General features: G+C 44.0%; 2 protein-coding genes across 2 annotated transcripts; one reads left to right on the top strand and one right to left on the bottom strand.

The window, feature by feature from the left end:
- Positions 1-26,387: 26,387 nt before the first annotated feature.
- On the bottom strand, positions 26,388-40,756 carry LOC122924738 (betaine--homocysteine S-methyltransferase 1). The gene is made up of 8 exons (XM_044276114.1): positions 40,601-40,756; positions 35,390-35,522; positions 33,981-34,099; positions 32,037-32,228; positions 31,520-31,667; positions 30,260-30,442; positions 28,306-28,534; positions 26,388-26,661 (listed from the first exon to the last, which is right to left on the bottom strand). The coding sequence occupies exons 1-8, from the start codon at positions 40,631-40,633 to the stop codon at positions 26,478-26,480; spliced, it is 1,221 nt and encodes a 406-aa protein (XP_044132049.1). The 5' UTR covers positions 40,634-40,756; the 3' UTR covers positions 26,388-26,477.
- Positions 40,757-41,288: 532 nt separating this feature from the next.
- Positions 41,289-121,875, top strand: DMGDH (dimethylglycine dehydrogenase). Its single transcript, XM_044276113.1, has 16 exons — positions 41,289-41,525; positions 44,505-44,682; positions 45,407-45,505; positions 47,899-48,063; positions 66,238-66,442; positions 79,292-79,540; positions 81,838-82,036; positions 82,966-83,135; positions 83,924-84,077; positions 92,050-92,215; positions 92,986-93,116; positions 96,158-96,375; positions 97,097-97,254; positions 101,217-101,276; positions 114,630-114,764; positions 121,365-121,875. The coding sequence occupies exons 1-16, from the start codon at positions 41,392-41,394 to the stop codon at positions 121,578-121,580; spliced, it is 2,637 nt and encodes an 878-aa protein (XP_044132048.1). The 5' UTR covers positions 41,289-41,391; the 3' UTR covers positions 121,581-121,875.
- The last annotated feature ends 22,304 nt before the right edge of the window (positions 121,876-144,179 follow it).

Raw genomic sequence — 144,179 nt, 5'->3', positions numbered from 1 at the left:
GCAAGCCTGTCTTACAAAGGGGAGGCTAGCGAAGTACCGGAGGCCGCTGCGGTTGATAAAAAATATCAAAACTGATTTTTTTTATCGCCGCAGTGCGTGTAAAGTGAATGTGCAGTGATCAAAAAAAATAATTTTTTTTGTCACTGCGGTGGGGCGGGTGTGGGCGAACGCACGTGTGGGCGACCGATCAGGCCTGATTGGGCAAACACTGCGTTTTGGGTGGAGGGCGAACTAAAGTGACACTAGTACTATTATAGATCTGACCGTGATCAGTTTTGATCACTTTCAGATACTATAAAAGTACAAATGCTGATTAGCGATACGCTAATCAGCGAATAACGGACTGCGGTGCGGTGGGCTGGGCGCTAACTGATCGCTAACTACCTAACCAAGGGACCTAAACTATACCTAAAACCTAATGGTCAATAACAGTGAAAAAAAAAAGTGACAGTTTGCACTGATCACTTTTTTCCTTTCACTAGTGATTGACAGGGGGGGATAAAAGGGGTGATCAAAGGGTTAATTGGGGTGATCTGGGGGCTAAATGTGGTGTGGTGGGTACTCACAGTAATGATGTGCTCCTCTGCTCCTCTGCTGGAACCAACCGACCAAAAGAAGGAGCAGAGGAGCACAGCAGCCATATAACCCCATTATATTTACTAATATGTGGGGTTATATGGCTGCTGATTGGTTTTTTTAAAAATCAGCAGCCTGCCAGCCAATGATCGTGGCCGGCAGGCTGCTGACGAAATAGTCTTCTGCGAAATGCCGGCCCGCGATGCGCATGCGCGGGCCGGCTGTGACGTAATCTCGCGTCTCGCGAGAGGACGCGCCGATGCGTCCAGGAGGAACTAAACAACCACCTCCCGGACGCATCGGTGCGTACAGCGGTCGGGAGGTGGTTAATAATATTTCTGGGTCATGTAGTCCACCTATTCTAGTAATTACTTCAAGAGCTGTTCCGGTTTGAATGGCTACATTTATGTAGAGGATAGGATCTATTTAAAATGTTGCTTGCAGACCTTTACATACCTTCCAACTTTAGAAAGGAAGGAAGAGTACAATTTTTTTCTGCACTAGGCCACACCTCTAACTCTTCCCAAAACATAACTAAACACCTAATCCCACCCAGTCCCCTAAATGCCCCCACATAGTAATTATTCCCCCTTTATGCCACCATACAGTAGTTATGCCAGCATTGTGCCTCCTTCACAGATTATGCCCAGATATGTGCCCCCTCACAGTAGTGATGCCCAGATATGTGCCCCCTCACAGTAGCGATGCCCAGATATCTGCCCTCTCACCGTAGTTATGGCCAGATATGTGCCCCCTGACAATAGTCATGCCCAAATATGTGCCACCTCACAGTAGTTATTCCCACATAGTTGCCCCCTTATAGTAGCGAGATGCCCAGATATGTGCCCCTTCACATTAGGTGCGGCCAGAAATGTGCCTCTCATAGTAGTTATACCCAGATATGTGCCCCCTGACAATAGTTATACCCAGATATGTGCCCCTGACAGTAGTGATACCCAGATATGTGCCCCGTAGTTATGCCCAGATATGTGTGCCCCCTTACAATAGTTATACCCAGATATGTACCCCTCACAGTAGTGATACCCAGATATGTGCCCCCTCACAGTAGCGATGCACAGATATGTGCCCCCGCACATTAGTTGTGGCCAGATATGTGCTCCCTCACAGTAGTTATGGCCAGATATGTAGCCCCTCACAGTAATGATGCCCAGATATGTGCCCCCTCACAGTAGTTATGGCCAGATATGTGCCCCTCACAGTAGTTATGCCCAGATATGTGCCCCCTCACAGTAGCGATGCCCAGATATGGGCCCCCTAACAGTAATATGCCCAGTTATGTGTTGCCTTACAGTAGTTATACCCAGTTATGTGCCCCCTCACAGTAATATGCCCAGGATTGTGACCCCTTCACAGGCATTAAAAAACAAACAAACTCCACATACTCACCTTGTTCCCAATAGCAGAAGCAGCAGCAAGATAATACACGGAGCTCCCGGTCGGCCTCGCCCCCTGTCCAGACCTGCAGTGTGGAATGCCGGCGGGAGGAGGAATGATGGAGCAGAGAGCCTAGAATAGAACTAAACATGGCGTCAATCATGTGATCCATCATCTGTCCCTTAAAAGTATCATATGACATGGCTTTCAGTTAACTACCCAGGTAGATAGTGGTGTATTGGGGAGCAGAACATATATACAGTATATACAGTATTACTACCTGCAGCAGCATCTCAGCAGGTCTGTCAGTGTCTGTGTAGAATATATATATATTTTTTATTCCTCAGTGGTTGATACCTTTTAATGGCTACTTGGTCCTCTTCCTCGGGTGCCTTTAAAGACAGTATCTTACAGTATTGTCTGTGTTGAAACACTAAACTTTATTAACAATGTGAGATCATCACCTAGAGACAGACAGCCATTTTACATCACCTAGAGGAAGGCAGCCATGTAAATACACAGTATTTTTTATTTAATTTTATGCATTAATACAGCACTGCTTTGTTCCGCAGCGCTTTACAGACATTAGCATCATCCCCAATGGGGCTCACAATCTAAGTTCCCTATCATTATGTCTTTGGAGTAATGTAGAAACTATAATACCCACCCAAAAAAAAAAAATCATGATTCCACCACAGGTCGTATTTACTTCTTGTAGGATGTGTCCTGTGTGCTAACCCAGCACTGGTGTGTTATGTAACACTGCACTTTACCGAATGTCCCAATGGGGGACGGATCAGTTTCTATTGTGTCAGATTGTGTCAGAGAAAACGTATACGTCCCCATTGACTTACATTGTGAGTCATGACCGATCCGTTTTACCCCGCATCCCAGGATGGAAAGCAAACCACAGCATGCTGCGGTTTGCTCTCCGATATGAAAACACAACCAAGCAGAACGGAATGCATTTTTCTTTCCGGTATTGAGACCCTATGACGGATCTCATTACCGGAAAATATTAACACTAGTGTGAAAGTAGCCTTACAATGATTTTCATACCTGATCAGGTTTGTTCAGTATTGATTTCATTTGATCTGAGGGATATGTGACCTCCTGTCTTCTTTTATAGCCACTGTACAATTTGCATCTCAAATTGAGATCTTTGGAATTCTTAAAAAACGGATCAGTTATTCCGTTTGAAACCGGATGATAACGGATAACGGATGAAACGGATCCAGTATTTTACTAGATCTGTCAAATGGAAAAAATGTAATCCGGTTGCATACGGTATAACGGATCCGGCAGGCTGTTTCTGCAACACAAGTGTGAATGGACCCTAATACAACCGGATTCGGCCGAAGCGGAGCCATCAAGATGTATTAAATAGAACAGATCCTTTTAATTCAGGTTTTGAGATCCTCTGCCAGATCTCAAAACCTGAAGTAAAAACTCAGATGTGAAAGTAGCCTACACTTGTCTTTTGCATTTTACCAGTGTAACATATATAAGCTTGTCTTATGTGGCTCATATTAATGATGGCCTTGATAAAGGTCTATGTGACTGAAACGTCATATATCTGGATCTACTATTTGGAAGCTGGCTACTTTAGCAGATTCTATTTTGTTATGATATCTGCACTTATAGACACTATGTATCCCATAATGCTGTGTATAGGCAGGAAATAGTTAAAACTATTAGGAACAGACATACGGACCAGTCACAGATCCTTCAAGGACGTCTACATAGAGGCATCACTGACCACCTTTTCACTGATTTGAGCATGGACGTGTGAATGAGGCTTAAGACGTGGATTTTGTGGCAGATTTGTTAGTAGCAGAAACTCACAATATATGTGAAGGCACCCTAATGCTCATGACTTGTAACACCATAGGATTAACAGAGAAAAGTCAAGGTCATTTTCTTCAATTACACACTTTAAAACAATTGCAGTTGATGGTGTGCCGGCTCATGTTCTGCTACACCAGCTGCCCAGAACAACCTAGCAGATTCTAACTCCCAAATTATCTAATCCCCTTCTGTAAACATTGGGGGCTCTATCCCAGACTTCTCCCAAGTAGCATTTGAAAAATATAAAACTTTTAAAAATTGGATTCCACTGTAACCATAGAAACATAGAATGTGTCGGCAGATAAGAACCATTTGGCCCATCTAGTCTGCCCAATATACTGATACTATGAATAGCCCCTGGCCCTATCTTATATGAAGGATGGCCTTATGCCTATCCCATGCATGCTTAAACTCCTTCACTGTATTTGCAGCTACCACTTCTGCAGGAAGGCTATTCCATGCATCCACTACTCCCTCAGTAAAGTAATACTTCCTGATATTACTTTTAAACCTTTGCCCCTCTAATTTAAAACTATGTCCTCTTGTAGCAGTTTTTCTTCTTTTAAATATTCTCTCCTCTTTTACCTTGTTGATTCCCTTTATGTATTTAAAAGTTTCTATCATATCCCCTCTGTCTCGTCTTTCTTCCAAGCTATACATGTTAAGGTCCTTTAATCATTCCTGGTAAGTTTTATTCTGCAATCCATGTACTAGTTTAGTAGCTCTTCTCTGAACTCTCTCCAAAGTATCAATATCCTTCTGGAGATATGGTCTCCAGTACTGAGCACAATACTCCAAATGAGGTCTCACTAGTGCTCTGTAGAGCGGCATGAGCACCTCCCTCTTTCTACTGGTAATGCCTCTCCCTATACACCCAAGCATTCTGCTAGCATTTCCTGCTGCTCTATGACATTGTCTGCCTACCTTTAAGGCCCCTTTCACACGGGCGAGTTTTCCACGCGGATGAGGTGAACGCATTGCACCCGCACTGAATCCGGACCCATTCATTTCTATGGGGCTGTGCACATGACCGGTGATTTTCACGCAACGCAGGCCCCATAAAAGTGAATGGGGCTGCGTGAAAATCGCAAGCATCCGCAAGCAAGTGCAGATGCGGTGCGATTTTCAAACACGGTTGCTAGGAGATGATCGGGATGGGGACCCGATCATTATTATTTTCCCTTATAACATGGTTATATGGGAAAATAATAGCATTCCTAATAGAGAATGAAAAGTACAATGGGGCTGGAGGGGTTAAAAAAATAATAGTAATTTAACTCACCTTAATCCACTTGCTCTCGCAGCCCGGATTCTCTTCTGTCTTCATCTTTGCTGTGCACAGGGAAAGGACCTGTGGTGACGTCACTACGCTCATCACATGGTCCGCCACATGATCCATCACAGAAGAGATGCCGACTGCGTGAATAAGTGGATTAAGGTGAATTAAATTCTTTTTTAATTTTTGTTAACTCCTCTAGCCCTATTGTACTATGCATTCTGTATTCAGAATGCTATTATTTTCCCTTATAACCATGTTATAAGGGGAAATAATACAATCTACTTCTACACAACCTTGAACCCAAACCTGGGTTCGGGTACCACATTCAGTTTTTTATCACGCGCGTGCAAAACGCATTGCACCCACACGATAAAAACTGAACAACGAAACTGACTGCAATTGGGTACCTACTCGCGCGGGTCCTATCCGGACACACTCGTCTGCAAGGGGCCTAAGTCTTCTGAAATAATGACCCCTAAATCCCTTTCCTCAGATACTGAGGTTAGGACTGTATCGCTGATTTTATTTTCTGCTCTTGGGTTTTACGCCCCAGGTGCATTATTTTGCACTTATCAACATTAAATTTTAGCTGCCAGATTTTTGACCATTACTCTAGTTTTTCTAAATCCTTTTCCATTTGGTGTATCCCTCCGGGAACATCAACCCTGTTACAAATTTTTGTGTCATCAGCAAAAAGACACACCTTACCATCGAGGCCTGCAATTTCGCTGATAAAGATATTAAACAATATGGGTCCCAGAACAGATCCCTGAGGTACCCCACTGGTAACAAGACCATGGTCTGAATATACTCCATTGACTACAACCCTCTGTTGTCTGTCCCTCAGCCACTGCCTAATCCATTCAACAATATGAAAGTCCAAGATCAAAGATTGCAGTTTATTGACTACTTTAAAAACGGACAGAAGGGGAAAGCCCGGCCTCTAGCAGCCAGACAGATTTAGGGTTCATGCACACGAACATATATTTTTTTTCCGTTTCCGTTCTGTTTTTTTACAGGTCCGTATGTTGAACCATTCACTTCAATGGGTCCGCAAAAAAAAGGAAATTACTCTGTGTGCATTCCGTTTCCGCATGTCCGTTCCGCAAAAAAATAGAACATGTCCTATTCTTGTCCGTTTGGTGGACAGGGAAAGAGATTGTTACAATGGATCCGCAAAATTTGCAGATTGGTTGAGTATGATCTGGTATGGTTGTATGCAATTTGGATTGCAATATGGAATCTGAATGCTTGCAATTTGTATTTGCAATTGAATTTGGTTTAAATTGGTGGAACTATTTTGGCCTCTTGTTCCCAAAAAAACACTGCTCTCAGTGGAGTAAATGTCTCTTTAGCTCCTGTCTCTGGTGAATAATGATTCTAACAGCAGGAACTGGGGGAATTCCCAGACAGGCTGTGTGTGAGGCTGGCTGCGATTGGTGAAAACTCTTGCTGTGTGAGAAGCTGGCTGTGATTGTTCTAGACTTCTTCCCAGCAACAGATTAACTCTATATTTTCTTCTCCTATTACTCTGATGTAGGAGGACTGACCGTAACCATAACTACTGGCATCTGAAAAATGATGTTCTATTTTCTTGTACTTTCCAAAATCATGAGGTACAAAACATCGGCGTATCCGAACCTCTCTCAAGTTTTGCAAGTCTCTTATCCAACTCTCCCAAATTTTCAGGTATGGGCTCATCCCATCCCAACTTCTATCTGCATAATTCTTGCAGTATTTCTTTTGCTCTGAGGATTACTGGGGCCAAGAATCCCAATAGATTAAATATAGAAGCCACTGCGGAAAGAATGGTTCGTCTAGTTGCAACTTTCTCCTCAATAGATACTTCAAAGAAGAAATTGTTGTTCTCTACATTCCATCCCATTTCATGAGATATGACAGATAGGTGCTCCCATTTATTGGCTGTTTGACAGGTAGGTATGCGATCTCGATCTAGAGGTATATCGTCTTTTGTATAAGCTGGAGGTAGATCTAATGTGCAGTTTGAATGAAGTCCTCTAACTCTCAGTCCTTTGACCCTTTCACTGTTCACTATCTTTTCCAGTAGAGATAGAGGGTAAATTCACACACTTTTTTCCTAACACTGGACTAGGCCTCTCTTTGTTTTTATGAGCAGGGATGGAAGGATAATTACTTATTTCTTCACTACATGCTGGAGATTTCCTTCCATTCTCCTGGGCATAGGAAGGAAAGTAGGAGTCTTTTTCTTCACTTAGTACAGATTTGAACCTATGACTACACTGACTCATATCCTCCTCTGGCTTCTATGATCTTAACTTCTTTCTGCCTTTCCAGACTTTTCAATTCAGCTTCCATTTGATGGCGCTGTGCCTCCATTTCAGCTTCCATCTTAAGGCGTTGTGCATCCATTTCATCTTCCATCTGATGGCGTTGTGCATCCTGTTCAGCTTTCTTTTCAGCCATCAGTTGCCGCTGCGCCTCGATGGCAGCTTCCATCTCAATTTCTGCTTTCTTCACAGCAAGTTGTTCAGCTAATTCCTTTCTTTTGGCTGAAGTATTTGAGGACTCTGATATGTGGGTGGCACTTCTGCTAGCGAAGGAAGTCACACTTGAGATTGTGGTTCCTCCTAAGGACCTAGCATAGTCTCTCATAAAAAGCTTGTTCATTCTACTTCTTGATTTAACTTCATCATAGTTTGCTGCAGATGATAGTTCTCTCATAAGCTTTACTAAATCTTTACTGATCGCAGTACGTGTCCATGTTCCTTACAATGTAACAGCGATAAATGCAGGCAATAAATGACTTTCACTTTAAATGCAATAGAGTCCGTGTAATACAAACTGTCCTTTGTTTTACTTTAAAGTCTTTATCTTAACACAAAAATGTCTGTTTATGCCAAAGCCTATATGCAATGATAAGTAATAAAGGAAAGCTCTGACCTTATTCTGAAGAGCAGGAAACTGCAATATGAAGGTTGCTGGAACAAATGTCTTTTTTAAAGGAGACTTGTCTTTTCTTGATGTGATGCGATGCTCTGCGCTGACTTGTGATGCTCTGTGCAGACTTGCGATGCTCTGCGATAACTTGCGATGCTTGACTTGGATACGCTGCTGCAGGCTTTGGGCCTAGTGATGGGAAACTAGCTGGCTGCAGTACGTGGTCTCTCTGTGGATAGCGGTGCAGGCACTCTAGCTCTGGACTTTGGCCTCCCACCATGCATCTCTTTCTCTCTCTAGGGATCGCAGGAGGGTTGGCGCTCTTTCTCTGACTATTTTGCCTTTGCTGTTCTTCCACTTTAAGAGTCGGCTGCAGTTTGACTAATGCAAACTGAGGTGTCTTTGCTTGCTCACTCAGGGAACAGTTGCTGCGCGGCGGTATATGCTGGCGCTACGCTGCTCTAATACGTTCTTTACTGTGCAAGCTGAGGAGCGCTATCACTTCGCCCTCTGAGGGGAATAGTTCCACTGTGGCAGGTGCAGCACTATGAAGTACCTTTTGCGCTGTGGCATTAGAAGAATTTTGATATCTCTGACTTTTAGTCTAACCAGACTGTCTATTACTCTGTAATTCCTCTAGCGCCGTTCTATGGAAACAATAGGTTTAAAGAGCACACCAAATGCTTCAAATAACTTCTTTATTAACTTCAACTTTTCTTCATATGTAACACTGCCACCTCTGCAGCAGATAGTCCATATACAAAACATGTGTTGAAAAGATATCACATGGCAGTATGCATAATATGGTGGTTCAACTGTTCAATCTTGTCATTTAACATAACATGGTGGATATATTTCTCTCTTGAGTATCTGTACTCTCACATTAAGTTATTTAAGCACTTTATGATCTCTCTGAGGTCTAATAGTTCACTTGCAGTATGCAGTTAGCAGTGACTATTTGCAGATTGGTTGAATATGGTCTGGTATGGTTGTATGCAATTTGGATAGCAATATGGAATCTGAATGCTTGCAATTTGTAGCTTGCAATTTGTATTTGCAATTGAATTTGATTGCTATTGGTGGAACTATTTTGGCCTCTTGTTCCCATAAAAACACAGCTCTCAGTGGAGTGAATGTCTCTTCAGCTCCTGTCTCTGGTGAATAATGATTCTAGCAGCAGGAGCTGGGGGAATTCCCAGACAGGCTGTGTGTGAGGCTGGCTGCGATTGGTGAAAACTCTTGCTGTGTGAGAAGCTGGCTGTGATTGTTCTAGACTTCTTCCCAGCAACAACAGATTAACTCTATGCTTTCTGTTGTTTCTGCTGTGTCACTGAGCTTACCTTACATTACAAAATGAATCTTAAAGGCATATTATCTTTTATTGCTTCTGTGAACACAAAATATAACAGTTATATAACATCCAAAACATGATGTAACAGTAAATAACTCTGCTATTGTCGCTAACACATAAACATAGGAACTGAATTAAGATTATTAGCAGGTCCAGCTGCATAAACATATAAGCTATACTAGCAACCTAGGACAGGTCTTAGCTGGCCAGCTACAGCGAGGGCAGCCTAATAAGCATGTTGATATGATGGAGGAGGAGGATGAGAAAAGGGAGATTGAACCATATACCCTTTTTAGTGGTGAAAGGGGTGCATGGGAATACAGTGTATTCAATACACCATAAAAGCCACATTTAGAGTGCTTTTATGTTCAGCCGCTTTCTTCTGGTGGAGTAGAGAAGTCAGGGGCAATCCAGGCCGTGTTCATTTTTATAAGAGTCAACCGGTCAGCATTTTCAGTTGACAGGCGGATGCGCTTTTCAGTAATTATGCCCCCAGCAGCACTAAATACACGCTCTGACAAAACGCTGGCGGTGGGGCAGGCTAGCACCTCCAAGGCATAGAGCGCCAGTTTGTGCCACGTGTCCAGCTTGGACACCCAATTGTTGTAAGGCACTGAGGACGCTGACACTGTCTGCTCCAAAAATGTTCCCTCCTTGTGACACTAGGCCGCGCATCAGGTTGAGGGTGCTGGCGGGGTGCCATAAAACTGTCCCAGGCCTTGGAGAGTGTTGCCCTGTCTTTGTTGGAAATTCTGTGTGTTCCCCTCTTCCTCCTCTTCTACCCATCCACGCTGAACAGATGGAATAAAACTTCCATGAGTACTACCCTCTGTAGCCGAGGCAACCGTCTCCTGCTCCTCCTCCTCATCATCCAATTTGTGCTGAGAAGATGAACTGAGGGTGGTCTGGCTATCACCCTGTGTACTGTCTTCCCCCATTTCCACCTTTTCCACATGCAAAGCGTCCGCCTTAATTGTGAGCAGCGAGCGTTTGAGTAGACACAGAAGTGGGATGGTTACGCTCATAATAGCGTTATCGCCGCTCACCATCTGTGTTAATTCCTCAAAGTTGCGTAAAACCTCACAGAGGTCAGACATCAATGCCCACTCGTTGCTTGTGAAGAGCAGAAGCTGACTGGAAAGGCGACAACCATGTTGCAGCTGGTATTCCACTACTGCCCTCTGCTGCTCGCAAAGCCTGGCCAACATGAGGAGAGAATATTTAAAAGAAGAAAAACTGCTACAAGAGGACATTAGTTTTAAATTAGAAGGGCTAAGGTTTAAGTAATATCAGGAAGTATTACTTTACTGAGAGAGTAGTGGATGCATGGAATAGCCTTCCTGCAGAAGTGGTAGCTGCAAATACAGTGGAGGAGTTTAAGCATGCATGGGATAGGCATAAGGCCATCCTTCATATAAGATAGGGCCAGGGGCTATCCATAGTATTTAGTATATTGGGCAGACTAGATGGGCCAAATGGTTCTTATCTGTCGACACATTCTATGTTTCTATGTTTCTATGTAGAACGTGGAGTTCCAGCGCGTGCTCACGTCGCACAACAGTCGGTGAGCTGGCAATTGCAAACGCTGCTGCAGCGCTGCCAGACTGTTGATGACTTGCAGAAATGGGCACACACGTGGCGCACCTTCACCAGTAGCTCAGGCAAATTGGGGTAGGTTTTGAGAAACCGCTGAACCACTAGGTTGAACACGTGGGCTAGACATGGTATGTGTGTGAGCTTGCCGAACTCCAAAGCCGCCACCAAGTTAAGGCCATTATCAGACACAACCATGCCTGGTTGTAGGTTGAGTGGCGAGAGCCAGAGCTCAGTCTGGTCCCTTATACCCTGCCACAGCTCTGCGGCGGTGTGCTGTTTGTCACTTAAGCAGATCAGTTTAAGCACGGCCTGTTGCCCCTTCTCCACTGCTTCCAGCTACTGAGGTCCCAATATCCTGAAGGAAAACATGTAATGCAATTTTTAGAGTTATCCGAGCTCCCTTCCAAGTGTTATGTCACACGGGAGCTTGATGCATGATAACAATATGACCTCTACACTGTAATAGCATAATTCCTAGCATACATAAGTCAAGATATAGTCGTCCATGCACGCTTAAATAAGCAGCAAGGAACACAGGAGCTGTAATTGAAGCCCAAAAGTAACACTTACATGGCACAGGATGGTAGGTGCGAGTTGTTAGGAGATGACCAACCCCGACACGCGTTTCGCCTCTGCTTCCTTTCGGAAGTTTTCGCTAATATCGGTGTTTCTGAGACTGGACTTTGTGGAAGACATGATGGTGCTTAACCGACTGAAAGCATTATCTGCCGCAATCCAACCGACCACCTGGTCGCACTGGTCTGACTTCGAGAATGGTGTCCTGCGCCGCCCTGCAAACTGGGACATGAAGCTAGGTATCGTGTAGTGTTGGGCGAGCATGCTTGCCCAAACACCAGTTCGGCTCGAGCATTGCGGTGTTCGGCCGAATGTCACATGTGCTCGACCGCGATGCTCGAGTCAGTGTATTTAAATCTAATTTAGCCTCTATTTTTGAAAAGTTTATGACGGGATTCAAGCTCACAACCTTCTACATTATAGCCAAGAATGTTAACCACTACACTATAGAGCTACATGGCCAGTTACTAAAAAAAATAAAAATTTGACTTCTGCTGTATAGGAATACTTACTGTAGAGCACCCGAGCATCGGGAAGTGTTCTATTCGAGCACCAGAGCACACGAGCACTTTGGTGCTCGACCAACACTAGTATCGTGGATGAGTGTTTCTTGTGTTCTGGCAGCAGGCACAGTTTCACCACGCCCCGGGCCACGGCCTCTATGTGCACCATCAGCAGCACTGCCACTTCCCCGTCCCTTACTGCTCGCCTTGCTCATATTAAATGGTATATATGCTTGCAAGTATGTCACACGTACAGTAGAGCAGGTTTTGTAAGTGTATGCACAAATAAAGTACACAGAAAGTCACAGATATTTTTAGTATGTGCACACGTTAAACAGGAGATGTAGCACAGATAATGTCGCTGTCCGCAGCGTCTATGAAAAAAGTACACTGAATGTCACAGATAATTTTAGGATGCGCAAACGTTATACAGGAGGTATAGCGCAAGTAATGTCGCTGTCACCACCGCCTAATAAAAAATTACACTGAATTAATGTCACTGATATTTAGGATGCGCAAATGTTATACAGGAGGTATAGCGCAGGTAATGTCGCTGCCACCAGCAGCAAAAAAAATTGACTGAATGTCACTGATATTTCAGATATGCAAACGTTTATACAGGAAATGTAGCGCAAGTAATGTAACTGTCCGCAGCGGACACCGTCTACAGAAAAAGTACACTGGATGTCACAGATATTTTAAGGCTGCGCACATGGTACACAGGAGATGTAGCGCAGATAATGTCCAGATACAACAATAGTCCTTAAAAGGACTTTTGGATCTCTAACAAGTTTTTTTCACTAAAATATTACTATTTCACCCCCTACATTATCTGTCCCTTCTTCAGCACAGCTCTCCCTGACTAAGACTGAGCCGTACACGTGTCATCGGGTGCTATATAGCACCCGATGACGTGTTCTGGCCAGCCAGTCACTGTAATGCCAGTAGCCAACATGGCTATGGCATTACAGTGAATGGCAGAACTTACCTGCACGTTTATTGGCCAACAAACCTGCGGGGAGGAGACTCGAGCGTCGCACTCGAGCACACCGAACACCGCAATGTGCTGAGCATCGCAATGCTCAAGTAAAATTAGTGTTCGACAGAGCATGCTCGTCCAACACTAGTCTGCACCGCTCAGTAAATTTGGTTCAGTGTACTCCAGTGGGGTATGAATCACCTGTCTTATTAAAATTCTCACCATTGGTTATTTTCTCTTGTGGCTTTGGAAGCATCCTTGCAACGTACACAACTTTGCTTGCAGTACCATTAATGTCCACATGAAGGCAGTGTAGACTAAATTAAGCAACTGGGATGCTGCAAGCCGGTGGAGGGGATGTAAATAGTGTTTATTAGGATGCAAGAAATAGATGTTACAGATTTACATATGGCTTTTACAGTGGATTTTAGCATGGATTTCCTCTCTCAATATAGAAAATCTCACAGAATGCGCTGCAGATTAAAGGGGTTTTTCTGGGAGTAAAATATTGATGGCCTGTCTTCAGGATCTAATTGGTCCCAAACCCGATCAGCTCTTTAAAGGGTTTCTGTAATGACAAATAACGTTATGTAGCTGACTGACAGCGATGTGCTAATGTCAGCAGTATATAACAGTATGCTTTATAACTCCCTGCCTGCCGCCGTTCTCTTAAAATAAAGACTTTTAAAATATGCTAATGAGCCTCTAGGTGCTACTGGGACATTGCTTCAGCCCCTAGAGGCTCGGTCTATGCACCCTTAGGAACCCTCGGGTCCAGTTGATTGACTTTTGAGTTCTCCTCGGTGTCCCGTAAATCCAGCGCCTGCGCCGCCCAGTTTAATATTTGGCGCAGGCGCAGTGAGTGAAGGACGCGCTCCTGCTGCCGGCTTCCTCACTGCGCCTGCGCCGAAGGAAGGAAGCTGGCAGCAGGAGCACATCCTTCACTCACTGCGCCTGCGCCGAAGGAAGGAAGCTGGCAGCAGGAGCACATCCTTCACTCACTGCGCCTGCGCCGAAGGAAGGAAGCTGGCAGAAGGAGCACATCCTTCACTCACTGAGCCTGCGCCGAATACTAAACGGGGCGGCGCAGGATTTATGGGACACTGAGAACTCGAAAGTCAATCAACTGGACCTGGGCGTGCCAAAGGGTGCGTAGACCGAGCTTCTAGGTGTCTTACTAGAGCAGCGATGTCACGTTCATCGATCACATGACCTATCAAGTGAATGGGCCTGGGCTGCAATACCAAGCATAGCCACTATACGACGTACGGCGCTGTGCTTAGTATGCTGGGAAGAGGGCTCTTCAAACAGCTAATCTGTGGGGGATGTGAAGAATCAGGCCCCCACCGATTAAATATTGATGACCTGAGAATAGGCAATCAATATTGTACTAGTGGAACCATATTCATATATCAGTGAGTTAGTTATGTGTGGTCAGCCGTGTTTCAATAAATGAAATAAAATTAGCTTTTAATTTAATTTTTAGATTCTTCGGTTATATAATTACATTTGGACGACATCTGGTCATAGGCTGGACAGCAGGACAGAGTCAATGAGCTGCAGCTATTTTACTCTTTAGTATCAATGAGCCTAAAATGAAAAGCTAAGTTACTGGAGGAAAAATATCTTGCCGTTTTATGTACACAGCTCTTCTGCAGACCTTTGTGTTGCCTTGGTTACAGACACTGTGGACTAGATTTACTAATCCTATCCGGGGCATACCTAAAGGCTCATGGGCCCTGGTGCAATAGTTCAGCTTGGGCCAGGGCCAGCCTTAGGTGTTCAGGCGCCCTGTGCGAGCTAACCTTGTGGCGCCAACCCCCCCCCCACTCAAAAAAAATAATAATAATAATATTGTGTGGCACAGTGTATGCTATATGTGTATAACAAACATATTTCACATGAAAACTTACAGTTACTTGGCTTGGCCCTTGGGGATCTCGGACGCCACTTCCACACTTTGGCCTGGGCTCGGCGGAGCTGATGAGGTGTTTTATCCTAATGAGAAAGATTTCATAATAAGTATTTGGAGAAGGGGCAGAGGGATAGCAGAGCAGGGAGAGGCTGGTGCTGCTACTAGGGGGGTCATACCATGGGGGAGTAATAAAGCCCACCATAATGCCCCCCCCCCCAGTAGTAATAATTCTCCTTATAATGTGACAGTGCAAAAAATACCCCCTTGTAATGCCCCCATTTGAGCTAATGTCCTCATAGTGCCCCCATAATGTGCCAGTATAAAATACCCCTATATAGTGCCCCTAGTAAATGACCCCATAGTGCTCCAAACCCTCCTTCCTCCTAGTGCCCTCAATAATGTACCAGTATAAAATGCTCCAGTAGATGCCCTCAGTGTCCCCCATAATTTGCAAGTATAAAATACCCCTTCTTAGTGCCCCCCGTAGATGACCCCATAGTACTCCTCTCACCCTTCCCCATAGTACCCACCATGTGTCCCAGTATAAAATTGTACTGTACAGAGAGCCCATATAAAATACCCCTTCTTTGTGGCCTCAGTAGATGCCCCTATAGTGCCCCCAATCATGTGCCAGTATTAACAGCCCCCCCTGTGCCAGTAATAATAGCCCCCTATGCCAGTAATAGCAGCCCCCTGTGCCAGTAATAGCAGCCCCCAGTAATAACAGTCCCCCTGTGCCAATAATAACAGCCCCCAGTAATAACAACCCCTCTGTGCCAGTAATAACAGCCCGCAGTAATAAGAGCCCCTCTGTGCCAGTAATAACAGCCCCCAGTAATAAGAGCCCCTCTGTGCCAGTAATAACAGCCCCCAGTAATAAGAGCCCCTCTGTGTCAGTAATAACAGCCCCCAGTAATAAGAGCCCCTCTGTGTCAATAATAACAGCCCCCCCTTTGCCAGTAATAACAAACAACCCCCCCTTTGCCAGTAATAACAGCCCCCGCCAGTAAAAGTATTGTACATAATAAAAATAATTAAAAAAAACACATACTTCTGGCCTGTGTCCCACACTGTATGGCTCAGGCGGCGCGATGACATTGCGCCGCCTGCGCCGGCCTCTGATAGGCTGCAGGCACTAGGCCGGCAGCCTATCAGAGGAAGGGAAAGGGACACGCCTCTCCCTCCCCTACCGCAGCACAGGCAGGCATCTGTATCGCTGTCCCGAGGACGGCGATACAGATGACTGGAGATGAGCGCTTCCACAATGGAAGCGCTCATCTCCCTGTGCCCAGCCGCCGCCGCCAGCTCGGGGGGGGGGGGGGCAATTGCCCTGTTGCCCCCCCCCTGGATCCGCCACTGACACAGGGGAGGGGAAATCAGGTCAAACAGGGGAGGGGGCTGGGGGCCGCCCCGAGGGAGAACACAAGTGCCGCCTCGCCTGCCGCATATTACACTGCGAGCTGTCGGCCGCCCGACGCCCCTGTTGCTATGGCGCCCTGTGCGGCCGCACAGCCCGCACACCCCAAAGGCTGGCCCTGGCTTGGGCCCCCCTTCCCTTTGCTTTGTTGCCAGGGGCAGGGAAGCACATAGCCTTCGTGTGCCTGAGGCAAATATTGAAACGGTGCCTCCCACCCCATGACAAATTCTTAATCTAACCCCTTACCTCCAGCCAGAGGTGTAACTTGACCTGCATGCTCTTTCTTTAATACCTGAATCCTATAGATGGTGTAAGCTTAGACTCTCTGTCTAGACCTGCACCGATTTATCACAGGGGCTCAGGCTGGAGGATCATTCTGCTGCAGGGATAGACACTTTTCTCTGACTTTATGCAACGTGCCGGTCCGCAGGGGTAGAACACGTGAGGTGCACGGTGGGCCGGAGTGTGCAAACAGTTCATCGGGTACTCACGGTTTAGCAGATGCCTCCCTGGGCCAGCAGTGCAGTGAAGGGGAGAACAGCACTGGATTCTCCGGGGGACACTCTATTACAGGGGACACCAGCCAGGTGGTGATTGAGGTGCCCTTGATGGTGATTGGTTTTCTGGGTGCTTGTGCGACTGGGCCCTGAATTAAGTAATGTTGTGACGCCAGCACCTTTATGGTGCAAAATGTTGAGAGTGGTAGAAGTATGGAGTTAGAAGAATGAGGCAGGTTTGAATCCACCTGAGAACTTTACTATAACTAGGTTCTTGATAACAATTTGCATCCAGTTATATAAAACAGTCTCTGATACACATGCAAGTTAGAATGTGATGAATCCCAGTCCCAAGCTGTACATGTAGATAGGCCTCAGACTATAGTAGATAATTGTACTCACTAATATTCAGCTCTATGCCTTGCTTCAGTTTCTCCAGCTTATTAATGGTGAGGCTGACGGAAGCTAATAGATCCTTCACCTTGAATCCAAAGGTCCTTAAAGCCTGGTAAAATGGCTGTTGTCATTTGTATCTTTATCCACTCTTTCTCACTTGAACTCTGTCTTTCATTAAACACAGCTAGTGTCACGCTGGACATGATACAAGATACACAGAATACCACCAAACAAGTGTCTAGTCAAGAAGCTGGGGATAAAGGTCACCTCCTGACAAATCCCTACCGGCTCTCCCTAGACATCTATGCCCACGTTCATACTCTGAAGGTGGGAATGAGCGTGTCCCCGTGCCTAGGCTGAAGATTCCCTAAAATCCCTAAGATGGTAAAAGGGGGAAAGAGGCAGCCTGCTCCCTCAGGACCTGGAGGGGGCAGGCGTCTTTCTAACAGCCTAGACAGACAACCACAAGAAAAACAAAAAACAACTTATCTTGTACTGAGCAGGAACAGCAAATCCTTCCTTCCACTGAGCAAGACAGAAGCTATAACCCGCACAGGACACTGGGAGTGGGCGTAATTTAAACTCATACCAATGACCCCACCCAGTGCACCTGAAGGGAGGCAGATACAGCTCAACTCCAAAACAAAAGGCTACACATGTGCTGCTAACCTGGCAGACCTCCGCACATAACCTGAGCAGGGCATGACAGTACCCCCAATTCTACGGGTGACCTCCGGACACCCCGGCCCAATTTTATCCGGGTGGGATCTGTGAAAAGCCCTCACCAGTCGTCTGGCACTAACATCCACAGCCGTAACCTACATCCTCTCCTCAGGGCCATATCCCCTCCAGTGTACCAGGTACTGAAGGGAACCCCGAAGAACTCTTGAGTCGAGAACCCTAGAGATCTTGAACTCTAAATTTCCATCAACCAGAACAGGGGGAGGAGGCAATGGCGATGGTTCCACCGGTTTCACATATTTCTTCAGTAAAGACCTGTGGAACACATCATGGATCCTCCAAGTCTGCGGAAGATCCAGACGAAATGCTACTGGATTGACCACCGCAGATATTTTGTAAGGTCCAATAAATCTTGGACCCAGTTTCCAAGATGGTACTCTCAGTTTAATATTTTTAGTAGATAACCACACCAGATCACCCACACACAGGTCCAGACCAGTCATACGTCTCTTGTCAGCCATTTGCTTATACCTCTCACCCATCTTCTCCAAATTCACTTGGATCCCCCGCCAGATAGAAGACAAGGCAGAAGAAAATCTCTCCTCCTCTGGCATCCCAGAGGAACTAGTCCCAGAAAAGGTACCAAACTGAGGATGAAAACCGTATGCGCCCAAAAATGGTGACTTACCCGTGGACTCCTGCCTACGGTTATTCAAAGCAAACTCTGCTAGGGATAAGAATGAGGACCAGTCCTCCTGATTCTCAGCCACAAAGCACCTCAAGTAGGTCTCCAGGTTTTGATTAGTACGTTCTGTCTGCCCATTCGCCTGCGGATGAAAAGCCGAAGAGAGCGGAAGTTGAATGCCAAGCCGAGAGCAGAACACCCTCCAAAACCTGGAGACAAACTGCGTGCCCCTATCAAAAACCACATCCGAGGGGATGCCATGTAATTTCACGATATTATCAACAAAAATCTGAGCAAGAGTCTTGGCATTGGGCAGACTAGTTAACGATACAAAGTGAGCCATTTTACTAAAACGGTCAACCACCAAAATTACTATTTTCCCGGAAGAACTCGGCAGATCCGTAATAAAGTCCATAGACAAGTGCGTCCAAGGACGAGACGGAATAGACAAAGGAAGAAGTGAACCAGAAGGTCGAGTGTGAGCAACCTTTGACCGTGCACAGGTTTCACAAGCTGCTACGTAGTCCTCAACACTCTTACGTAACCCGGGCCACCAGAACCTCCGGGACACAAGATCAAAGGTGGACTTACCACCAGGATGTCCAGCAAGGACAGTATCGTGATGTTCCTTGAATACCTTGTATCGCAGTCCATCAGGAACAAACAACCTCCCTGGGGGACAAGAACCAGGAGCCCCCTCCTGGGCTCCCAATACCTCCATCTCCAATTCGGGGTACAAAGCGGAGACCACCACCCCATCAGCCAAAATCGGAGCAGGATCCTCTGAATCACATCCCCCAGGAAAACTGCGAGACAACGCATCTGCCTTGACGTTTTTAACCCCCGGGCAAAAAGTAACCACAAAATTGAACCTGGTAAAGAACAGTGACCATCTAGCCTGTCTAGGATTCAGACGCTTGGCAGATTGCAGGTAAGCCAAATTCTTATGATCAGTATATACCGTAACGGGACGAGACGCCCCCTCCAACCAGTGACGCCATTCCTCAAAGGCCAATTTAATGGCCAGCAATTCTCTATCTCCTACATCATAATTCCTCTCGGCGACCGAGAGCTTCTTGGAAAAAAAAGCACACGGAACCCATTTGCCAGGAGATGAACCCTGCGACAGCACTGCTCCAACCCCCACTTCTGATGCAACCTCCACCACGAAAGGCTGAGACACATCGGGCTTCACCAGAATGGGAGCAGACGCAATACATTCCTTAATAGCCGAAAAGGCCTGCAATGCCTCATCCGACCAGAGACGTCGACGCCCTTCTTAATCATATCGGTCAGAGGTTTTACAATGGTAGAATAGTTCAAGATAAATTTTCTATAATAATTAGTAAACCCCAAAGACCGCATCAAAGCTTTCTGATTCTCTGGTCGGTCCCATTCCAGAACCGCCCGGACCTTTTCGGGGTCCATACGAAAACCAGAGTCAGAAAGCAGATATCCCAGAAACGGAAGCTCCTGCACAGAAAACACACATTTCTCCAATTTGGCATATAATTTATTCTCCCGAAGGATCGACAAAACCTGTCTCACGTGATCCTGATGGGTCTTCAGATCAGGAGAGAAAATTAGAATGTCATCCTAGTAAACTACCACGAACCTCTGCACAAAATGATGGAAAATGTCATTGACGAATCACTGAAATACCGCTGGCGCGTTAGTTAACCCAAAAGGCATAACCAGATTCTCGTAATGACCCTCGTGCGTGTTGAAGGCTGTTTTCCACGCATCCCCTTCCTTGATTCTGATCAGATTGTAGGCCCCTCTTAAATCCAACTTGGAGAACACCTTGGCTCCAACAAATTGATCAAAAAGATTGGAGATCAAAGGAAGGGGATACGGATCACGGACCGTAATACAGTTCAATTCCCGGAAATCCAAACAAGGTCTCAGCGATCCATCCTTTTTCTTAACAAAGAATAAACCAACTCCAACCGGAGACTTAGATGGCCTAATATGACCTTTTGCCAAACTCTCCGCAATATATTTCCGCATGACCTCTGTTTCAGGTTGAAAAAGATTGTAAAGCCGAGACTTTGGCAACTTAGCCCCTGGGATGAGATTAACTGGACAATCATAGTCACGATGAGGGGGCAATTCCTGAGCCCCACCCTCCGAAAAGACATCCGCAAAATCTGAGAGATACTGAGGTAAATCCGTAGTAGACACACCAGAGATAAATGTGCTAAGACAATTGTCCGAACAAAATTCACTCCAACCAATGATCTGTCTTGCTTGCCAATCTATAATTGGGTTATGTTTTGTCAACCACGGTAAACCTAAGACTATAGGAGCGAGCAAGTCCTTCATGACAAAACAAGACATGATCTCAACATGTGAATCACCCACCCTTAACTGAATACCATGAGCAATATGAGTGAGACTCCTTTAAGAAAGAGGGCAAGAATCAATTGCGAAAAACGGAATCTCTCTTTCTAAAGTGCAAGTACTTAGACCCAGATTTTGAAGAAAAAGAAAATCAATAAGGTTTACCCCAGCACCACAGTCAATGAATACTTCAACAAAAAAAGTTCTTGAGTCTAGCGCCACCATAGCTGGAAGGAGAAAACGAGTATTACAGGGAGCTTGCATACCTGCTTGCTCCACCACCCCATTCACACTACCAAGAGTCAGAGATGTTTTTTTTTCTTTAAGTAAACCTCTTTGTGATTCTTTCGCATCAACATGCGGTTTAACAAAAGGACAAGCAAAAATATAATGACCACTCTTCCCACAATAATAACATAGTTTATGCAACCTCCTAAAGTTCCTACTACCAGAACGGATAGACACCTGACCCAGCTGCATGGGTTCCTCCCCTACCCCAGGGTTACATGTCATATCACCCTGGGGAGCAGGTGAGACAAAACCACTCACAGAAGGGATCCCTTGCGCGAAGGGAACCTTACATCTCTCTCTAATACGTCTATCTAACCGTACTGCCAAAGACATAGCATTCTCCAATGTATCCGGGTACTCGTGAAAAGCAAGGGCATCTTTCAATCTCTCAGATTAACCCCTGACAAAACTGACTACGTAATGTGGGGTCATTCCACTCTGACTCAGTAGCCCATCTCCTAAACTCAACGCAGTAAGCCTCTGCAGTATGTTCACCTTGTAATAAATTACGCAATTTAGATTCCGCCATCGAAACCCGACCTGGATCATCATAAATTAATCCCAAGGCTTTAAAAAATTCTTCCACCGACCGGAGGGCCAGAGAACCGGACGGCAGAGAAAAGGCCCAGGATTGCACATCCCCTTTAAGCAAGGATATGATTATCCCTACCCTCTGAATCTCATCACCAGACGAAGATGGACGCAGCCGAAAATACAGCTTGCATGACTCTTTAAAGCGGATAAAGTCATCCACACCCCCTGCAAATCTATCAGGGAGAGCGACTTTAGGCTCCCCATAAATTTGACTTCCTCCTATTGCACCTGATGCCAGAGAATTCTGACACCGTGTGACCGTATTACACAGATCAGCAACCTCTATGGATAATCCCTGCATGTGATCAACTAGCGCATCATTTGACTCCATCTCAAAACAGCTGAGAAATGGCAGTCAAAGTATTGGCGGGTTATAATGTCACGCTGGACAGGATACAAGATACACAGAATACCACCAAACAAGTGTCTAGGCAAGAAGCTGGGGATAAAGGTCACCTCCTGACAAATCCCTACCAGCTCTCCCTAGACTTCTATGCCCACGTTCAGACCCTGAAGGTGGGAATGAACGTGTCCCCGTGCCTAGGCTGAAGATTCCCTAAAATCCCTAAGATGGTGAAATGGGGAAATAGGCAGCCTGCTCCCTCAGGACCTGGAGGGGGCAGGCGTCTCTCTAACAGCCTAGACAGACAACCACAAGAAAAACAAAAACCAACTTATCTTGTACAAAACAGGAACAGCAAATCCTTCCTTCCACTGAGCAAGACAGAAGCTATAACCCGCACAGGACACTGGGAGTGGGCGTAATTTAAACTCATACCAACGACCCCACCCAGTGCACCTGATGAGAGGCGGATACAGCTCAACTCCAAAACAAAAGGCTACACACGTGCTGCTAACCTGGCAGACCTCCGCACATAACCTGAGCAGGGCATGACAGCTAGTAGCTGCACTCTCACTCCTTCACCTCCTACTCCTTCTCAACTGACTAACTAGGCCTGAACTGAGGTATATATATCCTAGTGCTACCCCCATCTAGTGGTGTAATGTGTGTAGTGCACCTGGCAGCCTGGTAACAGGGATTTTTACATAAGGATGAAATACAGCATGATACAACATATGACAAATCAAGCTTTTGCCGTGCCTACGTATACTAGTGGGACGCTGCATCTATATCAACTATTGGTTGGCTTACTATGAAACAGATTTTTACACCAGAATTGGGCCAGAAATTTGTGGTGCAAAATGTTCAATTTCTCAGGCCTTGTCCCCTTTCCTATGAAACTCCTCCTGCTTACGCTAACGCCCCCCCCCCCCCTCCTTTTTCGAGCATGTCTGAAAAAAGTGTACGAACCCTAAAAGCATCAGATTGCACAATTTTATTTAAACAGATTTCTGGAGCAGACACATTAGCAAACCTGGGCCTCTGTGTATTTTCTGATCGTGTGTTACTCCACTCCCTCTGCTCCCATACACAGTGCAGTCTATGCTGACAGTCCAACTTCTCCTCCTTGTCTCCCATCAGGAGAAACCATGATCAGGTAGGTTGGAATTCACGTTGATTTCATTGTTGATGAGAAGGAACCAGTGACACACCTCCAATGGAGACAGACAATGCAGACGCCTTGTCTCTTCACTCCAACATCCCCAGATCATGCTTTTTGCAGTCTGTGCAAAATTTGTAGAGCAATAACTATATTTTATCAAATCCATTTATTCCCTCAGCAGGACTATTCACTAAAGGCAACTTTAAAGGGGTTGTCTGGGTTCAGAGCTGAACCCAGACATACCCACATTTTCACCCAAGCAGCCCCCCTAAGCATACTGTCATTTTCAATCAAGCAGCATTTCATGCTCCGATGCTCTCCCATACTCTATGCTGAATCGTGCAAGGCAAGGGCTCTTTTGTTTATATTATTACACTGCTTGACGGAGGCTTCTGCCCAGCAGTGTATTCTGTGACGTCACCGGCTCTGATGGACGGGCTTTAGCGCCGCCCTAGCCATTTTACAGGCTAGGGCAGCACTAAAGTCTGCCCATTAGTGTCCGTGACGTCACTGGGCTCACTGCTGGATCTCTTAAACATGCTTAGCTCATCGGAGCCAATACATTCTAATACTGTACGGAGCTTCTGCCCTGTATAGTAGTAGAACAAATTTTTATGCAAATCGACTTTGGATGTTTCATCCGAAGTCGATTCGCTCATCCCTAGAATTAATCTATTTAATAATAATGCAAAACAATCTTTAAACAATTCCAGCAAATGTTTATTTGATAGAAGGCAAAGAATTAAGAATGTGTGGAATTACACGATGTAGACTAGGAATCATTGCCATGTATTGCCCTTTGTATTCGTATTTTGCTATTGATGACCTATCCGGCACCCAGCACCCCTACCAATCAGGTGTTTCAGACACTGAGCACCATACAGTGAGTGGAGGCTCCTTATACTGACATACTTCAACTCAGGTCCCATTCACTTGAATAGGAGCTGAACTGCAGGACTCTGGTTCCAGAATACCTCTTTAAGAGAAGCTCTAATCACCCAGACCTCAAATGTGCCATTGTGTCCAGGAAAAGTTCCTGACATGCCAATCAGAGGCTAAAAAGTAGCCCTTTAACTTTAACCTCCCTCTCATCTCATTCATGGCTTTCCAGAAAATCTTTCACTAGCTTTCCAATCCTTAAAAAATTGTGAGAATGGGAATGAGTGTAGCCCATTACATGTGATCTAATAGATAGTAGGATTGATTATAATTTTTAAAGGTAACAGTGGGCCCCCACCTACCTCCAGGGCCCCAGTTCAGCTGCACACCTCGGTGCACCACCAATGAGGCCAGGTGAGGCGATCACTTCAGGCAGCACCAGGTAGGGGCAAGAGTGGGACAGCGGAAAAGCCATAGGCAATGAGCGCTTTCATTGCAGCAAAGGGGTTAGGTTAAGAAATTGGCTTGGGGGGGGGGGGGGGGGGCGCCGTTTCAGTTTTCGCCTCAGGCAGCAGAAAGGCTAGGTGCACCCCTGGCTGCACAAGTTACCCCTGACGATTAGATGCTGATGATCTATCCAGAGGATAGATCATCAGTTTAAACAAACTGCAGAACCCCTTTAAGTACTAATAGAGTACTGTACAGATAATTTAATTTAAAAGGAATCCACCCTGTTGATAAGTTTTCTTTAACCCATCAGTGACCAGCCTGTTTTGGGCCTTACTGACTAAGCGTTTTTCTTCCTTTTTTCACCGTCGCGTTCCAAGAGCTATAATTTTATTTTTCAGTCTACCGTATATAGCTTTATGAGGGCTTGTTTTTTGCAGGACAAGTTGTAGTTTTTAATGGTGCCATTTTGGGGTACACATTTTTCTAATTAACTTTTATTAACTCTTTATGGGAAGGAGATGGGAAAAGCAGCAATACTGCCACTGCGTTTTCACTTTATACATTTTACAGCGTTCATTTTTTGGTATTAATAACAAAATATCTTTATTTTCTGGGTCAGTACGATTACAGTGATACCAAATATATATTTTTTTCACGTTTTACAACTTTTTTCAAAACAAAACCCCCTTTTTTTTTTAAAGGCATTTTTTTTTTTGCATTGCCACTTCCCAAGACCCATAACTTTTTTATTTTTCTTTATATGGAGTTGTGTGAGGGCTTGATTTTTCATTGGTATCATTTTGGAGTAAATGGCGTTTTTTGATTGCTTGTTATTATGTTTTTTTGGTGGCAACTAAGAATAAATTAGCAATTCTGTCTTTTTAAAAAAAAATTGTGCGGCATTCAACGATAATTTACGCGATATGTATGTATTCCAGGTCGTTACGGACACGGCAATACCGAACATATGGGGAAGCTGTCTGGGCTGTTAGAGCAAGGCCGTGGCTCTCATGTGAGAGCCTGGTCCCCGCTGCACGGAAAACCCGTGCAGCGCTTAGATTGGGCCACCGTAAAAAAGGGGCGGCCCAGCCTAAGGCCCCTTAGTGACCGCTGTAAAAAGGCGTATGGTCACTAAGGGGTTAAAGGCTGGTCCAGGATTTTGATATTGATGGCCTATCCTCAGGATCCGACACCCCAATCCCCTACGATCAGCTGTTTTGGGTAGCACTGGCTCTGGAACTACACAGCTCTGTCCATTCTGTACTTGATGGGACTGATAACTGGCAGCATTGCTCCCATTAATTTAGTGAATGCAGCTAACACTACACAACGAATGAAACCGTAGTATCGTAGGCGCTACCAAAACAGGCGGGGTTGTAAGACCCCCGATGATCAGATGTTAAAGGCCTATCCTGCGGACAGAACATCAATATCAACTTCCTGTACAACTCCTTTAAGGAAAGTTTGACTAAGATCCATTCATTTGCTTTTTGTGGTTTATGTATGCAGAGTTGGAATGTTTTAGCAGCAGAAGATGAGTTTGCCAGTTTTGTAGCAGGCAGTGACTAGTGTAGGTAGTATGACAAACAAAAAGGATGCATAACATCACATGACTGGGGTCATGAAAGAACCAAAAAGCACAGAAGAACTGATAAATGCAATAAAGGTTCCTGTGAAACTCATGTAGCATAACCTAATATATAAAATTCATACTGATTACATTTGCTTTTATGAAAGTTAAAAATGATCATTATTTGGATGATTTGTTTGTACAAAAAGCATCAAATTATTGAGATGAATATCTAGTTGGATTTGAAGGATTGCTTTGAAAATAATTCTTTAAGCTGATGTTCAGTAGTTGCTTCCTTCTGCTGCATCAGTTCTGCATGTCCTTTGGTCACTCCCCAGGCATCCGGCTTTGACATAGAAGGACAATAAGGTCTCCCTGAAGCAGGTTTCAAGGTCTCCCAATAGTCTCGCCTGGCCCTGCCATGCAAAAAAAAAAAAACAGGTCATACAGGATGATAAAGGACCCTCTATAGTTGTGGACTGGATCATCATTTATGACGACGATGGCCTTGATTTCATAAATCAATAGTACACGTAACCATAAGAAACTTTGTAATATGTTTTATTAGTGAGAAATGTCTAGTTATCATGTTATCAGCTGTATACCTCTCCCCCTCCATGCTTTTCACTTTGAAAAATGCTTCAATTCTGTCTTAAACAGACCAGCTCTGCTGAAGTATCATACTGCATATGTCAATACAAGCCTATGAAGAAGAAAGGGGGGGGGGGAGTGAGCAGCAGTAGTGAGATAGAGGCGATAAAGATACTGCTCAGCTACATAAGAAGTTTCTATCAGCACAAGTGCTTCATTCACACCTATACAGATCAGTTCTTCTCTGTAATGCCCTCCATGATCCTGGGACTGATTCTGAATGAGTAAGAGAAGGTTAGGAAGCAGATTCTCCTCTACTTTGTGTGTGCAGTTGATGGCAGCTAGCCTTCACCCACCATGTCTGAGAGAATTGCAAACAAGACATTCAGCATGCACAAAGGAAAACTGCTAAAAATGACAGATACAAGTGATGGCCATGTACATACATTGAACTAGTGATTAATGCAAAGTTTGTTAGTGATGCTTTCAGCTTCAGTAATGTCAATAGACCAAAGGAAATCAATGTGCAGCTATTAATAGGAGTTTTTATTTAAGGTTCTCCACTTTACACAATCCCTACTTGTTAGATGGGTCTCATGACAATAAAGTAATTTTATAGTTCCCTTTGTTGAGACCTTCAGTGTTCAATTTCCCTGCAGCACCACCACAGGTAAGATGTAGCATCATTGATTTAGCTGTGTAATGAAGGACAGGATAGGTCCTCCAGAGCAAAAGATACTATTTGTAGCTTTCTCCGAAATGGGGAAATTATTAGAATCCTGACCAGAGGACCCCCTGTATTAACTCAGAATTCCCTGCAGGGGCGTAACTATAGTGGAAGCAGCTTCTATGGAGCCTGAACTCAGAAGGGGCCAACCCAGGAGGAGGACTAAAAAAATGTTATTGTCAGGGCCCTCTCAACAGTATTATACACATGACATTATAGACTAACTATATACAGTGACATGACATACAGTATATATGTGTAGGAAACGGACAGAACCTGGCCTGGTCAGAGAGTGATCTTGAATGGTCACAGGAGTGGGGTTTACACTGGGAGAAGGTGGTTGCAAAGAAGTTGCTTTGAAAATATGGAACCTAACTTTCTAAAAGCTGCCATCACCTTACACATCTATTCCTCCTGATCCCTCCATACAAGCTTAACCGAGCATGCATGTGTTCTCATTAGGGAGAGGGGATAAAACCACTGCCACCTGTTGAAATGCAACATGCCAGATCTTACTTACTCCCAACATCTGCTATCGGGGAGGGGGGGAAAGGTGAGAACCCACCCATAGATGTTACATGGGCTCCAGATTCTACCAAGTTTGATGGGTTCGGCCAAGGTTCATTTAATGTGTAAAGGCACCTTTAGACACAGAAGGCAAGCAGTCCTATTGCTGTTAGGAGAGCACATGCATACAATATATCACAGGATTAATAGCTATGTTATATATCTGGTTGCATACCTTGCTCGAACCCAGGGTTTAGTATGCATGTCCAGTCCACTTCCCCAGCTGCCATGTTTCTCTGAGCCAGTTGGTAGAAATCCTCTTTCTGGGGCCAGCTCTTCTGCTATGGCTCTGGTATGGTATGGCTCAAAACCACAACAGCCACCAATGTACCTGACTCCAAGATCGTAGGCTGCCCTGGCATACTTATGTATGTCCCATCTTGACACAATTCGTGGTTCCAGAGCTGAAATATATAGTATATTGTGTATAAGTTGACTAATCATAAACAATAATATATATATATATATATATATATATATATATACACACACACACACACGGTCACCCCAGATAAACAATTAGGTCAGGAATTTACATTACACATAATCGATTAAACTATCGTACCTAATGTTAATGGTTTAGGCAGCTGCTGGTTAAATAAGTTGGGAAAGTTTTCTTTGCATTAGTACTCTCAGTTTGTCCATGAATATTTAACCTGCTCCCCACTGCTCCAGTTCAGCCATCTTTCAGTCCTCGGCTTGGTTCTTTCTGGCCAGGGTGTGGACATGGTCACTTTTGATGTTTCAGCAGTTATATGTCCCCAAGCAACTTGTCACTGGTGAAGCCTGTCATTGGCTGCTGCGGTGTACCTTACCATGTCCATGCCCTGGTCAGAAGAAAACTAGAAAGAGACCGGAAGTTGAAGTAACAGAAGCCAATGCACAGCACCGAAGCTGTAGTGAGCAGGTATGAATCTAAGCAATGCAGGCTAGGGGCCTTCGGTTAAAGGGGTTATGTGGGAATTTATATTGATAACCTATCCAATATCAGATCATCAGGGGTCCGAAGCCCGGGACCCCCACCTATCAGCTATTAGAAAAGGTTGATGCTCCGTGAGCACCACGGCCACTTCCTAGGCCATGCGACGTCACCATACGCGTGTCACATGGCCTAGTTGGAGTTCAGCCCTATTAAAGTCAATAAGGCTGAGCTGCAATACCAGGCACTGCCAATATACAATGTATGGTGCTGTGCCTGGAAAGCTGCTAGGAGCCGGCATCACTCACCAGAGCTCCGGTGAGCACAGCGGCTCCCTGAAACAACTGATCGACGGGGGTGCCAGCACTCAGACCCCTGCCGATGTGATCATAATGACCTATCCTGAGGATAGGTCATCATTATCAATTCCTAGATAACCCCTTTAGGAGGTATTTGTTCCTGGAAAACCATCTTAATATCAATAGAACACTAGTTAAGCCTATAGTTGACGCATTTCTGGTCCGCAGCTCCCGAAAAAAAAATAGAACATGTAATAGCGGACAAGAATAGGTATTTCTATAAGGATGCCGGCCCGGTGTATTGCGGATCCGCAATACACTATGGATGTATGAATGTACCCTAACAAAGCTATAACCAGCCCTGTACCTCACATTGATCCAGAGATCTCCCCATTTACACTCCCTAAGGGGAGTGTCTTTTCTTTTGCAGCTGAAGGGGCGTGTCTCAGCTCTCCCTATCACAACTCAGGAGACAGTTGAAGGATGAAACTGAGCATGTGCGGCCATCTCAGTAAGCAGGACAAAGAAATAAAGGGGAAAAAACAAACAGTAGGTGGCGCTATACAAATAGATTTCAGTGAATCAGTGTAGTGGCTATGCTACATTTTTAATTACATGCAATTCAGGTGCTGGATTGAAAACTGTAGAATATTTTTGGGATCAACCCCTTTAAATCCATAAACAGAATCTCAAAATCCAGGAGAATTCAGGCTTTTCTGAGGTCAAAAGGAACTCCTATACAGTACAAAAATATGAACCTGATACTAAGCCACTAAGTGTTTTTTTCAGTGCTGATAACGCTGCTCTTCCAGACAACTGAAGCTGTCATTGTAACACAACTATCTTATTATAATAAGAGCGTGTTATTACTCATCTCTGAGCTCCAATGTTGTATTAATCTTTGTACTTACCAAAAGGAAACTCTGGCAGGTCAATGAAACCTTGCTTGCCGCAGTCAGGTGTGTGATACGCCAGAGGTTGTGTCATCAGGTGGGCTTTGACATTGGCTGCCACCAACCCTTCCTTCATCAGCTTCACGGTTGCCACACAGGTCATTGGGTCGAAATGACAATTCACTCCGACCACAGAGGCTCCTGCATTACGATACAATTGCACAGTGGAAATTACCATTGATAATGAGCGTGTGATCAAATATGTGGCTAAAATCCCAATTATGTCTCAGATGGGACCTGTCGATTCACAGGACAACCTGCCAGTATTTCCCATAGTGTAATATTCAAGGGCAGACAGAATATATCACTATTACACTCAGTGGTAGACGGCTACAAGCTGACAGAACTTGCTTAAAAAAAGTACAGCTGGATAACTAAAAGTTGTTCTGCCCCCATTGTCATTCATATTACGGGACTCCAAAAAAGGGTGCATTTACATTAATTCTGGGTCCGCATCCGTTCCGCAATTCTGGGTCCGCATCCTTTCTGCAATTTTGCAGAACGGGTGCGGACCCATACATTTAAGTGGGGTCAAAAAAAGATGCAGACAGTGTTCTGTCCACATCCGTAGTTTCGTTCTACGACCCCGCAAAAATATAGAGCATGTCCTATTGAGCATGTCCTAGAGCATTTCCTATTCTTGCAGACAAGAATAGGCATTTTCTATATAGCGCCGGCTATATACGGTCCTCAAAATGCGGAATGCACATGGCCGGCATCCGTGTTTTGCATCCTTTTAGACCCGCTCAGGCTCTAGGGCTTGGGGGCTGTCACAAGTTACGCATCTGGCTTTTTAAAGAGGGGCTGCTGGCTATGTTTTGCGCAAGTCCTCTGTTATTCCTCCTGGACATTTATGAATAAATTGACAATTGGGTGTTAGCAGTTGGAGGTGCATCCTTACACAGACTAATACTATCCAATCCGTGCTGACTGTATCAGACTATGTACGGACACATCACTTTGACAAAAGGGAACGGAAAAAACCTAGCTGGTAATTTCCTTATACATTTCCGGGATGAATAACAGAGGAGCAGCAAAACACAGAAATACAGCTATTTACTAAAACAGACATGTCAGGAGTGGCAACTGGTCCTCTTAAGGTGACCTTGTAGATGACACACTCCAGTCATGCCGTGGCCATGTCTACATGAAATAATGAAATAGAAGGAGATATGTGCCACACAGAATTTTTTATGGAAAGTTCATCATGAAACATACCAGCTTTTGCCAGCCTCACTGCGCACTCTCCAGGGGGTACACCGCTTAAGTCTCCTTCTGGACCAATACATAATGTAGCTGCAACTGGTTTTCCAGACTCTTTCAAGACTTCTACTGCCCAGACAGCTTCTTCCACGTGTTCAAAGTACTGGAAATAACCAAAAACCATAACCAACATCATAACAAAAATAAATAAATAACATAGCTAGGGAATAAATATAATAGAAAACACAAAACTTGAAAATCTGTGTTTTAACACATTATCAACTAAACGTACCTCCTTGCTAGATTAGGAAGTGTGAAACTAAGGGCCCATTCACACGACTGTATATTTGAGTCCGCATCCATTCCGTAATTTAGCAGAATGGATGCGGACCCATTCATTTCAATGGGGCCACAAAAGATATGGACAGCACACAGTGTGCTGTCCGCATCCGTACTTCCGTTCCGTGGCCCAGCAAAAAAGATAGAACATGTCCTATTCTTGTCCGCAACTGCGGACAAGAATTCATGTTACCTCAGCAATGAGAAAGTCCACGTTCTTCTTTATGAATACATCCAGCTGTTTTCGGAATATAGCCTTCACCTCAGACTGACTCTTGCAGCTCAGATATGAAGGGGTTTGACTGACACCTCCTGCAACCAATGCATCACCTTCATTTGCAACCTCTCTTGCGATGTCACAAGCTGCTTCGTTCACTTTTTGACCCTTAAAAAATAGGCAAACATTTCCTTTTAGTACTGTTAATGGAGATATGGAGCAGATTATTATTACAGCATAGCATAAAGTCTGCCTTTAGAATATGATGAATAAGAACCATCACTATTTGAAAAGCATCATTATTCGAAAGTGTCGCTGACTTTCTCATCTGTACATTGGCATAGTTACCAACATTTTAGTTGTAAAAATTCTGGACATCTAAGGACCTACCCCGGAACGCCCCTACCCTGCTGAGAACACCCATTTATAGTCAGGTTTATATAAGCCATGCCCATTTTCAGCCTGAGAGAGCCCAAATTTACCGGGACTGTGAAAATCAGGGACAATCCCTGCAAGTTTGGGACACTATGATATTGGTTATCTCCTCAACTTCATGTCCAGCCAGGAGACTGAGCACACTCTCTGGATTAATCCCATTTAAAGGGAATGTAAGCCAATGGCAGATGGGTGGCTTGGTCTTCTTTCCATCAGATCAGAATTACTATTACCTTAGAAACAGCATACCTCAGTGTGTTTGGCTGATTCTGTAACTCCAGCCATAGGAGGGTTACTCCATGGTTGGTCAAAATGGGAATAACCCTTTCAAGTCTGTTAATGTGGCATAATTGACCCAGCGTTGTGTTTTGTTCACTTTTCTAAGGCAACCTTCCATTTTTTCCTCATGTAAAAAAAAAAACACAATGAGGTTGATTTGCCAAAACTAGCAACCAATCAGATTCCATCTGTAATTTGTCAGAGCTCCTTTGAAAAATGAAAGGTGGAATCTGATTGGTTGCTATGGACAACTAAGCCAATTTTTCTTTCTACCAGTTTTGATAAATTTTCCCCAATGTTTTTTTCATTCATAAATTTTTACATGCTTTTTTCTGCATTTTTTCACTAGTCCTATGGAGAAGTCTATGAGCAAAGGCATGGAAATTAAACAGGTAACTATGGCAGAGCTTATGTGCTGGAGTGAGATGTGTCTAATTTATGCTTCTTGTATTTCTGTACTTTCCTGGCGCCAGTTTTAACAAATCTGGTAGGCTGTGGGAAGCACTGCCCCCTCCCGCTTAAACCCGCCCCTTTTTTGACCACTTTAAAATAAATGGTCCCATAATTTGGGACATTTTTACCCCAGCAAAACCCCTGTGTGAGCCACATCTTGTCCTCGATGCTTACATCCAGGGGCATAACTACCATAGCGGCAGACCATGCGACTGCTATGGGGCCCAGGACAAGAGGGGGCCCAGTTGGGATTGTCCCCTCTTCTTTTGAAGGTGAAAACTTGGTCAGGACTCCACCCTCTAAAGGAACAACTTTTAGTAAATGAGGCAGTGGAAAAAATGGCCCATGGTTCACTGAAAGGGGTTTAGGCGGAAACCCTTCTGTCCTGTGTGGGGGCCTAGTTTGATCCTTGCTATGGGGCCCTTACTTCTCTATGTACGCCACAGCTCACAGTGCTATTTGTACAGCTTCAGCACAGTACGGATCTCATCAATGGGAACTCTGAGTTGTTGCTGGATAAAGGGGAGGAGATGTCTCCAAGTATGCAATACTCCGATCACTCAGCCCCGGTGTTACTTAGTGTTTGGTCCTCTGTGCCGGGCCCTTAAGGGCCTGATGTGCAGGAATGCATGTGGATGCGCTATCCTCTGGGGCCCAGTTGTAACTGAGATCACTGCAGCCCCAGTGGTTACGCCAATGATCTACTCTGTACATGAAGGAAACAGGAAAGGACATCACCACCTACACACTTACTGAGATTTTCTCTGCCACGTAGTTCCCTCTGTTCTCCAGTTTATCGTCACTGGCGTAGAAGGTAAATGTCTGCATTACATTTGCGCCGGCTCTGAGGAACTCCCTGTGTAGCTGACGTACTGAAAAACAGGAAAAGGACTGAGAAGTCTGATATAGTTACTCTTCGTGTGGACCTGTCTACTACTATACTGATCCATGAGAATTCAGCCAAACAACTTACTGGTAACTTTTAGCTGACAGTAAACTTAACTGGGGAAACCAGTGTCAGGCAGCTGCTGCCAAGGCCAATAAGATAATGGGTTGCATCAAAAGGGGCATAGATGCCCGTGATGAGAACATAGTCCTACCACTTTACAAATCACTGGTCAGACCACACATGGAGGACTGTGTACAGTTCTGGGCTCCTGTGAACAAGGCAGACATAGCAGAGCTGGAGAGAGTTCAGAGGAGGGCAACTAAAGTAATAACTGGAATAAGGGACTACAGTACCCTGAAAGATTATTAACATTAGGGTTATTCACTTTAGAAAAAAAGACGACTGAGGGGAGATCTAATTACTATGTATAAATATATCAGGGGTCAGTACAGAGATCTCTCCCATCATCTATTTATCCCCAGGACTGTGACTGTGACGAGGGGACATCCTCTGCGTCTAGAGGAAAGAAGGTTTGTACACAAACATAGAAGAGGATTCTTTACGGTAAGAGCAGTGAGACTATGGAACTCTCTGCCTGAGGAGGTGGTGATGGTGCATTCACTAAAAGAGTTCAAGAGGGGCCTGGATGTATTTCTGGGGTGTAATAATAGTACAGGCTATAGCTACTAGAGATGGGAAGATGATCCAGGGAGTTATTCTGATTGTCGGGAAAAAAATTTTCACCTAAAATCAGGAAAATTGTCTCAAAGAGTTTTTTTGCCTTCCTCTGGATCAACTTTGCAGGATAACAGGCTGAACTGGATGGATTGATATATCTTTTTTTAGCCTATGTTAACCAGTGGCCACTGGATACTTCCTGTACTATATTTCTTAGGACTCATGCACACGAACGTATTTTTGTTCTACATCCAATCCGCATTTTTTGGGACCCATTCACTTCAATGGGGCAGCAAAAGATGCGGACAGCAGACCATCCATATGTCCATTCCGCAGCACCCACAGAGAAATTTAACATTTCCTATTCTTGTCCAATGTAAAGGTCCCAAACTTAACACCTATCAACTGTCAAGACGTAATATAAGGCCTCTTTCACACAAGCTGTTTTTCACGCATCATTTTTGCGTTCAGAATTTAAAAATAAATCACAGCATGTTCTATATCATGCGTTTTTCAGAGCTGTGGAAAATCTTGGTGCTATATAAATGTATGAAATAATGATAATGACATAAACTCACCACCAGCAGACCCTTACCTGCCTCTGGGTTCTCTACTGCAGCTTCAGGGGTCCATGGTCCAGCTTTCACATAACCTCTTTTCTCCAAGGCAAACACAAAGCCCCCATCTCCGATAACCACTTCTCCTGCATCGAGACGCTCCAGTAGGCCCTGAATTGATTTATAAAGATTAAACCTTGTTTCCACCAAGTTAACCACTGAAGCCATACTGTAATTCCAAATGTCTCAAATTTCATGCAGAGACCTACAGAAAATGATTGTGCTATGTTCCATTAGATACAGAGGGAGGTAATTCTAGCTTAGAAGCATTGCCTTTATGGTATGGAGTCATAGGGGTGTCATATGCCAATGAATATCCTTCATAATACACCGTCACATGGAAGGTACCAATTGGCTCCAAAATGCCATTGTATAGGCTTCATACCCTAACCTTTCCCTTGCTCTGGTATAAGGCGGCCATTAGGAATTGCAGAAGCTTGATGCATTTCCCCACCATTATATAAATAGGATTCATGCAAAATCATGGCAGTAGGAGGACTGCTTACAAATAATTGGGCAAATAAAATGTCAAATTGTTATGATGAAAAACTTACAGACTATAATTTTTTGAGATTTCCAATCCTCAATGAGGAGTGGGAGAATTCGCCTACTATCTTTGATAGGTTGTGTTAATATCATAAAGATGGTCCTCCTACCTAAGTTGTTGTATTGTAACAGAGCGGCACCGCTGGAGCTACCAAAGAGACACTTTGTACTCATGGATAAGATGTTTATCCCTTTTTTGTGGCATAAACTGTGTCCCAGAATCGTGAAGCATACCCTTCAGGCATCATATTTACGGGGAGGCCTGGCGCTGCCGAATCTCTCCATCTACTATGCGGCAGTACCGCAGAGATATGGGGCGTGGTGGTTTAGAGCCGATGCAAGCAATCCAGCAGTGGTGTTGGAAGCGGCTCTAATGGGTTCCTATGAGGCCCTCACGAACCTATTATATAGAAAGGGAGCTTACGCAGCGTGCCACGATACCCCTACTATGGCTGCTACAGTGGCGATCTGGGATAAGTGGGTGAGGGTACATACAGACACCCTGGACCCCCGCCGATAAGCTGTTTTGAGAAAGCACCAAGCACATCGCCGTACATTGTATAGCGGCTGTGCTTGGTATCGCACTCAGCTCTATTCACTTGAATGTCCGCAAAACACAGATCCGCAAAAAAGATGGATGACAGGTCATATTACATCTATTTTTTTGCGGATCCAATATAACAATGCCTGTCCTTGTGCACAAAATGGCCAACAATTGGAAATTTTTTTTTTTTTGCAGAACGGACTTGCGGACATACGGATACGGAATGCACGCAGAGTCATTTAGTTTTTTTTTTTGCAGCCCCATTAAAATGAATGGTTCCGCATACGGGCCACAAATAAAAAATAAATTAAAAAAAACACGGAACGGACACAGAAAAAATATATGTTTGTGTGCATAAGCCCTTAGGGCACATGTATGTATTTTGCGGTCCGACATTTGTGTGCATTCCGTATTTTGCGGAACGGAACAGCTGGCCCTTCATAGAACTGTACTATCCTTGTCCGTAATGCGGACAATAATAGGACATGTTCTATTTTTTTGCGGAATGGAAATACGGACATACGGAAGCGGAATTCACACGGAGTAACTTTAGTTTTTTTTTGCAGACCCATTGAAGTGAATGGTTCCACATCGGCAAAAAACCCTGAACGGACATGGAAAGAAAATACGTTCCTATGCATGAGCCCTTAGGCTGAGCCTGGACCTAGACTTTGTCACGCTGTGAAAAAAATGGCTGGCCATGGGGAATGCATAGGGTTGCTTAAAAATAGCTTCCAAATCACTGCAGCCACGTTAGTAGCTGAAGCATTTTAAATGCTAGAGATTATGCAGTGATTTCACCGAGATTTCAATGACAAGAGATTTTTACGTTACTTTATTGAGGCGGGAATAAAAAGAAAAAAAACTACTCACTTGTCTGCAGCGACTTCACAGCGATTATATCTCCAGTAATTAAATCCATCAATGAATACTCAGTTCAGTTGGCTGCAGCAATTTTCAAGCCACACAATGTATTCTCTAGGGCTACTTTCACACTGGTGTTTTGGTTTCCGTTTGGGAGATCCGTTCAGGGCTCTCACACGCGGTCCAAAACGGATCAGTTTTGCCCTAATGCATTCTGAATGGAAAAGGATCCGCTCAGAATGCATCAGTTTGCTTCCATTACGCCTCCATTCCGCTTTGAAGGTGGACACCAAAACACTGCTTGCAGCCTTTTGGTGTCCGTCTGACAAAACTGAGCCAAATGGATCCGTCCTGACACACAATGTAAGTCAATGTAAGTCTAAGAACAGTGATTTCACAGAGATTTTTAGTAGTGTGCCAAAAGTGTAGGTCTAGCGTCAGGCTAAGGGCTCATTCACACGACCGTGTGAAGCCCGTGCCCGTGCTGTGGACTGCAAATTGCGGCCTGCAATGCACGGGCACCTTCTGTGGGGCAGGCGCATGGGGATCCGCGATCCCTCCGTTCCGCAAAAATATAGAGCATGTTCAATTTTTTTTGCGGTGTGGAGGCACGGAACGGAACCCCAGAAAGCACTCCGTAGTGCTTCCATAGTGTTCTGTTCCGCATCTCCGGATTTGCGGACCCATTAAAATGAATGGGTCCGCATCCATGATGCAGAATGACAGCGAACGGTGCCCGTGTATTTTGGATCCGCAAATGTGGTCCGCAATACGGGAACGGGACACCAACGGTCATGTGCACGAGCCCTAAGGCCTCTTTTACATGACCGTATGGCTTTGGGCTCATGCACACGACCGTGCAGTTTTTTTGCGATCCGCAAATTGCGGATCTGCAAAAATCGGATGCCACCCGTGTGCCTTTTTCTATAATTTGCAGAACGGAACAGGAGGCCGATTATAGAAATGCCTATTCTTGTCGGCAAAACGGACAAAAATAGGACATGCCTCATAATTTTTGCGGGGCCACGGAACGGAGCAACGGATGCGGACAGCACACAGAGTGCTGTCCGCATCTTTTGCGGACCCATTGAAATGAATGGTTCCGTATATGGACTGTATACGGAATCAAAATACGGCCCGTATACGGAACGCCAATTTTTTTTCGTGTGCATGAGCCCTTTTTCAGTGTTTTGTGGACCAATTTCCACGGATCCGTTGTTCCGTTTTTTGTTTCCATTGTGTTTCCGTTTCTGTTCCGTTTTTACGTATGGCATATACAGTATACAGTAATTACATAGAAAAAAATTGGGCTGGGCATAAAATTTTCAATGGACGGTTCCGCAAAAACGGAACGGATATGGAAGACATATGGATGCATTTCCGTATGTGTTCCTTTTTTTTGCGGACTCATTGACTTGAATAGAGCCACGGAACGTGATTTGCGGGCAATAATAGGACATGTTCTATCTTTCAACGGAACGGAAAAACGGAAATGGAAGGCATACGGAGTGCATTTTTTTTGCGGAACCATTGAAATTAATGGTTCCGTATACAGACCGTATATGGAAGGCAAAAAACAGCCCATAAGTGTACTTGCTCAGTGTTCATGCTGTGCGCCGCAAATTGCCATCTGCACTGCACAGGCACTGGTCGTGTGCACTCCGTTTGCGGATGCGACCCATTGACTTGAATGAGTCCACGATCTGCAACATACGGCCAAAGATAGAACATGTTCTATGTTTTTGCGGTATGGAGGCACGGATCCGAAGCCCATGGAAGCGCTTCGTAGTGCCACCTGCGCATATTGCGGATTACATGCGATTTTTCTGCGTGGGTTCTTGTGTGGATAAACCATCAGGTCTTTTAACCGGCACCTAAAATCATCATGCTGTGCAAACAGGGATCTGCTGCCCAGGAGCAATGGTTTTCTATGGTGACAAGTGATTACTGTAGCAATTGCTCGTTCCATACAACAGAAGTGATTGCTACATGTAAATGCAGCCCTCATCTCCACTGACAATCAGGCAATTAACAGGAATGTTTGGCTTGTTCCTGATAATTGCCTGAAACATCGGTTCATGTAAAAAGACCTTTTTTTACACATTCTCTGAATAACGCCTCATGCACACGGCCGTTGTGCGGCCTTTCCGGGCATTTGCAGTCCCCAATGACGGGCAACATCGGTGCGGTGGCCGGGACGGATCAAGACCTATTCAACTTGAATGGGTCCGTGATTTATCCGCACCCTAAAAAAAATAGAACATGTTCTATTTTTTTGCGGTGCTGAGACATGGACAGAGACACCATGGAAGCACTCCATAGTGCTTCCGTTCCGCACCGCATCTCCCTGATTGCGGACCCATTCAAGTGAATGGGTCCACATCCGTGATGCGGGGTGCACACGGCCGGTGCCCGTGTATTGTGGACCGCAATACGGCAATGGCCATGTGCATGAGGCCTAAGTCTGGAACTATACCTGAACGTTTTGTAGCACTTTTAACTGATTTTATAGAGTGACAGCAGTGCACATGATTGCATACAGGTCAGTTTACTGCTTTACACTACAGCTGTCACCCAACAGTGAAAATCAATTAAAAGTGCTACAAAAAGTCTAGGTGTAGCTCCAGCCTAAACAGGTTTCCCTACGTGCACATCTGCGCTGTGAAGCCCGGCAGAGGAACAGCCTGCCAGGGTTCACTGTATCCGGAATAGCCAGATAATGCCGTAACCCACTGGATCCCCATGGACTACAATGGGATCCAACCTCCTTCCGCCATAATGCCAGCTTTTGGCCGGACAAAACGTTGTGTATGCAGGACCTTTTTGTCTGGCCAAAAGCTGCCATTATCCCTGTCGGATCCCATTGTAGTCATGGGGGTTCACAGCATTATCCGGCTATGTTGGATACGGTCAACTTCTGCAGTCTGTTCCTCTGCCGAATTTCACAACGCAGATGTGAACGTAGCCTCAATCACACTACAAATCCAAGTGGTTACATGTTTCATCTGACCCAACGTATTCTTACTATATAAGTGTAGGTTTACATTTACATGCAATCATTGATTTTATTGCCGACTAGCCATATAAAAAGTACAGGTGTAGCGGTCAGGTGTCATCTCCTGGCATGGAGGTCATCATGGATGATACTGTTCTCAGCCCACAAAACTTCCCAGAACATACAATCCCCTGTAAGCCCATGTCACTGAGGATAGCAGAGCTCAGCTATGTGACTTACCCTTTTGCCACTCTTAGCTCCAGTTGGTGCCATCCTTGCGGTGGGTGATTTTGGTGGTAGCGTCAATTGCGGCTCTATCTCTTATACAGACCGGTAGGCGGGTGTGGCCGCAGGAGCCTGTTTTCTTCTCTCTGATTTGTGGGCTTCTCCCCCACCTCCTCCCGATATTTCATACTCCACATGTTGGCAGACACTACAGAACAGACACAGATCAGTTATCTGCAGTGCAAACACAATTTGTTCTTTCGGAAAAGTTAACCAGTTCTTGCCAAAATATAACTGTAAAATGCAAACTAGTAGCAGGGCGAGAAGATTCTTCTAACCGCCATTGTGCAATAGTACACATATAAAAAGTCAACAAAAATTGTAAAAGTTTTCTGTACGTAAGTTCAGCTTTTAGATACATGTACCAAGCAATGCCTAACGCCTAAAGGGTTAAACCTGCTTTGGGTCATCCCTATAAACCTAGTTACCATGAACCTCCGGTTGAGACAACATATTTTCTCGGTTGGTGCTGAAGAGTCCAGTAGTCAGACGTAAAATAAACACCAGAGTCCTGTGCAATGTTTAACAGATCGTGACCATGGTTCGGGTTGTTTTCCTGCAGGACTGATGAGGGTTGTGCTGATTTGTGAAGCAGGAGGGCGGATCCTGGCAATTCGTCATCTCTCTCACTATTTGTTTTCCTTTTCTTTTTTTATCTTTTTTTTTTCTTTTCGGGTTGCATATGGAGACAGGGAATAAGAAGGGGTGTCAGTGTTCCTCCACCTGCTATCAGCACTCCCAGCAAGATGAGGCTCCAGCATGCCAGGCTCCTGCTGCAGAAGAGGGATCACTTACTACCAGGCAGGGGCAGGGTGCACGCTGTGGTCACTTGTGTGCGAGAACCCGGGAGGACAGTCAGCACAGGTCCTAGGAAAGAGAGGTGGGTGACACACATGTATGTTCAACACAACTGCAGAGGTAGCAGGGCTGAATGTCACCTTTTTACTCTTTTGGGCTGCCCTAGGAGAGCTCTCCAGAGGATTAAAGGGTTGTATGACATAAAAAAAACCCAAAAAAAACAGCGCCCCTCTTGTTTATAGGTTGTATCCAGTATTACAGCTCAGTCTTAAGCAATTTTTTCTGTTCTAATTAGCCCTTCCATCCTATCTAAGATAATGCAGAATGTTTTCTTCACATGACACATCCTAGTTGTGCCAGATGACAAACCTTAATTCTGCATTTTGAGGTGTGCAAGAAAGTGACCCAAATGACCGGTGCTTATATTAAACGATATATATATATTATACTGTCCAGTTAACGTTTGTTTGTGATACAGTCAGGCCTCTTTCACACGACCATTTTTTTTCCTCCCGTTTACAGGCCGTTTTTTGCGTTCCATATACGGTCCGTATACAGAACCATTAATTTCAATTCACACTCTGTGTGAATTCCGTTTCCGTATTTCTGTTTTTCCGTTCCGTTGAAAGATAGAACATGTCCTATTATTGCCCGCAAATCACGTTCCGTGGCTCTATTCAAGTCAATGGGTCCGCAAAAAAAACGGAACACATGCGGTAATGCATGTCTTCTGTATCCGTTCCGTTTTTGCAGAACCATCCATTGAAAATGTTATGCCCAGCCCAATTTATTCTGTGTAATTACTGTATACTGTATATGCCATACGGAAAAACGGAACCCAAAAACAGAATGGAAACGGAAACACAACGGAAACAAAAAAACGGACCAACGGATCCGTAAAAAACGGACCGCAAAATACTGAAAAAGCCATACGGTCGTGTGAAAGAGGCCTTAGGCTCCATTCACATGTCCGCAAATGGGTCCGCATTCGTTCTGCAATTTTGCGAAACAGGTGCGGACCCATTCATTTTCTATGGGGCTGGAATGGATGCGGACAGCACACAGTGTGCTGTCAGCATCCGCATTTGCGGAGCGCGGCCCCGATCTTCAGGTCCGCAGCTCCGCAAAAGATAAAACATGTCCTATTCTTGTCCGCAGCTGCGGACAAGAATAGGCATTTCTATAGGGGTGCCGGGCGGGTGTGTTGCGGATCCGCAACACACCACGGACGTGTGAATGAAGCCTTAATCTAAGGGTCCATTCACACGTCTGTTATAACACTCCGTTTCCGTTCCGATTTAAATCAGAATGTTTTTTCGGATCTATTAACTTCAATTGCAAAAATGCAGACACCAGTCATAGTGCTGTCCGAATCACGGAATCCGTTCCGCTTTCCTATTTTCGAGTATGCAGATCCTGAAAAAAAATTAAGCTTGTCCTACTTTCTGTCCGTTTTTCGGGTCCGTTGTCCATTCAAGTCAATGGATCCGCATAAATGCGGATGACATGCACAAAACCATCCAAATGTCATTCGATTTTGCAGATCCGTTGACAGGAAAATGGATGGAAAAAAAAACCAGAATTTATTTTTGCCACTTTTTTTGTGGTGGCTTTTCCGGGTTTTTTTTTTTTTGCACAGTGGGAGTCACTTATTATGACCTCTTATGCCATAAACCTGTGTAAAATGTCCTCAGTTTGTGACTTTTTGAGCACCATTGTGCCTAAGTGAAGCTGCAATTGGTGTTTCTAGTGGTGAGGGCAGGGAGGGGGCATGGTAAAAGTGGCGCCAACGGCCCAGCAATTCAGTTTCCTGGCATACATGACAATTGAAATCTACTCCAGCTAGGGTCTCCAACGGCCATGGGGATTTCAAAGATCAATGTAAAATGATAAATGACCCCCAGTGTGTCTTACTTCATTATGTTTTTCTCCTTTGGAGAATGTGCTATCGAACGACCTGAAAATCACCAAAAACTCCCTCATACTGCATTTTTTTAAAGTTGCAACTTGCAAGAAGGTAAAAAATGCCAAGAGCTTAACGGAGCTTGTGTGTCCTGCATTTCATGATTCCCATAGACCTCCAACATCTGAAATAGACATTTTTACAGAAAACAATGCACCAAAAAATTGCAGGTGCAAAAAAAGGCACTAAAAACACAAAAGTGCAAAAAATTCCAGCAAAAACCTGTGTGAAAGCAGCCAAACTTATTTGGCATGCTGCTTCTATATGGTTCCGTCACACAGTTTCAGTCCTGGCAACCCCTCAAGAAACATCTCACATGATCAGCAGTTTTTGAGGTGTTTTTGCCTATATAGTGAGTTTTAGCATCTGTCATTTTTTCATAGGACTTTTTTTTTTCCATCCTGCATAACGGAAACCAGATGGATCCGTTATGGAGCCCATAGACTTCTATTATGACGGATCAAAACGGAATGCCTCTTAAAGACTTCCGTTTTGAATTCCATCTTATGGATTCCGTTATAACCATGTTATAACGGAAAACAATAACGGAATGCATAACAGTAATGTGTACCCAGCCTTAGGGGTCGTGGTCAATAGCTACCACGGCATCTAAGTGGTTTACAGGGAGGGGTTTCCTCTGTCTCCCATTGGTACCGTCCGAATGAGATTGCAGGGCGTTGATGTCTTCGCATGGAAGCCTGGGGCCTAACGAAGGCCCTACGCCTGCCTGAAGTATATCCGTATTAGGCTGCACCTCTCTGGCACAGAATGCTGGGGCCTATCAATGTAGCACTAACAGTATAATATACTGTACTTCATAAGCAGAACAGTGCATTATAGAAGCAATCAAAAGATCACCTGTCCACTTGTGGGACTAATGGTTAAAAAAATTGACTGCAACTTTTTCCTCTTTTACTCCATGCATGTCAGGGGTGGGATGTAAACCTCAATGCAGGCCAACTTCTTATCATTTGGTGGATTTAACCGGGGCGTTTTACACCTTCACTGATTATGACTGCTATATATTCTCCCAGCAAAATGTCCATACAATAGATTCTCACTGTACTTGTAAATTTCCCTTTTTTCTGTGTATGATAGCAATGTGGAAAGCGCGGCTTCCATTCTGGGAAAGAGATGGAAGGACACTGCAGAGACAGTTATCATTGGCGGCGGATGCGTGGGGGTCAGCCTGGCATATCATCTTGCCAAGGCTGGCATGAAAGATGTGGTGTTACTGGAGAAGTCAGAGCTTACAGCCGGATCTACATGGCATGCAGTAAGTACTGTCTTTTTATCCTTTTCCCTAAAATGAAATAGTACCTTTAGTGTTAAAGGGGTTTTCTGGGAGTTCAATATTGATGGCCTGTTAGGTCATCAATATCTGATCTGTGGGGGTCTGACTCCCGGCAACCCCACCGATTAGCTATTTGAAGAGGCTGGTGAGCGCCATGGCTGCTTTCTAGGCCAGTGACATCACATTCATTGGGGATATGAGCTATTTGCAGCTCAGTCCCATTCAATGAATGGGCCTGGGCTGCAATATCAATACAATGTATAGCGCTAGGCTTGGTATTCTTTGAGGTGGGCACATTACTCACCGATGGCCTCTTGGTGGGGCTGCTGGGAGTCAGACCTCCACCATTCAGATATTAATGACCTATTCTGAAGATAGGCCATCAGTATTGCACTCCTTGAATAGCCATTTAAAGGGGTTGTCCATGAAAACATGGCAGCACACTAATCTAGGGATTGTGTCTGGTATTGCAGCTCAGCTCCTATTAAGTGAATGGGGTTGCATTGCAATGTGTGAACAGGTGTGGCGCTGTTTCTGGAATGACAAACCGCCGCCATGGATTTTAAAAAACAGCAAATAATTTGCAGACTCTGGTATTAGGATGGGTTTTATATGTTAGTTAGCAGTATTAAAATAACTAGTGCCAAGCTAATGCCAGGTGGAATGTTTGACAGGTTCTCTTTGTGTTCCATCTATTCATCTTCAGGCTGGCCTAACAGCTTATTTTCATCCTGGGATAAACCTGAAGAAGATCCATTATTACAGTATCAAGCTTTACGAAGTCCTAGAAGAAGAGACTGGACAGGTATGCTGAACATTGGCATTACAATCACATTATATCATATCAGAAATCATTTCAGGTGTTTATGGTCCTATTAGGCTGATGTTCCTCTGGAGTCCTATCTAAAAATCCCAGTGAAATGTGCATTTCACCTATAGGACCTCCTTTACCTGTAGGCCACTGTTAGGGATGCAGCTTCTTTGTAGGACATAAACACGTGATGATTTACTTCAGGTTTGTTCCCTAAAAGCTATACAGTCAAAGATCTAAAAGATATCTACTAACCTCTCCCAGATTTTACATGTGACTGTATACTATTCAGTGTATATAATATATATATATATATATATATATATATCTACCAATCAGTAGGTATCCTTCGCCCAGGGCCGCCTATAGGTACAGGCCTAGTGTGCCTACAGGCATATCCAGAGCAGACAGTTGCCCATGACAGGAGAGCAGTGAAGGAAGTCATATAAACCACATCTGCACCTTATGGGTTCTTTAGATTTTGTGGAAATAAGGCAGGCGGAGGAACGTAAATTCTTTTGCAGCACACAGAACCTTACTGGTTAAAATATACATTTTCATACTCCAGGGGAGGGTGGAGTACCATAGAAAACATTGCATCAGAACATAAGTCTCTAAAAAGGCATAGTGGGGGGACATTTAGTAACTGATATACCCCACAGAAGTGGCGTATTAAAGTCGCAGATTTAGTTGCATGCCATTTTGCAGCAAAATATGCAACTTTTCCCCGCTCACGCCACTTTTCAGAAGTGGCGAAAAATGGGTGCATGGCGTGGGCAGGGAAGCGGGCAGGGCGGCAGGCCTGGCTCATTTTAGATGCTGGTCTTTGGTGTGGAAAATGGCTTAAATCTACACCAGAAGGGAGCTGGTGTAGATTTACATCTGTTGAATGGCCTGCTGGAGGAAGCGCCAAACAAATTGCCTCTATAAAACTTTGGCGCTTCCTCCAGCAGCGCAGAGGGAGTTAAGATCAGTGTGGAAAACGCCAGTTAATAAATATCCCCCAGTATGCTTATTTGCAGCCACTCAGGGCATATACAGTCGTTTCCATATTTACAGTCGACTATAGTAGTTTATGTCCTAAGGGTGACCTCCCTGACACATGGACAAGGACTTTAACTGCTCCACCTCAGCGGCAGTAACCCTACTTCTGAGAGGACCCAGCTTCTTACCTGGCACTTTGGTCATCTTCCTAGGCCTTGTCTGTGGCCTCACCACATCAGCAGCTGCCCCTAAAGGCCAGTGACTGTGCTACCTAACATGAGCAGCAGACTGTTACACCTCTATAGCCTCTCTCAGCAAGCCTGGCACTGCAGCTGCAGCAGGAACCCCTTTGCTCTCTCCCCCAGCTGGACGATTAAAGCCCATCCTGTGTCATATGCTATGCGCTCATCCTAATAATGGCACTGTCGGGCACTTATATACAGGGCCCTACCATTTACTTTTGAGCAGATGATGCGCTAGCCATGTCACCGCACACAATGGGATGTTCTTTTCCCTCCTTCAGTGTTTTGGATGGGAGAATTTGCTGACCGGAACCAAATATAAGGTTACTCCACTCACTACCTTACACAGCAATAGAAAAAGTGCAAACTGGGAGACATGGAAAAGATTTAGCCTTACATACTCTAATTGGGGTCTTGTTGAAATATGTTTTTCCCTAATTTGAATGGACAGACATGTGAAGGAAAAACCCATAAGCCACCCAGCATTCTGGTCTGGTAGGTCATCTGTATGAGAAACAGCTAGATCTATAACCAGCATCTAAACACATCCAAGTAGGTAGATTATATATATATATATATATATATATATATATACTGTATATAGTGACACAGTGAGAGGTTTGGTCTGGGAAAACAGGTATTTTCCTCCCAGCATGCTGGGCTGATATACAGCCAGGTGAGGTCATATACCGGACTGGGTGGTCCGGGTTTTGGCAGCACCTGGCTGTCCTTAAATAGGCAGCTGGGCTCAGAAGCCATCTCTGTGTGCTGGGATCTGAGGCCTGTGCTGGCTGGAGAGCTGAAACCCATATGTCAGGGGAACAGGCCGCCTAAAGCCTGTATTTGGACTTCCTGAGGCAGAACTGCCACCAAGGTGACTTTTTGTTATATTAACTTGCCATTGGGTGTGAAGTAACACCAATACTGCAAAAGTGACGTTTTGTTTTTGGCACCATGTGTGAATAAACACTGAAGTTTGATTTACGAACTTGTATTTTGCGTCTGTACTGCGCCCGCTTATCCTAACTACCAGAGGGAATCCCCACAATATATATATATACTGTATATCTTCCTGTGGATTTCCTCTCATTGCCTGAGATAAAGCATGTTACTGATTATGATTTCAGCAGTGAGGACATAATTACTATTCTGTATTTAAAGGCTGTTGGCTTCCATCAACCAGGAAGTATCAGAATTGCTTCAACTCCAACTCGTGTGGATGAACTCCGGTACCAGATGACAAGGGGCCGATGGCATCCGAATCCTCAGTATTTGATTGGACCAGAAAAAGTGAAGGAACTGTTTCCTCTGCTAAACATAGATAAGGTAATAAAGAGTAACTTTGCGTCAAATGTAGACGACAAGGAGATTTGATTGTAGCATTGGGTGGGTAGCATCACTCTCATCATGTGAAACCAGCTTACTCCCTGGATATAGCAGTATACAGCTGCCCTGCTGTATGTTGTCTCTGGCATTACGAGTACTACCCTCTTACTCTACATTCTGGATTCTGGACTTCAGCTGTGGCAGCACAGGGTGAGTGGTGATATTACAGTTCAGTGCTTGACTATAGGGGAGCAGCTGTGGCCCAGGAAAGAGCACCCGCTGTGCAGTGTCCCACTGCAAGTGTTAATGTCACTGTATTCTGTGCGTCCCACAGGCTGTATAAGAAGAGAGCAGTAGTTTCCTAGCTACTGTTGCTAGGCAAGGCTTTCACCACCCTTTGCTCTCTAAGAGGAAGTAATTCAGTGTAGTATACACTGTGGATATTTGTGCAGCAACAGGGAATACTGGATTAATAAGCAGCAACGTGACATCATATATGCAAGCCCTTGAGGGAAAGAACTGCTGTGTTCTACAGAAAGTTGAATGACCAGATAAGGGAAAGAGTGCAGAGTATTTGTCAGAAAATTACATTGTGGCCACAGACTTCTCTGCATACTGGAGAGAGCAATAAGCTGCAGGCTCCCATCATACCAGGGCCTTCTGTTTAGCTACTCCTCATTGCATGCACAAACACCTTCATTTCTGTCACCTTATTTAAGGACCCTGCCTTGCACCTGAAAACGTATATAACATAAGGTAAGAGCTCACCAACATAAGGTAGGAGCATCAAAACCAGGATGTGTCGTGAAAGGGAAGAAAGGGTGAAACCTTCCTATCACTGCAGAGCCCAGGGAGCGACCTAGCGATGTACTACTCTCATTCTCTCCAGCCCACCTGTGGCTCACTGAAGCTGCAGTATGGAGAGTGCTAAATGTCATACAGCTGGCTATATGAATCCAGAGAGTTTTAACCTCTAAGATATAATGTGCCAAAGACCTTTGAGGTACTTTACATAAATAAATGAGAACCCCTCATATGTCCACTGAAGGTACAACTGTGTCAGTCTAAGGAACGGCGCAGCCAGCCCTTCTTCACTACCACTATATTCTCCATATTCATCTGTACATACTGGCAGATGACATTTCCTAGAGACACCCCTATCAATTCTACATTGCTTCCTGGTTAGCCTCTATACAAGCACCACGCTTTTTTCACACTAGTCTATTGTGTTTTAGGGTAATTTGAGGGTATGATGTGGAGGTATGATGATGGGTATGATGGACCCATTCATTCCTATGCTTGCAGAAGTTTGCGGATTGGCCACATGGATGTGGACAGAACACGGATGCGGCTGTTCCGCAAATTAAAGAACATGTCCTATTCTTGTCCGTATTGCAGACAAGAATAGGCATATCTATAATATAGACCAGTGTTTCCCAACCAGTGTGCCTCCAGCTGTTGCAAAACTACAACTCCCAGCATGCCCGGACATGTCTTTGGCTGTGCGGGCATGCTGGGAGTTGTAGTTTTGCAACAGCTGGAGGCACACTGGTTGGGAAACACTGATATAGACCATGGAAAGTGCAGGATGCACACGGCCAGGATCTGTATTTTGTAAATCCGTGATTTTGGATCCATTGTCCAGAAAAAAATTAAGAAGAGGTTGGCATCCCTGGCCATTACCCTGTATTTAAATACCCTGGCCCAGGCAAAGTTGTTTGTTGATTCCCCCTTGGAAATCAGCACCCTGGGTACATGCCCCAGTTGCTATTCTTATGTCACGAATACAGGGAAGGGAAGGGACACAGAACTAGGCCTCAAGGCTAGGGAGAGGGAAAAGGTCACCCCCTAGGAAGCCCCTAAACCTGGCCCTGACTCTTGTCAGTATGTATAGACCCTGAAGGTGGGAAAATACATACACTATAACCTAGACCCTAGGAGCCCTGAAATGCCCTAGGTAGTGGCAGGGAATGAGACTACTGGTTCCTTCCCAGATAACCGAACCAGCGTCTCCCTGAGGACTAGTAACAACAAGCACAGGGGAACAACCAAATACAAAGAGCAGTACAACTTATCTTATAGAAAATGGATGAGCAGGAACACAGGTAAGGTCCACACACCAACTTTTCCAAATCCAAGTAGAGAATATCAACCGCATGGTATGATGTGTGGGACCAAACTAAGCAGGGAATGCAGTAATGACCACGGGCTGCACCTGACAAGAGGTGTGGTCATTACCAAACCACAACACTGAGAATCAAGAGACAACAGACTGTCAGTTAACCTCACGTGCAGTCAGTCTCTCCAATCTTCGAACCTCTGTCACAGAAAGTACCGTGACAACTTAGTTACTGAAATTCAAGAAGTAAATGCAATACAAAAGCAACACAAAGATTCTGATACCTCAAATCTTTATTGGGCCAAAAAATTCTGATCTTACATAGAAGGTCTGTTTAGTCTTGTACATGTGTCCATAAAGGCCTGTATCATCGGTATGATGTCCATAGAGATCTACAACTTCAATCTGAGGCACCAATAAATTATTTCCAGTTATTCAAACAGTACCCATTTATACCACAGCACTGTACACAGATTCTCATCATCCCCAATGGGGTGCAGAATTTCTGTGGTCTCCATTCATTGTATGTATGGGCGGGAGTTGTATATTGATTTTTAGGGTTCTCTGTTATATATTCATTCAGCATGGGGTTTGTTGGTCTGTATCTGTTTTGTGGTTTGGTTAATTTTTGTGTTAGATGGCTGATGAACACTGCTGTACTTCTGATTCAAGGGCAATAGGTCAGTGCATTTGGAAGCGTGTTCTATTTAAAGGGATGGGGCATGTATCCATGAAAATTTTGGTAAATTTTAGTTCAGTTGTCCAGAAAAAAATAGAAGGAGATTGTCAACCCTGGATACAATACACATGCTGTATAGGGGCCCAATACTCAGATCTAACCCAAACTACTATCATAAGGTCGACAGTCATTCTTACTCCTACTATCTTTATAGTGTATGTTAAGTGATGAGTTAGTACCCTCATATTCAAACACTTCTAAAATTAACTGGTGCCTTCTACTGTACTTCTGCAAGTATGTATGTAGGTGTTTTTTGGTCCTCCAGCCTTGGATTCCTTAGGGCTCTACAGAATCTCTCTACCTCCATCTTTTATTTCTTCTCACATATTTTTCCCCATTCTCATTGAGTGCATCCCTATGTGTCCATGCCTCCCTTCTATCCACTCCAGATTCAGCAGTTATGTCACAGTATGAGATTATTTTATACACACTTCCACCTTTGACTCCACAGTATCTTATTCTTGATATTGCTCAGAAGTCACCTAAAACCATATCCATACAGTATTACTTTAGTGTGATAATGCTGTCATTATGGCCTTGATGTGATAATATGATGTTTTTTTTGTCATTTTGGCTTATATTCAAGTGATATATTATTCAATAAAAAAAAGCTTTAAAAGGTTTAATTAAAAAAAAAGAAAATCAGACATCATATAGTACATAACAATAGTACACAACAATCTCTTTTTGTTTTAAATAGACATTTTTATTGGTATATAGAAAAAAAAATCAACACTAACAGCAAAATGCATACATATATAATCACACAAAGCTACTGCATGATATACAAGCTTTTAAATTGCAGTAGCATGTATCCAACAAAGGAAATACACATTGTATAAAGTAATGATGAACCTGCTGCATTATGGTAAGAAGTCCAGAGAGCCCAACATTTAGCAAATCTATGGAGTGAGTGTTGCCTATATGCAATCGTCCTCTCCATATTGTAGGTAAATTGTACATTATTAATCAATTCAGAGACTGCAACTGTAGAAGCTGTTTTTTATACTTTAGAAATCAAAAGTCCAGCTGCTAGTATAATTTGACCCAAAATGATGTGCATATGTGATAGGCCTAAGAAAAAGCTAAGGAGGCAGATGAGGATAGCCTACAACCTGTCACCAGTGATATCAATGCAAAGGTCGCCGTCCAGAAAGCATAGATATTAGGACACTCCAACCATGTATGAAAATAGGTTCCCGGAGAACCACATCCCCTACAATATAATGTTGAAAATGATGGGGAAATACGGCCAATGTGTGCTGGAGACTGATCAATGTCTGGAACATATGCTGGTAAGCACACCAAAGGCAGTTTACACCTCAAGAGGTTTTTGAAATGACAAAGACAGTGAGGCTAGACAGAGGTATATCCTTGCCTTTACGAGGAATCTCAGGAGGAAACCGTAACAAAATCAAGGGTTCATTCAAAACAATGCGCTCAATTTCCCCCCAGCGTTTCTCTGTATGTATGTCCCACCATGATCTAATCTGCTCAAGAGCCACAGCAGTATGAGAGTACTTTCACTCTTGCGTTAAGGTTTTCCAGTATTGAGTTCCGTCACAGGGACTCAATACCGGGAAAAACCGCTTCAGTTTTATCCTAATGCATTCTGAATGGAAAGGAATCCGTTCAGTAGGCATCAGGATGTCTTCAGTTCAGTCACTCTTACGGTATTTGGTGGGAGAAAAATCCGAAACACTTGCCGGAATGCCGGATCCGGCATTAATTTCTATTGAAATGTATTAATGCCGGATCCAATACCAAGTGTTCTGGAAATGCGGATCTGGTTTGCCCATCTGCGCATGCGCAGACCTTTAAAAATGTGAAAAAAATAAATACCAGATCCGTTTATCCGGATGACACTGGAGAGAGGGATCCGGTGTTTCAATGCATTTGTCAGCCGGATTTGCATACGGATTTCCGGATCCGGCAGGCAGTTCCAGCAAAGGAACTGCCTGCCGGAATCCAACGACGCAAGTATGAAAGTACCCTAATACTTCTTCATATCCAGGGCCCATTCTTTACCTATCCCTTCCAGGACCAACACATAGCGGTAAATCGTATCCTGGGCTTTCGACCGGCCCAAATGAAATCTGTGAGAAGTTTCCTGAGGCTACTGAAAAAGGAGTTAGGAAGAGAGATAAGAACTGTCCTAAATGTATATAAAATAAAAGGAAGAATCATCATTTTGACAATTGCTACCCTACTCGCCAATGTGATCATGGGCTTGGAAAATTGTTGAATAAGTTGCCAGGTTTTGGACAACAGGGGAACATAGTTATGGGTAAACAGAGGGGAGCTCTAGCTTGTTAAAGAAATCCCCATAGGTGATCTTATTAGATTGCCGGGTATAGGGAAAACGTGCAGCCAGCATTTGTCTAGACATAATAACATAGCTAAACCAGACATCCAAAAGGTCAGTCTGTCTGGTTTTGGTGGTAAACAATTTTGGCTTTTCCCCTCCAAAATATACTGTTCTTTAACCTTTAAGGTAACTGTGGAAAATTACTAGCTTCTCATTATTAGCTAGAAAATCCCATAAGTCTCTCAGTATTCATTAACCCTTTCCACAGTTCTGTGCAAATGAACAGCATATACAGACGTGGACAAAATTGTTGGTACCCTTTGGTCAATGAAAGAAAAAGTCACAATGGTCACAGAAATAACTTTAATCTGACAAAAGTAATAATAAATTAAAATTCTATAAATGTTAACCAATGAAAGTCAGACATTGTTTTTCAACCATGCTTCAACAGAATTATGTAAAAAAATAAACTCATGAAACAGGCATGGACAAAAATGATGGTACCCCTAGAAAACACAGAACATAATGTGACCAAAGGGACATGTTAATTCAAGGTGTGTCCACTAATTAGCATCACAGGTGTCTACAACCTTGTAATCAGCCATTGGGCCTATATATATGGCTCCAGGTAATCACTGTGTTGTTTGGTGATATGGTGTGTACCACACTCGACATGGACCAGAGGAAGCAAAGGAAAGAGCTGTCTCAAGAGATCAGAAAGAAAATTATAGACAAGCATGTTAAAGGTAAAGGCTATAAGACCATCTCCAAGCAACTAGATGTTCCTGTGAGTACAGTTGCACATATTATTCATAAGTTTAAGATCCATGGGACTGTAGCCAACCTCCCTGGACGTGGCCGCAGGAGGAAAATTGATGACAAATCTAAGAGACGGATAATCCGAATGGTAACAAAAGAGCCTAGAAAGACTTCTAAAGAGATTCAAGGTGAACTTCATGCTCAAGGAACATCAGTGTCAGATCGCACCATCCGTCGTTGTTTGAGCCAAAGTGGACTACATGGGAGACGACCAAGGAGGACACCATTGTTGAAAACGAATCATAAAAAAGCAAGACTGGAATATGCCAAACTACATGTTGACAAGCCACAAAGCTTCTGGGAGAATGTCCTGTGGACAGATGAGACAAAAATCGAAGTTTTTGCCAAGGCACATCAGCTGTATGTTCACAGACGAAAAAATGAAGCATATCAAGAAAAGAACACTGTCCCTACTGTGAAACATGGAGGAGGCTCTGTTATGTTCTGGGGCTGCTTTGCTGCGTCTGGCACAGGGTGTCTTGAATCTGTGCAGGGTACAATGAAATCTCAAGACTATCAAGGAATTCTAGAGAGAAATGTACTAGCCAGTGTCAGAAAGCTTGGTCTCAGTCGCAGGTCATGGGTCTTGCAACAGGACAATGACCCAAAACACACCGCTAAAAACACCCAAGAATGGCTAAGAGGAAAAAATTGGACTATTCTAAAGTGGCCTTCTATGAGCCCTGACCTCAATCCTATTGAGCATCTTTGGAAGGAGCTGAAACATGCAGTCTGGAAAAGGCACCCTTCAAACCGGACACAACTGGAGCAGTTTGCTCATGAGGAGTGGGCCAAAATACCTGCTGAGAGGTGCAGATGTCTCATTGACAGTTACAGGAAGCGTTTGATTGCAGTGATTGCCTCAAAAGGTTGCGCAACAAAATATTAAGTTAGGGGTACCATCATTTTTGTCCATGCCTGTTTCATGAGTTTATTTTTTTACATAATTCTGTTGAAGCATGGTTGAAAAACAATGTCTGACTTTCATTGGTTAACATTTATAGAATTTTAATTTATTATTACTTTTGTCAGATTAAAGTTATTTCTGTGACCATTGTGACTTTTTCTTTCATTGACCAAAGGGTACCAACAATTTTGTCCACGTCTGTATATCACAACAAACATATAAAGTGCAGTTACACGGTATTAAACAGTATAAGGGCTCATGCACACGAATGTGTGTCTACTGTGCCCGTATTGTGTCCCGTATACAGCGGCTCCTCAATATACAGGCACCGACCGTGTGAACTCCGTATCACAGATCCAGATCTACCGATTTGAATAGGTCCGCAATCCGCAAGATACGGAGCGCTGTGGAGCAAAGGCACAGATCGGATGCTCACGAAAGCACTATCAAGCGCTTCTGTGGGATTTTGGTCTATGCCTCCATATCACAATAGAATAGAACATGTCCTATTTTTTGCGGTGCGGACTATCTCTTGCGGATCGCGGATCCATTCAAGTTTGCACTCCACAGCACTGGCATGAGGCATACACATTCGTGTGCATGAGCCCTAAGTCAGTGCAAGTTAACCCTTTAAAACGAAATAAAGTAAGGAGTTGTTGACTTTGCGTAGGGGAAACAGGAGCAAATGTCCACAAATGTCTAGACTTCAAAGTATCCCTGCTCTGGGGCACTATATAAATGTTAGAGATAACAAGAGATTTCCCAGTGTGAAAGTGAGTTTCCCGGACAAACAATACATGACACTGAAGCGATCATGCTTCACACAGTAGCATGTTCCATTTAAATTGGCTATTAAACACTCTGGTATTAAGTGATGCAATTTTGAGCACCAAAGTGGAAACCTTTCATGGAGGTGCAGGAAACCAACCAGCTGGAGTATAACTTCCAACCGATTGGGTTGTGTGAAGAGAGAGACTGCAGGCACAGGGAGAAGAACTATAAGGGCTGTTTCACACGAGCAGATGCCGTGCGTGACATCCGCTCCGTGAATGACAGCCAAGACCCGATGCAGACAGCAGAGGCACGGAGCTGTAACATGACTGATAATGCTCCGTGCCTCTCTGTGACCTCTTTACTACGAAATCACAGTGAGATAAAGTTGTCACCGTGATTTCGTAGTAAAGAGATCACAGAGAGGCACGGAGCATTATCAGTCATGTTACAGCTCCGTGCCTCTGCAGTCTGCATCAGGTCTTGGCTGTCATTCACGGAGCGGATGTCACGCCGTGCGCTCCTGTAAGTCCAGAGCGGAGAATCACACTCACACACGGAGCGTGATTCCCGCAATGGACTCGCTTGTGTGAAACACCCCTAAGGCCTCTTGCACACGAACGTGTACGCCCCGTGGCCATGCTGCAGCACGCAAATTGCGGTCCACAATGCACGAACACCCACTGGGGGGCAGTGGTGGATCCAGAGCCTGGTCTCGGGAGGGGCACTTCCAGATTATTTTCTGTCCGCCGCCACAAGACTACACAGTGTAGAGGTATACTGTACATTGTGTGGCACAGTGTAGAGATATACTGTATATTGTGTGGCACAGTGTAGCGGTATACTGTATATTGTGGGGCACAGTGTAGAGGTATACTGTATATTGTGTTGCACAGTGTAGCGGTATACTGTATATTGTGTGGCACAGTGTAGAGGTATACTGTATATTGTGTTGCACAGTGTAGCGGTATACTGTATATTGTGTGGCACAGTGTAGAGGTTTACTGTATATTGCGTTGCACAGTGTAGAGGTATACTGTATATTGTGTGGCACAGTGTAGCGGTATACTGTATATTGTGTGGCACAGTGTAGAGGTTTACTGTATATTGCGTGGCACAGTGTAGAGGTATACTGTATATTGTGTGGCACAGTGTAGCGGTATACTGTATATTGTGTGGCACAGTGTAGAGGTTTACTGTATATTGTGTGGCACAGTGTAGAGGTATACTGTATATTGTGTGGCACAGTGTAGAGGTATACTGTATATTGTGTGGCACAGTGTAGAGGTATACTGTATATTGTGTTGCACAGTGTAGCGGTATACTGTATATTGTGTGGCACAGTGTAGAGGTATACTGTATATTGTGGGGCACAGTGTAGAGGTATACTGTATATTGTGTGGCACAGTGTAGAGGTATACTGTATATTGTGTGGCACAGTGTAGAGGTATACTGTATATTGTGTTGCACAGTGTAGCGGTATACTGTATATTGTGTGGCACAGTGTAGAGGTATACTGTATATTGTGGGGCACAGTGTAGAGGTATACTGTATATTGTGGGGCACAGTGTAGAGGTATACTGTATATTGTGTGGCACAGTGTAGAGGTATACTGTATATTGTGTTGCACAGTGTAGCGGTATACTGTATATTGTGTGGCACAGTGTAGAGGTATACTGTATATTGTGGGGCACAGTGTAGAGGTATACTGTATATTGTGTTGCACAGTGTAGCGGTATACTGTATATTGTGTGGCACAGTGTAGAGGTATACTGTATATTGTGTTGCACAGTGTAGCGGTATACTGTATATTGTGTGGCACAGTGTAGAGGTATACTGTATATTGTGGGGCACAGGGTAGAGGTATACTGTATATTGTGTTGCACAGTGTAGCGGTATACTGTATATTGTGTGGCACAGTGTAGGGGTATACTGTATATTGTGGGGCACAGGGTAGAGGTATACTGTATATGGTGTTGCACAGTGTAGCGGTATACTGTATATTGTGGGGCACAGTGTAGAGGTATACTGTATATTGTGGGGCACAGTGTAGAGGTATACTGTATATTGTGGGACACAGTGTAGTGGTATGCTGTATATTGTGGGGCACAGTGTAGAGGTATACTGTATATGGTGTGGCACAGTGTAGGCTATATGTGTATAACAAACATATTTAACATGAAAACTTACAATTACTTGGCTTGGCCATTGGGGATCTCGTACGCCACTTCCACACTTTGGCTGGGGAACTCGGTGGAGTTGATGTGTTTTATCCTAATGAGAAAGATTTTATAATAAGGATTTGGAGAAGGGGCAGAGGGATAGCAGAGCAGGGAGAGGCTGGTGCTGCTACTAGGGGGCTCATACCATGGGGGAGTAATAAAGTCCACCATAATGCCCCCCCAGTAGAAATAATTCTCCTTATAATGTAACAGTGCAAAAAATACCCCCTTGTAATGCCCCCAGTTGAGCTAATGTCCCAATAGTGCCCCATAATGTGCCAGTATAAAATACCCCCTATATAGTGCCCCCAGTAAATGCCCCCATAGTGCTCCTCTCCCCCTTCCTCCTAGTGCCCCCCATAATGTACCAGTATAAAATGCCCCATATATAGTGCCCCAGTAGATTCCCTCAGTGTCCCCCATAACTTGCAAGTATAAAATACCCCTTCTTAGTGCCCCTGTAGATGACCCCATAGTACTCCTCTCCCCCCTTCCCCATAGTACTTACCATAATGTGTCCCAGTATAAAATGCTACTGTACAGAGCCGCCAATATAAAATACCCCTTCTTTGTGGCCTCAGTAGATGCCCCTATCACTTGCCAGTAACAAAACCCCCTTAATGTGCCAGTAACAAGAGGCCCCCCTAATGTGCCAGTAACAAGAGGCCCCCCTAATGTGCCAGTAGCAAGAGGCCCCCCTAATGTGCCAGTAGCAAGAGGCCCCCCCTAATGTGCCAGTAACAAGAGCCCCCCTAATGTGCCAGTAACAAGAGCCCCCCTAAGGTGCCAGTAAGAAGAGGGCCCCCCTACTGTGCCAGTAACAAAGGCCCCCCCTAATGTGCCAGTAACAAGGCCCCCCCCCCAATGTGCCAGTAAAACTATTGTACATATAAAAAAAAAAAAACACACTTATACTTAGCTCCATGTCAGCGATGCGATGCAGGCCTCTTCCGGCCTGTGTCCCGCGCTGTACGGCTCAGGCGGAGCAATGACGGCCACGGAGCGCACATGTTTGTGTGCAATAGGTCTAAACAGAAAAAAAAACAGACCAGAAAAACAAGAACAGGTCCTCACAAGAATCATATTAAACAGTGACATGTAGTAAAATCCTGGTATAAGTGCACCAAACTACAGTTATAAAGGATACACACTCACGTCTACTGCAATCTGGAAACAAAGTGTGGGACAGTAATAAGCCACCAAATACAAAACAATCTCTTTCTAACAAAGCTAGAACCAGCCCTGCACCTCTCATGGATCCACTTTTATTGCTCCAATTGTTCTGCTAGTTTCTTTTAAGGTTGGCAGTTCAGGGGGCATTTCCTTTCTCAAGGGGTGTGTTCTTTCTGCTGAAGCTCTCTCCCTATAATTGTCACAGCTTCTAACAGTAAATATGACTGGTGGCAATTGAAGGATGGAACCAAGCATGTTCGACCACTTTTGCAACATTATTGAGGATGGAGAAATAAGGAAAAGAACAGCAGATGGAGCTATACAGATAGATTTAATTGAATAACTCTCAGCCTATATTACATTTTTTATGACATGCAATTACAAAGGTATTTAGGTCCATGTGCTGTATTTCTGCGACAACCCTTTAAGACTTGTAAAGCATTCTCTTAAAGGGGTTGTACGCGTTAGGCAATACCAACTTGTTAGAAGGGTACCTTGGCAATAACCTGGTGACAAAGCATCCACCCAAGCCTGGAGCCCAAGAAATCAGCTGTTTTCTGTAGTGAAACTTGGCAGTAAATGCTTAGTTTTTCCTGTAGCAACACCACAGGAGAAATTAAGCATTATATGGTGCCCAATCCAGTCAGTGGGTCATCTGTATAATGCAGGATCGGGTCCTCCAAAGTGAGAGGAAGAATGAGAGAGAGATAATCTCTCTAAGGGTGCATTCACACAACCGTATGTGTATTGAGGTCTGCAAAATGGGGATCGGCAAACAATACAGATGACGTCCATGTGATGTCCGTGCGGATCCATTAAAACCATGCCTATTCCTGTTTGTAAAACGGACAAGAATAGGACAAGTTCTATCATTTTTGCGGGGCTGCAGAATAGAAATACAGATGCATTTTGTGCGGGCCCATTGAAATGAATGGGTCCGCATCCAATCCGCAAAAGCTGCAGATCGGATGTGGACCAAAAATACAGTTGTTTGAATGGGGCCCAACTACTATCCACCCAGACCCAGAGGTGAGGATCCTGAAAAGACCCGTTTACGTATTTAATCTGCAATATTAAATGAAATAAAGGTGTAGCTCCTATTGACATTGCGAGTAATATCTTGTATAAGAAGGAAATATGGACTCCATAGAAGTGGCCCTATTCTGATACAATTAGATGATCAGTGGAGACTTGGGCTGCGAGTAAAGTAGATAACAAACGCTTCCAGATTCCAACCCCATATCTGTTATTGCTCTCTGATATTGACCAACATGTTGGCATTGAATAAGAAAGGAGATGATGTTGTCCACAGGACAAAGGAAAGATGTCTGTGTATCATCTTTATTATGTAGTGTCTTTCTAGAGGTCTAATGCACACAATGGCAGTCACACAAAATACCATTCTGTGCAAACTTCATATTAAGTGGGCTTTCCAGGCTCCAGATATTGATGACTTATCCTCAGGATAGGTCATTAATATTTGACTGGTTAGGGTCCGACTCCTGGCACCACCAACGATTAGCTGTTCCCTTCAGCCTCTGAAACTGGCAATTTGAATGAAACAGGAAGCTCAGCTCCATTCAAAGTATAATGGCTGTACTGAGTTACTGCAGCTCCGTTACCATTCACTTCAATGGTAGCAGAGCTTTAAACTGACAGTTTCAGGGGCTGCAAGGAACAGCTGATTGGTGGAGGTGCGGCATGTCGGACCCTCACCGATCGGATATTAATGACCTATACTGAGGATAAGTCATCAATATCAAGAGAAAAACTGGAAAACTGCTTTAAACTATACCAAAGTCTACAATTCATTTTCAACAAAAACCTAACTCAGAGGATCTATGACCAGCAGCCACACAGGAGATCAAAGACAAAAAAACAATGCAACAGCACTCTGCAAGACAAATAATATACAATAATGCCATAATTATAAGAAATGTTTTGGTGCTAATACTATGTTCATTTTACAAATTTGAGATTCTTGGCAAATACATTTTGTACAAAATTATTTGTGCCTGTCCGCCGGCGTCAAGGCAATCTCTATAGGACAGGAACCTAACACTAAATACTACCTGTTGAATACCATACTGGCTGTTGCAAAATACAGGGAATGCAGGTTCCACATGCATGCGGGGTCCACTCTGCCATTTGCCACTTTTGGTGCCAAAAATGGCCTCCATTAAATCCAAGGAATGCAGATCCAACATGCATGCTGAGCCCACTCTAAACCTTACCTCTCCTGGAACCAGAGGGCTTCTAATAAACGCAGGGAGAGCAGGTTACAGCAAAACCAATGGAGTCAGCCACATCTCCAATGCAAACTGCAAAGAAAAAGGGGGTCAGTCAGCACATCCCCATGCGCAGGTGCACATAGTTTTGGCTGTGGCGACATGCACCTGCGCATTGGGATGTGCTGACTGACCCTCTTTTTCTTTTCAGTTCACATAGGAGATCAAGTATTAAACCAATACATAAAGGCACTGTGCCCAATAGAAAAAGTACTTTACAAGTTGAGAGAACACAGAGCCATGTCAGGACTCCTGATATGTGAGAAGAACAGCCTTAGTCTAAATGTTTGCATAGCTCCGCGTCCTTCATCTCCACAGAAGACTGGGCAGCACTGTTCATGTATTTTCAGCTGGATGCAAAAACAAGAACGGTCACACCTGGATGCAGTCTCAGGACCTCAGTAAGGTTAATGCTCCATGTCTCTGCTGTCTGGAACGGGGCTTGGCTCTCTTTCATGCAGCGGATTACCCGCATGGGATCTGCTCCTGTGAAAGAGCCCTAATGCTGGCTTCACACAAAGGCTTTAGTAGCATTTTTCTGCAAGTTTCCTATTATATATATTTTTTTTTTTGCACAATTGTACATTTTTTTATGTTAGCTGAAGTTCTATGGGAAATATGAAATGTAGGACACACAAGCTTTTTTTGCTATTGGCATTTTTGTTAAAGAGCAGCTGTCATCATGATAAACCCAATTAAACCAGGCATACCTGCTTGTAGGGTTGATCAGGCTGATTGAAATGATACCTTTGTTACATCTGCAGGTAGAACCGTTCCCGAGATAGCTGCAATTTAACAAATATGCAAATTAACAGGTTCAAGTACCAAGGGGCTGGCCAGAGCCCTTGGACCACTGCTTTTGTAACACCCCCTGATCTAGGCACTCCCCCCCCCCCCTTAATTGACAGGGCTAGACAATCAGGCAAGGGGAGGGGGAGTGCTCAGAGCAGAGAGTTGTTACAAAAGTAGTGCTCCAAGAGCTCTGACCATCCCCTTAGTGTTCGAATCGACTCATTTGCATATTACAAAAAATGTAGCTATCTCTGGAAAAAGTCTACCTACAGATATAACAAAGGTATTGTTTTAATCAGCATGATCGACCCTAACAGGTCTCTGGCATTTCTTTAAAGCATAGCATGTCAGAGCTCTGGTGTTTTTTTTCTAGCAGTTCGACATCACTTCTACAGAGAATAAAATGCAAGAGAAAAAACTCATAAAAACCTCAATGACAGATCAAACAAATCGTGAATAAAAACTGAATGCAATGATGTGGAGATGGCAAATGTCAATATTTTATTTGTAATAGAACGTAGATGACAGATCAAACGTTTAATCCGAGTAAATGTATCATTTTAAAGGAAAAATACGTTGATTCAAATTTTCACGGTGTCAACAAATCCTTAAAAAGTTGGGACAAGTAGCAATAAGAGGCTGGAAAAAGTAAATTTGAGCATAACGAAGAGCTGGAAGACCAATTAACACTAATTAGGTCAATTGGCAACATGATTGGGTATAAAAAGAGCTTCTCAGAGTGGCAGTGTCTCTCAGAAGCCAAGATGGGTACAGGATCACCAATTCCCACAATGTAGCGCAGAAAGATAGTGGAGCAATATCAGAAAGGTGTTACCCAGCGAAAAATTGCAAAGACTTTGCATCTATCATCAGTTCGACATCACTTCCACAGAGAATAAAATGCAAGAGAAAAAACTCATAAAAACCTCAATGAGCAAAAGAATAACAGAGCACATTTGTGTGTGTAGGGGCCCTAAAATAGTATACCACAATGCACTGGTTGGTGTGCGAACCTACCTGTCATTTTATTTTATGGGACTACATTTCTAAAGCTACAGATACAAATATATTCCCTGTTCTGGGACATGTTGTACAATGCAACCATTTTATTAAAGGGGGTGTGAGCCCAAAAAGCCATCAGGAATTAATAATAGTGCTGCGTGTAATGTGTACTGTTGGCTGCATCTAATCAGTGTGTTCTCTGGATCAGTTTTGGGAACAACTATGTGCCAAAAATGTGAATGGAGCAGCTGCTTCTGTCTCAGAGCAGGAATTCCCAGCACCATGTGAGGCACCAATGAGCAGATGAGTGGCCATCGCCTCCTCTACCTGCAGCCTTGTGTGTGCAGCTGGTAGAAGTACTAACAAAGCCAATATCAACAATTATTTCATTTCTTGAAAGGGAATATTTTTATTGACAGACTTGATACAGACTACTGAAACTCTGCTGCCCAGGGGATGAAGAGGCATTTTTCATTTACAGTAGCCTTATGGCTAAGTATTAGATTGCACTTGCTTATTATTCAAGCAGAACTATTATCCCACACATGCAAAACTGTTTTTGCTCTTTTACTAACTGGAGACTTTTCTTCCCTTTCTGTGGTTGAGCAGTAGCTCACATGAGACAGTCAAGCATCTGCACTTCCTAGGATGCATTTAGTTCTGATTAACCTCTTCATAGAAAATACTCCCTCAAATATACCCCCAGAGTTTCATATGGTGTAGAGATAAGCAAATTTCTTGAAATTCATTTTGGGTGCAATTCAGCAAAAAAATAATTAATTTGATTTGGGTACAAATCAGTAATCAGTTGTAACCAAATCAAAAGTACTAGTAAAGGCAGAGAGAGAAAAACATGGATTGAACAGTTGGAGGCTACCACCCGGAGAAAATGTAGTTAGGAAAAAGCACAGATCGAACAGTTTGAGGCTACCACCAGATTCTTCCTTGGTGGTAGCCTCGATCTGTTCAATCAGTGCTTTTTCATAAAGGAAAGCTAATTTGCATACCTTTGAGTTTCTGGGAAGGATATTCTAATTAGCTTTTCTTCTTCAAGGAAAAGAACGCTAACCCTATCTGATGCAAGTTCAGGTAACTCATGCTAATCTGTATAGATTTTTCCCCAGAAATGAAGAGCAGAGTTGACTGGACTACAATAGTCCTCACGCATACCAGGTGGCCTCCCTAATGGAAAAGCACCCCCAAGACCCCAACAAAAGCCACTTGTTTTCTTTCCCTTTTGAAAGAAAAAAAGACTTGCATGTCTTATTCAGAGAAGCATAATGGGAGTCATTTATTAAGACTGGCGTTTTAGAAGACGTGATTAATAAGCCCCTGCGCTGGCCTTTACATAGCTTTGACTACTTTCACATCTGTCCTTTCCCTTTCCGCTATTGAGATCTGTCATAGGATCTTAATAGCGGGGGAAAACGCTTCTGTTTTGTCCCCATTCACTGTCAATGGGGACAAAACTGAACTGAACGGAACAAAGTGCACCAGAATGCATTCCGTTCCGTTTGGTTGCGTCCCCATCACGGACAGAATAACACTGCAAGCACCGTTTTTCCGTCCGCGATGTGGTGCGGAGCAAGACGGATCTGTCCTGACACACAATGTAAGTCAATGGGGACGGATCTGTTTTCTCAGACACAATAGAAAACTGATCGGGCCCTCATTGACTTTCAATGGTGTTCATGACGGATCCGTCATGGCTATATAACCAAATCCGTTTATAACGGATGCAGACGGGGAAAAGTCACAGGCTGTGGTGCAATCTGCGCCAGAAAGACACCTAATATAGGCGTATTTCTGATCATAAAAGTCCTCCAATATGGGGATATTCAATATTCTTGTCCTTTTGGAAGAAAAACTGGCTTGCATGCCTATTTTCCAGCGGAGTATTACGTGCAAGTCTCTGTCTGTCTGTCTGATTTGCCCAAAATGAATTATAAGAAATTGGAGTTTCTGGTGCATGGACTTCCTGAAGATGTGCCAGATTTATTAAGTGGCCTGTGCCTCTTAAAGGAATGCATCATTAGATAATTACCTATTGTTTAAATCATGTTTTTATATTAAAGGGGTTGTCCCATCTTGGACATTGGGGACATATTGCTAGAATATCTTTATATGGAGCCCACAAAGTGACGAAGGGCGCACCACGCATTCGCAGCCATCCTCATTCATTTCTATGGGAGTGTCTAAAATAGCCAAGCAGCGCTCTCGGCTATTTTCAGAAGTCCCATTAAAATGAATAGGAAGTGCATCACACAAGCGCGGCCACAGCTCCATTCACTTCTATGGGGCTTATAAAAATAGCCGAACCAGCACTTGGCTGTTTTCTGCACTCCCATAGAAATTAATGGAGGGCGGCCGCACATGCGTGGTTCGCCCTCCGTCACTTTTCAGTCTCCTTTCTAAGGATAGCAGTGGGACCCCCACAGATCAGGCATTGGGGGCAAATCCTAGCCAACCCCTTTAAATATCTTTTAGTTTCAATAGTTTTTTATTTTATCAGCACCATGAAACGAAAGATAAAGGAGCAACTAAGCGTGGTATATTTTAAAGAATTTATATATACATAAACACAGGATCCACCATTCACAATAGGTGATATCACAGCTTATCTACTCCCTCCCGACCTCTGCATAGGTCACAAAGCATGCTTAGAAAATTCTCCAACAGAAGTCAAAGAGGTCCCCTCCTGTCCATTGTGTCAATGGCCCATGCTGGCTACTGTAAAGGGTAATTCAAAATGTTGTGAATAACAGATCAGGCAAAATGGCCTCCCTCATAAACATGTTCAGGAAATTGAAAAAAAAAAAAATCTGCAATCAAAAAATAAAAACACTATCTGGTTTTCCTCGCAGAAAAACATTTTGGTGGCACATTCCCTTTAATAAATTTGGTTTGTTTTGTGCCAACAGACTGGTAATTTGCAAAGCCTGCCTTAGTACTGTATATATTGCCCACTATCTGGTATTCTACTATAGACATTTCTAATTTATGCTACATGCACCATCTCTTTATTTTCCCACAGGTCTTAGCTGGATTGCACAATCCTGGAGATGGTCATATTGACCCTTACTCCCTGACTATGGCCCTTGCATCAGGGGCCAGAAAATACGGTGCACAGTTATACTTTCCAGCACAGGTCACTAATCTAACACCTAGACCTGATGGGACCTGGGACGTGGGGACCCCTCATGGGACAATTCATGCACAAAGGATTGTGAATGCTACCGGTAGGTATTCCCATCAGGTTTACCAGCACAAACAATCTAGATGTCTAAGTAATAGGTTCTCATGGTATTTGTATTTTGTTTACGTCAAAACGTATGCCAACTGATGGCATTTGTAAGACTGATCAGGATCCTGATCCGTCTTACAAATGCATTGAAATGCCGGATCCGTCTTTCTGGTGTCATCCGGTAAAAAAAACGGATCCGGCATTTATTTTTTTCACTTTTTTTCAGTCTGCTGGAAGGACGGATCCGGTATTTTCAATGCCAGATCCGGCACTAATACATTCCTATGGCATTCAGGCAAGTGTTCAGTTTTTTGGGCCGGAAATAAAACTGTAGCATGCTGCGGTTTTATCTCTGTCCTGATCAGTCAAAAAGACTTAACTGAAGACATCCTGATGCATCCTGAACGGATTGCTCTCCATTCAGAATGCATGGGGATAAAACTGATCAGTTCTTTTCTGGTATAGAGCCCCTAGGAGGGAACTCTATGCCGAAAAAAAAAAGAAAACGCAAGTGTGAAAGTACCCTAAGATCAAAGGGTTGTTTCTATAAACTTTCTGATTGAAAAATCACTGAAAATAATGCAATAGAAGCAAATATTATATATAGCCTAAGCCCTCACTCTGATGTGATAAAATATGAGATTCTCAGCTAATATATTTTGATCAAATAACATCTGTGCCCGCCTACCAGCACCAAGGTAGTCAGGCAGGACCTACTCTAAACCTACCTATATTCAGGAGAGCAGACTCTGCACATATAGTGTGCTGCTCCTAGTTACCTCTGTGTGCAGTCAAGCATCCAATGAGAGGAGAAGCATACACACCTATATGTACCACCTAATAAAGGTAGCCTGCGGGATAGGTGGGGCAAAAGTGAACAAAAAACTGCTACTCCCAAGGTGGAATAATAGGAGCGCATTGAGACTTGATGGCATAGAGATAGGTTTTAGAGTAGGTCCTGCCTGACTGAGACCACCTTGGTGCTGGTAGACGGGCACAAAAGTGTTTTGATCAAAATATATTGGCTGAGAGTCTAGAGTGAGGGCTTAGTCTATATATAATATTTGCATCTATTATGTTAGTACATATTGAGCATATTAATTTATCATATTATGCAGTTTAAAAAAAATAACTTTTTCAGTGTTTTTTTGTCTGTAGTATGAACTTTCTGAATGGCAGTTTTATTCTGCCAGGTTCTGTTACTGCAAGTGCACTGGAGGTGGAGCCTTACTGTCAAGTGCTCTCTGCATTTAACTTGTTATGGTTCCCCCGGCCGCTGCTGCCTCCATGCGGCAGCAGCATCTGCTTGCCAGGGCAGCATCTGGTTGCTGGGGGAACCAGATCAGCTGGGCGGCCCGCTCTGACATTGGAGCCCCGGGCCAATGATGAGGCGCGCTGGGGCTCCAGAGCATCATGACGTTCAGCCGGTATCCCCACCTGGCGTGCAGCGACGCTAGCATGTAGCTGTTCACTCCTCACTATATAAGGCCGGTGCCTGCCAGTGAATTTCTTGTCCTTTGGCTTTTGGATTTCTGGACTGGTATAGTGACTACAATTTTGGCTTCTGGCAATTTGGTATTGTATTGATCTCCTGGTTTGTGACTTTTTAGTGTGTTGGTTTTCTTGTTGCTTCTAGGATCTTTTGTACTTCTTAGTCCAACTGCCATTTTGACTCATTAACGTATGACTACTCTTGGATTATTTGTCTGTTTGTTGTTCCCTGTTCCTGTGTTGTCCTTGCATGTATTTCAGTAAAGGGACTGCCGATCAGTTATGGGTTCACTGCCTAGGGTGACCGTTCAAGTAGGTACGGATAGTAGGTTCGAGAAGTTTCGGGGCTGCACTATCCCTGTTTGTGTGTGACAGTAGTCGCCTTATCCTGACAGAACTACTTCACAGCCCCTCCCTACTGCTCTGAGAGACATCTGTACTGGTCTATTGGTTGGATGCTACAGCTGTCATGCAGAAAAGGGGCTGTAAAGCAGCTCAATGCAGAAACCATTTCCCAGTGAAGCTCCCTCTTCAGTGTAGGAGCAGAACCTGCCAGAATAAAGCTACATATTCACACTACTCCTGAGAATAAAAGCTTCACAAAAGGCATGTTTGACAGTCTAAGGGGTTGTGTAGTCAGTACATATTGATAACCTATTCTCAGGATAGGTCATCAATATCTAATCAGTGGGGGTCCGACTCAGCACAAGCACTACTTCCCTTCAAGATTATACTGACTGTCTTCTTACTTCGAGTAAATGGATTAAGCACTTGTAATTGCACTGTGCCACCAAGACTTCCGAGACGATGGCACAGTGTAATCTTGAAGAGGAAGTAGCACTTGTACAAGTGCCGCCTCCTCTTGAACAGTTGATGAGTGGGGGTGCCAGGAATTGATGGTGATGACCTATCCTCATATATACCGGCTGCACAACCCCTTTAACCCTTTAACCCCAGTTCCTTTTGTACATAGAAATCTATACATGTAGATTATTGACTTCCAGTGTGTCACACATAACTGAAGACCCAGAGACTAGGTTAAATGTGAATGAAATCTGCTTTTCAGAAGTGCAACTGTCTTAAGGAATGTAATTGAAATCCTGAGGACAATTCTATTTTCCCAGTCATATAAAAGCTGCAGTATAATAAGTAAGTGGGCTCCAGAAATGTGCTTATGTCCTGAGATCACAATTCTGATTTACTCTCATGATGTCTGTACTGAGTTGACCCCAATTGCATGGAGCGGGATTAAATAACAGCACTGGCAAGACATTTACTTGTATTACTTATTAAACCATAGTGCTGGGCAGATTGTTGCTAAATAATACTAATTATTTTAGAGGATACTCACTGCTTTACTTCTTACACTTTTTATCCCTGGCTAGTACTACTATTAAAATAAAAATGTAATAAACTGAAATGGAAGACATGCAAAACTGTATACCCCAATATTGGCAGCAGCAAAATATAAGAAAATGTAAGAAAAAGTCAACGGAGCATTAAAGAAGGGCATGCACACAATGGTCCTGGTGTGCCCAAGTCACTCTAATGCGCTGCTGCCCATTGACAAACTGTAGCACAGTGTTATTTGCTAATTAATAAAAAATGGCATGTAAGCGGCCATACCTGTGCCCGTAACCGGAAACCTGGACAGAGCAATGTGACTAGGCCTAGTTTATATACTTGTCATATTATACTATGGCTGGTATTATATGGGGATTATGATTGGTATGGATTATGGCACGTATGTAGTTACTGGATCTCATATTCTATGTGAATTACTGGTCTTATGCGGACCTAATGGTTTGTATGACATATGGCTTCTATTTCTGCATTGATATGACAGCAACTGACTGTATACAGTTACTACAGCTGTTGCTCACAATTACTAATTTCTCCAGGATCTAGTGGTGTCCTGTTCTAATAGGAAGCTGAGCGGGCAGTCTGCTTCAGGATGGTCACTTTGAAGAGCATCTGTCAGTAGGATCAATCCTATTATACCAGGCATAGTGCATGGAAGGGTTAATCCATCTTATTAAAAGAACGCCCGTCTAGTAAAATCTGTTGCAATATTCCTCATTTGCAGATTAGGGTTTCAGTGCACTGAGGGCCAGGCTCTTGCCCTTCAGTGCACCTCAGCTCTTCCTCTTTCCGGCACTGTCCACCTCCTTTGACTGGCAGGGCTAGGAATCATCATCGTCCTCTTGCCTGGCCCTGCAGTACCGCACAATGGTTGTAGAGTGTACAGTTGGCACATGCACAGTACATCTCGCTAGGATATGCCATCAATGTCAGATAGGAATGGGTCCCAGAGGTGGGACCTACACCTATCTCCAGAATGGGCCACTGAGGTGAAGGAGAGCACACCGAGCAAGTGTGGCCACCCTTCATTCACTGCTATGCGAGCCCTAAAAATAGCAGTGTGCTGACTCAGCGATTTCTGGCAGTCTCATAGCAGTAAAATAAAGTGGTGGCCTAGCATGTTAGGTGCATTCTCCTTTCACTGCTATGGAACCTCAAAAAATAGCCAAATTAACTCACTCAGCTATTTCCAGAACTCCCATAGTAGTGAATGGAGAGAATGCTACTCATGTGCATATTGAGGGCCCCATTCTGGAGATGGGGGTGGGTCACAGAGGTGGGACTCATAACTATCTGACATTGATGGCATATCCTAGTGATATGCCATCAATGTCTGAGATGGGAATACCCCTTTACATGTTCTCCTCTTTAGAATACTGCACTCCATCTCCAGTGTTAAGGTGACCATACACATAAATGTATTATTGGATGAACCTGCCAAGAAAGGTGGATTTGGCAGACACCTTAATTTGCGTGAGGAGCTCTTGACTCTCCTCTAAAGATGATGTTAAGGAGAGAATGGTCAGGCGAAATTAATATTGCTGCCTGATCCTTTTGTTCTCCTGGAAGATAAGCCTGAGGAGAAGTGTCTGGCAGCGGCTTTCTCCGCTCTCCCCATAGAATATACATACATGTTCAGTTGAGCCGAACGTGTTAGTGTATGGAGGCGTTGTTAGGAAGTCAGGAGAGATAGCAGTCAGCCGAACAATCATTTGGCCAACAGCTATTGAATCTCCATGTCCTTTAATTATGGGAACCAATTACTGTATCAGCTTTTTCACACTTCTCTTGGTGGTCTTCCTGGAATCTATGAATTCAAGATGTCTGGACACTTGAGACCCTTTAATGAAGTGGGTTGTACTCACCCACGATGGCGCAGGGTTGTCGATAAATAACTGGTGGTATCATATATAAATATAAAGGGTTGTAAAGAGACATTAATAATCATTACTCGTGAAGCACCATGAATCTTCAGATGAAGTAAGATAGACATTGCGGCTATAGAACTCTACAAGAATGATGGCCTACAGATATGAATGTTATAAAGGATCAAATACTGTAAAATTTACTGAAAGGGTTAACCTATCAAATCTTGGGTAGATCCTCAGTGTAGCCATACACATTGAATAATTGCCGGCTGACATTAATTTTTCCAGACTCCTACATAAATATGCTCGTTCAGTTTTTGGTTATGGGTGCATATCTGTTGCACCACATGGTTAATTACTGCATGGCAAAACTTTATACTTTTGCCATTGTTTTGCACTTTTTAACGTTGTTTAAAAACCACAATGCAAAGCCACGGCAAATGCTTGTGATTTTGCAATGTGGCACACTACTGCAATGTCATGGGGCACATCTAGTTGTATGTTTCTGCTTCCTGCAGCCTGTGCTCATAAGGAGAAATTACAAGCGCAATGAATACATTTTAGGCTCAGAAAGAAGGCTGTCCTATGAGCTGTCCTATTAGTTATTGAACATATTCCTGTTCAATCTGGCAATGTTACTTAAAGGGGTTATCGGGTCCATTCATATTCATGGCTTATCCTCAGGATAGGCCATCAATATCTGATTGTTGAGGTCCAACAGCCTACACCTCCACCGATCAGCTGTTCTGCAGTAGAATTGGTGCCACAATTACAGCTCCATCCATTGTGTGTAGTGGACGGAGCAGGGAACGTATCACTGCAGAAACCAGCTCCGTGTGCAGTGCCCTGGACCAAGGGTACTTTGGACTATGGACACTTGTGGACAAGTGACCTTAAAGGGCATCTGTCAGCAAATTTGTTCCTATGAAACTGGCTGACCTGTTACATGTGCACTTGGCAGCTGGAGACATCTGTGTTGGTCCCATGTACATACAGTACAGACCAAAAGTTTGGACACACCTTCTCATTCAAAGAGTTTTCTTTATTTTCATGACTATGAAAATTGTAGATTTACACTGAAGGCATCAAAACTATGAATTAACACATGTGGAAGTATATACATAACAAAAAAGTGTGAAACAACTGAAAATATGTCATATTCTAGGTTCTTCAAAGTAGCCACCTTTTGCTTTGATTACTGCTTTGCACACTCTTGGCATTCTCTTGATGAGCTTCAAGAGGTAGTCACCTGAAATGGTCTTCCAACAGTCTTGAAGGAGTTCCCAGAGATGCTTAGCATTTGTTGGCCCTTTTGCCTTCACTCTGCGGTCCAGCTCACCCCAAACCATCTCGATTGGGTTCAGGTCCGGTGACTGTGGAGGCCAGGTCATCTGGCGCAGCACCCCATCACTCTCCTTCATGGTCAAATAGCCCTTACACAGCCTGGAGGTGTGTTTGGGGTCATTGTCCTGTTGAAAAATAAATGATGGTCCAACTAAACGCAAACCGGATGGAATAGCATGCCGCTGCAAGATGCTGTGGTAGCCATGCTGGTTCAGTATGCCTTCAATTTTGAATAAATCCCCAACAGTGTCACCAGCAAAGCACCCGCACACCATCACACCTCCTCCTCCATGCTTCACGGTGGGAACCAGGCATGTAGAGTCCATCCGTTCACCTTTTCTGCGTCGCACAAAGACACGGTGGTTGGAACCAAAGATCTCAAATTTGGACTCATCAGACCAAAGCACAGATTTCCACTGGTCTAATGTCCATTCCTTGTGTTCTTTAGCCCAAACAAGTCTCTTCTGCTTGTTGCCTGTCCTTAGCAGTGGTTTCCTAGCAGATATTCTACCATGAAGGCCTGATTCACACAGTCTCCTCTTAACAGTTGTTCTAGAGATGTGTCTCTAGAACTCTGTGTGGCATTGACCTGGCCTCTAATCTGAGCTGTTGTTAACCCGCGATTTCTGAGGCTGGTGACTCGGATGAACTTATCCCCCGCAGCAGAGGTGACTCTTGGTCTTCCTTTCCTGGGGCGGTCCGCATGTGATCCAGTTTCTTTGTAGCGCTTGATGGTTTTTGTGACTGCACTTGGGGACACTTTCAAAGTTTTCCCAATTTTTCGGACTGACTGACCTTCATTTCTTAAAGTAATGATGGCCACTCGTTTTTCTTTACTTAGCTGCTTTTTTCTTGCCATAATACAAATTCTAACAGTCTATTCAGTAGGACTATCAGCTGTGTATCCACCTGACTTCTTCACAACGCAACTGATGGTCCCAACCCCATTTATAAGGCAAGAAATCCCACTTATTAAACCTGACAGGGCACACCTGTGACGTGAAAACCATTTCAGGTGACTACCTCTTGAAGCTCATCAAAAGAATGCCAAGAGTGTGCAAAGCAGTAATCAAAGCAAAAGGTGGCTACTTTGAAGAACCTAGAATATGACATATTTTCAGTTGTTTCACACTTTTTTGTTATGTATATAATTCCACATGTGTTAATTCATAGTTTTGATGCCTTCAGTGTGAATCTACAATTGTCATAGTCATGAAAATAAAGAAAACTCTTTGAATGAGAAGGTGTGTCCAAACTTTTGGTCTGTACTGTATGTGCCCGCATTGGGGGTAATATGGGGCCATTATTCATATGGGGGTACTATGGGGGCCATTATTCATACTAGGGGGCATTATGGTGGACAATTTTCACATATGGGGCATTATGAGGGCTATGTAATGTTCAGGGGGCACTATGTGTACGGTAAGAGCACTGCAGGGGTTGGGATGTTAAAAAAAAGCCAATGAAATGAATCTGTTTTAGCTGCCATTGAAAACGGATGCAAATTGGCCATTAAAAACTGACAGTGTATCATGTGAATGTAGCCTAAGGCTACATGAACACGACTGTATGTGTTTTGCAGTCTGCAAATTGCGGATCTGCAAATCAAAAAACGAATGACATCTGTATGACATCAGTTTTTTTTTTTGTGTGGATCCATTGTAACAATGTCTAAACGGACAAGAATAGGAAATGTTTGCTTTCCGCATTTTTTGCGGACCCATTGAAATGAATGGGTCCGCATCCTATGGAATGGACACGGAAACAAACAACGTTCGCGTGAATGTAGCCTTAAAGAGAACCTGTCACCACAAAATGCAGTGCAATCTACAGGCAGCACGTTATAGAGCAGGAGGAGCTGCGCAGATCGATATATGGGAAAAGATTTAGTAAACCCTGTAATTGACACATTTATATCTGCAGCCCTGGGAACAGCTATCGGTACCTGCTACCTGTACCGACAGCTGTTCAGGAAGTGACAAAAAGCAAAGATATAAATGTATAAAATACAGGTTTTACTGAATCTTTTCCTACAAATCTGCTCAGCTCCTCTTTATCATCATCTGACATGATTCATACAGAAGTGGGACTCTTAGAATGGAGAAAAATGTGTCGCGGAGATTGGATTTTGTACCTGCAGAAATCTTTTGATTTTAGGTGCACTGTACAATATCCTCTATTGATGTCGGCATACTAACAATGATATAAAATATCCAGTTTCAAAGGAATTTATTCTCACACCATCTGAGGACTGAGCTGATCTAAGTTTGCAGCAGTATAGTTTTCTGTGCTCATGTAGCCCCTCAATCCCCCTCCCCCACACCACAGATTCTCGCCCATGTAATATCGGTGCCAAGTAGAGCTGGATTCATGTTTCCTCACTTGGATCTCCTAGCTGTTTAGTAAAGACGACTCCGTGCCAAGTCCAAATAGCAAAACCAGAATAAACTAGAGCAGGCCGCTTCTTGGCAGTCCGCTGCTTTTAGGTCATTTCAGAAAATCCAAGTGTACAATTAGTTGCAGACCCAGCAATATCGTCTCCAACAAGCCATGATGAAATGGCAGGATTTTGCCTTTGTGGCATTTTAAAGCTTATTCCCCTAAACCAGAAACAATAAGTGCAATATAGTGAAAATGGTATAAAGGATGTGTACAAGAAACCCCCTCTTCGGAGAAGGCTTGTGTCTTTTCTGTGATAGAGGTAACTAGTTCATACGGCTTACGTGCTTCAGCAAACTGCCTTTTAAAAGGACACTTTTTTTTATTCAGTAGTTGTAGAATTTTTTTTTTTTAAAGAATTCTTACTGTTTTTCTTTTTCATTTCAGCAGTACTATGTGATTGAAAATTCCATACAAAATATTGTCCTGTAGCAGTCAACACACATGATAAGGCCTCCCATATGGATAAGTAATCCATTGTCAGTTTACTGTTGTTGTGAGGGGAAGATGTTATCTGCAGGGTAATCCTCATCATAATAGTGAGTATTGGGATAACAGTATGACAGCTCTATAGATAAAAATGCCCACAGAGTAGCATTGCGTTGATTAGTGTAAAGGCGCATTTACACTATCCGAGGAGCAGCAGATTGTTGGGAAGGAAATGCTCCTTCCTTATAGTCAGCTGCTCATTAAGTGGAGGTGAAGCACTACCTTTACATGCAGCGATCACCTCCACAATATGAGAAAGAGTGATCGCTGTTGCTGTCGCTTGTTCTCCTACAAAATCACTGCTCCTGGGTAGCAGAATGTTGTGTTGTGTTGTGCTCGGGAACAATGATTGAGGTGACCGCATCTCCAATCATTTCACCCGATGAACGAGTGCTTCGCAGCATCACGAGTGACGCTATTGAGGCTCGTCCCCATAGCGGTCTGCTATTGGCTGCTCCCCCCCCCCCCCATCACCGGATGTTTTGATCTGAGCGAAGGGTAGATGCAGCGGCGGCCATGCAGGGATCTGGAGCGACGCAGGTGCCGGGGAGCAGGTAAGTATAATGTATATGAGGGGTACAGGCAATGGGGGTCATTATAGGGGTTGGATAAGGCTACTTTCACACTAGCATTCGGCTGTCCGCTTGTGAGTTCCGTTTGAAGGGGCCCCGAACGCATCCGTCCAGCCCTAATGCATTCTGAGTTGACGCGGATCCGCTCATAATGCATCAGTCTGGCGGCGTTCAGCCTCCGCTCCGCTCAGCAGGCAGACACCTGAACGCTGCTTGCAGCGTTCGGGTGTCCGCCTGGCCGTGCGGAGGCAAGCGGATACGTCCAGACTTACAATGTAAGTCAATGGGGACAGATCCGTTTGAAGATGACACAATATGGCTCAATCTTCAAGCGGATCCGTCCCCCACTGACTTTCAATGTAAAAGTCTGGACGGATCCGTTCAGGCTAATTTCACACTTAGACATTTTTTGACAATATAATGCAGACGGATCCGTTCTGAACGGAAGCCACCGTCTGCATTATATGAGCGGATCCGTTCAGAACGGATCCGCTCTGAACGCTAGTGTGAAAGTAGCCTAACCCATTTAAGGTCTTATGCTTTAATAGAATCACTACGGAGAAGGGGGTACTCTTTCATTGCAGTGAATGATCTAATTGAGAAAGAGATAGTTAAGCGAGATAGTTTGCCATGCTAAAAATTCAAACAAAGGAGAAGTTAAGAGCCAGAATAGGAAGGAGAACACATGGAGTGACTTCAGAAATTATAGCTATGATTAGGGCAGTTTTCCAAAATGCATTGGCTTTTGTATGGCTTGGATCCATATGTGAACATATTTTAAAACTGTCTGAAAGAGTCTCACACAATTTAATTTAATAGAGAATGGTGTAACTAGCAGCTTTCTAAATCCCTTCATTAAAAACATCAGCCTGCATCCACCTAAAAAAAGCTGTAAAGTTATGGGCACTAGGGGTCTCACTTCTACCTAATTTGAGCTGAGATCCTACGTCTGATAAAAGAACACCTTTTGGAGATTATAGGGGCCTCCTGTGTGTCTGTAAGTGTGCTTTTCCCCTCCTTATCTGTTCTGTAAGTTCTAGAGCTGAAAACAAACATAGTGGGAAGAAAAGGAAAGGACATCACAGCAGTACAGTGCTGTCAGATGTCACAGAAGTGATACACCCCCTACTTCTGAGTGAAATGCATCTAGCTGTGCAGCTGAAACTGAATAATATGGCTGAAAGAGACTTTAGGGAAGCCCAAAAATACCTGTTCCTTCACAGTTATATTAGTACAAAGATAAACCAAAGTCCAGCTGGCACTCGATCTCGCTTTCATGTTGCAGCAGGAAGGAGCAAACTCCATGTGGAATGTATAAGAAAATCCCAGCAACCGTATCTTACTTCCAAATATATTCTTTTTATTTCATTGTTATAAAGTATATAATATGACGCGTTTTGGCACAAAGCCTTTATCAATCAGATTCTCAATTCTGATTGAGAAAGGCTTTGTGCCGAAACGCATCATATTATATACTTTATAACAATGAAATAAAAAGAATATATTTGGAAGTAAGACACGGTTGCTGGGGTTTTCTTATACATATTAGTACAAAGAAGCACAGCCATTATGCAAACCTTTTTTGAAAACTCAGGTACGCTTTAATAAATGGATTTTTCATTGAAGCTCTAGAATTTTTTTTCTTTCTGGATTACATGCAATACATGGAAGACCTGAGTCTGCCAGAGCAAGAGCTGCCTGTTGGCTTTAGTAAGGCCTATGGACAGGGATTGTCCTGACGGGGCAACCTCAGTAAGGTGTGCAGCAGCTGTAGAGGTGAAAGTAAGAAAATTGTTCGTTTATTGACATAATACTTTATGATTTTTGCATATAGAGTGTTGCACCCAGAGGAACAATTGTCCAGCGTTAAGTGTTTTTCAATGTAACAGGCACCCTATTAAGTGTAAGTGGTGGTGCAAAGCTGAGAGTGCTCCCATTGAATACAGAAGAGACAGCATGTGACATATGAGAGCAGTGCAGCTGGGAACAAGAGGATCTACACCACTGAAGAAATGTCAGAGTATACTTAAGATTTAAAGGGCATCTGTCAGCAGATTTGTACCTATGAAACTGACTGACCTATTACATGTGTCGCTTGGCAGCTGAAGACATCTGTGTTGTTCCCATGTTAGTATGTGTCTGCAATGCTGAGAAAAATTATGTTTTAATATGCAAATGAGTCTCTAGGAGCAACGGGGGCGTTGCCATTACACCTAGTGGTTCTGCTCTCTCTGCAACTGGTGCACCCTCTGCACTTTGATTGACAGGGCCAGGTGTGATGACATTTACACTGCTTGGCTCTGTCAATCATAGTGCAGAGGGCGCGGAAGTTGCAGACAGAGCAGAGCCTCTAGGTGTAAAGGTAACGCCCCCATTGCTCCTAGAGGCTCATTTGCATATATCAAAACATCATTTTTCTTAGCAATGCGAGCACCTATGGACATAGGGCCAACACAGAGGTCTTCAGCTGCCAAGTGCACATGCAACAGGTCAGTTAGTTTCAGAGGTATAAGTCGGCTGACAGATGCCCTTTAAGGAAGCCATATACAATGTCAGCCAAACACAGCAATTTTGTCAGGACAGGCCGACCATCTAATGTGTATGGGGGTGTCTGGACTCTCACAAAACAGCAGGTGTCGGGGAAGAAGGATTGGAAATGCTGAATTTCAATGTGCCTGCAGCAATAATACTACAGGTTCTTAACAAATATATTCACATATGAGATATAGAAGAATAAATTTGCGGCACTCACCGGATTCCTTCGCAGTTCTTTTTATTCATTATTAAAACATAGTCACTGGTGCAGGCACTCACTCAGTTTCAGGCAACGGCCGTTTCCCGCTGACTGCACTTTGTCTGGCCTCCCACCTCCCATCACGGTGGGAGTCCAGACGAAGGGCGGTCAGCGGGAAACGGCCCTTGCCTGAAACTGAGTGAGTGCCTGCACCAGTGACTATGTTTTAATAATTAATAAAAAGAACTGCGAAGGAATCCGGTGAGTGCCGCAAATGTATTCTTCTATACCTCATATGTGAATACATTCTAAATTGCTGAGCACCACCTAAGCCACACAATCCTGCACATATTTAAGCGGCAGTGCCAACCCCAGGTTATTTTCTATGTCATAGTCTTAACAAAAATAAATCAGTGTCACTGAACATGGCCAGATAATTATGGAATTCATGGTCAGAAATGTTAAATAACCTCCTTCTGATTAAAATACTTTGTACTTCACTATCCTGATGTCTATTAATATATCTGTGACATTTTATCTCCTAGGATTCTGGGCTCGAGAGGTCGGGAAGCTTTTAGGACTTGACCATCCTCTTATCCCTGTGCACCATCAGTATGTGGTTACTGGAACAGTTCCTGAAGTAAAAGCCTTAAAGACAGAACTCCCAGTTATTAGAGACCTAGAAGGTTCATATTACTTGCGCCAGGAGCGTGATGGGCTTTTATTTGGTCCTTACGAGAGTCAAGAAAAGATGAAACTACAAGATTCCTGGGTGACAAATGGAGTCCCACCAGGTATCTAAACATATCAATGATGTGGACATTAGAGATCTTCTACTGGCCATCAATGATAAACTCAATTATTTTACAAATTCACCATTAGTTTGCTGTAGTGGAAATAACTATTATTATCATTCAGTTCTCCTGAAATTTTTTATCGTTGTCAATTCAAAAAAAAAAAAGCACAAAGTGTTGGCATACCTTTTCTTAGAACTCTGCATTGTGCTGTTCCTCTGTTAGTTCTCCTAGAAAAAGAATTCATTGACAACTGGGTATTACTTTCTATTATGTTAGTGGGGCACGTCAGTGCTAAGTGTATAACACTGTATAACACCCTCTAGCCAATTCACTCATGCATTTCAAAGAGGAATAGCAAAATTCAGCCTCCTTAAAAACTGTGCTCCAAAATTATTTCAAGAGGACCTTACTAAAACATACATGTAAAGAGAATGGAAAAATCTTTTGTTGGCAGTCAGGTTTATGATTTTCCCATTGTTATGCAAAGGTTAGGGAACAGTGCGGCCCTGTACTCCACCCTCACCATTGTCCCTCCCTACTTACACGATCTGTCCCAAGTGACGGCCCACAACTGGACGGCAGTCCCTTCTTAGCTAAGTGCAGGGGCCTAAACCAAAAAGAGAAAAAAGTTGTAAGATAGAAAGATGTGAAAACCAGACAGGAAAACTAGGACTGAATCAAATAACTGATAACCAACAAAGTAAATCCAGGAGATAACGTCCGAGACAAAGTCCGCAGGCAAGGCAAAGTCACAGACTAGCCAAGTCAAATTCCAGGAGGTCATGTCAGAGGCAAAGTCAAAGAAACAGGCAAAGGTCAGTGGTTGAGGGCATTAGCAGAAACAGAATCTAGCAGAATACAAGTTTGTATTCACCCTACTCCTGATAAAAGCTCTTCAAATCATATGTTTGCCTTTCTCTCCCCAGGCCCTAGCTAGTGCTGCCTGCGGTTTAGCAGTCAAAACTGCTGACACACTCCCTTTACAATGTTGGTATAATCTGTCTAAACAGTAACTTATAAATACATTGTTACTTGGTAAATACATTACATTAATTATTTGTTTATTTCTTGCAACCTGTATTATACTCCAGAGCTGCACTCACAGTTCTGTTGGTTGTTACTGGAATCAGTCAACATTTTTGTCAAACACGCCCCTAACAGTTAAAGGGGTTATCCGATTTCTGAAACATCCCCCCCCCCCCATGTGTCGGGCCCCTCACAGGTAATATATTTACCCCGCTTCCTGCTCTCAGTCCCCGCACCGCCGCTGCTGTTTCTCCCTGCACATGGATAAAAATCCGGTGTCGGGGGAAGGGGGGAGGAGCCAATGGCAGGTGGGGACAGGGACGAGCGCGAGCGGGTGATCCTAGGAAGGCTCGTTCCCGTCTCTGCCTCCCATTGGCTGCTCCCTTCCCCCGACACTGGATGTTTTCATCTGTGTGCAGGGAGAAGCAGCAGCGGCGGTGCGGGGACCAGGAGCTATACAGGGACCCGGCACATGGGGGGGGGGGGGGGGATGTTTCAGAAATCAGATAAGCCCTTTAAGTTCCTCTCATATAATGGAAGGGATATGCCTGTAGTATAAATTACAGCAGTGAATGATGGGAGATTTCATCTGTGACACCTGTAGAATTGTGAATGCAAAAATTGTTCATTAGACTTGCTGTGATTAATTAGTCAAACATAATTAAAATCTTCCAGCAGTCATTTATACATTCAGACACGTGGCAGCCATAGTCCCTGTCTAGAAGGGTGGAGAACTGTACATTTCTTGATTACTAGCACAGGCCTGTTTGTAAAATGCTGTTTATTAAACCTGGCAGCACTTTGGGTAACAAGCCCACTTTAAAGCATTTACAAACTTGCTCAACTTGCTGAGTGTTGGACCCCCATCGACCAGATATTGATGACCAATCCTGGGGATAAGTCAGAAATATTTAAGTCCTGGAATACCTATTTTACTCTATGTGCAAATTATAAGCCCTTCCACATGCTTTCGGGTCCGTGACTCCATGCCGCAAAAAATAGAACGTGTCCTATCTTTGGCCGCATCTTGCAGATCGCGGACCTAGTGAAGTCAATGGGTCTGCACTATGATGCGCGGTGCACAGAGCCAGTGCCGTGTTTTGCGGATTCATAGTTTACAGCCCACAAAATAGGTACGGCTGTCCCATGAGCGCGTGAATGCGCCCTAAAGAAGAAGTACTGTAGCTGATTGACCCGGATCAATGCAAGATGTTGTCCTTCCGTGGCCTGAAACTATTGAACAATCAAATTTGACTGTGCTCCTCTAGGTTTTGGAAAAGAATTATTTGAGTCCGATCTGGACAGGATCATGGAGCATGTGGAGGCAGCGATGGACATGGTTCCTGTGCTGAAAAATGCAGATATTATCAATATTGTTTCTGGACCTATTACATATTCTCCTGATATACTTCCCATGGTTGGACCGCATCAAGGCGTCCAAAATTACTGGGTGGCCACCGGTTTTGGGTAAGTGAATACTGATGTTGGTGCATATTAAAAATGTTTAAATAATCATGAAAGACCTTCAGCTCTACTGACATAAGGATTCTAGAACACCTTTTCTTATATCTCTGTGCTGTGCTGTTCTTCTGTATAAACTGACAACTAGATGTTACCATTTAGCTTGCCAAAGGGGGACATCCTTAAACAGCCTGACACTGACAGCACCAATTGGACAGTGTCCGTTGTGTAGGGACCCCCCCCCCCCCAAGTCATAACACCCAGTTATCAATTTATTTTTCTAGAAGTAAGAACAGAGGAAGCACTGTCAGAGCAGCATTGCAGGATGTGGCAAGAATGGGACAAAGCTTCAGTGCCCTGCAATGCTGCCACTAAGTAGGTGGCATGCAAGCAGTCTGATGAAAACAATGAAGAGGCTGCAGCATCATGGCCCCTTCAGATAGCTGAGTGGTGGGGCTGCTGAGAGTTGCACTTCTTCCGATCTGATATTGATAATTTATTCTGAGCAAAGTCCATCAATATTGTGATCCTGGAAAATCCCTTTAAGGGTCCATTCACACGTCCGTAGCGTGTTTTGCAGATCCACGGATCCGCAAAACACTGACACCGGCAATGTGCGTTCTGCATTTTGCGGACCGCACATCGCAGGCACTAATAGAATATGCCTATTCTTGTCCGTAATTGCGGACAAGAATAGGACATGTTCAATTTTTTTCGGGAACGAAATTGCGGACCCGGAAGTGCGGGTCCACAATTCCGTATCCGGGCAGCACATCGTGCGGCCCCATAGAAATGAATGGGTCCACAATTACGTTCCGCAAAATGCGGAACGAAATTGCGGACGTGTGAATGGGTCCTAAAAGAGGGTCCTAAAACTGTATTTCAGATAATTTGCTATCAGTAGTTATCACGTACTGTAATGATTATGCTTATAGCTATGGCATCATTCACGCTGGTGGAATAGGAAAATTCCTGAGTGACTGGATCATTGGGAAAGAGCCTCCTTTTGACCTCATTGAACTGGACCCAAATAGATATGGAAAATGGACTACGACAAAATACACAGCCCTGAAAGCAAGGGAGTCGTATGGATTGAACAACATTGGTATGTCTTTATTCTATATTTATGAATCAGTTTGAGCATTCTGAAATGTTATAAATAATTAAGGGATTTCTTTAAATATCTTTAGATTTGTTTGAAGGGTTTGTCTGATTATAATTTTTCTAAAGGCTCAGAACTGTCTGAAATAATAAAATAAGTCATATTTACCTTACTGCCCCCCAGTTGTTCCGCTTCCAGTGCTTCCTGGTACCCCACTGGACTCTACTCGAGGGTCCCTTTGGACAAATGACCGCTCAGTCAATCACTGGCTGAGGTGGGTCACTACTTCGGTCAGTGATTTGCTGAGCAGTCATTTCCTGTGTCTTGAGAAAGACCAAGAAATCTAAATTAGTTGTTGACGCCAAGGCATCTGAATGGAAGAAGCTGGTGACCAGGAACGTGAGCATGGCTTAATTATTGTGCACTGTTCTGAGCCTTTAAAAAAAATATCCGCTGGACAAACCCTTTAAAACAATCGCACTCGATGCAGAACTTGGCTAAGAATGTCAAGATTTCTCCTAGCTTCAATTTTATTTGACATTTTGCCTCTTGAATGTTTAACCAAGACTTCTAGCATTAAGATTAACCCCTAATGATAGAAATAACATATTGATCTGGCTAGGCCCCTCATGTTCTAGAGATCCACTTTCCCGTACGAATTAAATCCTTGGGGAATGTTGCCCTTCTCCCATGTACAGTAGGACATCTCAAGAATGTGGGGGTCTATATTGTCATTCTCCATACAAAAGCTCCAAAAATGTAAAACATTGGCGTCTTATTTCTTGATCCAGTTGGTTATCCTAAGGAGGAAAGGTTTGCTGGAAGACCAACTGAAAGAGTGAGTGGAGTTTATGAAGAGCTCAAGACTAAATGCTCCATGGGCTTCCACGCAGGATGGGAACAACCTCACTGGTTCTATAAGCCAGGAGATGATACTGAATACAAGTAAGTACAAGATGGATGCTATGGGGCCCAACAACGAGGGCAGGGGCATTTCCACTCAAAAGGTGTAGTTAGTGGTGCAATGTATGTAAGGTGGCATAGATTTTTTTGTGATATGACTGTGCATTATCCCATTATAATTACATCAATATCCCTGTACTGTGTAAACAGTGTGTTAATTAGCCATGTGCATTAGGTAAACCAATCATAAGAATTTTTAAACTTGCTGTCAAAAGTGTTCATGGCCTATGGGGACCCAAGGTTATTTATTATGCCTCTTGACTGTGTGCTTAGGGTCATTTTCTTTTTGGAAGGTGAAACATCAGCCGAGTCTGAGGTCCAGAGCACTTTAATTAAGAATATCTCTGTACTTTCCCTTAGCCTTTACAAGTCTCCCTGTCCCAGCCCCATGAAAAACAGCCCCACAGCATAATGCTGCCACCACCATGCTTCACTGTAGGGATGGTATTGGCAATGAGCAGTGCCTGGTTTTCTCCAGACATGACACTTAGAATTGAGGCCAAAAAGTTCAATCTTGGTTTCATCAGACCACAAAATGTTGTTCCTCACACTAAGGCTGGGTTCACACCCGAGCGTTTTACAGCACGTTCCTACACGCTGTAAAACGCTCAACAAGGAGAAACCAATGATTCCCTATGGGAATGGTTCTCACCTGGGCGTTTTACAGCACGTACGATCGCGCTGTAAAACACCCGACGCCCCAAGAAGTACATGAGCTTCTTTGGGGTGTCTTGTCGCGCGTTCCCGTACATAGACTTTCGGGAGCGCGCGACAATGGGCGTTCGCTTGTCTCTGTATGCGCGATTGCAAAAGCTGGTACAATCGCGCATACAGAGCGCTCCTTTCAGAACGCTCAGGTGTGAACCCAGCGTCAGAGTCCTTTAGATGTTTTTTTTTATGCAAAGTCCAGGTGGACTTTCATGTGTCCTTTACTAAGAAGAAGCTTCGCTCTGGCCACTGACATAAATTCCAGACTGGTGGAGTGTTGCAGTGATGGTTGACCTTCTGGAAGTTTCTCCCATCTGCACACAGGATCTTTGGAGATCAGCCAGAGTGACCACTGGATTATTGATTATCTCTCTTATCAAGGTCCTTTTCTACTGATTACATAGTTTGGTAGGACAACCAGCTCTAAGAAGCAGGGGAGTAACTAGAAAAGGCTGGTCTGGGGCCCCATAGCAAATTTTTGAATGCCCCTCCCCCTGCCTTTTTTGAATGAGCACATAATGGGTAAAGACATTATACACTATCAGTATCTGCGAATTGTACAATGTATAATAGTTATACCTCAACTGACAGAATAGTTCTTAAAGGGCTTCTGTCACCCCACTAAAGTGTTTTTTTTTTTTTGGGCTAGTGAAATTAGTTATATTGCGATATATCACAATATAATTGCGTTACTTACTTTGATCCAGCAGTTTCTGCAAAAAACGAAGTTTTATAATATGTAAATTCGGTCTCTAACAGCAAGTAGGGCGGCTACTTGCTGGTAGCTGCTGCAGAAATCCGCCCCCTCGTCGTGTTGATTGACAGGGCCAGCCGGGATCTCCTCCTCCGGCCAGCCCTGTCGGCATTTCAAAAATCGCGCGCCTCTGTTGATTCGGCGCAGGCGCTCTGAGATGAGAAGGCTCGTCTCCTCAGCACTCCCTCAGTGCGCCTGCGCCGATGACATCACCGAAATAGAAGACGTCATCGGCGCAGGCGCACTGAGGGAGTGCTGAGGAGACGAGCCTCCTCATCTCAGAGCGCCTGCGCCGAATTTACAGAGGCGCGCGATTTTTGAAATGGAGATCCCGGCTGGCCCTGTCAATCAACACGACGAGGGGGCGGATTTCTGCAGCAGCTAGCAGCAAGTAGCCGCCCTACTTGCTGTTAGAGACCGAATTTACATATTATAAAACTTCGTTTTTTGCAGAAACTGCTGGATCAAAGTAACACAATTATATTGTCATATATCGCAATATAACTAATTTCACTAGCCCAAAAAAAAAAAATCACTTTAGTGGGGTGACAGAAGCCCTTTAACTCCTGTTATTGATTTGCCTCGCCTTATACTATGTTTGATATCTAATTTTTAAAAATGTTTAAAACCTTCAATAAAGATGTTCATTAAAACCCCCCAAAAAAACTACAAACTATATAACTGACATTGACATAGTATAAAAACAGCTATATTCCAGCTGTAAGCAGACTTTTTCAATCTTGCTATCAGAATGGATATTATAATTTTGCTTAATTCAATGTCTTCTTTGAGATTATAAAAAAATATTTTCCTTTTTTAAGGTTATATGCATATGGTGCATATTTTGCGCAGATTTTCCACACTGTTTTTCATGTGGAAAATAAGTTTTAAAATTTACGGTAGTTTTGGTCAGTAACAAAACTTTTCAGGGTAGCTATTCATCATGCTCTGCAGGTTTGATTTTTTATTTATACTTACAGTGAGGAACAGAAGTATTTGAACACCCTGCGATTTTGCAAGTTCTCCCGCTTAGAAATTCAAAGGTCTGAAATTCATATTGTAGGTGCTTTACCACTCTGGGAGACAGAATTAAAAAAAAATAAGGAAATCACATTGTATGATTTTTAAATGAATTTATTTGTCTTGCACTGCTGAACATAAGTATTTGACCACCTGAGAGACAGCAATAATTCTGGCTCTCAAAGACCTATTACTGTGCCTTTAAAAGGCCCCCCTCTACTCCACTCATTAATCTAACTTAGTAGCACCTGTCTGAGCTCTTTAAAGACCCCTGTCCACCCCACAGTCAGTCAGATGCCAACTACTCAACTACTACCATGGGCAAGACCAAAGACCTGTCAAAAGACACCAGAGACAAAATTGTGATACTCCAAGGCTGGAAAGGGCTACGGGACAATTGCCAAGCAGCTTGGTGAAAATAGATAAACTATTGGAGCAATTGTTAGAAAATTGAAGAGGCTAAAGACGACAGTCAGTCTCCCTCGGACTGGGGCTCCATGCAAGATCTCACCTCGTAGGGTAACACTGATGATAAGAAAAGTGAGGAATCACCCCAGAACTACAAGGGAGGAGCTGGTCAATGACATGAAGAGAGCTGGGACCACAGTTTCAAAGGTCACTGTCGGTAGAACACTACGCCCTCGTGGTTTCAAATCATGCTTTGTACGAAAGGTTCCCCTGCTCAACTCATCACATGTCCAGGCCCGTCTGAAGTTTGCTAATGACCATCTGGATGACCCAGAGGAGGCATGGGAGAAAGTCATGTGGTCAGATGAGACCAAAGTAGAACTTTTTAGTCTACCCTTCACTCGTGTTTGGAGTTAAAAGAAGCAGGGCTCTAGATGGCTACCAAAATGGTCGCCAATGCGACTTAGAATTTACAAATGGAGACAAGACTTTTTAGTCTTGTCACCATTTGCGACTAGACGTGCCGCTGCAGCTCTGCTGTTGAATACAGCGGCGGGGCACAGGAGATGATAGTTCTCTGTCCCGCTGCTGATGTTCTTCTCAGCAGCGCAGTGGAGAAGGAGTCTCCCCCCCCCCCCCCCCCCCGTGCTCCTGCCGCCAATAAGACCTGTTAATACAAATACAGGAGGCGGGTGCCGGAATAAGACCTGTTAATACAAATACAGGAGGCGGGTGCCGGAATCAAATAGCCGGCACCCGACCTCTATGACAGGGAGCTGCGATCAGAGGCAGTTAACCCCTCAGCTGCGGTACCTGAGGGGTTTGATCGCAGCTAACCCCTCAGCTGCGGTACCTGAGGGGTTAACTGCAGCGGATCGCAGCTCCCTGTCATAGAGGTCGGGTGCCGGCTATTTGATTCCGGCACCCGCCTCCTGTATTTGTATTAACAGGTCAGTTATCTTCATTGGTAGTGCAGTGCGCCCCCCCCAACACCCCAGTATAATAAACATTGGTGGCGCAGTGCGCCCCCCCCCCAACACCCCAGTATAGTAACCATTGGTGGCGCAGTGCCAATGAGGGTAAAAAAATAAAATAAAAAATAACTCACCTCCTCCAATTGATCGGGTAGCTGCCGGTCTCCTGTTATTTCTTCAGGACCTGTCAAAGGACCTGTGGTGACGTCACTGAGCTCATCACATGGTCCATTACCATGGGGATGGATCATGTGATGTACAAACCGGATTCCAAAAAAGTTGGGACACTATACAAATCGTGAATAAATACTGAATGCAATGATGTGGCGGTGCCAACTTCTAATATTTTATTCAGAATAGAACATAAATCACGGAACAAAAGTTTAAACTGAGAAAATGTACCATTTTAAGGGAAAAATATGTTGAATCAGAATTTCATGGTGTCAACAAATCCCAAAAAAGTAGGGACATGGCCATTTTCACCACTGTGTGGCATCTCCCCTTCTTCTTACAACACTCAACAGACGTCTGGGGACCGAGGAGACCAGTTTCTCAAGTTTAGAAATAGGAATGCTTTCCCATTCTTGTCTAATACAGGCCTCTAACTGTTCAATCGTCTTGGGCCTTCTTTGTTGCACCTTCCTCTTTATGATGCACCAAATATTCTCTATAGGTGAAAGATCTGGACTGCAGACTGGCCATTTCAGTACCCGGATCCTTCTCCTACGCAGCCATGATGTTGTGATTGATGCAGAATGTGGTCTGGCATTATCTTGTTGAAAAATGCAGGGTCTTCCCTGAAAGAGATGACGTCTGGATGGGAGCATATGTTGTTCTAGAACCTGAATATATTTTTCTGCATTGATGGTGCCTTTCCAGACATGCAAGCTGCCCATGCCACACGCACTCATGCAACCCCATACCTTCAGAGATGCAGGCTTCTGAACTGAGCGTTGATAACAACTTGGGTTGTCCTTGTCCTCTTTGGTCCGGATGACATGGCGTCCCAGATTTCCCAAAAGAACTTCGAATCGTGACTCGTCTGACCACAGACCAGTCTTACATTTTGCCACACTCCATTTTAAATGATCCCTGGCCCAGTGAAAACGCCTGAGCTTGTGGATCTTGCTTAGAAATGGCTTCTTCTTCGCACTGTAGAGTTTCAGCTGGCAACGGCGGATGGCACGGTGGATTGTGTTCACTGACAATGGTTTCTGGAAGTATTCCTGAGCCCATTCTGTGATTTCCTTTACAGTAGCATTCCTGTTTGTGGTGCAGTGTCGTTTAAGGGCCCGGAGATCACGGGCATCCAGTGTGGTTTTACGGCCTTGACCCTTACGCACAGAGATTGTTCCAGATTCTCTGAATCTTCGGATGATGTTATGCACAGTTGATGATGATAGATGCAAAGTCTTTGCAATTTTTCGCTGGGTGATATTGCTTCACTATATTTCTGCGCAACATTGTGGGAATTGGTGATCCTCTACCCATCTTGGCTTCTGAGAGACACTGCCACTCTGAGAAGCTCTTTTTATACCCAATCATGTTGCCAATTGACCTAATTAGTGTTAATTGGTCTTCCAGCTCTTCGTTATGCTCAAATTTACATTTTCCAGCCTCTTATTGCTACTTGTCCCAACTTTTTTGGGATTTGTTGACACCGTGAAATTTTGAATCAACATATTTTTCCTTTAAAATAATACATTTACTCGGATTAAACGTTTGATCTGTCATCTACGTTCTATTACAAATAAAATATTGACATTTGCCATCTCCACATCATTGCATTCAGTTTTTATTCACAATTTGTTTAGTGTCCCAACTTTTTTTGGAATCCGGTTTGTACCATGTGATGAGCACAGTGATGTCACCACAGGTCCTTTGACAGGTACTGAAGAAAGAACAGGAGACCGGCAGCTACCCGATCAATTGGAGGAGGTGAGTTAATTTTTTAATTTATTTTTTAACCCTCAATTGACCTTCTACTAAGCATTCTAAATTAAGAATGCTATTATTTTCCCTTATAACCATGTTATAAGGGAAAATAACACAGTGAATAGACTTTCATCCTAGCAACCATGCGGATGCTTGTGATTTTCACGCAGCCCCATTAACTTCTATGGGGCCTGCGTTGCGTGAAAAACGCACAACCTAGAGCATGCTGCGATTTTCACGCAACGCACAAGCCCCATAGAAGTGAATAGGTCCGGATTCAGTGCGGGTGCAATTGGTTTACCTCACGCATTGCACCCGCGCAGAAATCTCGCCCATGTGAAAGGGGCCTAAGGGTGAATAGGACAGGGGTTCCAGCCCCTTAGGGGGCTAATAGTAAGTAATAAAATAACACAAACACTAAGGCTACTTAACACTTGCGACAGTGTGATCCGGCTGGCAGTTCCGTGATCGGAACTGCCTGTCGGATCCGCCGATCTGGATGTGAATGAAAGCATTTGTGAGACGCATCCGGATGCGGATCCATCTCACAAATGCATTGCAAGAATTAATCCATCTCTCCGCTTGTCATGCGGACAGACAGATCTGTCTTCTATCTTTTTTCACATACAGGACGGATCCTGCATTCCGGTATTTTAAACGCCGGATCCGGCACTAATACATTCCTCTGGGGAAAAAAGCCGGATCCGGCATTCAGGCAAGTCTTCAGTTTTTTTCGCCGGAGATAAAACCGTAGCATGCTACGGTTTTATCTTTTGCCTGATCAGTCAAAATGACTGAACTGAAGACATCCTGATGCATCCTGAACGGATTACTCTCCATTCAGAATGCATGGGGATATGCCTGATCAGTTCTTTTCCGGTATAGAGCCCCTGTGACGGAACTCTATGCCGGAAAAGAAAAACGCTAGTGTGAAAGTACCGTAAAATATTAAATTTAAATCCTCCCCTTACCAATTTTACATATGAAACATATTACATAGCGCTGCGTCCAAAAAGTCCAAACTATTAAATTATTAAAAAATAGCTCCTATGCAGTGAGCGCCGTAACAGAAATAAATAAATAAATAAAAACCATGCGATTCGCCATTTTTTTAGTCACCTTGTCACCCCACAAAATAGGATAGGACTGTATTATGGGCCGAACGTTTCATAAAATGCAAAATGCACACGGCTTTTTTTGGTGTTTTTTTTTTTTTTTGCGTGGTATTGAGTATCGCAATACTTTTTTATGGTGACGAAAGCGAATCAAAATTTTGATATTGAAGCAACCGTACGCCGATCTGATCGGTGTAGCGTTGTCACAATGCCAACATTTTGATTCGGTTTTGATTTGGCGACTAAAAATTTAATTTGGCTCCTAAATTTTTCAGTTCAGGAGCCAATGGCTACTAGGTATTTTTTTAGTCTGGAGCACTGAGAAGGATGAGTTGCATCCCAAGAACACCATCCCTACTGTGAAGCATGGGGTGGTAACATCATGCTTTGGGGGTGCTTTTCTGCGAAGGGGGCAGGACAACTGCACTGTATTAAGGAGAGGATGAATGGGGCCATTTATTGTGAGATTTTTAGCAACAACTTCCTTCCCTCAGTCAGAGCATTGAAGATGTGTCGTGGCTGGGTCTTCCAACATGACAATGACCCGAAGCACACAGCCAGGATAACCAAGGAGTAGCTCTGTAAGAAGCATATTAAGGTTCTGGAGTGGCCTAGCCAGTCTCCAGACCTAAATCCAATAGAACATCTTTGGAGGGAACTTAAACTCTGTGTTGCTCAGCGACAGCCCTGAAACCTGACAGATCTAGAGGAGATCTGTGTGGAGGAGTGGGCCAAAATCCCTGCTGCAGTGTGTGCAAACCTGGTCAAGAACTACAGGAAACTTTTGACCTCTGTAATTGCAAACAAAGGCTTCTGTACAAAATATTAACACTGATTTTTTCAGGAGTTCAAAAACTTATGTTCAGCAGTGCAAGACAAATTTTTTATTTTATTCTGTCTCTCAGTTTGAATGCATCTACAATGTAAATTTCAAACCACTCCATGATTTCTAAGTGGGAGAACTTGCAAAATTGCAGGGTGTTTAAATACTTCTTTTCCTCACTGTAACATTTTTTGCATGTTTTGCTTACATTTTTTAGACCTAGTTTTCGGAGAACAAACTGGTTTGAGCCAGTGAGGCGAGAATATAACCAAGTGATGGAAAAAGTGGGAGTGATTGACCTGTCACCATTTGGCAAATTTATTGTAAAAGGGAAAGACGCAATTACGTTTTTGGACCATCTGTTAGCAAACACGATTCCAAAGGTTAGTAATGGGAAAGTGAGATGGAGTAAATTATATCTATTTTAGGTAAAGTATATTTTACTGGTTATATATTAAGTAGAAATTAGCAAAAAAAAGCCCCCCTCAATTGACCAAGGTATGATACAATGGGCAAATGGATTTACCTAGTATTAAATTCTCCTTTAAACATCCATTAGCCCAAATGAAATTGCTAATTTATTAGAAAATCTTGAACCTGCTGGATTTATACTCTTCTATTAGGTTATAATCTCCATTCTAGGTTTCACACTCTTGTTTATGTAGAAGGACAGTTGAAATTACGTGGCCACATATCCCATGCTGTGGTGGTGGATTGTACTCCACATAATGGCTAGCCTCACATCTGCGTTAAAGATTCCATTATGAAGATATTTTTTAAATGGTCTTCAATGAAAACTATCCTAGTTTTCTGTGGTATACAGTTGGTATGCAGATCAAGGACCTAAAATTTGGGATGTTAAATTGGGTAGTCATATCTTGTAGTTGCTAATATATTTGGTAGGTTATCAATAAATACGGGAGAGATGAAAGGGACTTTGACCACAGGATATCACTACACAAGATCAGTTTGTAATCTGTCACCATAGAGCAAAAGAAGTCTTTGTAGGAGCTGTAAACTCAAAAGTATCGAAAAGTTTACCCATTATTTTATTTTAGATACACTGGAGCAATAGAATTAGTTGTAATGGTGGATGGACATTCCACCAATTACATTATTATAACCAAGATTTGGTGGGTTTTTTTTTACACAGGAGGGTTTCACAAACATAAGCCACATGCTGACTCCAAGAGGCCGTGTCTATGCTGAGCTCACTGTTTCACACCTGTCCCCTGGAGAGTTTCTACTCATTACTGGATCTGGATCAGAATTACATGACCTGAGGTATGTCCAGCATTTCATGGATTCCCATAAAGAAACACTTTCAAGAGTATCAGGAACAATGAGGAGGCCCTATATTGTATATGGAGGGAGCAAGTTGGAACTCAAGCATTGGCATAGTCTGTATTTAATACATAAGAAAATATAAAATAGTAGTCTGGAATCTGCAGTATTTGCCACAAGACCCGAAGGAGCAAAGTATGGGAGTGGTAGTGGCTCTGGCTGCAAAAGTTATTCACTGTGGAAATCCTCAGTCACACTGACCCTCCCTAGAGCCGGACAATGACAGGAGGATGCACCCTTTCTTCCGTTGGTACACACCCTGATGTTGGGGCTCCTGCCTGATTGTAGTTAGGGTGCCCTTGGTGTTATGACTGTTGCATGGGTGCAAGGCAAGAGATGTAGATGCTGTGGCTGGAGAATGGTAACTAAGCCAGTTATAGAAAATAGACATGTCTCTCTTTACTAAAGTGAAGAACAGGAGTTGTAGTACATCCAAATGTATCAAAACACAGTTCCAAACAATTCACAGTGCAAATCTTTCCTCATAGCAATGTATGGATGTGAGCAAGGATGGGGGTTGTAGTATTTCTTCCCTCTATCTCTCCAAAGTCTCTCTCTAAGGCTGGCAATATTTCTCAGCAATGATGGCTGTAATTCCCAGCCAAAGGGTAGAGGATTAAGATACAACTGGATAGGACCATGTCAAAATGTGGAAGGGTGAATTAGCAATGTCTCTCTTTCTGCAGTAAAGTCTCCATCCACAGCAAATACCTTACTGACTGACTCCAATGATCGACTGTGCAGATTCTGGACGTTCTTGGTTCTTTCTTTCCTCTCTAGAGTACTGTAAAGTACAGATGGCTTTCTTAATGCAAATCTCCAAGGAGTGAGCACATGGAGCTCCTCTCACATCCTCAGGTAGAACTAGGCTCACACACTGACTGAACTAGTGGCGGTTCTAAGTCCTTCACTTAGCTTCCTACAAGGGTAGAGTCAGGATTGTTAACCCTGACTGATCCACTATACTGGGTAGTACAATACATAAGAACATATAATAAAAAAAACTAGAAACAATTTTGCAAGTACCTATTCTGGGGTACTGGGATTCTACTCATGTATTACAGCAGATAACAGTCCAAGATCCTGGTAACAGATTCCCTTTAATGTGTAATTTGAAATGAATGGAGTTTTACAGGATTAGAAAAACATGTCCTCTTTCTTCCAAGGACAGCGCCACACCCTGGTCCTGTGTGGGGGTATTTACATCTCTACAAAATCACAGGGAAAGTGCATTTCTCATATATGTACATGATGACGTGAAATCACTCTAGAAACGGAAATATGATATTTCAACAGAAGATGACATTATATCTCAGTTACTGTAGTTTTTTCTTTTTACAAACGTGTACACACATATCACAGACAGGCATGAAGCACGTGGTGCTAAATGGGTATGTCAAAGTTTAAACACTATTTTACATTAAGATCTATTTTGAGCGACAGCAGGTGTAACAGAGCTGCAGTATTACTTTACAGTAACACAACGCACAAGCTGTGTGCATGTGATATAGAGGTGTGTTTGTGTACAGTACAGTGATATTTGCTGTGCTTTTTCCAATATGGCACTGGGATAAAATATGACACAGGTGCAATGATTGGTGGGGAAGGGTATATCAGTGACCTAGACCAACATGGGAACACACAAGTGCATGTGCAGCATCCCTCACAGGGGACTTAGGGCAAATCTATGATGCAGTTTATATGTTATATATAGTTTTTTTATGTATATTTCTATAGCGATGCTGCCACTGCCACTGAGAAACTGCATTGTAAGACCTGTTGGTCACATGGCCTCCTTTAGGAGCCCTCAAGGAAAAATAGTGTTGTGCTGTTGAGATCACTGTTTGTAAGGCATAGGGATTCTCCTGTAAACATCAGTAATCAGGCGTATACCCTGTAGCTCTTCAAAGAATGAACACAAAGGCCCGATGATGCTGTGTCTGTGACATTCTACTAGGTGGGGTTAGAGACATATAAAGGACAGCCCTTCCCACCAGTTGGAGTCATGCACGCTGTTGCTGTGCAAGTCTCCCCGTGTTAACCGGCCATATGGTGTGATGACGTGTGCTACTCCAGCTTAGAAGCATTAGGGAGCCAAAGCTGGTGCTAGGGGCATCTCAACTTGTAGCCGATTGTCTAGACAGACTCTGTAGGAGAAAAGAAATCACATCGTAGACCACTGCTGTCTCTAGGAGCACGCTGTCCAAGCTGCAAAGCCAAACTGTCACAATACCACTGTATCAGGGAGGTCCCATGGGCTGTCACATAGGGAATCAAGAACCTGCCCCAAACTGTGGACTGAATTGTCCGTATTATTGAAAGAACTCTGCCTCTCTGCAGGAGACAAATGTGCTATCCTGCTAGAGGCCGGACGGCTACTGTTCCAGAAGGCTGCCCCCTCTTTAATGTATTTCATTCAGTAAAGTTGACTGTGTTGCCGCATAGAACCATGTTAGTGCCATTTTCCTTATTGCAACTTCAACTGTGCCATACTACACCTTGATATTTGGTGAAATGTCCTAGGCCCAGCCTTAAATGTAGACAAGGAATCCTGAGAAAATCAGCCCAGAAACTGCAGAACTGTGAATGAAACAGGGGTGGATATACTGTTGGTGTAGGGAGACCTAAGACAAGGGGGGCCCATAGCACAATAAGAAAAATCACCAAGGTTCCCTTAGCTCAAAATTACTGATGGATTCTGATCCATCAGATAAAACCGTGAATAGAGAGTCATAGGAAGGACTAAGGAGAACTATGAAGAGCCCTGAACTCTTGATACATAAATTGTTAATCAGGGCCCACACACAATTCTTGCGCAGCGGCCCACCACTTTCTATGTCTGCCTGGAATGAAGCCTTGGACAGTACTACAGGCTGCAACTCATTTCAGGATGAGTAATGGAATGTATTTACAAAAATTCAATGTAAGATAGTGTTCAAAGGTGCTTTAATTTTGCTTCCATGTGTATTCTGTATTAACAGGTGGATAGAAGAATTTGCAACACAAGGAAAGTATAATGTGGAGATTGTGAATGTGACAGACGAGGTGGGAGTTCTCGGAGTAGCAGGACCGCTATCCAGAAAGGTTCTTCAAAAATTAACATCTGAGGACTTGAGTGAATCTGCATTCAAATTTCTACATGGTAGAAGAATGAATATCGCTGGTATCCCAGTAACAGCCATAAGAATATCCTACACAGGTGAGAACATAACTTAAATAGACTGCACCTTTCATAATTTATTTGTAGTTTTCCTGGTGGTTAATATATTAGCCCTGGTGGTTTAGTGATTATGACCAAATATCCTTGAGGCCTGGTATGGTTTCAGGTGAATACTTTAATATGGAGGTTTAGGGTCATTTAGCTGGTAGATAACAGCTATAATAGAGAACATCCTTCAGGATCTAGGGTAGCGTATGACTTAATACATACTATCCCTGAGGTTCTATAGTGGATTTGGGGTTAATACATATTATTCCTGGTGGCCTAGTAAGCGTTAGATATCTACACATATTATCTTTTAAGGTTTAGGAACTAATGCTTCATATCACTGGTAGTCTTTGGTGGTTTAGGGACCAGGTCCCCTCTCATCCATTTACTGTAACAGGAGGCTGAAGACTTCCCTAACTGTACTGCACAGGTCATGCAGCTTACAGTTGTGATATTGCGATCGCATGAGATTCCTTCCCAGTTACTAAGCTTAGAGAGCAATGCAGACATTGACTAGGTGGTGGAGGGGGATTGAAGGCCCCATGAACCCTCAAAGAGAAACAATACAAACCAATATCAGCTTCTCTTTGTGAGCTAAAACTGTATTCTGCCATTTTCTAACATGAAGATGTCAGAAATTATTTCCATTTTTTTTTGTGTTTTTATCATTTGTCTTTTCCGTTGAGTCAATGACCTTGGTGATGCGCCCTAGGTGAGCTGGGCTGGGAGCTGTACCACAAGAGGCAGGACACATCGGTGCTGTACAACAAGATCATGCAGGCCGGGGACGAAGAAGGGATTGATAACTTTGGTACATATGCCATGAATGTGCTAAGACTGGAGAAAGGTTTCCGTGCCTGGGGAGCAGAGGTAAGATACATGTATCCAGGTCTAGGAAAGACTCACTGATATTTTTTTTCTTAAAGGTGAATTACGCAGATTTCTTTGTACTCTTTTCTGCTTACGTTTTTTTTTTATACAGGGTAGCACATGAAAAAGTAGCCTGTCTCCAGCAATAGCATGACAAGATGAACAAGCAAGTTTTTTTTTTAATTACCCACAAGCCACAGAAGATGCTGAAATTGGTCCCCGTTCAGGTGTCTGCATCTTTGGGCAGGTCGGGTTATGTTGGCTGGTACTGCTTGGGATGCTGCGGATAGTGTTTGTGATGTTTTGCTTGAGTTCCTCCCGGGGATGTGGATTGTTAGCGGACACTTTCTGGTTTCAATTTTCCCACAGAAAAAAATTGCATGAGGACAATTCTGGGGAACGTGGTGGCCATAACCCCTTGCTCACAGTTCGCTCCTCAGTAAACAGTTCATGAACCCGTCCAGTGAGTTCCGCGAGGTGCGGCATGTTCCCCATCTTGTTGGAAAAAGCACATTTTTTCTTCTACAGCATCACTACTGAAGAGCTGCACGCAGTATCAGCCGACATCATCCGACCTGTCCAAAGATGCATAGACTGGGGACCACTTTCAGCATCTTTTGTGACTTGTGGGTAATAAAAAAAAAACAAAAAACTGTCCACTTGCTCGTTCATCTTGTCATACTATCGCTGAAGGCGGGCAAATCTTTCGTGGGACACCCTGTATAAAAGGTGTTGCAAAGATTACATATGTTGATTCTCAGGATAGATCCTAAATATCAGATCAGTGGGAGTCTGATTTTCTGCACCTTCGGCCATCATCTGTTTGAAGGGACTACGATGCTCGTGTGAACACTGAATCCTCTACAATGTTTACCTCCACGCGGTCTGCTTTGTAGTGGTGGTACAGTGTAATTACAGCTTCCTTTCCAAATTAAGTGAATAGGACGAACAGCTGTAATTATCCTGCACTGGTGCTACAAAGGAGACGGTGTGCAGGTAAACATTAAAGAGCATGCAGCACTCATGTGAGCATCATGGCTCCTTCAAACAGCTGGTTGTTGAGGATGCCAGGAGTTTGAACCCCACTGATCTGATACCGATGACCTATCCTGAGGCTGCTAATTAACATTACCAGCTGATCAGCTGTTAGAAGAGGCCAACGTTCCGTGAGCGCTGCGGTCTTTTCCGAGGCCTGTGACATCACTGTACACCAGAAAATCAAACAGCGGTGGCAGCATCTCCCATCATTCCATCTTTATTAGGACTTCACAGCATACAAAAAAATCTGCAACGTTTCGGCTGTACAACAGCCTTTGTCAAGCATAAAAAACATATGGCAGAATGGCATATAAATATATTTATATTAAATTTTACCACAAAGGCTGTTCAGCTGTACAGCCGAAACATTGCTGATTTTTTTGTATGCTGTGAAGTCCTAATAAAGATGGAATGATGGGAGATGCTGCCACCGCTGTTTGATTTTCATGTATTCTCTGGCTGATTGGATCCATGGCTGGTGCGGGGCTGTTGCAATTCCCTATAACAAGTTGATTGCTGCTCCTACACATTTGTTTCTATCACTGTACACCAGTCACATGGCGTATTTGCAGCTCAGCCCTATTGAAGTCAATGGGGATGAGCTGAGATACTAAGCACAGCCACTATACAATGTACGCATTGTGCTGTCTGGAGCCTGCCATGCTCACCAGAGGATACGTCATCATTATCCCTTCCTGGATAACCCCTTTAACATCCAATGAACAGCAGTTATCACCTATCCAGATGATAAATGTCTGATCACTGGGTGTCCCTGAGTCCCCCATTTGAATGTTATGGTGGTGCACATGTACTGTAGGCCCACTGCTCCATTTACTGTGAATGTATAGGACTAACAATGTGCTGTGTACGGTGCATCAGTCCCCTAGAAGTGAATGAAACTTAGGACCAACATTCGCCTACCATTCCATTCAAATTGGGAACTCGGGGACCCCCATTCATCCAACTGCTGAGGGTCTCAGTAATCGATTATACAGTTATCACCTGTCCTGTATATGCTGTTCCTGAGACAGTGGCGTACATAGAGAAGTAAGGGCCCCATAGGAAGGATCAAACCAGGCCCCCCAAACAGGACAGAAGGGTTTCCGCCTAAAACCCTTTCAATGACCCTTGTGCCATTTTTTTCTACTGCCTCATTTGCTAAAAGTTGTTCCTTTAGACTAGAGGGTAGAGTCCTGACCAAGTTTTTACCCCCAGTAGAAGAGGGGATGATCCCAACTGGGCCCCCTCTTGTCCTGGGCCCCATAGCAGTAGCATGGTCTGCCACTATGGTAGTTACACCCCGTCCTGAGATCATCAATTTAGATCATCAGACAGCTGCTTTTCAGCTTGGAGCTGGCAGCGGGGTCCAACTCCCTAGCAAACAGCTGCCAAAAGATGCATGGCCAGCCAGGAACGTCTCCATTTCTCCTGCAGGGGCTGCCACCAGGAAAATGTAGTATTACACAGCAGCCATATGGATGAATTGCTGTTTATGTAATACATGGGCTCAAGTCCTTGCATTGTCCTCTTCTGATATATTATAGTCAGCCATCGCTATTCAGTTTTTAGGAAAAGTGGATGACAACTTATATGAGTGTTCTGCACACATTCACACGTGGGGGATTGGTTGTGAATTTTCGGATCAGATTGTATACCAGGGATCAGCAACCTTCGGCACGCCAGCTGTTGTGAAACTACAATTTCCAGCATGCCCCATTCATTTCTATGTGAGTTCTTAGAAGAGTAGAACAAGTATGCATGTTGGGAGTTGTAGTTTCACAACAGCTGGAGTGCCGGAGCTTGCCTACCCCTGTTCTATACAGTACAATGTGATGAGTTTCAGGGCATGATTTAAAAACTAACAACCTGCAGCATGAATCTGCTGTGGATTCCCAGCAGAAGGCAAATTAAAATGAGTTAAATACAAGTTTTCATCCACAGGTAAACCATATCAGTCTGTACAGTGTGAACATGTCCTTAGGCTCCATTCACACGTCCGCAATTCCGTTCTGCATTTTGCGGAAGGGAATTGCGGACCCATTTATTTCTGCATTCATTTTCTATTAAGTGCCGGCGATGTGCGGTCCACAAAATGCGGAACGCACATTGTCGGTGTCCGTGTTTTGCACATCCGCAAAACACACACGGACGTCTGAATGGAGACTAAAAGAGGATTTTTTTAGGACATATTCATGCATATGGATGTCAAAAGTAGGTTTCCTCATGACACCCCCCTCATAGCCGGGGCAAAGAGCCACTAAGGGTCCATTCACACGTGTGTGTGTGGATCTGCAAAACACGGACATCGGCGATGTGCATTTCGCATTTTGCGGACCGCACATTGCCGGCACTAAATAGAAAATGCCTATTCTTGTCCGCAATTGCGGACAAGAATAGGACATGTTCTATATTTTTCGGGATCGGAATTGAGGACCCGGAAGTGCAGATCCGCAATTCCGGACCCATAGAAATGAATGGGTCCGCAATTCCGTTCTGCAAAATGTGGAACGAAATTGCGGACGTGTGAATGGACCCTAAAGGAAACTGTAATGTACATACATATAAATACACTGGCTCATCACTACCTCCCACACATTTGCCGTTATTCATTAAGTATGCTGTCATCAGTATGAATAACAGGGGCACACGGCTAGAGAATAACGCTGACTGGTCTTGGAAAGCTAGCTGCTCAGAAAAGAAGGGTAAAATAGCATTAAAAAATGTAATGGATATTGTTCCTGAGGGGTCTGAAAAGGTCCTTTGCCCCAAAAGGTGACACCAGTACTGTCAATGATATGTGAGGGGTTGTAATAAGGGACGTATTGTAGGTGTGATTCCGAGTTGATGGACCCTTTTTGTGAAATTCTAATAAACCATCATCCAAAAAACATCAACATTTTGCTTCTATTTTTTTTTTTTTTAAGATGAATTGTGACACAAACCCTCTGGAGGCCGGACTGCACTACTTTATAAAGCTAAACAAGGTAGGTGGGAAAACCCATATTTCCCAAGTGTTGTGCCTGTGGCGGAACTAATCAATAGATTTTTGCACTAATCTATCAGTTAGAACCTACTGTAGAACAGGGACATGCATGCATGAAAAGTGGATATTTCACAAAACAATTTAGTGTCCCTCTTTGAGCCTCTGAAATGTTTAGAGGGTGTGATCAGGCATACTGTTCTCATTCTATTCTGCTTTACAAATGGCACTGAAAGATCTGCCTGGGACTGGTCAGATGCAGTGCACAACACTGCTCCCTAGTGGCTGATAATGATATAACAGGTATGTACTTTGGTTTAGATGAGTGGGGAATTTATTAAAGGGCTTCTGTCACCCCCCATTGTGCAATTTTTATTAGCCGACATTAGCAATTTGCTAGTGCCAGCTGAATGCAATCATACATGTCCTACCTTTTGTCTGTGGCTTATTTCTTGCAAAAAATCATACTTTTATCATTTCTTCACTACCACTGTACTTGGGCGTGTACTTGCTGGTAGCCGCCGCATCTGCCGCTTCTAGACACGCCCCATCTCCTCTTGATAGACAGGGCCAGCGAGCGTTCTCCTCCTCCCGCTGGCCCCGTCTGCTGCTGAATTCTCATGCCTGCGCCTTAACGTTCCTCGATCGGCACAGACGTACTGAGTGAAGGACACACGCTTGCCAGCTCCTTCCTCAGTGCGCCTGCACCGATTACGTCACACTACACCCGGAAGAGAAGACTGCCGGCATCAGCGATAATCGGCAGTCTTCTCTTCCGGGTGTAGTGTGACGTAATCGGCGCAGGCGCACTGAGGAAGGAGCTGGCAAGCGCGCGTCCTTCACTCAGTACGCCTACGCCAATCGAGAAACGTTACGGCACAGGCGCGGGAATTCAGCAGCAGACGGGGCCAGCGGGAGGAGGAGAACGCTCGCTGGCCCTGTCTATCAAGAGGAGATGGGGCGTGTCTAGAAGCGGCAGATGCGGCGGCTACCAGCAAGTACACGCCCAAACTTGCTGGTAGTTAAGAAATTTGCATATGATAAAAGTATGATTTTTACAAGAAATAAGCCACAGACAAAGGTAGGACATGTATGATTGCACTCAGCTGGCACTAGCAAATAGCTAATGTCGGCTAATGAAAATTGCACTATGGGGGGGGGGTGACAGAAGCCCTTTAAGTCTTATTTAAAAAAAAAAAAGTGCTGCAGTAAGGTGCATCAGATTTATTAATGGATGCTTAATGAATTCGGGGCATCTTCTAGCAGTCTATGTGCTAGAATAGCAAACCTACACCAGCTATGAGCTGATTTCTTATATAAATTATAGTAGATCCCTGGCAATTTTTTTTAAAGTGCTGTGAGAGCCATAAAAACGCCCCAAAACCCCCAAAAATATGAAGAAAGGATGTGCTCCTGAGAGACAGAAATGGCACACACCCTGAGCGTGATATAAATCTAGCAGAGCAATTGGAGCAATGAACGGAGAGATCTCTGGATCCATGTGAGGCACAGGGCTGCTTCGAGCTTTGTTAGAGACTGTCATGTCCTATCTGATCTTACATTAATCATGCAATAACCCCTGTAAAGGGAACCTGTCATCAACTTCATGCTGTCCATACTATCGGCAGCATAAAGTACAGGCAGGTGAGTTGACTTCAGCGGTCTGTCATTTATAAGATAAAAGTAAATGGTTACCGAGAACCAACATCACAATCATTGCAGACTGGGCCTGGAAGAGTCACAGTCACCCGAAAAGAGTCACGGTTATTCATGGATTCCTGCTCTCCTGCCCACCTGCTGATGACTGACCGTCTTCTACCTAGTTTTCTCCCTCTCTCTCTCTCTCTAGGAGAGAACTGCCAATCATCAGCAGATGGACAGGAGAGCAGGAGATTAGGAATAACCAGGACTCTTCTCAGGTAGATTTGACTCTTTTCCAGGCCTGGGCTGCAATGGTTATGATGCTGGTTCTCAGCAACCACTTACTTTTAGCTCATGAGTGACACACTGCTGACATCAGCATTTCTGTCACTAATTTATGCCCTCAGTGAGGTCAGCATAAAGTTAATGATAGGTTCCCTTTAAGTGACCATAAAGACAATTTATTAAACAAAATAACACCAATCTTTTAGAAGGTTCCATGATATCAGAACATATCCAGTCCCCTACTATAGAAAGTAATGGCATATTGCTAGTTAGGATGTGCCATCACTTCCTAATCAATGGAGGTCCAACTGCTGAGATTGAAGGGCCCACAGCACTAATAAAATTCTACCTCCTCCTCACAGATTCCCCCTGCACAGTGATACTCCTAGCTACATTCAGTGCAGGGGACTACAGCTCAATACCCTGCAGAGCAAGGGGGCTGGAGCACAGGAGCGTTGCTCTGCAGGAGAACCGTTGAGAGGACATTTGTCCCTTTCTTTTTGGAATCAGTAGAGGTCCTGGAATTTGGATCCCTGCTGATCAGAATGGTAGTAATATGCCACGACATTGAAATATAGGAAAAACAATATAAGGGCTCATGCACACCACAGTATGTATTTTGCGGTCCGAAAACACAGATCCGCCCCAAAAAAAAAAAAGGATGATATCCGTATTGCATCAGTTTTGTTTTCGTGGATCTATTGTAAATGTCAAAACGGACAAGAATAGGACATGTGGGGGCGTGGCCTGGCCATGGAGGAATAGAGATGCACTTCATCTCGGCTCCTGCCTCTAGATTACTTGAGACCCTTACCTATATCTCCAACATCGCTGTACTCCTCAAAATGGTGGTGAGAAAAATGAAAAGTACACAGGCAACCCTTAATCAGCCAGAATCCACTAAGTCGCAAGGCATTGAGAGATTCCTAAGCATGGGATCGCAACACTTACCTCCCGCACCATCTTCCTGAAAAAGGTAACAGGGATGAAGCCAATGCAAGAGACAACCGTGCTATCGTCATGCGGCTCGTTGCCGGAAGCGCGGGAAACCGCCATCATTCAATCTGCTTCAGATGAACTGAGCAGGGAGGAGTGGGAGAAGTCTCAGTTATATGAGCCCCGTATATACAACCCTCCAACTCACATGGCTTCTTTTGTATCCCTCATGGGCAAATCTAAAAATGGGACCCATATTACTCCACAACATGAAAAAGAGAAATTTACCTTCACAGAACTGAGGGACCTTCACGCTAGACTCTCTTCTATACCTACCAGAGACGATATGGAATCATATATCTCCAGATTAGAGAAAGTATACAGGGCAGAGGTTAATAATATTAAAACAGAAATGCTCTCTCTGGGAGAAAAAGGGTCAGAGAGAGCAATCTATGGTGGCTGTGGCAGCTAAACAAGATGCACAGGACTCTGTCTGAGATTCTAACACTTTCCAGTTACAATACCTCGCCGACATGCTGGATGATATGGAAAATAGAGGAAGGCGTAATAATGTTAGAGTGAGAGGTCTTCCTGAAACCGGGGCGTCTAAGGACCTGGACAGGTCCTTAGACGGGGTTTGCCTTTGACAAAATTAAAAAATCCTAGCTCACCGGTTGTATTTGGCTATTGGTTTTAAACTAGTGATGTTGTTAAGATTGTATATCTGCCTAGTCTATAGGGTCTCTCTTTGTCCAGGGGGGGTAGCTCCTCTATTGAAAGCCCGCTTCCATACAGGGATTCACATCTCCCTTGATGTGAGATATGCTATTTCCCTCTTCTACTGTAATTGTACCTTATTAGTGCTGGTTTTGAATGCAACCCTACATTTCTAATACTCATCTTCTCCAGCAATATCTATTTAGGCCTCATGCACATGACCGTTGTGTGTTTTGCGGTCCGCAAATTGCGGATCCGCAAAACACGGAAGGCGTTCATGTGCGTTCCGCAATTTGCAGAACGGCACGGACAGCCATTGATATAACTGCCTATTCTTGCCCGCAAAACTGACAAGAATAGGACAGGTTATATTTTTTTTTTGCGGACCACAGAACGGAGAAACGGATGCGGACAGCACACGGAGTGCTGTCCGCATCTTTTGCAGCCCCACTGAAGTGAAACATAGAATGTGTCGGCAGATAAGAACCATTTGACCCATCTAGTCTGCCCAATATACTAAGTACTATGGATAGCCCCTGGCCCTATCTTATATGAAGGATAGCCTTATGCCTATCCCATGCATGCTTAAACTCCTTCACTGTATTTGCAGCTACCACTTCTGCAGGAAGGCTATTCCATGCTTCCACTACTCTCTCAGTAAAGTAATACTTCCTGATATTACTTTTAAACCTTTGCCCCGCTAATTTAAAACTATGTCCTCTTGTAGCAGTTTTTCTTCTTTTAAATATTCTCTCCTCTTTTACCTTGTTGATTCCCTTTATGTATTTAAAAGTTTCTATCATATCCCCTCTGTCTTGTCTTTCTTCTAAGCTATACATGTTAAGGTCCTTTAATCTTTCCTGGTAAGTTTTATCCTGCAATCCATGTACCAGTTTAGTAGCTCTTCTCTGAACTCTCTCCAAAGTATCAATATCCTTCTGGAGATATGGTCTCCAGTACTGAGCACAATACTCCAAATGAGGTCTCACTAGTGCTCTGTAGAGCGGCATGAGCACCTCCCTCTTTCTACTGGTAATGCCTCTCCCTATACACCCAAGCATTCTGCTAGCATTTTCTGCTGCTCTATGACATTGTCTGCCTACCTTTAAGTCTTCTGAAATAATGACCCCTAAATCCCTTTCCTCAGATACTGAGGTTAGGACTGTATCACTGATTTTATATTCTGCTCTTGGGTTTTTACGCCCCAGGTGCATTATTTTGCACTTATTCACTTTAAATTTTAGTTGCCAGATTTTTGACCATTCCTCTAGTTTTCCTAAATCCTTTTCCATTTGGTGTATCCCTCCAGGAACATCAACCCTGTTACAAATCTTTGTGTCATCAGCAAAAAGACACACCTTACCATTGAGGCCTTCTGAAATTTCGCTGATAAAGATATTAAACAATATGGGTCCCAGAACAGATCCCTGAGGTACCCCACTGGTAACAAGACCTTGGTCTGAATATACTCCATTGACTACAACCCTCTGTTGCCTGTCCCTCAGCCACTGCCTAATCCATTCAACAATATGGGAGTCCAAGCCCAAAGACTGCAATTTATTGATAAGCCTTCTGTGTGGGACAGTATCAAAAGCCTTACTGAAGTCTAGATAAGCGATGTCTACTGCACCTCCGCCATCTATTGTTTTAGTCACCCAATAAAAAAAATCAATAAGATTAGTTTGACATGATCTCCCTGAAGTAAACCCATGCTGTTTTTCATCTTTCAATCCATGGGATTTTAGATGTTCCACAATCCTCTCCTTAAGTATGGTTTCCATTAATTTCCCCACTATTGATGTCAGGCTTACTGGCCTATAGTTGCCCGATTCCTCCCTACTACCTTTCTTGTGAATCAGCACAACATTTGCTAATTTCCAATCTTCTGGGACGACTCCTGTTGCCAGTGATTGGTTAAATAAATCTGTAAATGGTTTTGCTAGTTCACCGCTGAGCTCTTTTAATAGCTTTGGGTGTATCCCATCAGGTCCCTGTGACTTATTTGTATTGATTTTAGACAGCTGACTTAGAACCTCTTCCTCTGTAAAGACACATGCATCAAAAGATTCATTAGTCTTCTTTCCTAACTGAGGTCCTTTTCCTTCATTTTCCTTCGTAAAGACTGAACAGAAGTATTCATTGAGGCAGTCAGCTAGTTCTTTATCTTCTTCCATATACCTTCCTTCTTTTGTTTTTAATTTTGTAATTCCTTGTTTTAGTTTCCTTTTTTCATTTATGTATCTGAAGAATGCCTTATCGCCTTTTTTCCCTGACTGAGCTAATTTCTCTTCTGCCTGTGCTTTAGAAGCTCTTATAACTTGTTTGGCCTCTCTCTGCCTAATCTTGTAAATTAGCCTGTCATCCTCGTTTTTTTTTTTTTTTATAATTCCTAAATGCTATCTTTTTGTTTTTAATGATTTTGGCCACTTCTGCTGAGTACCACAGTGGTCTTTTCCTTTTTTTTGCTTTTACTGACAAGCCTAATGCAATTTTCTGTTGCCTTCAATAGTGCCTCTTTTAAGTAGTCCCATTTCTCCTGGACTCCAATGAAACTGTTCCAATCTGATAGGGACTCGTATACCACTAATCCAATTTTAGAAAAGTCTGTTTTTCTAAAATCTAAAACTTTTGTTTTTGTGTGGTGTGACTCAGTCACTGTACTTATAGTAAACCACACTGACTGGTGATCACTAGATCCCAAGCTTTCCCCTACAGTAATATCATATACCAAATTCCCATTTGTGAATACTAAATCTAAAATGGCCTCCTTCCGGGTTGGCTCCTCAACTACTTGTTGTAGAGATAATCCCAGTAGGGAATTTAGAATATCTTTACTCCTGGCAGAACTAGCTATTTTGGTTTTCCAGTTTACATCAGGAAGATTGAAGTCTCCCATAATGATAACTTCCCCCTTCAATGTCATTTTAGCTATTTCCTCAACTAGCAGATCATCTAATTCTTTGACTTGGCTAGGTGGTCTATATATCACACCTACACGAGTTACCTTATGATTAACAAGCTGCAAGGTAACCCAAACTGACTCTAAATTGTTCTCGCTAACTTGTATCAAATTAGATTTTATGCTGTCTTTCACATACAGGGCCACCCCTCCCCCTTCTTGCCTTCTCTGTCTTTCCTGTATAGAGAAAACCCTGGTATTGATATATCCCGGTCATTACTCCCCTTGAACCACGTCTCAGTAACAGCCACTACATCTATATTCTCAGATGCCATTATAGCCTCAAGTTCATTGATTTTATTCCCTAAACTGCGAGCATTTGTAGATAAGAATCTGAGCTTGTCATTTCTTAACCTTTCTGCTACTGGCATCTTCTGGCATTGTTCCGGGGGGCAGTCCGCATGGGTCCGCATCTAAGCCGCAAAAACTGCGGCTCAGATGCGTACCAAAACAACGTTCGTGTGCATGAGGCCTTACTGCTACTTGCCTACAATCCTTTCCTTCCTTTCTTTCCCTTTCACCTCACATACTTCCTTTATCTAATAACAAACCATCTAATCCCTTCCTCCCTTCCTTTTTTACGTAATTTTATTAAGTGCCAGACAGAGATGACTTCCCTGAAAATCTGATCCCTAAATGTCTGTGGATTTAGCACACCACAAAAAAGGTTACAGATTCTTTATCATATGCATAAACAGAGTAAAAATATTACTTTTATAAGAAACCCATTTTAAAATGGGGCATGTGCCGGCGCTACGTGATAGATATTTTTCACAATGGTATCGTAATCCAAGCTCAGACTCGCGTTCTAAAGGAGTTTCAGTGGCTCTGCACAACTCTTTACAAGGAACGGTGGTGGATGTCAAAATGGATGGAGAGAGGCGCTATATTTTCCTTAAGCTGAGGGTTTACTCAAATCTATTCACGGTGGTTAATTGGTACTTACCTAATCAGAGACAGCTTTCTACTTGCAGGTCGTATCTAAACCAATTGTCTGATTTCATGGAGGGACAGGTGATAGTCTGTGGAGACTTCAACTTCACATTAGACCCAGCTATAGACTCCACTACGAGCCGGAACACTGCTCCCCATCGGCAATTAAAGGGCTTCTGTCCCCTCACTAATGTCTTTTTTTGGGGGGGCTAATTAAATTCCTTATACTGCGATATATGAAAATATAATGGTCTTACTTACTTTCCTTCAGCAGTTTCTTCTAAAAACAAACTTGTATAATATGTAAATTAGGTCTCTACCAGCAAGTAGGGCGTCTACTTGCTGATAGCCGCCCCAAAAAACCGCCCCCTCGTCCTGTTGATTGACAGAGCCAGCCGCGATCTCCTCCTCCGGCCGGCCCTGTCAGCGTTTCAAAAATCGCGCACCTGTGTTCATTCGGCGCAGGCGCTCTGAGATGAGGAGGCTCGCCTCCTCAGCACTCCCTCAGGGCGCCTGCGCCGATGGCGTCTTCTCTTTCGGTGATGTCATTGGCGCAGGCTGGCCCCGTTTTTTTTTTGCGGCGGCTACCAGCAAGTAGATGCCCTACTTGCTGGTAGAGACCTAATTTACATATTATAAAAGTTTGTTTTCAGAAGAAACTGCTGAAGGAAAGTAAGTAAGACCATTATATTTTCATATATCGCAGTATAAGGAATTTAACTAGCCCCCCCCCCCCCAAAAAAAAATATGACTTTAGTGGGGTGACAGAAGCCCTTTAAGACCATTACTCTCTCACTTTCATTCTCTTCAGCTTGTAGACGCGTGTCCGGTTCTTCGTCCGCAAGGTAAAGACTATCCATTCTTCTCTTCTCCACACCAGTCATATAGTCGTATAGACCTATTCTTGGTCAGCCATCATACTTTGGCGTGGAAACCTCAGGCCTCTATTGGGGATATCTTGTTATCCGACCACGCACCGATTTACTTCGCAGTAGAGCTACCTGATATAGCATTTAAACTATGGAATTGGAGGCTGAATGACAATCTCCTCAAAGATTTAGCATGCTCAGCTGACATTCAAAACACGATCAGAGATTTCTACAGATACACACCTCGGATATTACTCCATTACCAACACAATGGGAGGCATTGAAGTACGTCCTTAGGGAACTTCTATTAAACACGGCTTACGTCTAAAAAAAGAAAAAAAACACTTAAACTTACCAACCTCCTTTCCTAAGTTCATAACTTAGAGATGTTACATAAACAAACACTTTCTCCTACTGCTCATATAGAGTTACTCAAGGTTAAAGACTTCATCAAAGCCTTGCTTGATCAGCAATATATAAAAAATACCGGGATCGAGGACAAGGTTTTTTTCTAATGAATATTCAAATAAATGCGGTAGACTGCTAGCCCGCCTAATACATCCCATATCGTCACAAACATTTATTCCACATATTAAGAAAGGTAACGGAAAAAATATGCACAATTCTATGGAGATATTGGAGGTGTTTAGGGAATACTATTCTCAGTTATATATCAAAAGCCAATTCTCGTATATGTCACCTACCTACTTAGCTACAGGCATAAAGGAATACATTTCAGAAACTGCATTACCCGAAATACGCGAAGTAGATAGAGAAGCGCTAGACACTGAATTTTTGAAGGAGATGTGAAGACTATTATTAAGAACTTACCGTCCGGAAAGTACCCAGGCCCAGACGGGTTTACAACAGCTTTTTACAAACACTTTAGTGACCTTATTTCCCCCTTCCTAGCAAAAGTCTTCAACAGTATTGGCTCAGAATCCACATTCACTAAACAATCACTGGAGGCACACATTAGTGTATTACCCAAACCAGGAAAAGATCACTCCTTGTCTTCAAATTATAGACCGATCTCTTTGATCAACATCGACATTAAAATATAGTCCATGATCCTTGCAGATAGATTGGCACCTACACTACCAAATATAATACACACAGATCAAGTAGGCTGTTGCCACCAGATCTTTGAGAAGTTCTGATCGACGTTCTTCAGTACCTCCTGCATGATCTTCTTTTGTTTTGCTTTCGTTTTGACATCTCTCCTCCCTCTCCCAGCTGTCATCTATTAGCAGTGATTGCCTCCCTATATATCTCCTCCCCATACTGCCTCACCTTGCGGTTTATATTACATCCTGGATTGTGTTCTCTGCTAGAAGTTGCTACAGCTGGGTTTTTAGTAAGTCTATTTCTGTATTTGTTGTTTTTCTGTTGGTTTGGTTCTAGGTGACCCTGACTCCCTCCGTATTAAGTGCAGGGAGCTGGTGGTCGTGTCCCCTTACTATTATAGGGTTTGCAGGTGTCATTCAGTCTAGGTACGTGGACATGCAACCTTCTATCACTGAGATCTTTGCATGGGCTGAGAAGACAGGGAGAGCTTCAGGGCTTTAATAGGGGTCACCCTTTTGTTCCTTAGTTTTGGATCAAGCCAGTCGGATCCATATTTGTAACTTCTTGTTTTCTGTTACACCATCCGTGACATAGGCTTTGTCCGGGGTAGGGAAGTACGAGATAATACGATTAAGTCTCTAATTCTTACCAATGTAGCGAGGGTGGCAACATCCCCCTTATGCCTGTTATTGATAGATGCCGAAAAGGCATTTGACAGGGTTCATTGGACTTTTTTAGATTCCACTGAGAAGCAAATTGGGTTCGGACCGAGATTCCTTAATCGAATTAAGGCCCTTTACTCTAATCCCAGTATCTAGGAATACATATACCAGTGGATGGGAACCATTGATTTAATCTAAACTATCTTCCCCTTTTAGACAAAACATTGAGAGAGAGAGCTGTCATTAATTTAAAAAAAAAACTGTCATGTTTGGGCGAATAAACATACTAAAAATTGATATTTTACCCAAATTCCTCTACATTTTCCAAGCTATTCCAATAACGCCACCTTCCTACTTTTTCCGAAAATTAAAAACAGCATTTACCCAATTTGTATGGAGACACCTTCAACCACGAATAGGCTTTTCTACTTTAATTAAATCTAAATCCCAAGGAGGGATGGGTCTCCCGGATCTCAAATTATATCACACAGCAACATCCCTCGTCAGATTATTAGACTGGCAATATAATAGGGTAACAAAACAATGGGTGGGTCTGGAACAAACTTTATATTCTTTACCTCTTAAACACGCACCTTGGATCGTTCCTGAGACTCATCCACAAATAAACGGAAAGAACTCGTTGCTTCGACAAACTCTTAAATTGTGGGATTCCCTAATTTTCAAGGGTATTTTCGCAAGAAGATTCAGTCCACTCACCCTGATTTTCTATAATCAGGCATTTTCCGCTAGCACTGGCAGGGACTCTTTCCTGGGCATGAGGGCCTCAGATGATCCTCGTTTTCATCATCTTTTCGAGGGGAGTCCTTTACTACCCCTTTCCACGATATCCTCAAAATTCCCTAATACACAAATCTTCTGGCTGGAATATGAACAACTGAAGTCATACATTTCATCCGAGGGGGAGTGATGTTTCATAGGATCCGCTTTAACGGAGACCGAAAAATTGTTTACTCAGTCCTCTCCCCCGACACACCTAATCTCCCAGCTTTACCGGAATCTACTGATAGACTATTACAAGGACACTCTTTATTTTGTCAAGGGGTGGGAAAAGGAATTAGGTACCGAAATAGAACGCACTGATCTACAAAAAGCGTTCTTATTCTCTCACAAACTTTCCATGGCATGTTCTGCTCAGGAAAAAACTATAAGATAATATCACGATGGTACAGATATCCGGTTAGACTAGTAACATAGTAACATAGTACATAAGGCCGAAAAAAGACATTTGTCCATCCAGTTCGGCCTGTTATCCTGCAAGTTGATCCAGAGGAAGGAAAAAAAAAAACTGTCAGATAGAAGCCATTTTTCCCCACTTTAGGGGAATAAAAAATTCCTTCCCGACTCCAATCAGGCAATCAGAATAACTCCCTGGATCAACGACCCCTCTCTAGTAGCTATAGCCTGTAATATTATTACGCTCCAGAAATACATCAAGGCCCCTCTTGAATTCCTTTATTGTACTCACCATCACCACCTCCTCAGGCACAGAGTTCCATAGTCTCACTGCTCTTACCGTAAAGAATCCTTTTCTATGTTTGTGTACAAACCTTCTTTCCTCCAGACGCAGAGGGTGTCCTGTCGTCACAGTCACAGTCCTGGGAATGAATAGATGATGGGATAGATCTCTGTACTGACCCCTGATATATTTATACATAGTAATTAGATCTCCCCTCAGTCGTCTTTTTTCTAAAGTGAATAGCCCTAATTTTAATAATCTTTCAGGGTACTGTAGTTGCCCCATTCCAGTTATTACTTTAGTTGCCCTCCTCTGGACCCTCTCCAGCTCTGCTATGTCTGCCTTGTTTACAGGAGCCCAGAACTGTACACAGTACTCCATGTGTGGTCTGACTAGTGATTTGTAAAGTGGTAGGACTATGTTCTTATTACGGGATTCTATGCCCCTTCTGATGCAACCCATTATCTTATTGGCCTTGGCAGCAGCTGCCTGACACTGGTTTTTGCAGCTTAGTTTGCTGTTTATTAAAATTCCTAGATCCTTTTCCATGTCAGTGTTACTGAATGGTTTACCATTTAGTAAACATAGGATTTTTCCTATTGTCCCTGATTCCTGCTGGCGTTGCGGCAAAGACAAAGGTACTATGTTGCATATATGGTGGGGATGTGAAATGATAAAGCCATTCTGGGATGGGGTTTTTGACATATTCCACAGCATTACTGGGAAAACAGTGGACAACTCTCCACAGACGGCGCTCCTCTCCATCTTGCCGGGATCCATTGCTTCTCAAAAGAAGAGTTTATTGTGATTCTGCATTACAGCAGCTAGATCTGTTATACCTAGGCATTGGCACACAACACATGTACCTACCATGAGGGAATGGTTTCAGGAAATGCAATGCATTGCCAGAATGGAAGAGATTTCTTGAGAGGCATCAGATCAGCCCTCAAAGTATCTAAAGACCGGGGCGTGCTGGATTGACTCACAGGATTCTCCGGAGTTTCTTTCTCTACTGGCCGCTTGATATGTTGTTTTTTGTTAAATAAATCACGATCTCACGGAATCAACTCTTCAGACACATATTACCTACCCCCTCGCTCTCATTCCTCTCTTCTTTCCTTCTCTATTTTCGTTAATCGGTTTCCTTCTTTCTTTTTTCGATCTCGGTTTCTGATCTTCAATTTATCCATTCATATGACATTTCTGCTCAGTTAAGTACACCCGATGTATTATTCAGCTCACGATTTTACAGATAGGAATTGTGAAGACTACCTGTATCTACATACTTGATTTGCAAATGTCTATATGAAATGTGTATTTCAACACTTTTATGACTCGTATGAATAGGACATGTTCTATTTGTTTGCTGAACGGACATGCGGACATACGAAAACGGAGCCATTTCCATTTTTTTTCCGGACCCATTGTAAAGAATGCGGACCTGTAAAGAAATGGAACGGAAATGGAAAAAAAATGTTTGTGTGCATGAGCCCTAATATGGATATATACCTCTGAAACTACTAAAGGCATGAATAATATTTCATCCGTAAATGATCTTCCTCCCACACTGAGCTGCTCAGCATTGTAAACAATGGTGACAACAGAGAAGTGATCAGTACAGAAAAAGGTTCACCTCCGTCCTATCAGATTACTGTTGTTTTATTATTATATGTGCCTTTATATTGACTCACTGATTGTGACGCTTGTGTGACTTTTAGGTGAATCTATAGATGTATGTATGTAAATGCCTGAGTGCATGTGTCCGCCTCAGGGACAGTCATTTGTCATCATTAATTTCATGTGCTTTCAGCAAGCGGACTTCATTGGCAAGCAGGACCTGCAGCAAATAAAGGAAAAGGGGCTTCAGAGGAAACTGGTGTATCTCACCTTGGAAACTGATAACGTTGATCCTGAGGGAAATGAAAGCATCTGGCACGATGGGAAGGTGAGAGGAATTTAATCAGAGCGAGTGAATTGGAAATCTTCTCCTACCCCATAGAAATCAGAGCTGTGTACCGGACATGGCCTTTTCATGACTATCCGCTAATATCAAAAAGCAAAAACAAAGTAATTAGACCATAAATCAATTATCGGATGGTGGGTCATGGGAGGTAAAACCACCTCCAGATATTTAGAAAACCACTCAGAATTGAAAATCGCTATCCTGATGTATATAAATGAATGAATAGATTCTACACATGAATGTATTGTCCTGGTGGCTTCTCAATGTGCAATGGCTGTATCTATGTCTATGTACGGTATGACTACAATCTGCCCACTACTGGCTGCATGGTCTGGTGTCATGCTCCAACCCCAACATGTGGAAATAATAGGAATATATATTAAGGGTGGCACAACTGACCCAGACAAAATGGTAGGTGCTCAGATCAATATGACACCTCTAATCATGTGAAATAAATACAATAAAAATAGACGATCGGCACTCACTATCCTTCTTTCACACTGGAAGCACCTTTAATATATCAATAATTAATAATGGTAAAAACAATAATCCATAATGGTAAAATTCTATATAAAATACACACACTTGTAAATAGAGATCCTGTACTAAAAACAATATACCTAAAAATAATAAAATAATCGTGGAGCTAGTATTGTAGAAATAGGTTGTCCATATATGAAAAAGGCCAAACGTGCAAAGTCCCACATAAAGATGATCGATAGCGTTATGAATACTGGTGTGTACTCGTGGTTATAATGTTCATCCGATTAGGATCAATTAGTGTTAGTAGTATAATTGTGGAGTATCAATTTGTATTTGATTTTAGAATATACACATAACACAATTTCATTCTTTATCCTTCACAAACGATCAAATTTTCAGTACACACAAAGCCTGTCCTAGTCACACAGCAGGACAAGTTACTTCACAACACTGAGGTAAAGAGCTGCCTCATCCTACAGATGATAAGATCTTCAACTGAATCTTTGTAGGAATAAAGTTCATGAGGAGACATGAAGTAGAGAAGACGGACAGGACAGACTGTGGTAATGGAGACTGCATACAAGTGCTGCTGCTCATCAGCCACATCCCCACCTCCTCTTTGTAGATTTAGCTGGAGATCTTATCATCTGCATTCGGGTCATAATCCCTGACAAAAAGAGCAGAGAGGAGGATGAGGCAGCTCTTGACCTCAGTGTTGTGAAGTAGCTTGTCCTCCTGTGTAATTAGGACAGGATTTGTGTGCACTAATAGGATGGCAGCCATTTTATTTCTCCTAATGATTGCTCTATAGACAAAAGAAGCCATTATAACTAATGAAAGGTGTTTGAAAATATATTTATAATAAAGTAATATTTAAGTATTTTCAGTAATTTTATTTTCTTCATTCCCAGAGAAGGGCATGGACAAAAAAGTCTGCCTGGTGGCTTCTTTTTCTGCTTGGTTTTCCTTGATTGACTGGTTTCTCCTTACCATTAGGGAGAGACTTGTTAATCAAGTTGGTTGGGGAGAAGCCAGAGAGCGGCTGCCCACCGGAAACTTCTGCCTGTGCCAGTTCTTTTTTTATTTTTTATTATGGTGTAAAGGAAAACTGGTTTAGGCCAGAGTTCACACTTCAGTTATTTGATCAGTTATTTCCATCAGTTATTGTGAGCCAAAACCAGGTGCGGGTTAAAAAACACAGAGCAGATGAAAATCTTTCCATTACACCTGATCTCTGAGTAGGCTTCACTACGGGTTTTGACTCACAATCACTGATTGAAATAACTGACCAAATAACTGAAGTGTAAACTCAGCCTTAGTTGCCCATAGCAACCAATCAGATTCCACCTTTTATTTTCCAAAGGAGCTCTGAAAAATGAAAGGTGGAATCTGATTGGTCGCTATAGGCAACTAGACCAGCTCTCCTTCACATCACACTTGATAAATCTCCCCTTATATTTTCTCGTAAGTTTCAGTATTAGGTGTTAAATCTCCAGAGAAGAGTCCAGAGTGGAGTCCAGCAGCAGATTCTGGCACTCTGCTGCACAGAGCCCCTAGTGACAGGTTCCCTTTAACCCCTTAAAGACCCTGCCATTTTTCACCTTAAGGACCCGGCCATTTTTTGCAAATCTGACGTGTCACTTTATGTGGTGATAACTTTAAAACGCTTCTACTTATCCAGGCCATTCTGAGATTTTTTTCTCATCACGTATTGTACTTCATGACAGGGGGAAAATTGAGTCAAGAAAAATAATTTTTATTTATAAAATAAATTCAAAATTTACTAAAAATTTGGAAAAATTAGCAAATTTCCAAGTTTCAATTTCTCTACTTTTATAATAGATAGTAATACCTCCAAAAATATTTATTACTTTACATTCCCCATATGTCTACTTCATGCTTGGATCAGTTTGTGAATGCCATTTTATTTTTTGGGGACGTTAGAAGGCTTAGAATTTTAGAAAATTTCTAAAAAACACTTTTCCGGACCAGTTCAGGTCTGAAGTCACTTTGCGAGGCTTACATAATAGAAACCACCCCAAAATGACCCCATTTTACAACCTACACCCCTCAAGGTATTCAAAACTGATTTTACAAACTTTGTTAACCCTTTAGGTGTTCCACAAGAATTAATGGAAAATAAAGATGACATTTCAGAATTTCACTTTTTTTGCTGATTTTCCATTTTTATCCATTTTTCCAGTTACAAAGTAAGGGTTAACAGCCAAATAAAACTCAATATTTATGGCCCTGATTCTGTAGTTTACAGAAACACCCCATATTTGGTCGTAAACTGCTGTACAGGCACACGGCAGGGCGCAGAAGGAAAGGAATGTCATACGGTTTTTGGAAGGCAGATTTTGCTGGACAGGTTTTTTGACACCATGTCCCATTTGAAGCCCCCCTGATGCACCCCTAGAGTAGAAACTCAAAAAAAGTGACCCCATTTTGGAAACTACAGGATAAGGTGGCAGTTTTGTTGTTACTATTTTAGGGTACAAATGATTTTTTGTTGCTCTAGATTACACTTTTTGTGAGGCAAGGTAACAAGAAATAGCTGTTTTGACACCATTTTTATTTTTTATTTACAACATTCATCTGACTGATTAGATCATGTGGTATTTTTATAGAGCAGGTTGTCACGGACACGACAATACCAAATATGTTTGCTTCAGTTTTACATAACAAAGCATTTTTGAAAAACTAAATTTTTTTTGTGTCTCCACATTCTGAAAGCTGTAGTTTTATTTATTTTATGGGCAACAGTCTTATGTAGGGGCTCATTTTTTTCAGGATGAGATGACGGTTTGATTGGTACTATTATAGGGTGCATATGACTTTTTGATCGCTTGCTATTACACTTTTTGTGATGTAAGGAGACAATAAATAGCTTTTTTTTACACCGTTTTTTTATTTTTTTTACATTATTCACCTGAGGGGTTAGGTAATGTGATATTTTTATAGAGCAGGTTATTACAGACGCGGCAATACCTAATATGTATACTTTTTTTATTTATTTAAGTTTTACACTATCATTTTTGAAAAAAAACCCACATGTTTTAGTGTTTCCATATTCTGAGAGCCATAGTTTTTTCAGTTTTTAGGCGATTATCTTAGGTAGGGTACCATTTTTGCGGGATGAGATGACGGTTGATTGGCACTATTTTGGGGTGCGTATAACTTTTTGATCGCTCGCTATTACACTTTTTGTGATGTAAAGCGACAAAAAAATTGCTTTTTTTACACCGTTTTTATTACGGTGTTCACCTGAGGGGTTAGGTCATGTGATATTTTTTATAGAGCAGGTTCTTACTGAATACCGAATATGTATACTTTTTTTATTTACTTAAATTTTACACAATAACAGCATTTTTAAAACAAAAACAAAATATGTTTTAGTGTCTCCATATTCTGAGCCATAGTTTTTTTTTTTTTTTGGGGCGATTGTCTTAGGTAGGGGCTCATTTTTTGCGGGATGAGGCGACAGTTAGATTGGTACTATTTTGTTGGGCATACGCCATTTTGATCGCTTGGTGTTGCACTTTTAGTGATGTAAGGTGACAAAGAAATGACTTTTTTAGCACAGTTTTTATTTAATTTTTTTGACTGTGTTTACCTGAGGGGTTAGGTCATGTGATATTTTTATAGAGCTGGTGGATACGGACGCAGCGATACCTAATATGTCTACTTTTCTTTTTTTCCTTATTTTATTTATTTTATTTTGGGAAAAGGACGCTTTTTTTTTTTTTTTTTTACTTGAAACTTTTAATTGTTTTTTGAAAAATACTTTAATTTTATTAACTTTTTTTCCCCACTTTATTGTTTGTCCCACTCTGGGACTTCAACATTACAGAGTCTGTTTCAATGCAGCACGATACATCTGTATTGAACTGTTAGTGCCTTACACTGTAAGACGCTAACAGTTGCCTAGGAGACCCAGCCTGGCGGTTGGGCCTCTTACACCTCCGTACATGCCAGGCCCTAAGCCTTGGAATGGCTTGGGGCTGCCATGGCAACCATTGATTCCCGATGGAAGAGGTGAGGGAGCGCAAACCTCCCATATGCCGCGGTCAGCGCAGACCGCGGCATATGAGGGGTTAATCCACCGGCATCGGCATCATCACCGATGCTGGTGGATGCAGCAGGGATCCGGCTGTCAGTAACAGCTGATCGCGGCACCGCATGCGGGGGGGGGGGGGGGGAAGGACAGCAGAACGAGAATGCTCGTCCTGGGGCACTAAGTACCGGCCCTTTAGGACGAGCATTCTTTTCCTGGGTCCTTAACGTGATAACAATTGGGCTGTGACTGGCCCAATCCTACGGTACCTCTAGTAGCATTGTACCTGTAGGTACTACACTTTACTACAATGTATGCAGGAGGTAATGTGAGGCAGAAGCAAAGGATTAGTGAATTTGCTATATTTTATTTTACATCATAAGTGAATATTACTTTACAAATACTTAGTTTAATATAATCGTATTAGTTGAGTTATTTTTAATATACATTTTGGATTCAATGTAAAGAAGTTTCATTTTTATTATCTGCGATGGTTTCATAGAAGTCCAAGTCTATGTTGAGACTGTGGCTATGAGGATTTTTATACGGCATTTCTCGTGCTTCACTATTTAGTACGTTTTGAACTTGTCTTAAGATTCATGTTGTAACTAAAGATGTTTAACCTACCCGAACACAGTGCAGCGAGCAAGATGAAGGTTAAGGTCGAGATTACACCCTGTGCCCATAGACCAGATGGAGGGCTTCGTAGCAGTAAATGCAACACTGAGACAGCGTAAGATCAATGTGACACATCTACTTAGCTCAGTTATACGTGGTTCATTTTGTAGAACCGACGAGTATAGCGGGATTCATTGGTAAGGTAATTAAACCTGATTTTCCGATTTCTGATGTACTGTTGAGAACAGGCAACGTGATATTCTCTACTCAAGGACCAAGGAATAAGTTTAAAGTTTCTAAAGTTACCTCACAGTCAGATGTAAAGCAGGATCTTTGGTGGGCGAACGTTAATTCGTTATGTTTCATAACATCTTTATCTTCTTGATATATTTAAAATAAAACATTGATGACCTCCTTGTAGCAGAGTAGATGATCCCTGAGAAAGCATCAGATGGAGAGTTCTGAAAATCTTTGACTCTGTATTAACATATGGAGCCCTAAAGGCTAATTAATGAGTGGAGTATTCCTTTAAATAGATAAACTGGACAAAAAAAAGGGCCACTTAACACAAAAATATTTATATACAGAATACATTTGGTGCTCTATATTTAGCGGGGTTTTCTAAGAGTAAAATATTGATAACCTATCTCCAGGATAAGTCAGAAAATAGTATTTGATCACCTCTTCCTAGGTCAGTGATGTCACCTTTAATCATTCAAATGGTCTAGTTTAGGCAAGTCCAAACTGCGGCCCTCCAGCTGCTGCTAAACTACAACTCCCAGCATGCCTAGATAGCTTACAGTTATTAGGGCATGCTGGGAGTTGTAGTTTAGCAACAGCTGGAGGGCCGCAGTTTGGACATGCCTGGTCTAGGTGAAGCTCAGTCCCATTCAAGTGAATGGGCCTTGGGTGCAATACTAAGCACAGCCACTATACAATATATGGCACTGTTCTTGGTATTCCAAGAGGTGGCTGTAGCGTTTACTGATAAGATACTGAGGAACTATCCTGAGGATAGGTCATCAATATTGCACTCCTGGAAACCCCCTTTAAAGGTGGCTATATGAACTAGATGAAGATTGGCCAACCCTGCTGACTATCCAACCATCTGAAAGCATTATATGTCAAGTAGACATTGGAGCAGATTGGTCAGATGTCTGGGAAGCAAAGGATGGGACATGCTGAATGTCAATACGTCCAATCCTTTATTCTCAAGCATTTGAAGTCATGTGACCATCCAAAACTATTGTCAATGCATGTGGTTCTATGGCTGATAATCTGTGTCCTGTCGGTACAAGCCTAGATAAAAATAGTTCTTGAGTAGTTATGCAGTGAACCGACTGAAAACGATGACATTATAATTTGACCTAAAATAAGATTTATGCAGACTTTCTAATGAAATCTTATGAACTGTTCTTTCTCAGGTTGTTGGTAACACCACATCAGGAACCTTTAGTTACTCCACCAACAAGAGTTTGGCTTTTGCCTATGTGCCTATCCAGCTGAGTACGCCTGGACGAAAACTGGAGGTGGAACTTCTTGGCAAGCACTACCCGGCCACAGTAATACAAGAACCACTTGTGTTCACTGAACCAACCAGGAACCGCATGCAGAAAAAAGGGGACGGTGCTAATCTCTAACTATGTACAGCCAACATGGTCACCATGAAGACTTCACCATGAAGATGGCTTCTGCGGCACCTGTGTGTTATTTTGGTGACAAGCCTCATATTAATGCAATGGTCGTCTACTAGAGAGCTGCAGAAATGATCAGAGATAGAAGGCGTTCCACAAACCCTGATCATACCCAAGTATATAGCTATATCAGCGCCATGGACTATTCTGCAATGGCCTATAGGATTATTTTTAGATCTTTTGGTATGGGTTTTTAAGAACAAATGTTAATAATTAAAGGAATCCTCAAGGTTAAACAGGGCACTTGGACATGGTGTTTTTCCAGCAGAATTTTGGCACCTACATTGCTCCAATATTCCGGCGACCGCCACATGGTGTATGCCTCCTATTGTTTTCAATGGGAGGCAGCACTGAAGATCATGGGGTGGTGGTTTAAAGCCGTGACTGCACCAAGAAGGGACAAGTCCCTTGAAGCTGCAGCAGCTGTTCGCTCGTGACTTAGCTCCATTCAACAGAGCAAAGCCGCAAGTGGGTCAGCAGACTCGAAAGTTAACAACCACGGCAAAAACTATGACAGTTTCCACCATGGTTGTTAATCCTCCGTGTGAATGGACCCGTAAACTATCCAGGGTCTGGGGGGGGGGGGGGTGCCTAAAAGAACACCAAAGACAGAAGTCATGCACCACCCCCTTCAGGACCTGCAATAGATAGAACAGAGTGAATCAGATTTCTCCAGAGTGCCTTTAAGATAATAAACCAAGCCCAAATTAATACACTGCAAATACTGCTTACATCAAATAAATCAAAGATCTCGGAAGTTACATATAATTAATTTTTATTTTGTGTTAGGGATTGTTAACTTTTTTTTTTTGTAAATAGGTTTGAAATTCTCTGTTAGGCCAAGTTCACACTCCAGTTATTTGATCAGTTATTTCCATCAGTGATTGTGAGCCAAAACCATAAGTGAAGCCTACACAGAGATAGGATATAATGGAAAGATCTGCACCTGTTCTGTGTTTTTGACCCAAACCTGGTTTTACCTCTGTGATGGAAATAACTGACCAAAAAACTGAAGTGTGAACTTGGCATTAATCAAAAGGGTTTCGCCACAAACTTATCCTCTATCCACTGGATAGGGATGAATACCTGATCGTGGTGTCTGACCACTGGGGCCCCCACTGATGACAAGTAAAGGGGTCCTAGACCATATGAATGAAGTGGTAGGTTGCTCTCTTTTCATACATTTTTATAGGGGCCAGTGCTTCCCTTTTTTTTACTCCAAAATTCTGCATAGATCCGAGTTGAAAGATTAAAATTTTTCCTTCCTGCATCTAAAGGTGGATTTACACGGCTCATTATTCAAGCAGATTATTGGGAACAAATGTACAGTCAGGGCCATAAATATTGGGACATGGACACAATTCTAACATTTTTGGCTCTATACACTACCACAATGGATTTGAAATTAAACGAACAAGATGTCCTTTAACTGCAGACTGTCAGCTTTATTTGAGGGTATGTGCATCCAAATCAGGTGAACGGTGTAGGAATTACAACAGTTTGCATATGTGCCTCCCACTTGTTAAGGAACCAAAAGTAATGGGACAGAATAAAAATTATAAATCAAACTTTCACTTTTTAATACTTGGTCGCAAATCCTTTGCAGTCAATTACAGCCTGAAGTCTGGAATGCATAGACATCACCAGACGCTGGGTTTCATCCCTGGTGATGCTCTGCCAGGCCTCTACTGCGACTGTCTTCAGTTCCTGCTTGTTCTTGGGGCATTTTCCCTTCAGTTTTTTCTTCAGCAAGTGAAATGCATGCTCAATCGGATTCAGGTCAGGTGATTGACTTGGCCATTGCATAACATTCCACTTCTTTCCCTTAAAAAACTCTTTGGTTGCTTTTGCAGTATGCTTTGGGTCATTGTCCATCTGCACTGTGAAGCGCCGTCCAATGAGTTCTGAAGCATTTGGCTGAATATGAGCAGATAATATTCCCCAAAACACTTCAGAATTCATCCTGCTACTTTTGTCAGCAGTCACATCATCAATAAATACAAGAGAAGCAGTTCCATTGGCAGCCATACATGCCCACGCCATGCTTCACTGATGAGGTGGAATGCTTAGGATCATGAGCAGTTCCTTTCCTTCTCTATACTCTTCTCTTCTCATCACTCTGGTACAAGTTGATCTTGGTCTCATCGTCCATAGGATGCTGTTCCAGAACTGTGAAGGCTTTTTTAGATGTCATTTGGCAAACTCTAATCTGGCCTTCCTGTTTTTGAGGCTCACCAATGGTTTACATCTTGTGGTGAACCCTCTGTATTCACTCTGGTGAAGTCTTCTCTTGATTGTTGACTTTGACACACATACACCTACCTCCTAGACAATGTTCTTGATCTGGTCAACTGTTGTGAAGGGTGTTTTTTTCACCAGGGAAAGAATTATTCGCTCATCCACCACAGTTGTTTTCCGTGGTCTTTTGGTGTTGCTGTTCCTTCTTTTTAAGAATGTTCCAAACAGTTGTTTTGGCCACGCCTAATGTTTTTGCTATCTCTCTGATGGGTTTGTTTAGTTTTTTCAGCCTAATGATGGCTTGCTTCACTGATAGTGACAGCTCTTTGGATCTCATCTTGAGAGTTGACAGCAACAGAATCCTAATGCAAATAGCACACTTGAAATTAACTCTGGACCTTTTATCTGCTCATTGTAATTGGGATAATGAGGGAATTACACACACCTGGCCAAGGAACAGCTGAGAAGCCAATTGTCCCATTACTTTTGGTCCCTTAACAAGTGGGAGGCACATATGCAAACTGTCTTAATTCCTACACCGTTCACCTGATTTGGATGTAAATACCCTCAAATTAAAGCTGACAGTCTGCAGTTAAAGCACATCTTGTTTGTTTCATTTCAAATCCATTGTGGTGGTGTATAGAGCCAAAAATGTTAGAATTGTGTTACTGTAAAGGAGATCCCTGCATGTAAATGCAAAGCTTCACCTCCAATGAGTGAGCAGCCTTCAAACGGCTTTAGCTCGGCCGATGTAAACCCACCTTAAGAAGATTAATTATGCACTTGGCAACATTTGCCTTTCATTAACATCTACTGCCTAACATCTACTGCCGCACATTGGTGGAAGAGTACGGAGCAGGCAGACACCAGCTCTTGATGACCAGGATTGGAGATAACTCAGATCCTAGTGATTTAACCCCTCAGATGCCGTGGACAATAGCGACCATGGCTTCTCAGCGGTTAGTCAGAAGGAGGAGGCTCACTCTGACATTTGCAATCGCTGATGCCAGAACTACCAATTTGAATGGAGCCTGAAGCACAGCTCCATCCAATGCTCAGTGGCCGTGTCAGTTCCTGCAGCCCGCCTCCAGTTCACTTTAGAAGAAATAAACAATGATAATTAGAAAGTGAGCTCATATTATATAATAGTATTGAAAGGGTTAGGTCCTTGTCAGAATTCTAGGTTGTTCCGAGTAATTACAGTCTCATTGTAGGACAGCAAAGCCCAAATGTGACCATCAGTGGCAAGGATGACGCCCACTTAAAATTGTTTGGCCACTTTCTCCCACAAACAGCACCACACTTGTCCACAGGTTGCGTGTGGCACTGCAAATCTGCCCCATTCATTTCAATGGAGCAAAGTTGTAATGATAGGCTGTCACGGTCATATTGTTGTTTGACTGTGACGCGGTTACCGTGCAGACTGGTTGCAGACTGGCAGCGTGTTGTTGTCGGTTTGCACGTGCATTTCCCCTTTAGGTGTGTCTCCCTGAGGTGTGTCTCACTTTGGTGAGCGAGGGGTTAATTATCTAGCTAGTGGGGATTTAGGTGTGTCCTGGGTGTGGCCAGTGGCGTACATACAGGGGGCACAGTTGCGACCGGGCCCGGCACTCCAGGGGGCCCGGCTGCCTGCGGACCCCCCTGGCCCCTGCAGTCAGTGTTTCCTCTAACTAAGCTGCGCGGGTGGCCGTCCACGCAGCAATTATTTGTGGCCCCGCTCAAGCTGCTGGCAAAATGCCAGGGCCCAGCATTCAGTGTCAAAAAAATCTCCATCATGCGCCTCCTGCCCCGTCTTCCTGCTCCTCCCACTTTATGAATTAAGCAGGCAGGGGGGGCAGGAGGCGCATGACAGAGGGAGCTCAGGGAGAGATGTCGGCTCGTTGACCCCCCGCAGTGCAGCATGGCTCATGTGCCCGCCCCGCTGCCCTGACAGCCACTGCCTCGTGCTCTGGATCTCAGCAGCAGCAGAAGAAGCGCAGGGAGGAGCTGGGCCATGACCATCCGTGGACCAAAATGTTCTGCAAGCTGCAGCAGAACTCCCATAAGGTAGGAGCTGCCCCCGGTGTGTGCACAGCGCCGGGCACTGCACCGTCCCTGCCGCCAGTGCCCCCCACCTCCTCCCTCCCCACTGATAAATTACTAGAATCCAGGCACTTATGGGGGCTCTGTAGAGGGCACTTATGGGGATATCTGTGGATGACACATATATAGCACAGGTCCCCCATAAGTGCCCTCTACAGATCCCCCCATAAGTGCCCTCCACAGATCCTCCCATAAGTGCCCTCCACAGATATCCCCCATAAGTGCCCTCCACAGATCCCCCATAAGTGCCTTCTACAGATCCCCCCATAAGTGCCCGCCACAGATCCTCCCATAAGTGCCCTCCACAGATCCCCCATAAGTGCCCGCCACAGATCCCCCCCATAAGTGCCCGCCACAGATCCCCCCATAAGTACCCGCCACAGATCCCCCCATAAGTACCCGCCACAGATCCCCCCATAAGTGCCCTTCACAGATCCCCCATAAGTGCCCTCCACAGATCCCCCACAACAGTGTCCTCCACAGATCCCCCACAACAGTGTCCTCCACAGATCCCCCACAACAGTGTCCTCCACAGATCCCCCACAACAGTGTCCTCCACAGATCCCCCACAACAGTGTCCTCCACAGATCCCCCACAACAGTGTCCTCCACAGATCCCCCACAACAGTGTCCTCCACAGATCCCCCACAACAGTGTCCTCCACAGATCCCCCACAACAGTGTCCTCCACAGATCCCCCACAACAGTGTCCTCCACAGATCCCCCACAACAGTGCCCTCCATAGATCCCCCACAACAGTGCCCTCCACAGATCCCCCACAACAGTGCCCTCCACAGATCCCCCATAAGTGCCCTCCACAGAAACCCCATAAGTGCCCTCCACAGATCCCCCATAAGTGCCCTCCACAGATCCCCCATAAGTGCCCTCCACAGATCCCCCATAAGTGCCCTCCACAGATCCCCCATAAGTGCCCTCCACAGATCCCCCATAAGTGCCTTCCACAGATCCCCCATAAGTGCCCTCCACAGATCCCCCATAAGTGCCCTCCACAGATCCCCCATAAGTGCCCTCCACAGATCCCCCATAAGTGCCCTCCACAGATCCCCCATAAGTGCCCTCCACAGATCCCCCATAAGTGCCCTCCACAGATCCCCCATAAGTGCCCTCCACAGATCCCCCATAAGTGCCCTCCACAGATCCCCCATAAAGGTGTCCTCCACATATCCCCCATAAGTGCCCTCCACATATCCCCCATAAGTGCCCTCCACAGATCCCCCATAAGTGCCCTCCACAGATCCCCCATAAGTGCCCTCCACAGATCCCCCATAAGTGCCCTCCACAGATCCCCCATAACAGTGTCCTCCACAGATCCCCCATAACAGTGTCCTCCACAGATGGCAGTACAGCAGGATTGCCATCCAAAATCAGCCTGTCCCGGACAAAGCAGTACTATTGGGAGGCACGTTGGGTGAATGGTAGGGGAGGTAGTGGGGGGGCGGCGGCGGGTTGGGGGGTTAGCGGCGGAGGGTTGGGGGTGGCAACGGGGAGGGGGCCCCATGGATCAGTTTTGCACCGGGGCCCCATGGATTGTGTGTACGCCACTGGGTGTGGCCACTAGCTTGACTTTATCTGCGGCTTCCTGGCTAGGGGCAGTGGTACTCCAGCCTTTTTTGGTGTTGGAGCTCTGCTCTTCTCCTGGGTGATTCTGTCTACCCAGTCCTTAAGGGCCACCTAGTGGGACATCGATGTCTCCTGCGATGTCTCTCCGTTGTCATCCCTCTGTCCTCCCTTTACTACCCTTGCATATGTTTGGTGATGTTTATGTATGGGTGGTTGTTGTCTTGTCTAGTGGTTGTTACATGTCTGGTCCCTTGTTGTTTGTAGTCCAGCATGTTTGCTAGACTTGTTCCTGTGTTGTGTACCTCCGGAAGGGGGCTGGTTTCCCGGAGGGGTAAACCATAAGCCTGTATGCAGCGTTGCCTGGGGCTGCCGTGTACCTTGCGGCATGGGGTCCAGGCAGTAGCTGGTGTGCTGGATTCCTGTGTGTGGGTATTCTTGGTACGGTGTCCTGTTTGGTGTAAGTGTGTTTCTGTGTACTTACCTGCCGTTACCTTAGTTACTGCATACAGTCTCCTACTTTTCCTTGCAACTAGGCTATTTGAGACTCCTGTTCTTCCGTGTCTTGGAAGAACAGGTCGTCTCTCCCCTGCTCCTATGAAAGGGATTATTAGGGCGACTCAGGGCCAAAGGTATCCTGGGTATGGGCCGTCCTACCATTCAGGTCCGCTCTTACAGGGAGGAGTTAGGGTGAGGATTAGGGACGCTTTAGGAGGTTACCTGATCCCGGCGTATTGGCCTAGCTGCTTCCCCTTTATACCTGACATTGTACGGTGGGGGGTTTCCCTCATTCCCTGTTTCCAGAAAAAAATCATCCACGTTTATCTAATCTTGTATAGCCCTTAGGACCCTGATAATTACCTAGTCGGAAAGCAACGTTTTCAACTATGGTAACATCATAATATTAGAAGATACAAAAAAAAAAAAAAAAGATGCTGAGAAGGAAGTTACATAAATTCGGCCTCACCTTTCTACATTGCATCAAGCTTACTTATCTAGTGCAAGCAGTGAAACAACCATATCTGGAACAGACGTTCCTGTACAACCTATTACAGCAAGGCATGAAGAGTTACAGAAGTTCTTACACCAGCCCGGCCTGCTCTATCTGGCTGAGACACATTTCATCTAGAGGGATTGCTTAAATCAACAGCTCAGAGCTTTTATTCAGAAAAGGGAACATTTCATAAGATCTGTTAATAAACAGCGGTTGCTTCTTGGTTAGCTAAAAATCATAAGACTGTAATCCACCAGTTATTTTCAGCTTCTCCTGTGCCATTGATTTGGAATACTCTTTATGCATCACAAGGTCCATAACATCACTGTGCAGACCAGTGGTTCTGAGGAATCTGGCTGCGGTCATCTCTCTTTAAAGGGGTTGTCCCACAAAAAATATTCTACAGTTTTCAAACCAGAACCCGGATCTGAATACTTTTGTAATTACATGTAATTAAAAATTTAGCATAGCCACTGAGTTATTCAATAAAATGCATCTGTATAGCACCACCTGCTGTTTGTCCCCACCCCTTATTTCTTTGACCTACTCACTGAGATGGCCGCACATGCTCAGTTTTATCCTTCAACTGCCCCCTGAGCTGTAATAGGCAGAGCTGAGACACGCCCCCTTATCTGCAGCAGAATAGACACTCCCCTTGAGCTGTCAGCTTTATATAAATCTAGCAGAGCAATGAATGGGGAGATCTCTGGATCCATGTGAGGTACAGGGCTGGTTCTAGCTTTATTAGAAAGAGATTGTCATGTTCAGCATGATGTCAGATTTTTTAGCATTTTTTACATTAGTCATGAGATAACCCCTTTAAAGGCTCATTCACACGTCAGTGTTTTAGTGAGTAATTTCCATCAGTGATTGTGAGACAAAATCAGGATTGGAGCCTCCACAGGGGAAAGATCTGCTCCTGTTCTGTGCAGTGGCGTCACCAGGGGGCCCCCCCAAGTGAGCCGCCACCGCACACAGGGAGATGAGCGCTTCCATTGCGCTCATCTCCATTGTAATCTGCCTGTGCTGCGGCGGTGCAGGGGAGGGAGAGGTGTGTCCCTTCCCCTTCCTCTGATAGGCTGCCGGTGCACTAGGCCGGCAGCCTATCAGAGGCCGGCGCAGGCGGCGCGATTACGCCATCACGCCGCCTGAGCCTTACAGCGCGGGACACAGGCCAGAAGAGGCCTGCATCGCATCGCTGACACTGAGGTAAGTATAAGTGTTTTTTTTTTGTTTATTACAATACTGGCACAAGATGATGATGGGGGGGGACTTAATACTGGCACATGATGATGATGGGGGGGACGCCTTAATACTGGCACATGATGATGATGGGGGGGGGACTTAATACTGGCACATGATGATCATTGGAGGGGGGGCGACTTAATACTGGCACATGATGATGATGGGGGGACGACTTAATACTGGCACATGATGATGATGGGGGATGACTTAATACTGGCACATGATTATGATGGGGGGGGACTTAATACTGGCACATGATGATGATGGGGGGGACTTAATACTGGCACATGATGATGATGAGGGGGACGACTTAATACTGGCACATGATGATGATGGGGGGACTTAATACTGGCACATGATGATGATGGGGGGGACTTAATACTGGCACATGATGATGATGGAGGGGACGACTTAATACTGGCACATGATGATGATGGGGGGACTTAATACTGGCACATGATGATGATGGGGGGACTTAATACTGGCACATGATGATGATGGGGGGGCTTAATACTGGCACATGATGATGATGGGGGGGGACTTAATACTGGCACATGATGATGGGGGGGACTTAATACTGGCACATGGGGATGGGGGGACTTAATACTGGCACATGATGATGGGGGGACTTAATACTGGGACATGATGATGGGGGGGACTTAATACTGGCACATGATGATGGGGGGACTTAATACTGGCACATGATGATGGGGGGACTTAATACTGGCACATGATGATGGGGGACTTAATACTGGCACATGATGATGGGGGGACTTAATACTGGCACATGATGATGGGGGGTACTTAATACTGGCACATGATGATGGGGGGACTTAATACTGGCACATGATGATGGGGGGGACTTAATACTGGCACATGATGGGGGGCTTAATACTGGCACATGATGGGGGGCTTAATACTGGCACATGATGGGGGGACTTAATACTGGCACGTAATGGGGGGCTTATTACTGGTACGTGATGGGGGGCTTATTACTGGCACGTGATGGGGGGATTATTACCGGCACATTGGGGGGGCTCTTGTTACTGGCAGTGGCACGTTATTGAGGGCACTTATTACTGGCACATTATTGGTGGGCACTATAGGGGCATCTACTGAGGCCACAAAGAAGGGGTGTTTTATATGGGGGGCTCTGTACAATAGCATTTTATACTGGGACACATTATGGTGGGTACTATGGGGAAGGGGGGAGAGGAGTTCTATGGAGTCATCTACGGGGGCACTAAGAAGGGGTATTTTATACTTGCAAATTATGGGGGACACTGAGGGCATCTACTGGGGCACGATATATTTTATACTGGTAAATTATGGGGGGGCACTAGCAGGAAGGGGGGAGAGGAGCACTATGGAGGCATTCACTGGGGGCACTATATAGGGGTATTTTATACTGGCACATTATGGGGGACATTAGCTCAACTGGGGGCATAAGGGGGTATTTTTTGCACTGTCACATTATAAGGAGTATTATTTCTACTGGGGGGCATTATGGTGGGTTTTATTACTCCCCCATGGTATGACCCCCTAGTAGCAACACCAGCCTCTCTCTGCTCTGCTATCCCTCTGCCCCTTCTCCAAATCCTTATTATGAAATCTTTCTCATTAGGATAAAACACAACATCAGCTCTGCCGAGCCCCCAGCCAAGTGTTGAAGTGGTGTCCGAGATCCCCAAGGGCCAAGCCAAGTAACTGTAAGTGTTCATGTGAAATATGTTTGTTATATATGTACACTCCTGTGAGAGGCGGGGAGGGAGATCTGTGGATGACACTGTTATGGAGGGGGAAATGGGGATGACACTGTCATGGGGTGGATCTGTGGATGACACATATAGCATAAGATGCTATATACGGTATGTGGCATCCACAGATCCCCCCATAGCAGTGTCATCCACAGATCCCCCTCTCTATAAAAGTGTCATCCACAGACAGCTGGACTTTTCTTCCCTGTTGCGGTTTTAGGTATTGGGTAAAGTATCGCAGCATTTCTAAGCGTACTTGTGTAAATGTATCGTTGTTATAGCTGCCCCCCCTACTTTTGTCCTGGCCCCCAGTGTGCCCCCCAAAAATTTGAAAGCTAGAGACGCCACTGGTTCTGTGTTTAGAGCCACACCTGGTTTTGGCTCACAATCACTGATGGAAATCACTGACCGAACACTGACGTATGAATGAGGCATAATAGAGGGTGCACATCAGCTCTCCTGTGTTGTGATTTAGGCCAACTTTAGGCAAGGCATTTGTACAGTGCAATATTTTGCATAAAATTACCCAGTGCTGAATCTGTCCAACGGTCAATGGCTGCACAGTCCCTCCTATGCCAGCCACAGAAGCTTATAACTCTTCAACTTGTCATAGGACTCTTGGTGGCCTCCCTGACTGGTGCCATGCTCGCATGGTCACTCAGTTTTTGAGGACTGCTCCACGCAGATAGACAACAATGTCATGCCTTCCATGCTGTCCAAACCATGGGCAGCATGATACTCTGACGTGTTCTTGCAGGAAGATGATAAACATTGGATTCTTTTCTCTGAGTCACTCTTATTATTTTTTCTTTAAATGGTTTCAGAATAAAATCTAGCTCTCTATACTGAATCAGGATTTCCTGCTTCAAGCAGCACGAAACTGATGACAGGCTCGCTTTAACATTTTTTTATACAATTATTTTGTTAAAGGGACTCTGTCACCACTTTCTAACCCCCACTTTTAAAACTATAGTTCTGTCCATGGAGCCCCTGTGATTTCAATGGTGTTGTTATATGCGAAATCCGCAGGCTCGTTTTGATAAAAAAACCTTTTATCTAACCTGTCAGTCATGAGGATAAGGTGCCCAGGGCGTTTCTCCCGGTCTGAACATGCCGCCGCCGCCGCCGTTGGTGCCCAGCTCCTCCTCTGATCCTTTCAGCGCCGCCTGAATGTGAAGAAATACGCCTCCGGCTCTCCCTCAGTCCCCCCTCCTTTTCTAAAATTTCGCGCGTGCGCACAGGCCTGTGCCTGATGCGCCCGTGCAGACTTTTCGATTCAGCCTCATTGAGCGAAGTGCGCATGCGCACTTCGCTCAACCTCCCGATAACGCGAACACTGCCGCACGCGCGGGATCTTAGAAAAGAAGGAGAGGGGACTGAGGGAGAGCCGGAGGCGTATTTCTTGACATTCAGGCGGCGCAAATTCAAGGCAGAGGAGGAGCTGGGCACCAACGGCGGCGGCGGCTGGCGGCATGTTCAGACCAGGAGAAACGCCCTGGGCACCTTATCCTCATGACTGACAGGTTAGATAAAAGTTTTTTTTATCAAAACGAGCCTGCGGATTTCGCGTATAACAACACCATTGAAATCACAGGGGCTCCATGGACAGAACTATAGTTTTAAAAGTGGGGGTTAGAAAGTGGTGACAGAGTCCCTTTAAGAAATATTATTGGCAACACACCAATTAATATACTGTATTTTTTGCCCTGTAAGACACCCTTTTTTTTCCACTCTAAAGTGGCAGTAAAATGTAACTGTGTCTTATGGGGCGAATACGAATGAGTGCTTCTATTATGGAAGTGCTCATTAGTACATGAGGACCGGGAAGCGGTGAATCCAGCGCTCTCCAGGCTCTGTACTCACCGCTTCATGGTCTTCTGTCGGCTCCGTGCTGTGACTTGTGCACAGCACGGCAGGAAGAGTGCTAGATCCCCGGAGCGGCGGTGGCGTCTGGGGCAGGACAGGTAAGTTGATTATTTTTTTGGGTCTGATCTGAATGGGGTTCTGATTTGAGTGTCTAAATACGGGTCTTATTAACACGCCGGTCTGATCTGAGGTCTGAATGAGGGTCTTAACATTCAGGGTGTGATGTTAGTCTCTGGATAGGGCTCTTATTAACATGCCGGTCTGATCTGAGGTCTGAATAGGGGGGTCCTAACATTGGGGGTCGGATCTGAGGTCTAAATGGGGGGTCCTAACATTAGGGGTTTGATTTTAGTGTCTGAATAGGGATCTTACTAACATGGGGGTCTGAATGAGGGTCTAATCTAGGTGTCTGAATAGGGGTTTTAACATTGGGGGTCTGATCTGAGTGTCTGAATAGGGGTCCTATTAACATGGGGGTCTGATCTTAGTGTCTGAATAGGGATCTTACTAACATGGGGGTCTGAATGAGGGTCTAATCTGAGTGTCTGAATAGGGATTCTAACATTGGGGGTCTGATCTTAGTGTCTGAATAGGGGTCTTATTAACATTGGGGGTCTGATCTTAGTGTCTGAATAGGGGTTATAACATCGGGGGTCTGATCTTAGTGTCTGAATAGGGGTTCTAACATCGGGGGTCTGATCTGAGTGTCTGAATAGGGGTCTCATTAACATTGGGGGTCAGATCTTAGTGTCTGAATAGGGGCCTTATTAACATGGGGGTCAGAATGAGGGTCTAATCTGAGTGTCTGAATAGGGGTTCTAACATTGGAGGTCTGATCTGAGTGTCTGAATAGGGGTCCTAACATTGGGGGGTGTAATCTGAATATGGGTCCTAACATTGGGAGTATGATCTAAAGCAGGGGTGGCCAACCCGCGCTCTGACCTGACGCTGTGCACGTCAGGTGACTGTAGAGAGGGCGCCACAGTCCTCAGAGCAGCAGCAGCAGAGGTAGGATAAGCCTCATACACAGTTTTTATTAAAGTACTGATCATGAGGGTCTTATCTGACATGGGGGTAGTATGAGCTCAGATAAGACCCCCAAATCCTCATCAGACCCACAAAATAAGCCACCCCAGGCTCACATCTCCCCTATGTCAAATCACCCACCCACACATGATCTCAGAATGGGGGTGGGGGTCATCTAAGCGGGGGGGGGGTCAACTGAGCATGGGGCGTCATCTGAACATGGGGCGGTCATTTGAGCATAGGGCGGTCATCTGAGCATGGGCCGTCATCTGAGCATGGGGCGGTCATCTGAGCATGGGGCGTCTCAACTGAGCATGGGGCGTCATCTGAACATGGGGCGGTCATTTGAGCATAGGGCGGTCATCTGAGCATGGGCCGTCATCTGAGCATTGGGCAGTCATCTGAGCATGGGCGGTCATCTAAGCATGGGGCGGTCATCTGAGCATGGGGAGGTCATCTGAGCATGGGGCGGTCATCTGAGCATGGGGAGGTCATCTGAGCATGGGGCGGTCATCTGAGCATGGGGCGGTCATCTGAGCATGGGGCGGTCATCTGAGCATAGGGCGGTAATCTGAGCATAGGGCAGTCATTTAAGCATAGGGCAGTCATTTAAGCATAGGGCAGTCATCTGAGCATGGCGGTCATCTGAGCATAGGGCGGTCATCTGAGCATGGGCGGTCATCTGAGCATGAGGGTGTCATCTGTGCATGGACGGTCATCTGAGAAATCTTGAAACACATTGTGAAAAACAAAGATTGCCAGAAGTCTCACTAAAGCTGTCTTCATTACAGGTAGGAAAGGTGGTTTAAATGCACTTTTAAATGTTTGATAACTCAATTGCAGTAATACTGTCGTGTGCACGCATATTTGTGTAAATGTATAGCTTTTGGCTCCTGGCAGTCATACGTTTTTTTTTCTGTCTCTTTGTATCTGTAAGGTTGGCCACCCCTGATCTAAGGTCTAATTGGGGGTCTTATTAACTATAGGTGTCTTTTCTGAGCTAAGGTCTGATTAACACTGGGGGTTAAAAGTGGTTATCAACTCCCAGCACCCCCACTGTAAAGCTCTTTGAAAAGGCTGCAGTGCTCCTCGGGCACTTAAGCCTCTTCCTAGGCCAGTGATGTCACCATACATTGGTCCCTTGGCCTAGGCACCGCTCAAGTGAATGAGCCTGAGCTGCAATACCAATTAAGGCCACTATCCAACGGACGGCCCTGTGCTTGGTAAACTGTGAGGAGACCATAGCGCTCACTGGAATAGGCAGGGATGCTGGAAGTCAGATAGTGATGACCTATCCTGAGGATGAGCCATCAATATCAAATTCTCGGATAACCTTTTTAAGTATCATCTACAGCATGTTGGTACTTGCATCCCTGGATCCGATGAAAACTGTAATGGCACCCGACGGGGTTAAAAGCAGAGTGTGCTTGGTGTACCTGCGCTCCCTGGACTTTGTGTGGCTGTCATGGCCCATAACAGGTAGGAACTAGTGTTAGGGACCACTCATTAAGGCGACCTTGACGTGGTGAGTGGCTTATTACGCTTTGGCCAAAATGTACACCAATGCCTTATTCAACATCCAGCATAAAGGCAGGGCAGAGTGCTGGTTGCAGTGTGCGATTGCATTTTGTGTTTTTGCGTTTGTATCTGTATTTCGCCATAGCAATCTGCACCTGCTAGGGGTTGTGCGGGCTGAATCCCCCACATCATCTACAGAAGGTTTACACATTTTTGTGCCAAAATAAACTTTTTGATAGAAAACAATTAAGGGCATGTTCACATCTGCGTTGGAGGCTCTGGCACAGAGTTAGTCAAAAATAGCAAAGAGAAAAGTCCTGCATGCAAGACTTTTTTGTCCACAAAAAAAAACAAAAAAACGGAAACCAAGCAGACCCCATTATATAGTCAATGAAACTGATTCCAGCACTTCCATTATCTTTCATTGTCCTACAATGGAGCAGAACAACGGAAATAATAGCTCTCATGTGAAAGTGCCCTAACACTACATCTACATTTGATATCTGCAATTTTCTGCACAGCTTGTTCTTACCAAGGTCCCTTTGGCCAATGATAATAATTATCTGATGGAGGCAGTTACATTTTGTTAAATAGCTTGAAGAACACAAGAGGGGCTCTCCTTCCCTCATTTAGAAAGCTTCTAATCATCAGCCATAGTGCTGATGGTCAGATCTGAAGAAACTGGTGAGTGTTTATGGGAACAGGTTCTATGTCTAGGAGGAGAAACTAAAGTTTATCGGAATTGAGACAATTCGTGTGCTCAGTGTATGTAACTGCTTTCCCACAGTCAAAGAGTTAAACACTTTATGAAAGGCTATGGATTCCTGTAAAGCATACAAGGACCAAACTTATTAGGGGGAGTTCACATCACTGATTATTTTTCCTTTCTTCTAATCGGTCAGAAGAACAGAAAAATAAAGAAAAAAAACAGATCACATTATACACTGCTCATTTCCATAGTGACGACCACCCTGCAATCCATCAGTGGTGGCCGTGCTTACACACTATTGGAAAAAGTGCTGGGACTGTGGGAGAGCACATAGGCTTGAGCTTTTTCCTATAGTGTGCAAGCACGACCACCACTGATGGATTGCAGGGTGGTCGTCACTATGGAAAGGAGCAGTGTATAATGTGATGGAAAAATGAATCCACCCAGCAAAGGAAGCAATTGGGACAATCACAATACATTAGTAAGTGCCTTGTATTAACTTCTTCTACATAATAAATTGCTGAAGTGAGACAACCCCTTTAACACTTTAAAAATGCAATGCTTGCAAAGGTACTAATACAAGCAAACATAAAATAAAAGGGAAGAAATAACAGAAGACCTCACACTTAGAAACTATAGTCTCTTCTGCCTCCCTGAGTGTAGTAGGAACAATAGACTCACATCATCAGACTGGGCTGATCCCCCACAAACGTGAATCATTCTCAGTTGTTTAAATCCTGTTTTTATATTCTCAGGTTCTGAATCAAGTTTTAGAGCTGAGCAGTAGTTCAGCACGCGCGCACATGCACACTATGGGAGATGTTCAGTTTAGACAAATAGATGTCCATCTGTCTATTCTAGAGAACAAGTGAGAAAGTAAATTCCAGCAGCATGTCCTAAAATGTAGATTCTTTATTTCTTCTTAGGGTACTTTCACACTTGCGTTGTCGGATTCTGGCAGGCAGTTCCGTCGCAACCCAATCTGGCAATCTGTATGCAAACGGATACCATTTGTAGACTGATCCGGATGCGGATGCGTCTCACAAATGCATTGCAATATCGGATCCGTCTCTTCGGTTGTCATCTGTAAAAAACGGATCTGGAATTTATCTTTTTCACATTTTTGAAAGGTCAGAAGGAAACAAGCGCCATATGGGTTTTGGAGGCAGATTTTGCTAGAATGTTTTTTGGGCACCAATTTGTATTTGAAGAGACCCTGACGTACCCCTACAGTGGAAACCCTCAAAAAGTGACCCCTTTTTAGAAACAAAAAAATTGAAATAGGACAGCACCACTTACTTGAGGACACTTCAGTGCTTGCGGCGGTGCTCGTGGCGTCAGGTCCCGGCCTCAGGGACCCCCCAAAAACCGTAGATAGACCTAAAAAGGTCACGGCATTCTCAAACTTCAAAATTCTGTGTTTTATTACACCAAAGTAATCAGCAACGTTTCGACATCCAAGTCTTTCTAAAGCTACTTAAAGTTTACAAGTGACTCCCACAACATTTAGAGGGGTATACATCAATACAAATTAATCAGGGGGTTATGCTCCAGAAAAGAACAGGCCCTCCCCCCCTACAGGCTCAACCAATCATGCAATACAATGACCATAATCCATTAATATAACATTAAAAACCGCTGTGTACAATAACATAAGGCATACCATGTGTTTAAGTGAAGGCTCGCATCCTGCATTGGGCCTGTGTCGGTCGGCGTCTTCCGCATACCACTGCGTATGCGCGAGTCTATCCGGGCGAGTAGCGGTCACATGATCGGGAGTTCACTAACTGGCACAGCACCCTAAACCACATGACAAGTCACGTGATTGGGCGTCTGGCCAGTGTCATAACAACCACAGGTCCTGCATCAACAATACTATGTAATGCATGGACCTATTCAACTAGTGATAAGCTCAGCGCATTTAATCAAATATACAAATGCCGATCCCCACAGGTACAGTGCAGGTCTGGATATATATGCTGCCTAAAATATCATTTCATTAACCAGCGACGCAGGAACCATTCACTGCAGGAATCCAAATGAAACGCAATTATATTGACCTAATGGTCCCCTGCTGGATACCTGCCTGGCAAAAAGGTATAACACTATTCAGTAATCACAAAGATCCCTTTCTATATCCTAGGGGCTGCACCAAGTATGCAGACAAAAAAGTTTTCAGAGGGATTACTCCAGTTATAGACCAAAATGGCACATAGGGTAAACTCAATCCTATATTCGCAGACATTAGGCATCCAACCGCACAATCCCCACAGGATTATACCTGCGGGATGTGCCGAGATGAGTAAATTGGGACTGGAAATACTAGGGCCACATCCATCGCCAACCTCGGTCAAAAGGAGGCTGCAGATGTCGGCCCTTGCCTGGTCTGGGCCCAACTACGAAGTAGAGGACCCCTACCCTGCTTATCCCCATTATGTCCTATAAGTGTCTAAGAAAAAGGCTTTATCATACTTTGTATGAATAACCCCCTATGCCATTAACCCTCAATGTAGTCCGCATATATTGTGCAGCTCCCCAGGGAGAGGGTCAAGAGTTGGCAAATCTGCCCATTATTAATATAACCCACATCTGCAACATATATCCAGCACAGGGAATCAAAACCAAACATACAATCAGTATGATGACAAAATGGTCCTGCCGTCCGGCTCCCGAGTCGCTGATGTTAAAGGCTGTGTTTTATTCTTCATCTAGATTTCACATGGTAGCCGTACCTATATGTGATAAAAGAAAAGAAGAAATATATGAATAACAATCACGATTCAACATCGGGTACTACAACTTAATCTATATAAAAACACCCCAATAACATATCCCATATGGCGACTTAAAAAAGGGAGCCCACCTTGAACTCCCAATTGAGCCCCTTTGGCTCAATGGCGTCCAGTTCAAAGATTCATCTAAGCTCTAATCGTTTCAGTACTCGTTCCTGGTCACCCCCTCTCTGTAGTGGAGGAACAACTTCAATGACCCTGAACCTCAACTGCGCAACATTATGCCTGCATCTATAGAAATGTTCTGGGACTGGGAGTTCACCTTCCATGTCCTCCGACTGATTCTGCATCTTTGTGAACAGTTTCCGAATAGAATACCTGTGTTGATTAATCCTCAATTTTATAACAAGACACGGAGGCTCCTATTGCTTTGACTTTCTTTACTGAATCTACCATAGCAGCAAAGAAAAAACATAACAATGTGGAAACCATGGTAACAGCTCCTCCCCTTATCCCAGTATATCAGTCCTCATCTGCCTGGGATCCTCCTCTTTCTTCTCCTGCTGCTACCAGGCAGATAAGTACACCTCCAGCCCTGTAGCTCTGCTCGGGGACTGGAATACCTGTCATTTGTCTAGATTGTTTTATCCTATCACTTGCCTTTGTGGGTACTGTGGTATATATCTCTATATTGTATGCTCTATTGCCCTAGTTTTTCCTTAGTACTTTTCTTTCAGGCCCCTTCATTAATTAGCCGCGTTTTGCCCCCTTTTATGGTTCCTCTGTATTCCGGCCTCCAGACGTCTTCTTGCGCCCCCCCCCCCTTTTTGTCCCTGTCCCAGCTTTCCTCTTATAGTTACCTCTGGTCGCCTCTGCCATTATCTGCGTTCCCGCGCTCCCTGGCCCTTTTTCTTCTCGTTTGCCCGAAGTCTCGCGATTTCCAAGACTTTGGGCACCATCTCCTGCGCTTCGTCCCGGCCAGCGAAGTCTCGCGAGACGGGACTTCGGCCGGTTCCTCTGTATTCTGGCACCGAGATCTCGCGAGATTTTGGACGCCACCAGAAGAGTTCGGACACCATCACTCTGGTGCACACCAGACATCGCTGCTCTGCATCTTCCCGCCGGATAACCTCCAGCATCCATCCTACCCTAATGTGAGTTGGCCAGTTTCCTGGTGACCATTTATATATATGTCTATATACACTCACCTAAAGAATTATTAGGAACACCATACTAATACGGTGTTGGACCCCCTTTTGCCTTCAGAACTGCCTTAATTCTACGTGGCATTGATTCAACAAGGTGCTGATAGCATTCTTTAGAAATGTTGGCCCATATTGATAGGATAGCATCTTGCAGTTGATGGAGATTTGAGGGATGCACATCCAGGGCACGAAGCTCCCGTTCCACCACATCCCAAAGATGCTCTATTGGGTTGAGATCTGGTGACTGTGGGGGCCATTTTAGTACAGTGAACTCATTGTCATGTTCAAGAAACCAATTTGAAATGATTCGAGCTTTGTGACATGGTGCATTATCCTGCTGGAAGTAGCCATCAGAGGATGGGTACATGGTGGTCATTAAGGGATGGACACGGTCAGAAACAATGCTCAGGTAGCCTGTGGCATTTAAACGATGGTCAATTGGCACTAAGGGGCCTAAAGTGTGCCCAGAAAACATCCCCCACACCATTACACCACCACCACCAGCCTGCACAGTGGTAACAAGGCATGATGGATACATGTTCTCATTCAGTTTACGCCAAATTCGGACTCTACCATTTGAATGTCTCAACAGAAATCGAGACTCATCAGACCAGGCAACATTTTTCCAGTCTTCAACAGTCCAATTTTGGTGAGCTTGTGCAAATTGTAGCCTCTTTTTCCTATTTGTAGTGGAGATGAGTGGTACCCGGTGGGGTCTTCTGCTGTTGTAGCCCATCCGCAAATGCTTTGCTGCATACCTCGGTTGTAACGAGTGGTTATTTCAGTCAACGTTGCTCTTCTATCAGCTTGAATCAGTCGGCCCATTCTCCTCTGACCTCTAGCATCAACAAGGCATTTTCGCCCACAGGACTGCCGCATACTGGATGTTTTTCCCTTTTCACACCATTCTTTGTAAACCCTAGAAATGGTTGTGAGTGAAAATCCCAGTAACTGAGCAGATTGTGAAATACTCAGAGCGGCCGTCTGGCACCAACAACCATGCCACGCTCAAAATTGCTTAAATCACCTTTCTTTCTCATTCTGACATTCAGTTTGGAGTTCAGGAGATTGTCTTGACCAGGACCACAACCCTACATGCATTGAAGCAACTGCCATGTGATTGGTTGACTAGATAATCGCATTAATGTGAAATAGAACAGGTGTTCCTAATAATTCTTTAGGTGAGTGTATATATATAACCTCCCATTCTCTTGAAGGACTACATTGGTGTTTTTCTATTTTCTTCCAGTGTGAAGTCCTGCTTGCTGCCCTTCCTTGGCTGCGGTGACTAACTCCTGCCATCCTTTTTCTGCAAGAATGTCTGACAGAAGTAATTCTGTTGTTTCCATGGCCACTCAGGATCCCCCCCTCCCCTTCTGGTCAGGTTTCCCCTACTCAGGATAGGAGATCCGAGGTGCTGCAACAGTCAATCTCTAACGCCATAATTGCTGCCATGGGTTCCATGTCATCTGCATTAACCCATTCCATTTCTCAGGCCCTCATAGCTCTTCCTAACACCGCTAACCAGGGCCCAGCTTTCCCGCCAGTATCAATATCTACTGCCTCCAGAACACTTCAGACTGATGGGCCTACCCCATCCCAGGATGGCGCTCTTCGTCCGCGTGAAAGAGCTTGCACCCGCCAGGCGGCAAAAACGCGGGCATGGAAGACAGCGAGGTCTTTACCTGAGCCAGTGTCAGACTCTGATAGAGAGTCAGAGGAGGAGGCGCATGATTAATTGATTTATGATTTGGAGGAGGAATTGGCGGATGTGGCTGTGGACCCTGCGGGGTCCAGTATTACCACACTTAACTTACGCCCTCCTGAGACCCCATTAGAGAACCGAGGGACATCGGTGGATCTCTTAAAAGATCCCTCCGGAGAACCGTTATTTAATCCAGACGAACTGCACCATCCCCGCTCTGCAGAAGTAGATGCCCGCCACTCATGTGGCGCAATATCTAGAAGCATGTATACGCAATCATCGTTGCGTAATAAACTGTAGGCGGAGTGCCCTCGACCCTTGATTCCACACAAGGTGTGCGAAACCCCCTCGGTGGACCCTAAAATGGTCAAATTTTTAGCGAAAATGGGCTTTAACCCCCGTAAAGGGCTGGACTCTGCTCTAAAGGCAGTCCAGGATAAATTACTAGACATCACAGGGCCCCTAGCCAAGATATTTGACATGGCTGAGTCAGCTAAGGCGGCAGGTAGCCAGGTGGACCCGGAGGAGCTTAGGGGTTGGGCCCAAAGGGCCATTTGTATGGCTGGAAACGTAAATGCCTCACTCGCCATAGAATGGCGCAAAGCGATTTTAATGAAAATCGAACCAAAGCTATCAAACTTGGCTTTGACTAAAGCGGGCAAGGATGCCCAAGGGTTACTCTTTGGCGACTCTTTTATCAAAGAGTTGAGCAAATATGTGGGAGCCTTTACTGCACTCGATAAAGCACAGACATCAATGCGGAAGGTCTTCCCGGGTCGTTTCTCCAGCAGGGCCGGCAGTTTTAGGGGCTGACTGTCCGGCCGTTCCAACGTTCATGCCCGGGGCTCCGGCAGGGGCTCCTTTGCTTATAGAGCATCCCTCCAGGATCAGAGGCACCAACCTTCCTTCTTCCCGTCGCGGGGCGCCCCATACCGATCACGTGGTTTCAGAGGAAATCCGAATTCTAGACGCCCATTTGGTAAGTCCTGTTCTTCCTCCTTTACCTTTTTTGGACAAATGTGTCGGAGGCAGATTCTGGTTCTTTTCTCATGTTTGGTCAGACATAACCTTCGACCCGTGGGTTCTGTCTACTGTCCAGGGTTTCACGATAGACCTGATTGCCGGTCCAAGTTCTATCCCAACCCCCCCTCCAATACAGCTGTCCAGTTCGGCACGCTCCCTCTTTCAGAAGGAGCTGTCGGATCTGTTACTAAAAGGCGCAATAGAACGCGCACCCAAGTATCAGGGGGGAGTTGTCAGCAGCATGTTTCTAGTGGAAAAGAAAGGGGGCCAGATGCGCCCCGTCATCAATCTGAAAGCTTTAAATGCCTTCGTGCAGTATCGACATTTCAATATGGAGGGCATCCATCTCTTGAGAGATCTCCTCCTTCCAGGCGATTGGATGGCCAAGATAGATCTCAAGGACGCCTACCTCACGTTTCTAGTAACACCCTCTTCAAGAGACCTGCTTCGGTTCCTATGGAATGGACAAACTTGGCGCTTCACATGCCTGCCGTTTGGTCTCTCCTCCGCCCCTTGGTGCTTCACCAAGATCATGCGTCCCGTGGTGGCGTGGCTGCGCAGCAGAGGAGTCCGCCTGATTATCTACTTGGACGATATCCTAATCATGGCCCAATCTCATTCCCTCCTTTTGAAACATCTACACATGTCGGTGTCGCTCATTTCCAACTTGGGGTTCATCGTCAACCAAGAGAAATCTTGTCTGACCCCCTCCAAGTCGATGGAATTCCTGGGGTTCCAGATAGATTCGGTGGAGTTATCTCTCAGTCTCCCTCTCACAAAAGTCAAGGCCATTCGCAAAGAGCTGCGGCATGCCCTGCTAATGCCCCAAATGTCGCTGCGACATTTGGCAAGGTTAATTGGAGTTCTGG

The sequence above is a fragment of the Bufo gargarizans genome, chromosome 1 (assembly GCF_014858855.1).
Source record: "Bufo gargarizans isolate SCDJY-AF-19 chromosome 1, ASM1485885v1, whole genome shotgun sequence".
Taxonomy (NCBI): Eukaryota; Metazoa; Chordata; class Amphibia; order Anura; family Bufonidae; genus Bufo; species Bufo gargarizans.
The sequence above is the reverse complement of the archived record's forward strand: the minus strand, read 5'-3'. Positions and strand labels throughout refer to the sequence as shown.

Coding starts and splice junctions, on each gene's coding strand:
- LOC122924738 (XM_044276114.1), bottom strand. CDS start 40,633: ATGGCACCAACTGGAGCTAAGAGTGGCAAAAGG. Junction 32,229..33,980: donor ACGTGGCAGAGAAAATCTCA/GTAAGTGTGTAG, acceptor CTATTTTTTAAG/GGTCAAAAAGTGAACGAAGC. Junction 31,668..32,036: donor TGGACTTTCTCATTGCTGAG/GTAACATGAATT, acceptor GGTTATTTCCAG/TACTTTGAACACGTGGAAGA.
- DMGDH (XM_044276113.1), top strand. CDS start 41,392: ATGAGGCTCCAGCATGCCAGGCTCCTGCTGCAGAAGAGGGATCACTTA. Junction 66,443..79,291: donor AAGGATTGTGAATGCTACCG/GTAGGTATTCCC, acceptor TTTATCTCCTAG/GATTCTGGGCTCGAGAGGTC. Junction 101,277..114,629: donor ACTTTATAAAGCTAAACAAG/GTAGGTGGGAAA, acceptor ATGTGCTTTCAG/CAAGCGGACTTCATTGGCAA.